The sequence below is a fragment of the Centrocercus urophasianus genome, unplaced genomic scaffold (genome assembly GCF_019232065.1).
Source record: "Centrocercus urophasianus isolate 14NV4802_14NV808 unplaced genomic scaffold, USGS_Curo_1.0 seq_32, whole genome shotgun sequence".
In the NCBI taxonomy this organism is placed as follows: Eukaryota; Metazoa; Chordata; class Aves; order Galliformes; family Phasianidae; genus Centrocercus; species Centrocercus urophasianus.
The window spans coordinates 4939801-5066331 of record NW_024884889.1 but is presented as its reverse complement, the minus strand read 5'-3'; the positions used below and the strand labels follow the sequence as shown (position 1 = coordinate 5066331).

Sequence of the window (126531 nt, the reverse complement as noted above, 5' to 3'; positions counted from 1 at the left end):
TTGATTTTGAAAGATAGTGTGGGTTGTCTTGTTGCTTTTATTGACTCACTGCTATCAACATCATTTTATCATAATGATATCAGTGATATTTTTGCAAAGGAAAATGGTAATGGAAAAATTAGTGAGTTATTTAGAATTTCTTGTAGGATACCCACTGCACCTAAACCTGTGGATTTTATTTTGATAGCAGCGTTTCTCTTTAAATAATAAAAGCTGTGAGCGAGAGATGAAGCCATTGCCAGTAGCTGTTTGCAATGACTGTTAGAAGTTGTGGAAAGTAGTTGTGTGCACGCTTATTAGCCTTTTTTTCTACTCAGCACTACAGAAGAAGACCTGTTAAGCAAATCTGCTGTTGTGAGAATGATATAGCATGACACCTCTCCTATGAGGATAGACTGAGAGAGCTGGGGCTGTTCAGCCTGGAGGAGAGAAGGCTGAGAGGTGACCTCAAAGCAACCTGTCAGTATCCAAAGGGGAGCTACAGGGAAGAAGGGGACAGACTCTTTAGCTGGGTTTGTGGGGACAGAATAAGGGGAAATGGCTTCAAGCTCAAAGAGGGTAGATTTAGGTTGGATATAAGGGAAAAATCTGACAGTGAGGTGCAACAGGTTGCCTGGTGATGTGCCTGATGCCCCTCCATGGAGACTTGGAAGGCGAGGTTGGATAAAGCCCTGGGCAGCCTGATGTAGCTGTGCTGTCCCTGTGCATCGCAGGGGAGTTGGAATACATGGCCTTCAGAGGTCCCTTCCAACTCCAAGGATTCTATGGCTCTGTGAAAAGTCGCTCTTAATTTTCAATTCTTCCAAAAACTGCATTTGTTTGAATAGCCAGCAACTGCAACTAGTGACTGAAAGATGAATTTTGGGATTGAAAAACGAAATATTTTTGTGTGCCTTCCAAGGTCAAATTTGAACTCCAGTTAAGATATGGAGTAAATGAACTGAAGTAAAAATACAAATTTAAGTAAAGGACTTATCTCCAGGAATCTTCATATCAGGAAGCAAGTCTGCATTCAAATAATGTTTAACTGGACTGGGGATTAGCAAATAAAAGAATTGAGATGATCCCACACAAATGAATGATAACAAAGCCAAAACCTCAGCTATAGTGAGCTATTGAATCTTATTATGCCTCTCAAAATTAGGCAGATTCTTGATTTGTCCTCATTTCTTTACATCTGAAATGATGTAAGAGGAAGCTTTTAGCTATACCTGTGAAATTACATGTACCAAATCTGCCAAGTTGGTAGTTGAGAAGAAAAATAAACACCTCAGCCTGAAGTGTTTACTCCATTTTTCTGTAGAGAAACAAGTGAGTCTAAGGAGTGCTGCCAGGTTGGAAAGGCTAGATTTCCTTGCTGCAGCTTGGAAATAAGTGTAGATTTAATATGTTCCAAAGCATTTCCTGAAACAAAAATAATTTTCAAGTTTTCAAGTAATTTAAATTTTACAGACTTTCCTCCTTTCTCCTGGAAGAAGCTCTCTGGTACTTGATGAGCTCACAACCCAGTGATGAGAGAGAAGAAAGGATGTGTCCATTCATTTGTTCTTACATGCAGATTTGATCAGTCTTTCTCCTTTCCTCCTTTTTACTCTTTCTTTGCTGACAGGCAAAAACGAAGTTGTTGTCACTCCTGAGCAGCCTTTTCGTTGCCACTCATATTGACCTGAAGTTCATATCTTCTGAAGTCCAAGCAGTTGAGATGCTCACCAGTGGGTTTTGTTAACAAAAAAAGAAAAAGAAAGGCAAAATGTTTTCTCTCTGGATATATCAGTTCAGCATCAAGGAGGGGAGGTGAGGAGTCTTAGAGAGGAAAGGACGTGAAGTTGGGAATTGTTTTGTTATGTAACAGATTGCCACTGGGGAAAGGAGGAAAGGGACAACTGTGCTGAATTCCCTTCATGAAAAGAGAGGTTCATGAGGTATATGTTACCCTTTTAATCGTAAAATTAATGAGATCAGTCAAGGATTTTTTAGCAGTTAATTGCTAGAAGTGCTAGTTCACAGAATGTGGGTGCTGCCACTGGTGAGCTAAACACCTCAACTAGCCTCATAAAACGACTATGGGTGGATCCCAGTCCTGTTGTTCCAAACTGATTGTGATGAGACACAAAATGTGACACCAGTCTTAATCACTATTACATTTATGCCAAATACACACTGTGAAGCCTGGTGGAGAACATGTCTCATAGAACAGCCAAAGGCTTGAAGACCAAGTTACAGTCATCTTTTCCATGTACACAGAACAAGAGAGCTCCAACCAGGGAAAGCTGTTATGCACCATTTGAGATTCTCCTGAAATAGCACTGGAAAAGCTCCAAGGAAGTCTGTAGAAATTACACAAGGGATTCATCAGTTTGACAAGCCTCATCTCTGCAAGGTTTAACATGGCAAACACAAAGGCAGCAACAAAAGTAAAAAATCTATTTTCAAACAGGGCTGTGGTAAGGAAAATATTCCCAGTCCCTTTAAAAAAGTAATAATAAGAAAAGAAATCACATTATGGATACTTATAGTTGTCTTCTGATGCCAAGGCATTCACACTGACTTAAGGTTTTCTTCACAGTCGCTTTAATTAAAGACTAATGCTCTCATGTTGTATCTAAACAAAGCAAATTTTATAGCCTGGAGCCATAGCAGTGACCCTAGGTGTGCTGCCAAATCCATGCAGCCCATTTCGGTTCCACAGCAAAATGAAGCAGAGAAGAGAAACAGTGCAAAAAGAAGTCACGATCCAGCGTGGAGCTGGGCAGGCACAGCATTCCTGTGCAGGCCTTGGAACTAGGAAGTGCTCCTCTCAAGAGCACTGTTAAAACTGCTGCTTCTAATAACAGAAAATGAGGATATGAACTGGCAAGACCCGAATTATTTTCCTACAACGTATTCCTGAAGCCTTTGCTGTGCTTCATATCTGTAAAGTGCAGCTACTGTGTGGGAAAGCTACAACCTTCCACTACGTTTGGGCAAGTGATTCCAAATTTACCACTTTTTGCAACAACAAAATTTGATCAGATGACTCAACACATCCAGGAAAACTGAAAAGCAAAGGAGAATTAAAAGGAACTGATGTAACTTTAGGTTATATCAGTTCAAGTCCCATATTTTTTCTATACCTAAACAAAATTCCAGTTCAACTGCAGCAATGAATACAAGCTCAGGACTTCGTTGTAGATGTTGTGAGACACACTGAAACCTTCTGAAGAACTCCCAGCTATACAGTAAACCTTTAACTTAAATGATCTGTCAGTTATTGTGGTATTCCAGAGAGAAAGAAGCAGGGGAAAAAAAATAATCAACTCTCTGAGGCTTCTTCCCTAGGGTGCAGTTATATGACTTTTATTATCCACACGGTAACTCATATCTGCTGTTGTTAAGTTTGGTGCATCATGAAGCAAGCTGTTAATGGAAATGGTTTCTTACAGTTTTCTATTTTGGAAGGGAAAGAGGGCTGTCATGAAGACACAGAAATTTGTCAAAGCTCGCTACAGATAACTGAAGTGTTGCTTATATGTGTCCGCCTTCTGCAACTTCTCAATACAATGGCCAGTTACAATGTTGCAGGTTGTGCTCACTTCTTCTATGAAATAGACTGGACAACTGCATTTGCAAATACAGCCCAGCCTCTCGAGTCACTAGCACTGTACAACTCCACTTCCTCATACAGACTGATATTTTGGGGTGATATTTCTGCTTTCAAAGATTAATCAAAAATCCACGGGAAATATAGAAACTCTCAAGACAAAAAGGACATCTGCCTACTTACTACTACTGCTCTTAAAGCACTTAAAACTCCACTTTCTTTTCCTGAGGGCACGCGTGAGCTACATGGACCAAGGGCTGCAATAACTCACTTTTACAGATGAGAATGACTTGCAAATGTCCATGAACTGTCTCAAATAATCCTTATGTGACTTCAACAAAACAGCCTAAGTAGGACAAACTGATGGCACTGAGAAATAAGAATGGGATCAATAACTGCAGACAGATTACAATGCAGTCCTATAACTACCCACTGGAAAAAGTCACTGGGAGATGGAACCTCCCAGTTTGCTGAAGAATCACCAAAAAGACCCACCGTACAAAAAACCCACCATCAATTGGATCAATTAGCTTGTCCTTTACTGAGCACCCTGGGCTGTATGCAGTCACTAGTCTAACATTGCTGTCTCTATTGCTCGTGCTGCATTGATGCAAATCCACTTAGCTAAGGTAATAAAACTCTTACGAATTTCAATAAGTTCAGAATAAAGTTCAATTTCCTGTGTAAACATGAGCTGAAAGGCATTTGTAGACATTGCTGCACTGTGCATCACAGTACCTCTATTTACTGCTGTAGCTCGAATTTTATTAATCTTTTCCTGACTCTTCCAAAGGAAGAAGTGACACATAAAGGGCGGTAATATTTTCACCCTCCTGCTAATAAAACATCAGCAGATGCATATCGAAGTAGGAATGGTATGCTTGACTTTTGTGATGGTGAGCCAGTAACACATAAGCTGTGTTATGAAACAAATGCAACACAACCTGAATGTGAGGAAGCACAAAAAAAAAAGGCCAAAACCCTGCCCTGATGTTTAGGATGACAACGACGTGAATAAAATGTTCCATGTGCCAAGCATTAAGAGCCCAGTCCAACTTTCTCTGAAGTCAACAGGAAAATTTCAGTAACTGAATGTTACAAAACCCAGAAACATGGCACAACTGTGGAAATGCCACTGGTAAGACACAGCTCTCTGTCTGATTTCGATTCTTACTGAATGAGAACCAAACTCTCTGTATTAAAAATCCCGTATTACATGAGAGCACTGAGCATTAAAACCTATTCGCACGCACCAAGCAGCTGAGACTGCTTTCATCAGATTCATGGTAGTTGGAACTGAGATGTAAATACACACTTGAAGATCTTCATCTCAGCACAGTACTTCAATAAAACTGCTTTGGCTGTCAAAATAAAATTTATTCTAAGCAAGTTATCTTTGCTGCTTTTTTTTGGCTCCCCCTTTCCTCTTCTGCAAAACAGGCAGTTCTTCAGGACTCCAGGCCTCTCAGATTCTCATCATTTATTGAAAATCTGCCTGAAGGCTGAATTCAGAAGAATGGCAGCAGTGCTGGTAAATAACTAGCCTCTCTTGTTCTGCTGTTACAACTGCAGCATTAGCACCATCTAAATAGTTTATAGACCAAATCGAGAATCCTAGCTCTTCCAAAGGTGGGACTGAAAGCAGAGACACAAATGGCTCGTGACCCAATGGAGGATTTGTCTGAAGTGTGGCTGTACTGCTGCCCGTGGACAGGCACAATCAAACTGGTTGCCTCATATTTCTGGTCCAAATAAATGCCAGTAATATTCATCGCTTAATCTGACTTCTGAATGTAAAATATTTGGGGGATTATATTTTTAGTTCTTTGTTGTTTTTGTTTTTTTTCTTCCCCCTCCATGTTATTCCATTTCTGAATTCAATCATACAAAATACATTATTCTTGTTTGCTCTGGAGAGAAGTCCTAAGTGGCTCTAAAGTCCATCAGGGAATAGCTGATGAGGAGTCCACATATTAAAGTCCACAGACACTGAAAAATTTCAGTTAGCTGGGACTTCAGGGAATTATTCACATCCTTCTTTCTATTTTACAACTCAGCAAACCAGAGGGAGAAATAAAACTCCACCAGCGCAAACAAAACACTCAAAACCCTGTTTCTTCCTTCCTGTTACTTGTTCTGCTGACGATCTATGAACGTACCCATATAATTTCACAGTTTCACCTGATATTTCCCCCTGGGCCCCCCATATCCCCATTATCCCGTATTCTCCTCTAAACCAATCTGCAATTTGACATTTCCAGACAACCTGGGTGATAGCAGCGGATGCATAGTGTATGGGAACTGCTGAGTCAGGCCTGAACCTCTGATTGATCACCTGAGGTGAGCCATTGAGTCAGCCAGAGGAGCACAGCTGAAGGCAATTCTCCTGTGCTGCTGGAAGCTCCTAGACCCATATAAGAGCTGGCTACGAGTGGGGAAGGATTTTTTCTGGTGATCTGCTTTGCTGGTGTTTTGTGAGCGAGCCCAGGATGGAGGTAAGCCTTCTATTGAGCCTTCTATTGATTCTCTTTGTTGTCATAGTCTGCTTTGCCTAACTATCTTGTTTATTTTGTGATTATGACATCCTAATATTCTTTGGTTAAATGCATACTGTTAGGTGGATGGTTGGGCTCCATAATCTTCAAGGTCTTTTCCAACATAAATGGTTATGTGATTCTGTCATTATCTTCTCTTTCATTTCTATTCATCTTCCTTGTATTTTTGTTATCAGTTAAGTCAACTGCATCATTTCAGAGCTCGAAGACCTCAGCTGGGCCCAAGCAGCCTACCTGGCTAAAGGTTGTTTTTTTCTCTCTTACTTACATATATGTGATATTGTCTGAATGTTGGTTAATTTTAGTGATGTTTCTGTAAGTGCTTCTTCTTGTACCTTGGTTACTTCATTTCTTTTCTATCTAGTTGGTATTAATTCAGGAGTCTTTTTCATATGAAATCTGCAGTGAGAAGACTACCCGATCTCTTCTTTGAGCTTCCCTTTATAAATGCAAAGTCAAGGAAACACACCTTAGAAAACACAAACTGGGACACTGCTATGAGCTATCAATTTGTATTTGATGTTGTTATGCTCAAGCAAGATTCTCACATCAACTGAATTATTCAAATGTATCCATGTGATGTAAAAAACCCAGGTGTCCAGCACCAGAAAACCACTGAGTTGAGACAGAATGAGCGAAGACAGAGAGAGAGACTCAGGAAAGAGAGAAGAAAAAGTGTACCTGAGAACAATAGATCCCCAATCCTAAATAAGGAATCTGAAAATGCAGGTGCATTTGATGTGTAAAGTGACTGAATTACTACTGGCCATATGAAACGCTGCATTAAATATAATTGCCAGCTTACAAAATGTAATTGTATGTGGATAACGTTTTGAAGGCTGTCCTCATTTTTGTCTAGGAAGCTCAGTGTGGTCACTAATCATCAAACAGAAATGGAGATACAGAGGGCAAAGTCCATGTTCTTGGCTCATGCAGGATTAATCCCCCTGGCTCAGAGTGGTCTCTGTATTTGCTCTGTGCAGCACACAGCAGTCACAACGGAAGGCCAAGCAGATTTACCAGGGACCATAAGCTTCCCTGCCCATGGTCAGTGCCTTTACCTTCCTTTCTGTTTCTTGAAAGGTAAGTTTTCTTTGGTAGCCATCTGGGACAGAAAGTAAATTTCTCCCTGCTGATCAACAAACACACTAAAATCAGGAATTAGGATTTTCTACAGTATGCAAACAGTATCAGAATATTCCGTGACACATAACTGGCAAAGCAGCCATAACCAAGATAGTTTCTGATTGAAAGGTTTCACAGCAGGTCTATTTTGCCCTTTCTAAAAAACATATTCAAACTTTAAGTATGCTCTCAGTACATGGGATACTAAAGAAAGAAATGATACTACCCACTATTTTATTTGGCATGCCTTTCAGTAGTGAAAAGAAAAGGGAGCCTGAGAGCAGGGCAGTAAGCTGCAGTCATACAGAAATTTGTTTCATGGGAGATCTCAGGGAGGGCAATCTTTGCAAAAACAGCTGCCATCACACCTCCCATCTGCAACCTGCTTTGATCCCCAGAGGCATGACTGTCAGCTACTCAGCCTTTCCAGGGGAGAAAGAAATGATTCCACAGTTCCACATGGTAAGTTTGATGCGTATCCTTCACCTGATGTGCCAGTTCCAGACTGAGCAATCAGTTATCTGTACGAGTGGATCTTATTCAGGGTGCTTTGAAGATCAAACTACAAACTCTGGGAGCAAGAGCAAAGAACAGATGAACTACAGGAGACTGCTTTTAGTACTTTGGCAGAATTAGCTATAAAGTCATTTAAAATCACACTCCATTACACTTGAAAACACTGAAGAACTCATCCAAAAATTTGAAGATACGATTGATTTTTTTCACATATATTGTAGATTCCCTTATCTGAATACATGATCGTTCTGGATCACAAGTTGTTCATCCTTTTTGGAGTGGATAAAGTTGAAAAAATGGCTGCTCAAATTCAGAATAACATCTTTCTAGAAAACTTGGATAAAATGAAATGAATTAAGGAGCATTCAATCATCAGATCCTAGATTTCATTTGTATTATTAATATCCAGTTTCTGCCATAGCTTGTTTTACTACTTTCCTATATTTCTCCCCATGACTCATTGTTGTTTGCAAATCTGAAGCACTTCATTTTAAATGTTTGTTTTCTGGAGATCAGTCATACACTACGACTACAGAGACTGACAATCTCTTCAGCACAATGTCAGTTCCCTTCAGAAACATGGGGTTTTATTCTCCACTCTCTTATCTTTCTGTTATTCCCGTTAGTTGTATGAAGTTAGTCTTCATTCTCATCAGCGTCGATGAAGAATCAATTCAATAATTTCAATGCTTGGTGATGAACATCACTTGGGAACAACGGATTGTAGACTATTTACATGTGATATAGTAATGGCATATTGTGAGCAAATGCTACTTTAAAGGGAGCTTGCAACTCGTGCAACAGCAATGTGTTCCTGACTGAAAAACAGAAAGTATCAGACCACAGGAGTAACATGAAGAACAAGAATAGTCTGACTATTTCAAAAGCACAAGTAAACTTGTATGAATGGGTTAAAAGTGTACACTGACTGCTCTGAACATGTGCATATTTGTCTCGTAAATCAAAACATAGTTTTCTATGCTTTTTTTTTTCCCTTGCTTTGATACTGAGCCAGTGACTTCCTGCATTGCTGTGATGTCCAGCAAAAAGCCTGCTGGGGTATCACAGCTATTCAAGAGTGAGCCCACACAGAGTGGCAAGTGTCACTGGCATCATGTGAAGCGATCTGGATGGCCTCAAAAAGGTACATTTTTATCTCGTTGCCCATGTGACTTCTTTGGCTGTAGATATGGTGGTCAGGCTGGGTAAATAAATACTTGTGTGAGAAGAAACAAAATTCTATGAAAACGAAGCCCAGAACATACCTTGAAGTCCTCCTTATACTAGCACAGTACAGACGAACCTGCCTGGTATACTACATCCTATTTGTTGTTGTTATTGTATTCCTAAGAATGCAGAACTGTCTTCATAATTTTACTTAGCAGCTTAAGTAATAACACTTCTCTGAGACTATAAAAGAGGCTTTGCTCCATGACAACCTGACTGAAATGTTTATTTCAGCATAATTTCTTGATGGCCAAGAACTTGATAATCCATAGTGAGAGCGAATGAACTTCCAGTCAGAGATCTAATGTTAGATCTCATAGGTGGTAATTTGAACTGAGTATCAGCAGATAGGAGTCTAACATTACTTGATCTTACGGTTGCAGTCATAAAGCCAAGTTAGAAACAAGCCTTCTTTTAGCTTATAATTCACTAAAAACAAGTGAAAAGAGAACCCCAGAGCTTCTGAGTCCATCTCAGCAATGCTTCACAATTAGACTTAGGCTGCTGCCTGGAAATTGCATGTGATCTGCTTAGGAGGGGTGCTGATTCTACAATAGACAGGCAGTGGAACACCGAGCAAATTTTTCTAGACTGGGAGGCCCATTTAACTCACCACAACTGGATGTGGACATTGTCACAAACCATTAATTTCTCTTCAAGTAATCCTCATTCGTTCTTTAACAGTCCAAGGAGAAGGATAGTCTGAGCATATGCTCACTGGGCTTCTCTCCTACTGCTCAATCTTAGTAGCTGTGAACTATTTTGCAGTAGCCATTAAGCACTATTCAGTAGTGAGTCCAGAAAGCAGTTCCCACAGTGAACTTGTGGCTGCATTAACTGAATGCTGGGTATCTGAAAACCAGAAAGCAAAAGGTAGTTGGGATGTCTGTCCCACAGACGAGAAGAAACAATAAATATGACAGAGTGAAGGAGCAACAGTGAGAATCTGAGAGCCTTGGAAGACAAGAGAAGAGAAAAACACATCTCAGGGACTAAGGGAATGGCATCACAGCGTGTCTGTTGAGGTGTGGATCTTCTGTGGCTGCAGATACTTTCTGATCAGAAAACACCAATAGTCAAAATGGTGAAAAAGGAAGAGAGGGCGGAGGAAGGTAGAGAGACTCTTGAGGATGGGGACAATGGAACATGGGGGAGGGAAAAAAAGGGGGGAATGTAAAACAGGCAAAAGAATTCAAGGCAAGCAAAATTACAGGTAATGGGAAAGAAATCAAACTGATGTGAGTTAAAATCTGGAAGGAAAAAAGGGATCTTTAGGAAGGAAAGGCTGGGAAGGGGAGGAGGGTGAGTTGCTCTGTAAGTGAGAGAGCCATGGGTATGCATGGAGCTATGCCTAAGGATGGCTATAAACCAGCTGAGAGTTTTCAGGTTGGGGTTTGGTTGGAATTAGTTTCCAGCGCAGAATATCTTGGGTAACATTGCAGTGGCTATCTGCCAAAGACTTCCTCATGATTAAGAAGTAGTAGGTAAGATGTTCTTAATGCAAGTAATAGTCCATGTGTATACCTCTAAGCTCTCCAGAGGCTCTGGGTGTGTAGTTTTGCTACCAGAGTATGCTGGAACTTCCATCTTTGTCAGCAGCACTGGCTACATTCAAGTTACAGGAAACATGGCTAATGAGTCAATAAACAGGACTTTATTCTACCCAGTATTCAGGCACACTAAAGGGAATCTCAGAACTGATCCTAATGATCTGGTTCAGATCCTCAGAACTGGAGCCTAATGGGAATCCTTCAACTGAATCCAGAAAGAGGTGACTAATAAATGCTGCACAATGATGCTCAAGGCAAGCTCACTGTGCAATATATTTATAACTGGCATTTTAGAAATCACAAGGGGCCATGAGTCACGTCCTGACCTTAACAACAGACTCACGCACGCAACCACTTCGTAGAACCACTTTTAATGACCAGGATCCAGCTAGGTCTGACTCTGCCCTGCATTTCTGATGTTTCAGAGACTGACTCCACCCGTGATTCCAACATCAGCTGGAACAAGTGATCAAAGTCAGCCAAAAGACTGATACGTGTGTTAAGAACAGAAACACCTCTGGATTCCTGCCTACCCCAGTGTCAGAATGCTTGCTACCTTATAACAGAATGGATGTCCTGGTAAAAGAGGACAAAACACAAGGCAATGTTATTATTTAATTATTAATACTATCATGAGATCAAGCCAAATGCTTTTGACAGCTTCTCTCATAGACTGTCCTGCATTATGAGGAGGAGAAGCAATGAACCTTTTTGCAAGGACAGACCAAGCTCGTGTATCAGAGAGGAAAGGCAGCACTGCACAGGTGTCATTTCTTACATTACTTTCTTTATTAAAATAAAGTACTTGTAAGGCTCTGGGTGGTTCCACGTAAATGCTTGCAGATAGGACAGATTCCAAGAAGCAAAGTAACATATTTTCAGTGATTCAAAGCCATGAAGCAGAATGATTTTCCTAACTAACAGCGTGGAAAAGACAAGTGATAGGTGCTATTGACAAGCTGACAGGGATCCAGGTAGATGCGCATAAATGTGACTGGGACTGCTGAAAACCTGAAGCTCAAGTAACATTCCAACAATTCTAATAGGGAAATCTGCCCTCATCGGTCTGTGCCCATAATTAATTCACTCTGATCCATACATGTTGAGAGGATAGCACCTGCTAGCTTCTCCATTACTTTCAGACCCTGACTTGCTCTGCTTGGAGTATTAGTTAGGCATGATGAAGGAAATGAATAGAAGAAGTGTGAGGCAGGGAAGGAGGAGGCAAAAGGGAACACAATGATTTGCACTGACATGGGAATTAGTCATATGAGGGGGAAGACTCAAATGAGTTCCTGAGTTCATTTTAGCATGTGTCTTGCCTTAATGTTTTTGTCCATGATGTGGTCAGAAACTGAAGTTTGCTGATGAAGATGGGAAGCAGCACCAGCCAAGATAAGAACTAACACAGAAAAGTACAGCCCATCTCAACATAGAGTGCTTTCCTCAAAAGCAAACAGGACAGGCATCCCTAATAATTTTTTAAACAAACCGTTTTTTGAAGATGAAAACTACAAAAGTGAATACACATCACAGTAGACTCCAAAGGGAAAGAGTCTCCTTTAGACATACAAAGCAGCGCAGAATTTGCAGTATACATAGAAGTATGGAATTCCATGGTAATTTTCAGTCATGGTATCGTTGTAAAATCATTCACTAACCAAGTCTGTCTTGGAGGGCATTTACGTGACTTCTGGGCCATAGCTGCAATTTATTACATAGCATAGCATGCTTGCTTTTACCTCATTCAGTTCACAGCGGTCTTTACGTAGGTTTTAAACCCGATACAACCTTCCATTCAGACACCCAACACTCTAATATTCTGGCCTAAATCTGTACTGAAATGCTATTTTTAAGGCTGGGATGAGAGTAACAAGCCATCACCTCGCAGATTCCCTTTTGTCCTCCATGAAGCATGTATTTGAAGCATTGCACAAAACAGCCTCTAATCGATCCTGAGCTAGGGGCCAAGCAGCAGGAGTCCAACCCATGGGTCAGTGAAGTGGTAAATTTCCATTTGATTCTGTAACTACAAGGGGATTTTACAGAAACTTTGGGCACTCGGACAACCTGCGCTCTTGAGAGAGACAAAAACTTTCACACTGCTCCTCAAAAAAAAGAAGTTGTGGCTGAGTTTGTGGTGGTAGCACTACTTCACATCCAGCTTTCACACAGCTTTCACACAGCTGTTCTCATGGATCAGATTCCTTTTGCAAAAATAGAAAAAGCAGGGGGGAGAGGGAGGGGAATTAAAATGGCCCCTTTCCTCACTCTTACTGAGTACCTGTGCAAAACTGATCTTCCACTCCAGGGTTTTCTGTTTGCATACCAGGTTTTCACCCAGTTCATATCTGCTTAAAGGAATTTTATGTAAGGTGGCTCACAGAGTATGAACCTCTTGACTAGATCCACTGATGTGCCTCATGCATGCAAGTATTTGACCAAAATTGCGGAATAAACTTTTGCTTCCTTATTCAGTCTGTGAAGTCTTGAAAGCTTCCATACACCTACATTTTATTTTATTTCTAAAACACTACATTTACATTACAACACTACATTACCAGGGGGCAAGTAAAAGAGCTGCAGCTCCTGCTTGAGCCCATTTACACTGCCCAGATTGATGTGTTCTCTGTGTCATATGACAGAAGATACGCTGTGCTGTTCAATGGCACCCTTATTCACATCCTAACTGCACCCAGCCCTGATGTATAGCAGTACTGTGTGAACAGATTGCTTTCATGACAGTTTTGCAACTAAGAAGAAGCCAGTTTGAATTGCAATTTTATTTTCAACCAGTCTCAAGTGATGCCTACAGCCTGTGACACAACTGACTCCAACACAGAGCTGATCACACCTGTGCTAAAGTGTCAGTGTAAATAAGCAGACAGTTCTGAACGGTTACATTATATAAACCACACAGCTTTAAAGGGCAATTCACAGCCACGGAGAAGTTTAGAGTCCTAATACTGAGTTGGCAAACAATCTAGCCACTTCTTTTCAGTCCTCATCTTCTTTCTTAAGTGGTAACTGCATAAAAACATGCCAAATGTAACAAACTGCCCCCAAAAATACATCAAGGACAACTTAAATTCTGGGTTTCTACATAACCGGAATGGTGCTACCCAGAAGACTCTATAAGCTTTGTTATGTGCATCCAGTGTAATGCAGTATAATGCACAGATACTCACCCTAACAGATGGTGTGGAAGGAACAAGATTGTGGTAATTACTGCAAAAATGTAGACAATGATGAATGGGGAAGAACTTGGAGCTAAACTTCCTTCCAGAACAACATTTTCTTCAAATACAGTAATGACACTAATTAGTATTGTGATAAAAGACTGATTTAAGAATTACTGATAATTACTTAACTATTATTCATCAGAGATGCTGCTGGATCATACAGTACTTCATCTGCTCTAGAAAAAAATGAAACTTGCAGAGGTTAGTGTCTTCTTTGGTTTATAGAAATTTAACTACTCATGTTACCATTATCGGTCATGTGATTGAATCACCACGGCTTACTGTAAAGGAAAAAAAAATAGCAATTTCTCTAATGATTACAATCCTGAATGTCTCTCAGGACAAAAGCTCTGTCTTGTGGACATTTTCAGTTTTGTCTCACAGCACAGAAAAATACTGGTGTATGACACTGTGCCTGTAGTTGCTAATATGCTCACTGTGCAGTCAACTGTTTCATAGCACTACACACACACCAACAGTTACTTGATGAGCTTTGTAACTGTATTCAGACATACATACATTCATAACAAACCTCTTGTCTACTTCAATTGATATTTCTGTTGGCTTAGTTGTCTCATTCTGGATGATTATTACTTTTTTTTAATGAACGATGCCAACTCAGAAAGTATTTTACACACTCTGTCGACTAAACAGTTATGAAGACACACATTTGGGGTCAGAAAGAAGGAAAATGGCTTTGCCACACTGCAAAGCTAATATGTTGATGGTGAAGGTGAAACCAGACAACAGCAAAATTGAACACTGAGCTGTAAGAACGCAGAGATCAAGGTTTATTTACCCAGTTTTCTTATTCCTCTAGCAAATGCTATCAGCTATCACATAACTGGCTGAGTTTGGAGCCCACTTTTCACAGGAGTTTTAAGAAGATCCTTTGCTGCACGTCCAGCTCTCCCATCTGAAATGCAAATCTGGATCTTTACCTTTTCCTTTTTTTTTTTTTGACATACATAGGAATTATGTATGGGAACTGCTGAGTCACGGCCTGAACCTCTGATTGATCACCTGAGGGGAGCCGTGAGTCAGCCAGAGGAGCACAGGTGAAGGCAATTCAGTTGTGCTGCTCCTAGCCCTATTTAAGAGATGGCTACCAGTGGGGAAGGATCTTTGCTGGAGATCTGCTCTGCTGGTGTTTTGTGAGTGAGACCAGGATAGGGGTAAGCCTTCTGTTTTTTCTTTTTTGTTATCGTAATCTGCTTTGCCTAACTCTCTTCTTTATTTTGTGATTGTAACAGCCTAATATTCTTTGATTATACAGAAATAAAACACTGCAGGTTTCTCAGCCCTTTTGCTTTCCTTTGGATTCTTGGTTATCAGCCCACTGAGTGCTTCTGTCAGAATCTGGCTCCCATCAGAAAAAGCTTTTGTCATATTCAAAAGGCCGCACAGTATGAAGAGGGCTAAATGGTAACAACGTAACTTTTTCTTTCAGGAAATCAGCTTCATTGCTCCAGTCCTCTTCTCTTTGAGGTGTGTGAGGGGGGGAAGAAACAAACAAAACAACCAAACTTTGATCTTTTCTTCAACAACGTCTACGTAGCAGATGCTCTCCCATGAGGTTTCCGCAATGGTATGTCACAGTTACAAATAACCACAGTGTTTGAAGAAAATCTGTACCCTATTTCCTGCAATGGCTTAATCTTACCTGTTCAGCTGAAAATCACAGCAGTCTTTACACAACAGAACTTGCTACGCTGTTCTAAAACTACAGCTGCCTATGTTTTTTGTGAGCCAATTACGCTGAGTTCTGGTCACAACATTACACTCACATACAATGGAGTACACATATAATATAGTTAGTAACTGCAATAGTTACTAACATTCCCAAGACAGAGGCTTTGACTATTTTTTGCCACATCATGTGAGAACTTCTTAAGGTTCTTATTGTGCTGATCACTTAGTTGTGGCTTATAAAGCTGATATGCTACAACGTGTAGGCAATGAAAGGCAGCTTCAGTGTATTCATGAGTGTCTCTCATCCCTAAAAGCTGTGTTTGTGCACTGTGAAAAGTAGTACATTCCAGTACAGACAATTCTTAACTCTTCTGAACAGCAAAGAGCAAAGCTACTGAAGTCAAAATCCTATTGTGAATGAAGCATTCACCAGCTTCTGGGCCATTACCCTATTTTTAAACCTCACTGTTGATACTAAAGCTGTCTAAATTGCCCATGTATACTTACATATCAGAACAAAAGTTGCAGGCCCTAGAGAAATGAAGTTACACGAGAAATCATGTTGGCTCCTCAAGGTTGAGGAAGGATGTCATTCTGTTCCTGTGGTGTGAATGACTGCAGTTTCCCAGTGATGTCTGCACTAGGTTACTGCACTAAGGTATCCTGGTGTGAAAGGGGTGGTGAGCCCAAGGCTCCCATAGGTCTGCATCAAAGGGGAAGGCCAGGCACTACCTCCTCCCACTGTCATCCTGGTGAAAAAAGGGTTGTTTCCTGTTACTGGATGTAGGCTTGCCTTAGACAGTACTTACTATCTTTCAGTATGCTATAACCACGGGGATGGGCTTTTTTTTTTTCCTACCTTGGCTCTTGTTTATGGTAGCTCACAGTATCAAGACATGAACAGTGGGATCACTGAAAACAGAGTTGGATGCATTGTCAGTGTTGTGCAAAGGTGCAATATGGTAACGACAGGCAAGCACCAAACTTGCCTGGTTCTATAACAGGAAACAGCAGAGCTGTGTCAGCACTTTGCTGCACTTGAATTGACTAAGCTTATAGCTGGAAAGCTAACGTGTTTGGGAATGAACTGTGCTGATGCTACATATCTGTTAGCTGGGAATGGCACAGCAGAATGCCAGGTTCAGCACTACTTTCCAGGGATGTTTAAGTCTGTTGTGTTGTTGTGTTGAAGCCACACGGAAAGGAAACCTCCAAGGAGGTCTGAGAGTAGTGCTTTAGATATGAACGCAAGCCCAAAAACCAAAATTAGATTTTAGTGCTGTTTTAGCCTATGCTAAAACTAGCTTTTGTTCCTTTCAATCTCTGCTGCTTGCCAGGATGCAAAGAAAAGTGCAAGAAAAGGTTTTTGTTCCAGAAGCAGCTAAATATGGTTGGATTGCTCACCCTCAACCACTCACTAAATCTGAGGACTGAGCACGGTAAGCTTTTGCTGACGAGATGGTGGCTGCATAGGTTGTGAGTGGGAAGAGTATCTGTGGGAAAGGCACCAAGCTGGTCTGAAACTCAGTCAGGTCAACACTGAAGACACCATCAATGTGAAGGAGGCAGCGATAGATGAGGCAATCTGCCCAGTCAGCCTGTTGAGGTTTGTGTGGGTGGGATCCTTGATATCCGGCTTGCAGTTGCAGATGTTCAAGATGGCCTCGTTGTCCACCATGAAGGAGCAGTCTGTGTTCCAGAGAGGTGTGGGTGCTGAGGATGAAGCTGTTGGGTGGGGTTGGGTACACAGACAACTCCAGCTTGGATTTTGGCCGTCCTCCAAAGAGAGCTGCCCCATAAGGCATGAAGTGAACCTCAAGCCTTTACCTCCCCAAAGTTGTGCAAGGTCAGGGAACTCTTGGAGCCTGTACTTGTCAGCCATTGTATGAGCCCTGGCAACAACAGAATTGCTGATCTCCTCACCCGTAGTGTGGTTGTCCCAAGAATAGTTACTAGAAGCATCTTCTTTGCCATGGATGAGATGCTCCAGGTGGAAGAGTGTGTAATAGGTCTCAGTCCTGGTCTCATCAATTAAGATTTAACTTCCTGGGGTAATACATGTAGCTGGACTGCGCCTGATGACAGTGTCAAATATACACTGCTGTGCTTCACAGTAAACCAGGTAACTTGTAATGATCAATTTGTTAGCTGTAAATCTTAACTGCATTTGCTTAACTGCAAATGATCTTACTTGAATTATAGTTCTGTACAATCACAGGACTACCAAGGAAATTAGTAGCATGGATGGTAGGGGTCAGATTGCACACTTAAGCAATCAGAGTGGTTTTCCTATACTCAATTCAGAGCAGAAAGAAAGGCAGGTTTAAGATTGCAGTAAAACACTACTGCCAACTTAAAAACCATAGGCTACTGCTAGGTACCACATCTAAATAAACAGTGGTTCAAAATGCTGGATTACAACAGGACCAAGCTTTGAGGTTTCTTGTCAAGAGTTGTTATTTTAAGGCTCTCTGAGTTGATGCCAAAATAATAGTAATCACTGCACTAAAAGGTGTATGTGATTCCAAGCCTTTCACAACCATCTACTTATATCCTTATCCGTGTTCTATTCTAGACATTCCCAATAGAAATCAACATGAAGCCTCTAGGATTTCTCAGGAAATAGATGGCCTGCAATATCATTGAGTTTTATTCCAGTGACAAGACCTTTTTTCTCCTCCTCCCACCGTGTTTTCTTCTCTCATTCATCCTGATGTATACATCCTACCTCACAGAACTGCAAGGAGAGCTGGCAGCAACCCAGGACAACCTATCAGCCCAGTCAGCAGTGAGGTGGTGACTCAGCAGAGGCTTTGCAGAGGTCTTTGCAGTCTGCTGCAGCACTGCTCACTCACAACCTTCCCGGAGGCAGATCCCTCATCCTTGACACTGACTGTGTACACCGCAGTTCTTGCTCATCCTTGCTTTTTCATGGGCAGGAGGACACGTTTTCCTCTGAACTGGAAAACATGGAGCTGTCGTACAGCAGCTAATAATGGTAGGACCAGTGGCTCTGTGTGACCTAAGGATCATTTAAGGCATAAGTGTCCAACCCACTAGTTATACAGTTTTATTGCCCCCTTTTTTTTTTTAATAATAAGAAAAAGAAAACATAAAAGGTTTGTTACTTACACACAGTGACTACGTTATACTTTTATATGCAGCTCAGGTAAGCCAAAAGGTTGCACACCCATGATTTCAGGCTTAACTTGGTAATTCTGTGAAGTAACTCATTAAGAGCCAGACCTTCACTTAAACTGTAATGTTAAAAACTAATTAGAAATAGTATAATTTCACAGTATGTCCATAAGCCACTCAAAACAGACAAACAAAAATCCAGCATGGTACGTATACTGAGACTGCGTAGAGTAAGACTCAGTTATCTGAAGCTGAGAAGCAGCTTTTCTCCCAAAGGAGCTGCACTGAATGGTGTACAAGGACACACAGCCTGGCCATGAACGGATTTAGGTACTTCTTTGTCTTGTTTTTTTTCTTTTTTATAAGAATTTTAATGGCTCCCTCTTGTGGCAAGTGAAGCACAGTAGCACGTTCCTCTGCAATGGAATTTGTATATATTTATATTGCGTGGTTTAGTCATCAGTACATTGTGGAGACCAATGAGAAGACTGCACACCTACTCCTTACTGCTTAGGTACCCTGCAAGTTATCTAAAAATATGACTTGAATGTATACAAAAGGGTGGGGAAAAATAGATTAATAATACGTGTCACACAACTAAATGGGTAATGCAGAGCAGATTATATCGTGCCTTGCAGGAAACTCAGCTCTCAGGACTCTGGAACGCCCGATACAGACTATCTGACAGCAAAGACATAAGAGTCTGTTCATCAGTAGGAAGAAGATGGCTCTAATTTACTTTATTGTATATTCTTCTTTTGTTGCTTACGCTTTGTGAGAAGTCTTAAATGTTACAGCCCTACAAGTCGTTAACAGAAGGAATGCCAATATAACTAGCAATATCAAGTTAGATGCGTTTTCCAAGTCTGTGACTTTAGCAGTCAGAACAAACTATTTGGAGGTAGATATGCACAGACTGAATTATTGCTTGTTTACAGAGAGAAAAAAATACAACTGTGTTCTGAATGATCATTTAGTATCTTAAATGTTGCTTTCTGCTGTTGTTTTCTTTGGGCAGAGGCCCTACATGGTGTAACTATGGGATCCCACAGGCGCTCTATCTCTAAAATTCAGAGAAGAACTGATGAGGATAAAGAATTTACAGAGGAGTAATTGCAAGAGCTTATTAAACCTTAAGTTCAGAATGGTTGTTGTGAAAACATCTTCTTAGCTACTGCCTGAAAGTAGATACCTGTGACCTCAGAAATGCTCTTTCTATCAATCCAGTCATTCAAAGTTAGATTTCTGAATGTACTGCCAACATGTTCTCAGCTGAACCAAGCTAACTGCCTCACAGGTAAGCATGATGGGGTGCAATCACGCAACTGAGCCCACTTCTCCTGATGTACTCATTCCAAAACTGTTTGTAACATTTATATAAAATGCATGAGTTACACCACACATATATACGTCTATGAATGTATACATCCTCGGACAAAATGAGTTCTTATTTTACATATGACCAAACGCTGTTACTTTTACTCAATAATCTAGTGGCTGCAGCACCTGCCTGAAAAGCATGAGATGATTTCTTACCTTTTCTCCTAGATACTGTGCCTTTCTTTCCGGGGGTATCCCAGCAGACTACTCTGGAAGAGAGATGATCTCAGGCTTTTATAGCTTCTGTGGAGAAAAGAATGAAAAATACAGTGATCTACAACGTTTCGCGAGAGCTGCATCTGTACTACAGAGGAAACAGCCCTCCAGTCAGCCTTGTGAGGCCTCTCCCTATCAACACTATATAATGCCCAAGTACTGATCCAGGTGAGTAGCATTTTTTTCTGGCACAGTTTTGCCTCGTGAGGTACCGGCATACCTCAAACGCGCCGTCACACATCCACCTCACACCCCTGTTACGTCTCAGTGCCAAACACTAACTAAGAGGCAAAACATCTAACTGAGGCTGTGGAAAGGTTCTACCTTCTTGAGTCAAAACGCAGCAGCTTTCACGATTCACTTTGCAGCAGAAGGCTAACATGGCAGCAACACACACTTCAGACTATGGGCTGTTTGAGCTACCCTTCCTGCGGTGCTCTTGTATTCAGCTTACAAGTGTTTTCCTTGTGGAACGGAGGATGGATTTTTGGAACTTCATTTTAGTATAAAAGGACAAGGAGGTTTGGAAAGTATCTGCAAAGGTGCGGGTCTGGAGGTGAGGTAAATTAAGGAATTGGTTCCTTGAGGCTGTGTCCTGAGGTACAAGAACCTCAGTCTGGCCAGTGTTAAGAAGCTTTTCCTTAGTTCTTCGAAATTCTTTGCTTTTTTAGCATGTAATGAATAACAGCTAATTCCTTAACTGCATTAACTTTGCAATCAGGAAAAGCCAATCTTGAAACGGTAACGGATGGCAGAAGCTAGCAGTCGTTAGACGTAACACCGGAATGGGGAATACAGGCATCTCTGGCGCCACTGAGCCATTGCACTGCTGGAGGTTAGGACGCGTTGAGCGAAGCTAGCTGATGGACTGCGACGCGAGGGGAGATGGAGCTTTGTTCTCCTCAGAAGCAAGACCCGGTCACCTCCATCAAGCTGCTGGGGAAGTCGCTGCTCCAGGTGCATTCACCCAGCTTCCAGTACGGCTCAGGTCTGCTATGCTGCGGACTGCAGCGACACCGAGACCAGCCGCTCTTCGCGCCTAACCGCCTGCTCGCGCTCTTCACTTCCCGCCCAAGGAGGAGCGCGAGAACCCGGGCGGGGCGGCGTGCGCATGCGCGAAGGCCCAGCGAGCGACCTCGGAAGGGGCGGGGCGAGGCGCGATGCGAACGGCGGGAGCATGACAGGTGGCGGGAAGCGGCGGCAGCGCGCGGCGGAGCCGGAGGGAGAGCAGGTGGGCGCTGGGGAGCGCGCGGGCGGCTGGGGGCGGAGGGTGAGGCGGGTGAGGGGCTTGGCGCGCGGCTTGGCCGGACGGCACCGGCGAGAGGGTGGGCGAGAACTCTGCTAGGCCTCAGTGGCGGCCGTGCTGCTGCCGGCCCGCGGCTAATGGCACGGTGGCTCCGGCGGGGAGGGCTTGTGACGTGTGGCCGAGTTGTATTGGCTTCTAGGAAGGCAGGCTGAGGGAGCTGAGCTTGTTCAGTTTGGAGAAAAGAAAGCTGTGGAGAGACCTCACTACAGCCTTCCAGTACCTGAAGGGAGCCTACAAATAGCAGGGGAGTCAGCTCTTTGAAAGGATAGATAACAGCAGGACAAGGGGAAATGGCTTGAAGTTGAGGGAGGGAAGATTGAGGTTGGATGTCGGGGGGAAGATTTTTACAGTGAGAGTGGTGAGGTGCTGGAACAGCTGCCCAGAGGGGCTGTGGATGCCCTGTCTCTGGAGGTGTTCAAGGCCAGGTTGGATGGGGCCCTGGGCAGCCTGGGCTGGTATTAAATGCGGAGGTTGGTGGCCCTGCATGTGGAGATTCATGACCCTTGAGGTCCTTTCCAACCCTGGCCATTCTGTGGTTCTGTGATCAGCCCATAAGGGCGCTGGTCCACACAGATGACAGCGGCGCTTTGTGCTGCTGTGTGTGAGTACAGGGGTGAGGTGAGGCACTGGTAAGGTCTCTGTGCAAAAGAAGCACTCGGATCTATGTGTGCGCTTTGCAGAGTTCAGTGTGACCATCAGGAAGCACTCAGGTGCCCTTTTCTTTCTGTGTCTGCAGTGCGACAAAAACAGGGACACCAAGAAGAGACGATCAGGCCAGGCAGAGGCATGCGATGCCCTCCAACAAGAAGCAGAGTCGTGCTATCGGCTGAGGCTGCCTGAGGACTTCTATCAGTTCTGGAAGTTTTGTGAGGAGCTAGATCCCGAGAAACCAACTGGTAGGCTGTGCGATTCTCAGTGGTTTTTGCCTTTTCCCTTTCTAACAGCTGAGAGGGAGGCAGACGGGGCTGTGGGAGGCATCCTCGTGCTGCTCTGTTTTCAGTTCAGGCGCGAGATAATTCCGGGTGTATAAACAAGAATGCTGGGCTGCTCACAAGGACGTCGGTGTGCTTCAAGCTTTCTGAAATAAAATGGCATAATGAAAGGGACTAAATGTGGCCTAATTCTGCCATTCTTGCAAGCCCATCTGAAGTATTTAACGAGGAATTAAAGCATTCCTCACATGAACTCAGACTTCAGCTGCCCCAAATTGATTTTATTATAAGACAATATGGTATTCCTAGGTGCTCTGAAAATGACACTTTGTTTTGATGTGAAAAGAGTAATAATCTAGCTCTTGAATGGAAACTATCCGGGTAGAATATCTCAGCTTTTGTCATCTGCTAAACAGCGCACCTGACTGTTATTTGTGGGGGCTTTTGATACCTGAGTGACACAGGAAATGCCTCAGTTTACGAAACAGTTCACCCTCTGCTTTTCAGATGCACTTGTGTCAAGTGTTGGGCTTAAACTGGTTGGACCTTATGACATTCTTGCTGGGAAACACAAAAAAGCAAAGTCGACAGATGTGAACTTCAGTCTTCACTGGAGATTCTTCTATGATCCCCCTGAATTCCAGACTATACTTGTTGGGGATAGCAAAACACAGTATCACATGGGATATTTCAGGTATTTGATTCAATCTATGCTGATATAGTTGTGTGTAACTTTGTTTGCTCATCTTTGTTTTCCACGAGACAGGATTTGAGAACTGCACTGTCATCTGTCTCCTGTAGTAGGATATTAACATGTGAATTGGTATTTTAATAAAAGAAGATCAAAGACGTTTAATAAATATTTCCATCTTCTCTTCAACTTCTTCCCCCAAATTCTCCAGATCATTTTCACTCATTGGTCTTTAATTCTAATTTTCTTTAAAAAGTCAAGCATTATGAAATAAGGGAGACGTGCATTCTCTCCATGTATCGATAGGAGTTCCTTTCAAAGCCGTGCTGTAAGGCTGTATAGCTGCTTAACTGTGCTTTTGTTAGCTTTCTGAAGATGGCAGTATGGCAAGGATGGAAATTTATCTCAGTTTGGAGTAGGAGAAACGGGCACAGCTTGAGTATTATTTGTATGTACTTGTTCATAAACAGGGATGTGCCAGATGAGCTTCCAGTGTGGGTTGGTGCAAATGAAGCGAGGAAGAGCTGTCTGATTTCACAAGTTGGTGATAATGTATTTGCTGCAGTCAAGTAAGGTTCATATTTACTTTTATTCATAACAAGTTGTGTAGAAAACAAACCATTATTAATGTAGCTATCTTACTGCGCCTCTTTATTCCTCAAGAAACCCTCCCTTACTCCTACTCTGATAGCAAGCTTTAAGCTGCCCTGAAAGTCTTCCATAGGCTTCTTGAAAATGTTTTCCTTTTATAAATAGAATGCTAAGAGTTAGTTGTCTGAATCTTAAAATGTACTGGAATGACTGCAAGGGGGATAGGCTCTTAAGGAAAAGCTGCCCACTTAATGTGTCAAAGAACTTTGTAGGTAAAGAATAAAGCATCTCAAACAGTGGTGAAGAAAATCTGATCATTCTAAATGATAAGGTGTAGCTTTTGTTTTTCTTGCACACTTAAAACTACACTTTATATTCTAAAAAGAGTAACTACAGGAAGCCCTGTTTCTGAGCTGGGGCATGGAGATAGAATTCCTTGTTTCATGTCCTTTACCATATCTTGCATCGTGAGCTTAAACAGTGGAAGTGTGAGTACTCCTGTCTAATGACCTGCCAGTTAAAAATGGAAAGCTCTCTGAGGACAGATTCGTGTCAGTAAGTGGAAGCATACTAAGGAAACCTCCCATAAAGAGCTCTCATGTAGTGCAGTCCAGTGATGGCATTTGTTTAAGAAGCACCATAAAGACGTGTTGATGTGCATGACTTGGATGACAAAAAGTGTATGAGGCACTGAAGCAGTAAACTGAATTCTTCACATAGCAGCGTGTATAGTTAAGTTCCTGAGCATCTTCAGCACCTGCAGATTGCGTAAACTGTATTGTAATACAGCAAATACAGATGGGACACAGCACAGTGTGCACTGTGCTTTAAAACCCTTTGGCTGTTCTGGTTGTTAAGAGGCCTGAGTTCCTAAGTCTGTGCCTAAATAAACCCATGACTGCTAATCAGCATCGCAAGATTTGAAGGTGCAGTGAATAGAGGGCTGTTTGTTTGTTTGTTTTCTGCTGAGCTCTTTTAAGACGTGTTTCTTCTGTTCACAGGTTATTTTTGTCAAAAAAACTTAAGGAAGTGACTGATAAAAAGAAAAATGCTGTTTTGAAAGACATAGATGAAAAGCTAACAAGGACAGCAAAAGAATTGGGTTATTCTCTGGAACAAAAAACCATGAAGATGAAACAGAGAGATAAGAAAGTAAGACTTTCCTGATGCACTGGAGACAACTGAGTTCTGTTAAACTGCTTTTCTTTTATTTTTTCTCCACTTACTTGCCTGATTTTTTTTTTCTTCCTTTCTTTGGCTTCCTTCTATTCAGTAAAGAAGCATCTCTTAAAAATTTCAGAGCAAATCATCACTACAAAATTTCAGGAAAGGGAAGATCAATAGAACTGTGTTCCAAATGTAGGATTGAATTTAAATGCTTTATTATTCTTATAACCTGTAGCTTAGCAAGTAAGGCATTAAAGGGAAAGCAAACAGAAACAAAACTACAGGGGAAACAGTTTAGAAACTGAAACAAATGGGGAAGAACCTAGACATAGAACCATAGAATGGCTTGGGTTGGAAGGGACCCCAAGGATTGTGAAGCTCCAACCCTTCTGCCACAGGCAGAGCCGCTATAAATGCCTCATTATTGAAGGTTCGCTACGAACAGGAACGTGGAGGGTGATAGGTATCAATAGGGGGATTTTAGTCTATTTTCTGAATACCTATCAGAAATAATTTTGGCAGATGAGCGAATCCAAGGATTCCTACATTTCAGAACATCATTGGAGTTTTCAGTTCTGTTAAACTTCAGTGCTTAACAGTAGCTGCTGCACAGTTTAAGGTGATGTCCTTGAGGCTGGGTGCTGCATTTGGCTTGACCACCACAAGTCAGGTGCTAACAATGCTTTCATGTGAACGGTTTTATGTCGTAGCGTTGCCTTACAGCACTAGGTTCAATTTCCTGGCTCTTTTTTAGGTGGTGGCCAAAACATTTCATGGAGCAGGCCTGGTTGTTCCTGTAGACAAAAATGATGTTGGATACAGAGAACTTCCCGAAACAAACGGTAAGCACCTTGTTTACTGTGTTCTTCCACTTTCATTTGGCAGCCTCCACTCAAATCTAGTCAGCAAAAAACAAACTGCAGTCAGTTTTTCTACCTAGAGAAGACGAGTAGCTGGGAGTAAAGGGCAGAAGCTTTAACCATTGTAATGTAACTGATTTTTTTTTTTTAATAAATCTGATAAGAGTCAGTAAAACATATTACATACTACTACTGAAGTAACAACTCCTAAGGTAGCAGTTTAGTCTACACTGCTGTATTGGCACAGCTGTGCAGGAAGGATTCTAAAAGAACTGATCCACACTCAGGGATGTTTTGGTTTTGTTTCTCATTTTGCCTCTTCTGGTGCTGTTCTGACCTGAACCAGTTCGTTGATGCAAGTTTTGATATGTGGATACCCATCTCTGAAGGGGGGACTGAGGTAGGGTGGATACAGGATGAGAAGGAGCTGTAAAGGGTGTAGCTCAGGGTGTGTCATTTAATCTTCAGTTGAGACCCACGGGGATACTTTTGGCAGAAGCTGCTTTGATGCAGTATTCTTTAATCTAAACATATTTCTGCTTTTATTTTTGCAGCTAATCTTAAGAAAATATGTAAGGCCATTGTTGATGCTCCTACTGATGATGAGAGGCTGAAGGCGTTTGCACCCATTCAGGAAATGCTCACCTATGTTCAGTTTGCTAACGATGAATGTGACTATGGAATGGGATATGAACTGGGGATGGACCTTTTCTGCTATGGCTCACACGTAAGTACCACAGAAGCCATGCATGTTGCAGTCACACATTATTTTATGTGTAGGTCAGGGGTTGGTGTGTATCACAGCTCTTTATTCCTAGCTCTTATCACATGCTTGTTGCTAGGAACCATGGAAGTCTGTGCGGATGTTCTTAGTGTGTGACAACAGCTAAGAAGTCGTATTTATGACTCTATTCCACGTTAAATTAGAAACAGTTTCTATGATGCCACGATCCTCCAGGTCAAAAGAATTTAAATGGCACTTTTGTGATTTGATGTGCACATGACAGTGAGTCATGCTGAAAAAAATGCAGAATTCTTAGTCTAGATATGCAGGATAGATACGAAGCTCCCTTTCCCCACCTGCTTTTATGGGCTCAAGCACTCGTGCTGAGCTTGATCAAGAAACAGGCTGATGTCTGTCTGCAGTCATCCCAGGGGGTAAAAAAAATTGACCCTGGGGTCTTTTGCCTGTGTGCACTTCCCAGACGATGGCATGAAGCCCTCCCACCAGTCTGCTGTAGCCTGTAGGTTTCTGGATGTTTCTTTCTGGCTTGCTGAGGCTGTTCTGAGTTGACTCATCAGCGTTTAATCATACCTAAAGGCTCAGTGTAATGCTCCTTGTTGTCTGTTCACCCTCACCACCCTCCTCCCCCCTCGACTGAGAAGGGCCATGGCTGCAGGGACATCACGGTTGGCTGTTTCTCACCTCATGCTGTCAGCCACCGATGGAACGCTGCTGTTCCTGCTGCAGCTCCACATAGAGGTGCCCCAGCCCTGGGGAGAGGTGGGCCTGGAGCAGGGCTGCGCTTAGGGCTGCTGTTCTCTCTTGCAGTACTTCCACAAGACCGTGGCCCAGCTGCTGCCGCTCGCCTACAGCCTGCTGAAGAGGAACCTCTTTGCCGAGGTGATTGAGGCGCACCTGGCGGACCGTAGGCAGGAGGGCCTGGACCGCCTGGCATCCTGAACTGGGGCAGCACCAGGCTGTGCTCATGTTGTGGGCTGTGGGCTGTTTTATTTGTTCTGTGCTATTTTTCCACGTGGAAACGCGTTCTGTGCTGTTAATAAAGCTTTCCTAAGGACTGGCTGGCTGTTGCTCGCCCTGGTAACCCCTGGCGTGAGGCTATAAACTGATTCCAGCAAGCATCAGTAATGTCCGTTGGTGCTGCTGTTCCCCTCATGGAGGAATTGTCAGTGACATCATTTCACTGGATACGTGCTGCTTCCTGCTTCCATGTCAGACACAGAGTTGTCCCAGCCCCTCTGTTGCCATGTGTCACACAGCAGGAGGTGTTTCTCTCAGAGCACTCCTTGAGCCGTAGCGCTCAGTTTAGTTTAACACACTGTGAAGCCATAGGCCGTTGTAAATCGCAAAGCTATCTTCAGTTCTCAGTCATGCAGCATCTGCTTTTCTAAACCTGATAGCTCCCCCCTTTGGATCAGCATCCAGAGGTTTCATTTATTCAAACATTAGCGAGCAGATACAAGCTGTTCCATGGGCCTTCTCTTTTCAGGCTCCAAACAGAAGATGCTTCCATATCATTTCCCTGTAAGTGACACAAGCATTCACCTTTCACGTTATTTAGTTCTGAACGTCTTAGTAAAAAATGGGGACATCAGTATGTACTTTTGTCTGTTCTCAATGTGAGGTTAATGACTGTAACGTTAACTGGAAAAAATGCTGAAGTGAAATACATTGCAAATAGGCATCTAACAATCTTGCTGTGTTTTTAAGCAGAAGGACTGAAAATGCACTGTAGAGAAACTGCCTGCTTCTACCTGTGGAACAATATAAGCATCACTTATTTTTGAATTAGGAAGCCAACTACTCTGCAATTACATGATTGAAGCAAATCTGAAAACGTCTGTTTCAGAAATGTGTGATTTTTACTGGGGTTGTATTTTAAGCCTGTGGCTGTTTATCCCAGAGGAACTGAATGCAAACATCAACAGAAACACTGTTTGAGAAAAGACGACGGAGTCGAAGCAGCAAATGGTCATACAGAAGTTTTTAATGTTTGATTAAGTCATCACAGTAGTGGGAATTTTTACTGTAATGATACGCAGCTCTACCACACTATTATAAATAAAAACATTAAGATCAATCAATATTAAATACAGCTCTAGGCAACATCACAGATTAACAAAGTATGCATTCTTCATCAACCAGTAACTGAATGGTTTAAAACAAAAAATAATAATAATGCTGACGCTTTCACCCTCCCATCCACCACGTTTTTGTTTCAAATCAGTAACTTGAGTAAGGCGCTGGAAGCTTTACATTAGAAAAATTTTGTTGAACAGCACAGGCACACATACTTCAGTATCAGAATTTCTAATGCATGTTTACGAGACGTTTTTCATGTCAGTGGAGAAAGCTTAGCAGGTAAGAACAGTAACCAGAGATGCACCACTTCTATGCAGCACTTGGGATCCACACGAGAATGATAAAACAGCAGGGGCACGGGCTGCACTGTGTTCCAGACAGTGCAGCCTGTAGGTGGGGTCAGGTGCAAATTACTACACTGCAGTGTATTAGGATGAGGAAACCATTAGAAATGGCAGGGGCTTCAAACTGATTTAAAGCAATTTCTCTTTTTTTTTTTAAAGCTGTAGTGCATTTATATCCTTCCACTACAGAAATAATAATAATAAACAGTAGAGATCAGCCTCAGACAATTTCCTGAGCTGTCCTCCTTGGATGGACCAAACCCTGCTCCTAATAAGGTTTCTGCAAGCTCACACAGCGTAACAGAACAAGTTTGGAGCCCGTAGCACTGACTCACTTGGAAGAGTGCAGCCAGTTGCTGCAGCGCAGCAGCCAGAACACAGCTCAATTTTGTTTCAGTTCCAAAGCTGCTTTCTGCACAGGGGCCGACTGCAGCCCACCAACACATCAGCTTTCCCCTGGTTCCAGTTGATGCAAGAGGTGAGAAAGAGGTGACTGCAGTTTTATATTCTGAAAACAGACAGAGATTCAGCGGAGCACTTGAAGCACTGGCATTGTTTTGGAGCTCGCCAATCCTACCAGGGCACTGCTTGGAGCACGCTGCTGTTCTTCAAGACAAGATCGTGCTGAGCACCTGGCTGAATAAAGATGCTTGAGGTAACTGTGATGACGGCCTGAGAGATGCCCAAGATTTTAGCTTTAAACTTCTGCAGTCTTCTGGGCGAAATGTTAATAACTACATTGTATTTCACCACATACTGTACAGCAAGATTTTGTCAACCACGTTTCTTAGCTTTTTTTACTGCAGACGTACAGCACGCTGCCTTTGTTTCCACGCGTGTTTGTGGTGCTTTGAAAAGCTGAAGAACAATTAATCTGGTGGCCAAAAGATGTTAGGAATGTGTCAGCTCACCTCTGGCGCGTGTGGTGCTGCTCAGCTCTGAAGTCCTGCCAAGCTTTCAAGTACTGGATTCGATTCCGCCCTGCTGCTCATCTTCTGTGGCTGTGTATCATTCACACCTCTGTGTACTCAGAAAAAAAAGTCTAAAGCAATCTAATAATTATAGTTGCTTCCTATTCGTTTTAAAACCCTGATTTTTTTAAATAATGTTTTTAGTATTACTGTTCCAGTTATCTGCTCAGAAAGGGAAAAGGAAGTCTTAAGGTAACGGCAGTGAGAGTTACATCTGAAAATCACCTTATGTGCATGTTGGATTGTAAAGAAACAATTTTGTTTAAACCCTTCATCTAGTTGTAAACATTTGCTAATCCTCCATTACTCGCAGAGGATTACGAATTATTATATAAAATCACATTAAAAAGGTAATTAGTTAGGTGAGACATCAACTGATTTGTATTTAATAGATTTTTTTCATTCATAAAAATATAAATAATGGTAAAACCTCAAGAAAAATAATATACATTAGTGCAAGTTATGAGTTACGTTTCTTCCTACCATGTCAGCAGTGGGACGTCTTTTGTTCAGAAGAGAAAATAAAACTGAGCGATCTCAAACTTTACAGAGGGGAAATATCTCCAGTGCTGTAGCATGCATTTTTCCAGATACACGTATACAGAATTGTTCCAGCTCTTAACTAGTAGAACAGCAGTACTCTTCCTGATACTGCACAACATTGGTATATACCCTAGTGCTTCGACAATACAAAAATTGCATAAGATCAGGTCACATTGATATTTTCTGCAGCAAAACCAGCATTTTTCTCTGCAACTCTACTTTCTTTTGTTTACTTTTTCTCTCATCACGACAGATGGGCTGAAAGATGTTTCGCATGGCTCTTGCAAGGCATTTCCTGCTCAGTCTGCTTTTGTCGCAGTAGATCTGTACTGCCCCAAGCACTTCAAGATGTTCGACCTTATGCACCTGATGGCACAAGCAAAACCTCCCTCCTTGTGATCCAACCTCAGTAACTCACAGTACATCTCAATATGAGAAACAACTACTTCAAAAGGGCACACCAATTTAAAGAGGCTTTGTTACGGCTCAGGAGAGAGAGAAATAAAGCTCTTCTGGAATGTAGGAAGGTGACGTGTAATAATTATACATTTCATGAGCTAACACAACAGTTTTCAATGGTAAAAAGGGCAAGACCTTTCAGTCTCCATAAGATGGCTCAATTCAGAAGGATCCCTCCAGAAATAGGGACTAGTAACACATCTCTTTGATGCTGAAGTACCAGGCTGGGGCTGGAGAATTGTGCCACCTCGCACGGCTCTCCCACTGCACTATCATGGCAGACCGGACATCTCAGGACGCATCCAGTGCAGGACAGCAGCTCCATGCTCCCAACAGCCTTCCTCCTCTCCACATCCTCCCCCAGACCAACTCCTGATTTCCAGCAGCACCGTTACGCAAAAACCCAGCTCTCGTTTCTGATTTTTAGAAGTATCTCCCAGACTAAAGTGTTGTGCTATTCAACAAATGAACCTCCTCTTCAGTCTCCTCTCTCTCCTCAGCTATGGGTTTCAGTTGAACATTATTGAGGCGGGGTCTTGGTTTGCCGTCTGGGCCATATGACGGAGGATATCTTTTTTTGTTATGATGCCAAGGAGGCGCCTGGAAAGGATAAACAAACATCAGCATTAACCCGAGCGGGGAGAGCGGTCCAACAGAGCACATCTGTAGCCAAGTCCTTTTTGTTGACAGGGACAGAGCAAAAGTCAGCAGCCCGATTGTCTTATTTAAACAAAGGCATTTCATTAATCAAAGTATTTGGTAACCACCGGTTTGTTAAAAGACAGCAGTGCTGAGACACCATACCTGGATGGTCTCTGACAGCTGTGGTCCATTTTAATTAAATACAAGCAATGCAAGTAGAGCCCGTGACTATTTTTATTTGAAGTTTTGTTTCGGCAAAAATGAAATTTGGTTAGCTATGCCAACAAAAAAGCAAAAGAAAAATAAAATAGAGAAGGACAAAGAAAAGGAGGTATGAAGAAGAAGTGATACCGATCCCATTTCATAAGGGAGGTGTGTTCCGGCCAAGGCACCACAAGTGACACACTGCTCGATGGCCCCCAGATCCTAGCAGGGAATCAGACTCGCCTCCCCTTCTTTCTTAAAATCACAAGGGCCTTTCCCATCTGACACACCGGCTCAGACTGAATACATTCATAGGAGCACACCGTATTGCCCATGAAACTTTTGCAAAGCAATGAATAGTTGACTAGGCTTTAGAGTTCACAGCTTCAGAAAATTAATTACGAATAATAAAAGTTTTCATTTTCAACTTTAGATACTGTGCTCTTATGACAGCAACTAAATTGCTTGTAAAAGCAGAACTTTGTGAAACATCAAAAAGGGTGAGACTGTCCAAAAGGATAATATCACAGGAGAAGCAAAGAGCAGAATGAATGAGCTGCTGCCCTTGTTATTCTGGTTAGTACATTTTGGTTTGGGTTTTTTGATTTATTAAAGGACGCATGAAATACTTGTGAAACATTAGCATAAAATGAGAACATAATTAGCACGTTTTGCACATAAGCAGCTAAACTTGGTGGCTAGGTTTAGCAAAGATGCAGCTATTGCAGAGCAACCAATGTCCAAATGAAGACAAAGTCTATCTTACAGCTAAGGTTAGATCACAACATTGTACTCAGAACAGTATGTAGATTCTGAAGTCAACAGCAGATGTATTAGCGTGCCATTTAGTAGCTTAGGGTCCCACTGCAGTGCATAAGTGGCTGCAGGTAACAGCAGCACAATCACAGGACTTTGTGCAGAATTGAAGGACTTCACGCGATTTATTTCCCAATTGATAAATGGGGCTTTCAGGGAAGACCTGATGCTGCAAGACATTGAGAACTGTGCTCCTCAAAATATACGCTGCTTAATCAGCAACTTGACAGCTACGTAAAGCTGCCAAAATCAGCACATGAAAAAAACATGAAATTTACACTGTGGGGGCAAAGCTATTCCTAGCTGTGTGCTTTCCCACTGCGGGGAATCAAAAGGCGGATCTACGAGATTCAAAGAACAAGATACCACATTCTGTTTTTACCTTCCTTTAATGTTGTGACTAACAGACCCTCCATAGGAACTGCTTAATTTCTATGCGAGGATTTTGCACGTATTGTTTTCTGTTACAGTTTCTTTAATACGAATTTTTAATACAGGATTATTTCTTTGTTCAGCCGATGTCATAAAAGTACTGAACAGTTCACAAGTTTCATGCCTCCTGACTTCTAAGGTGTCTAATTATGAGATCTGATATATCTAATCACCAAGGGTTCGACGTGCTGCTTTAGTTGCTCGAGATGCTCTAATATGTTCTTCTTTGTGATGATCCCCAAGACAATCCTGAAACAGATCATGTTATGCTAATAACTGCGTGTGAAATCAAATCAAAAAAGTTCTAGTCACAATGAAAACGGTTTAGAGCAGTGCAAAACTAAAAAAGAAAATGGGTTGCAAGAAAGTTAATGAGATAGTTAAATGAAAATGGTCGGAAACTCAGCACCCTTTCCCAGGCTTTTTTTTTGTCTCCAAATGTCTGATCAGCAACAACCCCACAGCGGTACGTTTCTCTATCACATACACACTGGGGAAACACACTTTAGCCCTTCTCCCCACGTCCTGATCTCTTGAGATTTCAGAGGCACTGAAAGTAAAATCTACTTCCTCTCCTTTGTTTACTAGTTATTTCTCCTCACAAATACAAATCACTATTTGCATTAGAACAAGCTACAGTAAATGATCAAAGCAGTGTCTGTAAAGTCACAGAAACTGAGGTCTGAAGCTTCACTACAGAGCAGCCGTAGGAACAGACAAATTCAATTTCTCATTTATCATAAAATAAATAAAGAGCAGCTCCTTAGAACGGACACAGTGATAAAAGCTGGAAAGAATCGGGCTCAGTCTTTACATATCTCTGTATCTATCATCAGCACCAATTTCTGCACAACTCCTAACTGTAACTGGATGTATGAACACCCATCTAGCTATATATCTCTATTCAACGTGCATGAAATTTGCCACAATTTAGACAAATTCTCTGGGTGGTGCATAGCCAACCGGACCTCAGGGATTAACTATCCAACCTTGTAATGGACAGCACTCTCATGGCAGATCACAAGGTTATAAACTGAAATGGGACAACAAACACGAGGATCAGAAAACAACAAATCAAAGTCTCCCGTATTTGTGGCTACTTTATCGTGAAATAATTAAAAGCTTAGGCTACAGTTTGACATACCTTTACAAGATCAATCTCTCTGCAGAGCCATTTTTCACATCAGTGTTAATGTTTGAACACTCAACCACAACAGAAACTAAGAGAAAAACCCACAGTAATAAATATTTATCACTGAAGTTTTACCAATTCAAATTTCCCTGCATCAACAGGAATAACTGTATGTACGTCTGCAGTGATTTTTAAGTGGCAGATCATGATGGCTTTTTCCTGGCAGAGAAAGCTTTTTGTAAGAGCTGCTTATGCTTCTCAAAGCACCTACTTGCCATTCCATACAAAGAGGAATTTCATAAAAAGCAAATTAAAAAAAAAATAATCAGAAAGCAACAATAACAACAAAAACCAGGAGCACATTTAAGATACATTTGTTTTAGAAGACATCTTAAGAAACAAATTTGGAAATTTGCACTATTTCAACATTTGCCCCTTAGAGCAGCACTCCTTATGTCCAGAGCAAAAATAAATAAATACCATCTGTGTTTAAGGTTTCTTAGCTTTGTCCCACGGACAGTGGTACTAAATAATGTAGGTTAGCAGACAGTGCTTCACTTCTCATGTGATTTAAAAAGATGCTAAAGAGAAAGCAAGATACTGTGGTAGAAGCTGCACCATCACGTGCCAAGTGCTTAACACAAGAGATAGAGGAAAGCAGAATGTTGAAGTAGAACCATACTCAAAAGACCTTGTATAAAAAGAAAGTGGCCAGATAAGAGGCAAATATAACAAGATATTTTGTGTTTCCACACCTAGGGCTGATTTATTAAACAGTGACCACATACCAACCCCCCACAGTCACGTTTACCAACACTCTACATCTTGAAGTCACCTTCTTGAAGTATTTTGAATCGTACAATCGCTGCAGACTGAAGTTTCAGAACTAGTAGCAGTTACTTAGTTTTAGTATTCCAAAACTAATAGCTTGGTGGTTTTTTTTTACTAAATTACTAAACTCCAGAAGAGGAGTTATCCAGTGAACGGATCTTGTTTCTGCTTCGCTTTTATGAACCCAACATTTGTAGATGTTGTACAGCTGATGTATTTTCCACTTTTTAATTACTTTTTTTAAAAGAAAACCTTTAAAATAAAAACACAACACACCGAAACTACCTGCCTGCTTACTTGGAATACAGGAGAAGTAAGAATTCGTGCACCTTCTTGTCGCTGACATCCTGCACCAAATGCATGGGTTCAAATACCATCAAAGCTTTGATCCCAGAAGTGAAAGATCCTATTCCTACCAAAAGAAAACAGAATTGCCCCCACATCACTCACCCGTTGTGTGTCACAAGGCACTGCCTCAAACCCAACTTCCGGAAAATATCCACCACTATTTCCATAGGTGTGTGGTCTGTCACGGTGAAAGGGCTCATGTCAAGTATGCTTCTAAGCTTCAAAGGCCGAGGGCTTTCTGCTGGAAGCGATGGGGTATGCTGGGCAAAACAGACCCTGGAACTGCCAACAATCCCTTCCTGCTTCTTCCTTGCACTTTCTTTAAGGGGAGAGAGGGGAAAAGAAAAAAAAAGAGCAAGAAAATTTACATTTCTGTAGTAAGATCATTCAGTGAAAAGTTCAGTCGACTGGGCTCTGACACTGATACGCTGACATTGTGTTTCTACAGTCACTGCTTTATTCCTAGGATGTGTTTGTGCAGAAATCACAAAAGCTATGTATCGTACAGCTTTAGCCATCCTTCAGCTACTGCCTTTCTCAATCCAACAGCAAAAATAAAACTTATTTGCTCTGGAGAGGTGGAAATACTGAAAAGCTAGCATACAAGAAGCACGCAGCAGCTGAAGCAGTTGTCAAAAATAAAGCTGATCTGATACTTCTTCTACAACAACGACAAATAAATGGTTTCAAACCATCAGTGATTACAAACTTCTCATTTTTGATCTCCTTATGCAAATGTATTTAGGTTTCTGTGAACTTGATCTGTATCCTCTTCAGTATTCGGCTACATGAGCAACTCTCCATGTACCCCGAGCCACCTCACTGAATGACTCCAGACAAAGCTCTACGCACCATGCATTCTCTGCAACTGAAATAAGTTTTAGCTGGGGAAGTGTTTCATCAGAACAATACTTTGCTGTTCCTCCTTCTAGTCTTAGGTAAACACAAACTTAAAATCATACAATACTGTAATACTTTTCAAGTTTAGGACATTTATATACATCCTGCATGGTGTAGGAACACATTGTAAGACCACAGGCAAAAGTTTTACTTCAGGACTTGGTGTTGTGCTCCTAAAAACCTTTTTTTCCAACTTTCTGAAAGAGGACATTGCTTTTTCAAGCAATTGCTTTTTTCCCTAAAGAGATATTTGTCAATATACAGCCTTTCAAATTGTGAAAAAATACGAGTATTTTAAGATACAACTTCTATCACTGATTTTATGTACAAGTATTTCTTAAACAATAATTCTATTTCCCTTTGCTGGCGATTGCAATTTCCAAATCCACATTTCTTTTGCCAAGGCACAAAGCACAGCCCTAGTTATCATACAGTTTCTAAAAGCCATCCAGAGACAGGGCCCAAACAGGGCATGCGTGCCTGGTTTCATTTTTCACAGCACACAGACAAACTAGAGTGAGAAACATAAAATATTTCACTCATCTCTCCACAGTACAGTATTAGTTGTTGAAAAAAGAAAATCAACAAGAGAAAACAGCAAATAAAATACTCCCAAAGAGAAGCTTGATGCTCATTTACATTTTACAGGGACTTTGACAGTAACTCCGACTGAATCCTGCTCTTTCAAATGGGAATCACTCAATTTTGAAGACGGTTGAGAATTCTGAGGAAGGTTGAATGCCCTTGAGGAAAAGAACTGTCATCAAACACTACAAAACAAACAAAAATACTGGACTAGATGCCAGTCTGGCCTACAAGTCTTGTACACAAAGGCACAAAGATATTAACATTTTATTTTATGGTCTGCTATTGGACATAATCAATATCTTCAGTAAAGCAATAGACTACACAAAGTATCTGGACCTTGAACCTGAAATAAGGAGAAGCACAGAGAGTAAGTTCTCTTTTAAGCTTTACAATAATTTCTATTAGAATATATAATCATAAAATATTGGGAGGTAATTACCTATTGCAATAGTTAAATCTCTTCTTAAAGCAAAGCCCACTAGTCTCTGCGACTCTTTTGACATAATAACTGGAAAACCATTATAGCTGGTTTCGTTGATCAAGTTCTCTATGTCTTCAACTGTCATATTATCCTGGGTTAAAACAGCTAACGGTGGGTCGCTTCTTCGAGGTCTCATAACATCAGCAGCCAGTGTTGTGTGAGTAAACTCCTCCTTTGCATCCAAGAAGGGATATCCATTCAGTCGGATGTGTGCCTCATAGATGCCTTCCCTACCAAAGGCATCTCCTACCCACTTACTGGTCATGACTGCAGCCATTAAGGGCACAATATACTCCAGCCCTCCTGTTAGCTCAAAGACAATAACTACCAGGGACACAGTCATCCTTGTCACACCACCTGCAAGAAAAATGGCAGTCAGTAATGCTTCAGCGTCAAAGAATACTGAACTTGTATTTCCTGCCTTCCTGCTCAGAACTGCAAACATGACTTTGCCATTTACGTCATCTGACAAACATCACAAAAACAGAAGCATACAAGAAAAACGAACGTGGACTTAGGGAAAATTCCTGGAGGTCAGAAAGTAAAAGGGTTTGAAAAATGTGTGCTTCTCTTTCAGGTAACTTAAGAATCCAACTGCATACTTTTACAAGCCACTCCTGAGTTAAAAATACTGAGAAATGAACAAATCCAAACCTAACAAGGTAATAATTTCTAAGAAGAATGACACTAAGGAAGGAACAGATAACAATTCCACAGCTATACCGTTCAAAATATCACAAATATAATGCTGCTGTTGAATTATAAAAACTAAAGAGAACTGTAAGCTGGTGAAAACTTTCTTGAACAGAAGAAAGGAGTTATGTTTGTCCTTTGCCAGCATGCAAAATGTTTGTACTACAAACATTTCTGACACCATGCCTTCTTTCAAAGAAATCGTATTCTTCTTTCAATACATTCAAAGTGCTTTTGGTTGAACCATTTAAAAAAAAGACAAAAATTCCCCCCAAAACAACAGAACAGCCTCTCCAAGAACCAGAGCCATTCCACTACTGCGTGTGATAGCGCTTAAGCTAGGACAAGGCCGTCATGAAATCTATCCTAGTTTAGGAGCGTAATCTTCTTCCAGTGAAGCAGGTTTTCAACAGTTTCTAAATCAGGCCTCATAACAGACCTGTAAGTGGACTCCCCAGATCGTTACGGGCTTCTCAAGTTTCTGTTTGGATTAACGAACTCCAAGAACATTTGTTGCTATTCATGTAGAAGTGCCAGCAGATCGTGTCACCTCCTCGTAGCAACTTCAACATTTTCAACTCTGTTCTATACATTTCGATGTATATGACACCTATAATATGTAACTACTCCTATCGGTGCCAAAAAGAAAAAGCAAACTGCTATTTAAGTTACTCTCCTTCCCATCATATAGTCAATTTCATATCATTCCTCAGATCATAAGGATCCAATAGCTTACACGAAGATATGTGACTGTATTCTTCTGAAGAAAGGGAAGTGCACATTGCAGGTGTTCCAACACAGCACATTTATACATATTGTTACTTTGGTAACACAAAGCAAAACAAAAATCAGACATTCGCTTTGTACAGTTTAGTTACCTAAACAGGCAGCAGCACCAACCATGGCATAAAGACCAGGCGTAATACAGTCAGCTCCAACTTCACACCACTCCTTGAAAATGAACCAGTCGTGATGATAGTAAGCCAGCTGCTCCACTGCAATTCCCACAATCCTTCCTGCTATTGCTCCAATTGCCATACTGGGTATGAACAACCCAGATGGAACCTACAACAGAAATGGAATAACTGCTACCACGCTGATGGGAACGTATTTGTTGCGTATTTTAAAAAGAAATGCAAGTAGTCAGACCATCATTAAAGATACTGCAAGGTTAGGAAAACTTAATGCAAATTCCTAAGGCAAAAAAGCAGATTAACACTTTACTGTTAAAACAACAACAACAACAACAACAACGAACACATGCCTATCGTAATTTCAGTTATTTGATCTGTTTTTCTGTTATTGACCCAAATAGGCTTCATGGCACTGCAATAAGATTTAACTAAACCACTCTGGTACGACAAGTCTTGTTTAGCCCTGTAGCTGTAAAAGGAGCAAGGATTCAACAGAGACATTGCTGTTGTGCCCCTTCTCCTCCTTTCCAAAAAATAAACACCCAGAAATGAAATAAAACCAACAAACAGAAAGACACCAAATCCATACTGCATCTGAACACCTCACTAAACTGGAAATGCCCCTTGCTTCCCCTCATAGCAGTTGTTACTATCAGAAATGTATTCCACCGTGACCAAGGTACGAACCTCAACTACAATTTTTACTTTTTGTCTAAATACACCTTTGTCAAAATCATTTCATTTTAAAAAAATACCACTGTTGTCAAAGGAAAAGCCATTTAATTGTTTTTTCCACTGTAGAGCTGGGAAGTGTATGCATTATGCAGCTTGTAACTAGATTTTGCCACGGGATCCAGTATTTCCGATTCAATTTACATTATTATTATATTGACAACATACATAGTTGCAAAGAATTTCTAACAGGTAAACCAAGGACAAATCAATATAGCACATTTTATTTCAAAGCCATCTGCGTTAACTGTATTGAAAAGGTTTAATAATCTTCATTCCCATCCTGAATCACCTAATATTTCAGTGCTGACAGCAGTAACCGTTCAATGCCATACTGTGCTACAGTAAAATTGTGCACTGACATCACTGATGCCATCTCCTACAATTCATTGTGTGTCTGAAACCTTTCTAATTGTTAAGTACTTTTTTCTTTTGTTTTGCTGAGTGAAAATCATTCTGGGGAACACTACAGTAACACCCTGAAAATTTTTTATTATAGACATAAAAGTTGTAGAATGTATCTTTGAAACTGCTGAGTTTCTAGTCTGCTATACTGAGTGTGCCACAGCAAATTCAGTCTCCAAATGGAGACTACATTCAAATTCCTGTTAGCATGAATTGTTCATGCACCTAGCTCCTTCACTTCATCACATGTGGCTAATAAGTTAAAGGTCTATGCATGGGAACTGCTGAGCCACAGCCTGAACCTCTGATGGATCACCTGAGGCGAGCACTGAGTCAGCCAGAGGAGCACAGGTGAAGGCAATTCAGCTGTGCTGCAGGAAAGGTTGGAGCCTGCTGCACCCCTCCTAGCCCTATTTAAGAGCTGGCTACCAGTGGGGAAGGATTTCTTCTGTAGTTCTGCTCTGCTGGTGTTTTGTGGGTGAGCCTGGGATAGGGGTAAGCTTTCTGTTTATTTTTTTTTTGTTATCTTAGTCTGTTTTGTCAAACTCTCTTCTTTATTTTGTGATTATAACATCTTAATATTCATTGATTTTACAGTTTAACTCTGATTGTGGTTTTACAGGTGAATTTTTTAGCATAAGCCTCTGACTCGCATGTTACAAAGCAAAGAGTGATCTCACCACAGAAAGAAAAATGAAAAAAAATCAGGTTTTACCTTGTCTCAACTTTGTTTTCCAGTGCATACAGTGCCCAACTCAAGTTATACTTTAGAGAAAATGATTTATACTGTGGCAAATGCATCATCTTTAAGACAAACAAGGAATCAGGATATACATGCAAACTTCTCTAGTAATGCAGTTGCATGCCAGTCAGCTATGAGGCAAAGCTGTAATCTCATCCCAAAATGTTCATCTTTGGTGTTTACAAACAGTAACAAGTTTACTGAAAATAGAATCCTGCATACATACAATCCTTTTACTTCTGCAGCTTAGCTGTGTTAAGGCCTGGAAAAAAACATGTTGCCTTAGCAGTCCCCTGTTCATGTCAGTAACAGCAGTGGGAATCACCGTATCCCACAGGCAGCGTAGTTGCTTTGCCAGTAATGTTTCCAACAAATTGCAGTTGGTGAAGTTATGAGAGAAGGAACCAAAATCAGTTAAGAAGCTCTACCTTCATGCAACTTTGTGAATTCTAATACACTGTGTGTGCTCCTGGGCTGACAACTTCGTGAGAAAGATGCACTTGAACAGAGAATGCTAGGACACAGTACAGGTGTTATATTGTTTAAATGGTAAGAGGTATCCTAATGCTTAGAAGGGCAGAGTCCTAGATATAAGTGAAATACTATACGACAGAATTCGAGAGTGAAAACTGAAATTCTGTCTTATGGAAAGCTAACATTTAAAATATACCTAACAGAATTATCTTGCCCAGCAGCCAGTGATCAACAGTGAAGTTTTTAGTTAAGAGATCTAAAACCATATACGGAGAACGAAATCTATAAACAAAGCTGCTAGCTTTGGGCAGTAACAAAGAAAAATTATCACAGTAGATGACGTAGCCGTTGCATTCACACTTACCTTGATACCAAATGTAAAGACAGTCATGATTATTTTAAATATGAGTGCTAAACACAACTGCCATATAGCTGAATAGACTCCAGTGCCTGCTGGACGGTCAGGAATATCATCTACTATTTTGCTTGCGTTCATATCGTTTCTGTAGTCACAGAGGGAGGAGGACTCCAATGGCCCGCAGTCTGTGAAGAGCTCTTTAATAAGCTCACTGGTGTTTAGCCTCGTGTATGGATTGGGAAATGCAATGACAGCTGTTATTGCTGCAACAATGATGACCTCCAGGACAGGGTACTTCCCAAATTTTGTAGATTTGCGTCGACGACACCACGCAATGTTTGCTCGGATGAAAAATGCTCCCCAGAGCCCACCAAATACTCCCAAAAGAATGAAAGGTAGCAGTTCAAAAAGGTACCAAGGAGTGTGATATTCCACATAAAAAAGAACTAGGCGGCTGTTACCAAAAGGATTGATGGACCTTAAAACAAATGCAGCCACCAAAGCAGCAAAAAATGATCTCCACAAAGTTTTCAGTGGGAAATAGTAACTGACCTGCAAAAAGAAATACGTGAGAATTATTTGTAAGTCAATGAAAACAAATCCTGTGAAGACTTGGAAAATAAAGCTAGCAAGAAACATTTCTCGGTGAAAAGAGTTTGATGGCCCTTGTGGTCAGTTTTAATTATTCTTGACTTACTAATCACTGACGTATTCAATTGTGTTTAGCATCTGAAACATTGAAGAAAATAATGTTTGAAAACTTCTTTCAGAGAACAGTCAAATAGGTTTCTAAAATCTCCTATGAAACAAGGAAAGCAGCCCAACAATTATTCTTTTTAGACTGCATTTCTAGAGTGACAAACTGGTGCATCTCTCTCTGTACACTGTAATTATTAGCTGACTCAGCTGAACTCCAGCACAATTGACATTCATCTGAAGTAAATAAACTAATAAAATCTTTCAAAGTTTGTTGGTAACAGAACTCAATTTCAAAATACAAAATTCAATTCTCTTCCAGGTAGGACTCTACAGCTTAATGGAGCCTGAGATTTTTCACACTAAAAGAGATTTTTAAGTACCCTTCCTTTAGTGTTGTCTCCTGACGTACCTCCTCCAGACTGAACAGGACTCCACCAATTGGGGCACCAAAGGCTACAGACACTCCGGCTGCTGATGCAGCTGACAATACCTGGAAAAGAACCATGGTGAAGGTTTTTTGCACTCTGTGGTGTGTTTTAAAATGAAGAACAGTATCTCAGTACAGTTATCAACTCTTTCCCAGGTGGACTTTCTTCGTGAGGTCAAACGCCCTCTGCTGCCCTCACAATTGGAGACGGCTGTCAAAATGAGTCAAGAAGAGAGAAGGTAAGGAAAAATCAAATGGTTTCTTATGAGGTGGGAGAAAGGCTCCAACATGGAAAGTACTTACCTTGTAGAACACTAGGGATTAATGTTGTTTTTAAGATAAAAAAAAAAACTATAAAAAAGCCAAATCTGAACACAAGCTAAGAGAACAAGCAATCTTTTAAAAACCAGTATTTTGGCATTTTTTACTAAGCACGTGGACAATACATTCTAAAAACGTCTTTACAAGAACTTACCTCTCGTTTTTTAGCTTCATTTGTGCTGTACTTTGGAAAGAGGTAGGAAAAAATATTCCCACAGCAGCAGGCAACATGGACCAAGGGACCTTCTTTTCCTAAACTCAAACCTGATGCTACAGCCAGGACTAAAGTGATGGTTTTTATCATCAAAGTCCACTTCCCCAGGTAACCTCTGATGATGAAGCCACTCAAAATAGTTTTTATCTGGAAGAAAACAAAATTGGTATTATATTCTACGTTCTTTGGTAAATAATTACTTACTAGTAATTTTAGACAAGTAACTCCAAAAACAGCCCTTTCAAATGCATAACTGTCTCATGTTAAAATATGTGTTCTCAGATAGCAAACTGTTTGCCAGAGGATTTCCATTCACCAATAACTGTGAAATATAAGGTGACAGCATACATTAATATCATCATGTTTAGTAAGAAATAGGTCTGCAGGAGCTTCTAAAACTGCATTCTTTAGTTTCTTATGTAAATTCCAAGTAAAAGTCAGAAAACTCCTGAAGGAAAAACGCATCTGCTAACACTGTAACTCAAGACCTTCTATTGTTGACTTAGAACCCTTATACCAATTTATCCCCTTTCAGTTTTTCCCCCTATTTCCTTGCTAAACAAAAAATTAACAATGACTTAAAAACAGAAAAATCAGCCTTTTTCACTGAAAAGTACATGTCAATTTCCGAGGACATTACTTGGCCTAGAAGTGTTATGTCATTAATCTGCAAAACACACCCGTACATGACCTGGACAGGCTTAAGAGGTGGGCCCATGCCATCCTCATGAAGTTCAACAAGGCCACGTGTGAAGTCCTGCACCTGGGTCAGGGCAATCCCAAGCACAGATACAGGTTGGGCGAAGAATGGCCTGAGAGGAGCCCTGGGCAGAGGGATTTGGAAGTGTTGATCGATCAGAGATTCAATACGAGCCAGCAGTGTGCGCTTGCTGCCCAGGAGGCCAACCACATCCTGGGGTGCATCGAGAGAAGTGTGACCAGCAGGTCCAGGGAGGTGGTTCTGTCTGTCTACGCTGCTCCTGTGAGACCCCACCTGGAGTATTCTGTCCAGATGTGGAGCTGTTGGAGCAGGTCCAAAGGAGGGCTACGAACACGATCAGAGGGCTGGAGCGCCTCTGCTAATGGGGACAGGCTGCAGAAGTAAAAGCTTCGAGGAGACCTCACAGCAGCTTCCTGGTACCTGAAGGGGTCTACAGGAAAACTTGGGAGGACTTTTTATAAGGGCAGGTAGTGAAAGGATGAGGGGAAGTGGCTTCAAATTGGAAGATGGCAGATTTAGATTACATATTAGGAAGGAATTATTTACTGTGAGGGAGGTGAGACACTGGAACAGGTTGCCCAAGGAGGCTGTGGATGCCCAATCCCTGGAAGCATTCAAGGCCAGGCTGGATGTGGCTGTGAGCAACTCGGTCTAGTGGGAGGTGTCCTTGCCTACAGAAGGTGGGGTGGAACTAGATGATCTTAAAGGTCCCTTCCAACTCAAACCATTCTGTGATTCTATACAGAAAATAACATAGTTACCAAAACAAAGAACAGTGTGTGTGTAAATGGGATTACACAAAACAGTGGCCAGCTGTTTCTTGAAACTGAAGGTTAGCTAAGTTTGGAGATCAATCTGGGATGAAATCTTATATAGAGTAATGGCATCGAACTACTCCAGGCTTAATATCAAGGCAAGATTTGTCCTTCCATTTCCACAGTGCAAATACATGAAGAAATATTTACAGACTGATGGGAAAAGCGTGACTGTCCAAAACTTTCTTCTGTCCCCCCCCACTTCTCATCACATTCTGTGTACAGCTGCAGAGAGCAAATGTAGAAAGAATGAGTTTCTAGGGTTATTTAATGAGTTTCCCTGTTAGCTGATGGTCTGATTGTCCGTGCTATTTTAGAAGACTAAAGTGAGTGCAGTAGAACATCAATTGCTGTCTCTTAGGACCCATATTCCATTAATGAACTCCTATTCTCTCATTACTGCAGGGCATGGATTAGAGATGTGGAGGAAAATGTATGAGCTCAATACCTTCAGAATTCTTTTATAAGTAACAGTTAGCAAGATTACTTCTTTTAAATTTCAATACTGGAAGGATTTCACAAGGGCCACCCTCTTGCCTCTTCTTCTGGTCCTGGAGGGCAGCAGGAATTTCCACATTTATATTAAACGTCTATAATGTAATTATTAATTAGAGCTCACCTCAGGTATCCCCGAGCCACAGGCATATGGAGCAAAAACCTTCACCAGACAAACCGCTAAGAAGGCAAAGCTCAAAGCCCAGAAAATGTACATTATGTAGTTCATTATGTATGAACCTGGACCCTAAAGACAAGAAGAAAAACCCAGAAATGTAAGAATACAGATCTGGTGTAGGAACAAAGTTACTGTTTAAATCAGCAGAGAAGTACTCTTCTTGTAATGTACTTGTGTGTACACATTTCAAGGGACAGTAACTATTACCAAGCCACCAGAATGTTGGCTTTGTCTGTAAAGCACAGCAGAGACGACACTATACGAGTTAAAAAGTGTTCTAACACTTCATTTTATGAAAAAATCTACTGAATACCAAGAATGTCTTCCATATTAAGAATTGGTTCAGAGAGAAAAATAAAAGCAACATTCATTGTTATTTAAGGACGTGAAGCTGAATTTCTTTCATTTTTTTCTTTTTGTTTCGTATGATCGTGAGCAAAAATTCTCATGTTATTAATAGCTCTATACTCTCCTTGTAACTTCCTTACATCTGCAACGCTCCAAGTCCTCTTGCAGTGTGTAAAAGACACACTTATTAGAGTATAACTAATTAATTAATTAAAATGCTGAAAGCTGAGTAGAACCCAATCCCCATTTTATTACCCTAGCTGTTCTTTTCTGTAGTCAGTAGAGCTGTTGAGCAGTGATTCCACAGAACAAGTATATACTTACTTCTGCTTGCCCAATTATTAGTTCTGCCCAAGTTTTCCATTGTGGACATTTATCTCTCTCTTCAAACGTGGTCTCATTTGAACCCCAGCAACATTGTTCATGGTTAAACCACAAAGCACTAAGGCAAATGCCTTCCTTCAAGTCAGTCATCCAGTCAGCAGCAATGTCAATTAATCCTGCCAGCGCCCCTGTTGTAGAAATAGTTAGACATTAATTCATGTAAACTGAGATTACAAGATATCTGAAGAAAGAAACGTTTAAAACGTCACTGATTTCCAGAACAATATTATATTAGCAATACAGCGAGATTAGTATTTCCTAATCTAGTATCTAATAATATAAGATAATAAAAATAATCTAATAATAACTAGATAAGAATCTAATATCTTGCTTATGTCTCAGGATCATCACAGAATCGCACAGCCGCAGGATGGCTGCAGGGGGCAGGGCCCTGTGGGTCTATCTGCTCCAACCCCAGCTCCAGCAGGGCCACCCAGAGCAGTCTCTCTTCACAGGTAGGCATTCCAGTTCCTTCCCCATCTCTATGGCCTTCTGCTGGACTCCTTCCAGCATGCCCGGGTGTCCAGAAAAAATAATGTCTCTTCCCCTCCCTTTTTCTTTTCCCTCTTCTTTTACCCAAGCTATACTTCTCCAGTAGTCCACTACAACAGATGAGTTAAGAGTCAAAAGAGGACTCTCATTGTTTTCTGACAAAAACCATAAAGCACCTTCTGACAAACAACATGGTCAGGCTTCAAAGGACTCCTTAGCTATTAGAGTACAGTTTGTACAGAACAAGATATTTTAAACAAATAATTCTTACCATGCCAACAATAGTGTTAGAACATCGTAAGTAAATACCATACAAATGTCTCAGGGTGAATGAACACGTAAAATTCCTACTGCAGGTAATAAGCAGTAAAGAAAAAAGTAGCTCTCCAACTCAAAGCTTAAGAGGGATTCTGTGTGGCAACTATATGCTGAAAACCTACTGAAGAGCCCTCAAAAAGGTATTAGGTAGGAAATTGCTTCTAAGGGTTCTTTAAGAAGTATTTAACAACCTTCTTTAAAGGAAAGAAAAAAACAAAACGCTTCCATGTGGCAACAGTATATTGAAAAAATCTGAAGTCATCTCTTTTTGTGAACCTGTACAACTGTTAATTAGCTGTACTTTCCTATTTTAAGGTATTAATCACTACCAGAAATAGCTGTCAAGTGTCAGCCCCTGAGCTTACTTGTGTAAAATCACAGAACGGCCAGGGTTGGAAGGGACCTCAAGGATGATGAATCTCCAACCCCTGCCACATGCAGGGCCACCAACCTCCCCATTTAATACCAGCCCAGGCTGCCCAGGGCCCCATCCAACCCGGCCTTGAACACCTCCAGGGATGGACGGGGCATCCACAGCCTCTCTGGGCAGCTGTTCCAGCACCAGTCTGAGTTCCAGAAACATTTTCTCCTGATTTACTCATCTATATTTACTAGTTTCCAGAGACCCTCAGTTTGAGATTCTGGGCAAAACAAATTCTAACACAATGTTTCAGTAGAATTTAAATTCTATCGTCTGAAATACAAACATTACGACTTCTCCATGACTGAAATCAAGGTTATCCTACTTCAGACTCACTGGACACATACAAGAGAAAACAACTGAGACTGAAAAAAACTGAGGAATGTCCATGGACAGAATTTGCTAGCTTTGGTGCACAGAAGCACAGCAGTCATTTTAATATGCACTGCAGCTTTGGAGCAGGAGGAAGGGAAAAAAGAAAGACAAGACCTAGGCCACACAAAACCACAGTCACTCAGATTAACATAAGCAATTTCCGATAATTATACACTCCCAGTTTGTATATTCAGAGGTATAAACACACTTTGCATATACATTAACCTATGTGTGATTTGTGAAAGTGGTTACGTATGTATGTTAAGAAGTAATTATATACTTACTATGCCTTCTTAATAAGTGTATCCGTGTTATGCAATATGATCAAATCCTCCTAGGATTTAATCTAACAGTTCTGTTTGAAAACACCTGTTTGGAAAAACTGGGCAAAAAGTTTGCAGCCTCTTCCTCCTGCACATTTTGGTCACTCCAAACCCAAACTCCAAATGGAAAGCAGCGTGGCAACACAGTGAGGCCACAAACTAGCAAACAATCTTAGCTGTAGAACTCACCCCTAAAATAAATTCAGTGGAAAAAGGTTTTGTTTCCTATTTCATTAGTAAATCCTTCCTGTAAAATGCTTTTACCTATAAATCAAGACAGCCACTGTTTTCTTTCCCTCACGAAATTAAAGAGCAAGCCTCAGCCAGCTTTTGACAAAGTTGGTAGATAACACACAAAGGAAGAGTAAAAGAAAGAAATACTTTTTGTTTTTTAATTACCTGATGCCAAGCCAGTAAGTGTGACTACAAGCCATCCTGACCATGCATCATACAAACTCTTTGTCATCTCCCATGCTGATTCCTTCTTCTTGCTGTTAATCTGCAGAGAGAAATCATTACACATAGTTGTGGGTTTTTTTCCCAATAATGTGAGAAAACAGAAAGTATAAATATGTTATGCATCTAGCTGAAAGTTGTCCTCAGCTTGTTGTTATGATTATCCAAATGTCTTAGGATTTTTCATACTGTTAAGGAAGAGACAAAGTAGGTGCCACAAACAAAGGGAGTGAGAAAGAAAAATATACAATAAAAATAAGAAGAAAGCACAATAGTAGGCAAGGAAATCCAGACAAGAATTAACATCCCTAAAAGAAATGCATTTATTTTCAGAATCTCCCCCCTCAAATCAGCTTTCTGCAGCAGCATGTCTTTCAAAGTACATCCTGCCCTCTCTTACATCCCTGGTTGCAGGGCTAGACATTCTCCTGTCATTCAGGGCATATTTATAAATTTCCTAGTAGTTCTGTAACTGTAAATCCTGTAAACTGTAAATTCTGTCCAACTTGTCTGGTCTCAGATGTTAAAACAAGTAATAGCTGTGAGACTTCACATCATCTATTCCCAGATGTGATCTGTGTCGTCATGATTTGGTGACTGCTATCATTCTATCCCCTTGCATATCCACTAGATATTAACAAACACATCTGTGGCACAAACACATTTAGAAATGAAATTATGGAGTAAAGCATTGCACAGAAAACACCTTACTTAAAAAAAAAAAACAAAAAACATTCAATCACAGTACGTGTGTGCACAGATCCATTGCCCAAGGATCTTTCACTCCCCCAAAAAAACTACAGACAGTGGAAGTGAGGATGCTTTGCTTTTTGGACTGGTGTTAAGATTTTTTTTTCAATCACATCAGAGTAAAAACACTGCATTCACCCTACATTTGCTTCCAGAAAGCTAAAAATGGATGTCCTCAAAGAAAGCAGAATAACCACAGAGTATTGAATGGGAAAAAGTCTCTTTCCTGACTCCTCCCTGCAATTATGACTCATTTTTAACTATTCATTTTGATCAGCTAAAAATATTTCAGGAGAGATTTCATCTCCAAATTCAGTTTTGCTTTTTGAGCAATTTAATGTAAGCATTCCGAAAGTTTTGCAGTCAGGCTCCAAACAGTGTATTTCTTCCCAAAGATTACTAAACAAGTCTGTTAAATGACTGATGCCATCTTGTCCAACAGTAATACAGCCAGAGCCCAGTTCATGAAAGAACTCGTAGCGGAGAACACTGAGGAAGGTGAATGGCCTCAACTTAGAAGACTTGATAAAGAAATGAAGTTTGGGGATGGGAGGGTGGAAAGAACATCCCCTATATTGGGTCCACCTTTTTTTGTTAAACATATACATGCTCGTAAGTGCTTTTAGATATGAGAATTTTCACTTTTCACAGTCAAAACAACCCCAGCACCACAAAGCAGTAGCACAGACACACTTGTACAGTACAGGTATCACCACAAGCACTGTCAGACTACTGCAAATTCATGTATGGTGGAAAACAGCCTTAAGTATACAACAACTGCAAGCAAAACAGTACTGTGAAACTGTGCTGGGGAATGGGACGTGGAGAGGAGGGAGGCAGAGCACGACTATTCCCACTCAGTTAAATTACTGCTTCCTTTTCGAGTCACAATGCTGTTGCAAGATTGCAGGGATCAGTGAATCAGTGCTTTATTTATAGTACGAGGGTCGTTCTAGTTGGTAAACATACTTACAAATGTAAAGTCTGCCTATATTTATACCCATTACTAACCCAGACCCCAACTCTAGCACCCAAACAAACATGTCTTCCAAGTACTGTTATTGATCTCATGTACCCGTCTGTGCCTTTCTCTGTCTTTGCACTTCTCTCGAACCCAGTCAATGGTATGGAAGTCATCGTACGTTCCTACTCCAGGAATTGGTTCATCCAGAAGATCCAGCAAATGTGTTGAACTGTTGATGCTTCCTCCATTTGTCATTGTATAATGAGTCCCTGTGGCAGAGGAAAGACAAAAATTCTGTAATAAACTGGAGCACTGTAATGTTCATGACACGGCGTACAAAATTGCTGTGCAGGTAATTAACACACTTCCTGTAATACGTGTGTGCTATTTCATTTAGTTGTTGTGGGTTTTTTTGTCATTCAACTGTAGGTTAAATTTTCCCATTAGCAACTTCATCTTTCACGTCGTTTAAATAGAAATTAATGTATCACTGTCAAAGTATTGTTCCACTTTGTGTGCAGACTCCTGAGAAATTTCAGTAGAACCAGCTGAAAAAATGAGTGGCTCTGACACGTTTAACTTGAAATTTATTTCTGTTTATGAACTACTGGAGGAAAAATTGACTTAGGGAACAAAATCAGATAGCAGATGAAGTTGATAGCGCCTCTAGTTGCTAGCTATTTCTCGGTATTCATACTGTTGTTCATCACTCTCCTACACGTCTGAATTAAACCTAAGTATTATCAACAGATCATGTGAATGCAGCTAGAAAATGAGAGCAAGTCAAGCAAGTAGGTTGGGTTTTTTTTTTTCCTCATTCCAGGCAACTCACAGAACAGACCTCAGTCATGAAAAGTTGAAAATTCTGTAAATAGGAAATGTCTTCTACCAATTTATCATCCTAATTCCTTTACAGCCAGCTTGCACAGCAAAACCCCCCAGTGGTATTTCTTTCAGTGATCAGACTAAAAAGAGCACGAGGACTGTAGGGAATTTCTCCTTCCTCCAAAGAGGACCAACAGCTTTTGTCTTTTTAAGCTTACATATGTCAGCATTTCTGCAGTATCTTTTGGTATACTGCAGATGGTATGGTACATTTTGAGTTCCTGGGTACCTTTACAGACTCCAAGTATAATTTTCTTCTGGATACCTGTGTGAACATCGCATGGCTTTCATTCCCCCACCCTGAGCGCTTCCGCAGCAGGAAATGCCATAAGGAGAACATTTATATTGAGGTTAAAACAGACAACAATGACTTAAAGAGTGGTTACTCTCACTTGTTTGACCACAAACAAAATAATTTGGCCAATGCAAACGGTACACCACAATAATGTCTTAAAGATGAAATCACAAGTTGGCCAGCGCTACTGTCAGCTCAGATGGGCTCAGCCTCTTGGTGGCATTAGGATTTTTCAACACATCAAAAAAATCTTCCAAGACCCAACCTGGAAACTGTTTTTAAAGGTACTGTCTCCTGGGTAATCAAACAGTGCACAATAGACTTTTATGAGGTTCTGAACCATGTGCTTGCTTATCTAAACAATTACCCAACATTGTCTATAGAAGAAATGTACACAGCTTCCACAGAGACCGGAACCTGGACATGAATAGGTTCAAGAGGGTGGCTGGCAAGCCAGAGACCAGAACTTTATCACGAATTCTAAGACCCCCTACGTATGCCATACAGCATATGATCTGCATCTTCTGAATGCATATCACAAAATACTCAGCTTGCATCAGCTTGGAGCATTTTCTGAAATGAAACATCTCTCAGGACACAGCAACGCAGCAAGGCTGAACCAATCTTGTCCACCCCATTTCTACCTCCCAGTCATGGGAGTGGAGAACTTCCACTCTCACCCCTGGATCAGCTCTGTCACACCATGAGTCTGCACAAAAAAAACAATCTAAAATGCTGATGCAACTAAGCAGCAAAAGCATACTCTGCCTTTGCACAGACATAGAGTCAAGGTACTGTGCTTTCAGCCAAGAACAGAGAGAGAGAAGAGATGGGGAATGGTGAACAGGCTCAGCACAGCAGCAAACTATCAGACCAGTTACACCGAAATACACGAACGGATCCTTGGGGTCTTGTTAAATTTTAATTATGTCTTTCTGCTGGAAACAATTCAGAACTCCTACATCAATATTAATATCCAGCCAGTATACAGCAATATCTGTTTCACAGAGCCCAAAATCCCCAAAGATGACTGTTTAAAAAGGTTTCAGGAGTGTGAACACAATAGATAAACAATGTCAATAGATTCAGGTTAGATATAAGGATTTTTGTCTTTTACAGTGAGAGTGCTGAGGCACTGGAACAGGTTGCTCAGTGATGAGGTGAGGCTGGATAAAGTCCTGGGCAGCCTGAGGTAGCTGTGCTGATCCTGTGCATTGCAGGGGAGTTGGAATACACGGCCTTCAGAGGTCCCTTCCAACACTGGGAATTCCGTGATAATGGAACCAATGTCAGAGCAAGTACAGGACTCAATTTCTCCAAGGTATTTCTCTATAATCTACTGAATGCTGACACCCACAATAAGAATTCATTAGTTTGCTGCAGCTCACACAACCCTTGCTCCAGAAGATGCACAACTACACAGTACTCTGCTCAGCTGCAGTCCGCCTGGCTGACATCCATGCAATGTGTTCTATTTGTGTTACTTTCAGCAGTGAGAAAGGAGGGAAAAAAAATGCACTGCTGTGAGTGAAAATGAAGCTCATCAGTTTACACCAGAAGCAGGAATAAGCCCTCCTTGACATGCCCATAGAAACCTGCTGAGTGCTGAAATCAGCAGGGGCTGCATCTTTCCAGAAGCCAGATACTAATCCAAGGCTTTGGTTCACCCGTGTCCTTGGGCATTAGGCAGCAAGGGGAATAGAGGCAGGGAAGAGTCCTGAGTGCAATGTACACCGTAAGGATTGTTTACACTCATTACAAAGAAGATTTGTATGCACAAGGTACGTCGCAGTGCCTGAGCTGCTTTCTGTATCGGTATTCAGACTTCAAAATAGAAGGCTTTCAGTGAAAGGAGAAAAAAAAAGAAACCACTGGCAATTTATTTAAATTTGTCAGTAATCACTCAAGAAAAGGCATTAAGCATTATTGTCTTTTCCAGACCAGAAAATAACTACTAAATTCCATGATGAGAAGCACAGTATGCTCCGCTGGGTGAAACACTGGCTGGATGGCCAGGCCCAAAGAGTCCACGTAAGTGGAGTTAAATCCAGCTGTGGCCGGTCATGAGTGGTGTCCCCCAGGGCTTGGTGCTGGGGCTGCTTCTATTTAACATCTTTATTAACCATCTTGATGTGGGGATTGAGTGCACTCTCAGTAAATTCACAGATTACACCAAGTTGGGAGGGAGTGTTGATCTGCCTGAGGGGAGAAAGGCACCACAGAGGGACCTGGATAAACCAGATCAATGGGCCAAGGTAAACTGTGTGAGTTTCAACAGTGTCAACTGTCAGGTCCTGCATTTTGGCCACAACAACCCCAGGCAACCCTACAGGCTTCGGGAAGCATAGCTGGAAAGCTGCCTGATGGAAAGGGACCTTGGTGTACTGCTGGACAGTGGGCTGAATATGAGCCAGCAGTGTGCCCAGGTGGCCAAGAAAGCCAAAGGCATCCTGGCTTGGATCAGGAATGGAGTGGTGAGCAGGACCAGGGAAGTCATCCTGCCCTGTATTCAGCACTGGTGAGGCCTCACCTCGAGTGCTGTGTTCAGTTTTGGGCACCTCAGTACAGAAAGGACATGGAGGTGCTGCAGCAGGTCCAGAGAAGGGCAACAGGGCTGGTGAAGGGCTTGGAGAATATGGCCTCTGAGGAGAGACTGAAGGAACCGGGGCTGTTTAGACTGGGGAAGAGGAGGCTGGGGGGAGACATTATTGCTCTCTTCCAATATCTGAAGGGTGATTAGAGGGAAAGTGGGGTTGGTCTCTTCTCACTGGTGACAGCTTGAGTTCCAGGGAAAGTTTAGGTTGGATATCAGGAAACACTCCTTTACAGAAAGGGTTGTGAAGCACTGGAATGGGCTGCCCAGGGAGGTGGTTGAGTCACCATCCCTGGATGTGTTTAAGAACCGTTTGGATGTGGTGCTCAGGGACATGATTCAGCAGAGGGCTGTTAGAGTTAGGGCAGCATGGTCAGGTTGTGGTTGGACTCAATGATCTTTAAGGTCTTTTCCAACCTGAGCAAGTCTACGATTCTATGCCAGAGTGTATCATTCACTACCACTGAGAACCAATGACCATTAAGTCCCTGTAAACAAGTAATACTTTACCCATTGCACAGTTAACAAATTTTCAGCCTCTTTAGGTTGATTTCCTAAAGTGCATCAAATCACCTGTTTCACCAGCTACAAACTGCTCTCTGCTTTACAACCAATATTCATACAAAATGACTACAATACAGCAGCTGAAGAAAAAAAATCAGCTACAAATCTAAAATACCAGGAAATCAGGAAAACTCTGAACAAGATTTAAAGAACAGGGAAAATACTCAAAATGCTTTACAAAGTGGGGAGCAATAATCCTCTCCTCTCATTCCTTCTGGGAGAAAAAAAAAATCTAGTTTAAAAAAATCTTTAAAAAGTAGGAGCTAGGAAAGTTGTACGGGGGTACCTCAGAGTGAAGCAGAGAGTTCTGTATACCTGCATGCACTGCCAGCACAGGAGAATCTGAGAAAAAGGCAAGGTGGGAAAACAGTGCTTCTTATGTAGAACATGTTAAAAAATACAAATAGCTTTGGCTTTGTATGGGAACTGCTGAGTCAGGCCTGAAGCTCTGATTGATCACCTGAGGTGAGCACTGTCAGCCAGAGGAGCACAGCTGAAGGCAATTCACCTTTGCTGCAGGAAGGGGAGGTGCCTGGCTGCACCTCTTCTGTTTAAGAGCTGGTTACCAGGGGGGAAGGATTTTTTCTAAAGATCATCTCTGCTGGTGTTTTGTGAGTGAGCCCAGCATAGAGGTAAGTCTTCTATTTATTTTCTTTTGTTATTATGGTCTGCTTTGCTTAACTGTCTTCTTTATTTTGTAATTATAACATCCTGGTATTCTTTGATTACATGAGCTTTTACTTCAGTAGAAGAATCAGTTCTCGTTTCTTAGAAACAGAAGGAACAAAAAAGCTTTATTATTAGAGATTGCTTTTGTCTTGAATTACGCAGAGAGTACAGCCCATGTTGTAACAAATAGTGACTTTAGATGCATGGCTTTAGGTGTACAAGTGAAGCATTATAGGGATCCTTATGCAGTTGATTTTACTGATTAAAAATGAGATGGACAGCACAGGAAGGAGAAAAAAAGCATGAAGATATGTGAAGTTCTGTGCAGCAAACATTAGAAAAGGAAAACAATGTAGCATCTAAGGTAACAAAGTCAAGGTAACCAAAATCTAGATAATCAGATTCCTAAATGCTGCCACATGCATGTAAAGAGCTGCTTAGATATTCTTTTGGTAGGGAGAGACAGGATGCAACAAAAACAGGAATTGTGCTAATACGATTATTTCAAGTCAGGGCATGCTCAGGCCCAAGAAGAGCATAATATTGATTTCCTCATTAGCTTTCCAGACACCAGAACACAGCAAAGATTTCCCCACAGCTCATGGCGTGCTGTGAGCCGTGGGGTACTGTGAGCCCCGCTTCCATGCAGTGGTGATTGGACCTTCAGTGCACAACAAATGAAGTTTATTGCGAGTCGTTTTGTCTGACAGAAAGACTAGTACAACGATGTAATTCAGTATGCTGCTCTTCATGTGCATGTTTTAATATCTTAAAAAGGCTAGCAGCTCAATTGCTAATTATTAACAGCATAGCATTTCATTCATCTGGATTAAGGATTTCCAGAATCAAAAACGTGTTTAGGTATACAGAACAAATACAAGTGGGTTAACAACCCCCAAGATTGCTGGAATTCCAGTTTTACTACTGACAGCCTGGCTGCTAGGAATGCACTGCTATTGTTCACATTTCAAACATTTAAAGGATGGTGAAGTGAATGTTTACTTAGGAGGGGGGAAAAGGGAAAAATACAAGGGAATGGAAATCTAACATATCCATGAATGGCTGGAAGATGAGCAAGATGTTGATAACTAGACACCATCAAATGGGTTCAGCTAGGAAGAATAACGAAAATACACCCAAGGGAAAACAACTGAGTAACATAAAGAAAAAACATATTTATATAAAATATATTACAGTAAATGGCTTATATTACAAATTCTTCTGAGAATGTGTATATCAGCTAATTCTCATCTGTGCAAACCCAAGTCAGGACTGAAAATGCTTTCTAAGGAGATAAATAGCACTTTTAACTATTGAAGACTAAACTAGAATTGAGTTCCTGCAGTTACATTTCAGTACACCACAGCAGGTAATGAGGTCTAGACTGATGCACTCACTACTGCCTTAAGTATCAAGACAGAGCAAGTTAAAGAGAGCAGTCCAGATAAAAAGTATCCAGTAATATCTTGTGAGGCCCCATCTGCAGCACTGCATCCTGGCCTGGGGCCCCCAGCACAGGAAGGACGTGGAGCTCTTGCAGTGGGTCCAGAGGAGGGCACTGAGATTATGAGAGGGCTGGAGCAGCTCTGCTGTGAGGAAAGGTTGAGGGATCTGGGCTTGTATAGCTTGGAGAAGAGAAGGCTCCAGGGAGACCTCATTGTGGCCTTCCAGTGCTTGAAGGGAGCGTATAAGCAGGAGAGGGAAAGGCTGTTTATGAGGGTGGATAGTGATAGAACAAGAGGGAACGGCTTTAAACTGAGACAGGAGAGGTTTAGGTTAGGTATTAGGAGGAAGTTTTCACTCAGAGGGTGGTGACGCTCTGGAACAGGCTGCCCAAGGAGGCTGTGGATGCCCCATCCCTGCAGGCATTCAAGGCCAGGCTGGATGTGGCTCTGGGCAGCCTGGTCTGGTAGTTGATGACCCTGCATACAGCAGGGGGTTGGAACTAAATGAGCACTGTGGTTCTTTTCAACCCAGGCCATTCTATCATTCTATATGTTGTTACTTTTTTTCATCCTCTCCCATTTACTACTTGCCCTTCAAGGAAAAGATCAACAACTAATCAGCATATATTCTAAGGATCTTCATATTTTATCTTTCATGGCATATTTGCACTAAGAAAAGAAAATTATCTTCCTAATCAATGGGTCAGGTGTAATCATACCTTACATTTCACTTCATCAAATGTTAGTAAAGTCAGTTAATTAAATCTTCAAGTCCTCTAATGAGTTAAACATTCATTTCACCACAGTAGAGGCGCAGTACTGTGGGCTGAGCCGCTGCAATCAATTAGTGCAACAAACACTTTGCTGATACAAAGGAGTTTTGCAAGACATGAACGTTACTCTGCAGGACTTAAGTACTGTCAGGACGTGAATAAAGGAAAAAATTCCCCATGCTTGAACAACTAGGGTTGTTCTCCATAATATCTGCCCATTTTCTCCTAGCTTCTTACTCAACACTCAGAGATACGCAAGGAAAAACAGCTTGGTAGTGGTCCATTCCAGATTCTAAGATAATATATAAAAAAAAAGTTTAAGTTCCTGGTTTTATTGTTGGCATTTTAAGCTTTGTTTTGGCAGCTAAATGACAGTAACAAGAATGACTGTGTTACTATAGAATAGCAGGAAGTATAAGCAGGTTTTAATGCAATCTGTTGCACACACTGTAAGGTGTGGAGAATCAATTTTATTTTGAGTTACGTACACTTGACAAATTCAGATTTTCAAGAAATTATGGCAAAAATGACATTATGGAGTTCTGTTTGGTTTTCTTCTAAGTTTGCCACCGCAAATAGAAGAAGAGCACCGGTGAGGTTTTGAAAAACTGTATTGGAATATTAGAAATGCAAGCCTTAAGAGAATTGAATGAAGCTGCAAGAAGTGACATGTCACAAGGGCAGATGTCTTGCTGGCAGCGAGGCGTGAACACTCGGTGTGACCCCAGCTGTTTTCATTACAGAGTCTATAGACTATATAGAAGCTAGGTGCTATTAAGATGCCAGATGACATTTCAACAAACATCAAACTACAATCTGCAGAGGTTCGATGTGTAATGATGTGCTCTGCAGTTTAAATTGAATTTGAAGGCGTAACTGTAAGTCATCCTTACTGCAATTTCTCCCCACTACAATGCCAAACATTTGGGAAACGCGTTCCTCTCGAAACGCGCAGTAAGGAACAAAAGGCAACAGAAGAGGATTTCTCTCCGCACTGCTAACCCCGGCTTGCTGCTAATCGGCTTCCTGGCCAAGCAACAGCGTGAGGAACGGCCACAGGCTCCGGTTCCGCAAGAGCTCAGCACCGTCTACGCAACCCGCGACGAGTCGAGCCTACGAGCACGCAGGGCAGCCTGAGAGGCAAAGACGAGCGCTGCGTTTCGGCTGCCGGAGGGCCCGGGACAGACGACTCGACGCGCTCCCGCCGCTGCGGCCGCAGCCCCGCTCTACGCGACGAGATGGCCGTGCCGAGCGGCCGAACGCGGGGCCGCGCCCTCCGTGCAGCGCCGGCTCCCGCCGGACCAAGTGCCTCCACCGGAACCCGCCGCGCCAGCCTGGGGCCCCGTACCTCTTTTATGCAGCTCCCGGAGCGGAATGCCGTCTCCTCCGCCATCGTAGGGCAAGTACGGGTCGGAAGAGGCGTCCATGGAGGCGAGGAGCTGCTCCCGCCCGCCGACGGAAGGGCCGCCCGTGCGCTCAGCGCGGCCCCGCCGCCATGTCGGCCGAGCCCAGCCTACCGCCGCCGCCTCGGCGCAGCGGCCGGCCGAGCCCCGCCCGCCTGACGTCAGCGGGAAGCGCCGCCGCCGCCGCCCGTTACCTGAGGCCGCAGGTGCTGCACTCTGCGGGACGCTTCCCGCCGCTCGGGAGGAGCGCGGCTCCAGCACTACTGTCCCACTGGTAGCACCGCTGGTACACGGGAGACCCCAGACTTGTCAGAGCCAAGGCTCCTCTCGACTCTATGCTGATCTAAAAACCCAAGACATCTTTGCGCTTCTCAGCTCCGTACCTCAACAGGAACTAGGAGTCAGTAATCCTATTACAGGGCTCTAATAAAAAGGCATTCGCAGCAGGAAAACTACGGCAACAGTGTTTGTAATCTGAAAAAAGAACCCTTACAGAACGAGCTGCCAGTGCATTTACAGTATGTTGACTGCAGTTAAACTCCACGTCGGAGAAAATATGAAATAAGGGTTACAAATAACTCATTTGATGTCTGGAAGATTATTGCTACCAAAGGCCTCTGAACTGACAACAAGAACACACTACAGCAGAGCAACAGCCAGCCTGTGAACCTGAGCTTGTTCACTGCCCTGAGGCACAGGCACTACTTCCACACAAGTCTACAGTTGAGACTAAATTGCTAAGGACAGAAGGTGCGGCCAGCTGGAAGTTGTATCTGATAAACTTCAGATATAGGGGGAAAAAATGACCAAATCTTCAATGTAGAACTGAAGCAACTTTGTGCTTGCTTCAGAAATTTTTTAGATCCTATCTAATACGAATTTGAAAAAGCTCTTCCAAGGTCCCTGCTGGTAGATTAGCTGCCAAATACAGTTCTCTGTGCAGTGTTAAAGCAGAACAGTCATTTTCCCTTCTTGGTTCCCAGCAGCCTGCGTTCTCATTGTTTATAACCACTACCATGGCAGCTATTATTCCATCCCCTACACCACAATGTCAGTGTGACTTATACAAAAGATTCTGATGACTGCTGTAATTTTCTTCCTTATTACTCAAAACAAATGCTCCTTCAACAGCTAAAAAGTAATGTTACTTTGAAAATGCTACACAAGAGCTATCTTGCAAAACGGCTACTATTCCAGTCATTTTGAAATTAATTTAATCCATATATGTCAATTCACGGGCACAAATGAAAGCATCCACTAACAGAGTACCTAAATACACCAAGTGTCCGTAACTCTACGGTTTCCCATTCTTTTTCCTTCCTACTTCATTCTCCTCCCTTGTTTCGGATTTCCTCTTACATTCACCCTTTTCTCAATCTATGTGACAAATCTAGCCCAGATCAAATCACTGCCATCTTGATGTCTCCTCTTACCTAACTTGTGTGTTGATCCTGCAGCCCCCTCAGTCTGTGTTCATTCTGTACAAAACCCCGAAGCTTTCTTATGTGGGTCATACAATGACAGCAGGAGGAAAACTAAACACAACACAAGAAGGTCAAACTTTCTGTTTAATGGTAATACATGCCTTCTCCCAGTTCCCGGACAGATCCAGGGTAAAATAACTGAAAGGTACTATCTCAAGGAAGGAAAAATAGAAAGAAAAGGTTCAGTTGCATACGCTTTCAAATCAGACAGTGATTTCTGTATTTCTTTTTTTCTCCAAATTGCAGAGACCCAAACTTATTTCATTCATTATGAAACCGGCGCTCTATGACAACAGTATTGGCAAAAGGCTGCCCAGCTCTGTGTCAAGCCACAGTACACAGGACTGTTATTGCTTCCATTGCCACCTCATCAAAAACCTCAATGAGAGACAAACCAGGGCAGGAACATTTGATGCTAAATGTAATGCAAATGTAAACTAATTTATAACATCTCCTGCTATGTTCTTAAAGGCAGGTGGTGCTTCAACAAAACAGGAGTCAAGGAAGCCCGGAGGAATGTGTTTAATGGTAATACATTCCAGGTTTTATTCTATTTGCATTTTATTACACAGAAAGAAAACCGCGTGTCTTCCTAGTTTGACTTTGGTTTTTTCATTTTTATTTGTTTCCTACAAATTTGCTGGGTGAAAAGACTGCAAGCAGAAGTCAATAACAGAGAACATATTCCAGGATTGAGCCGAACAGGCTTGCTTCTTCATTGGCCAATCACAGGTACCTGAATTACCTTTTACAGCCTGGTATAATATCCAGTGGTGCTTTTTGTCACTGATCAGACACAGAAGCCAATTGCAGTCAAACCCAAAGAGCAAACAATGCAGTAAAACAGGTCATACAGCTGCAACACATTTTGTAATGAAATCTAATACTGACTCCCCTCTTAGGACAGCTGAACTTCACTGCATGGCAGTGAAATACAAGCAAAGGCTCCCTGCTGCCAGACAAAATGTTACAGTAGAAGAAAGAAACAGATTTTAAAAAGCTCAAATAATGATGACACGGTGCAGCATTAACACGTAACACCAAAAATAAAACATACAAAAAATAGGCCTTCAGTCCCTAAAAACTACTTTGACATCTCCATCCAAAACACAAGACTGCTCTCCTCAGGTTTCTTTACGCTTCTTTCCGTGTTTGTCCGTCACACCGTTCATGATCTATGCCCCAGTGACTGTGGAAGACAACCTTTGTGATCAGACTACATGGAGCTATCAGCCATGAGACTTTTATTTCTGTTTGTTCTGTTGTTTTACATTGGTCAGCATTACATCCCCAGTAAAAAATATCTTGTTTTAGTGTACTAATCGTGCAAGGAAGATTTTGAAATGAAAGCATGCTATTTTCTGTATACGTAAGAACAAGTTGCTTTCATTTTCTGAGTTTCTTAGCTATTAGCTATTTCTTATCTTTTTTGGTTCTTTTCCTCTACAGGATAAGCAAAGATAAGAAAACAATGCAAAAGTGAAAAAGCAGTGGGACTTGTCCAAATCTTCTCCATGCATACGTAAGCCGTATGAACACAGATGCAGTATCAACACCAGTTCTGTTAAAAAGAATACTGCACTATGCCAGGCATACTTGAATTTCATGAAATCACGAACTCAACACCCAGTAGAAGTTGGAATAAAATTGAAGACCTTCCACTTTATTTCCACAACATGTCTATCTTCCAAAAGCTCTGGGAAGTTCTGATCCCTTCCTTAAAGGTACTGGAAAAGGTACAGAAAAAGGCAATAAAAATGATTCAAAGCGTGAGATAGCTGCAAGGTCCAGCTAAGCAAACCAAAACCTAGAATAGAAGTAAGAGAGGAGGGAAGAAAGTAAGTAGCAATGGAAAACAGTTTTAACTTATTTTTAACCATTTTCCCTAATAAGAGCTATAACGTTGGAGGATCAAGTGCACTACAAAGAGAAGGCAAGGACAACGAATTTTTCCTAACGAGAATACACTGTGCACAGAAAAAAAAAATAAAATTAGCTACAGCTGGTTGGGATGTTTCAGAGGTGATTAGTACACTGTTCATAGCTCTGCTCCAATTAAATGACTGTTCTAACGCGGTTCTTTTTGTAGGAGACATGGAGTTTTAATTGATGATTCGTTTCTCTCTGTCCCCTTAAAAGAAGACTGCCACCTTTCACAGGGACAGCACTATGCCATCCATGCTCTAATCCCTGTGCCAACAGATAACAAGTCTCAGTGCAAGTATTTAGCATTCAAGACAGTCAAGACGTCCTAGTTCCAGGTCACCTTGTTCTAGTTTCATATCAAACATTTCCTATCAACATCAATTTCATTCCAATAAGCTTCATAACATCCCTTAAAAAGCCAGTGTCTCAGTAGAAGGTTTTCCACAGCTATAACTCTAAACAAAGAGAATAGTTTAAGCAGTTGGGCTGTACAAGGATGAAGCCTGTGTGTCAGTCCATGTTAATGCACAGCCTCTGTGAGCCTAGCCAAGCCAAAACTCTGGCAGTTACAGCTGTTTTCAGCAGTATTTATATCTAGATTTACATATAAAATAAAGAAAAGGTGATGGTTTTCTCCATAAGATGTTGAAACTTGTCAAAGAATGGTGTGCATGCTTAAGAACTACTTCACAAAAAGAAGTCAGTGGAAAAAAGATCCCCAGATAAGGACTATAAACATAGAAATCACCACTAGGTATAAAAGGCCCTCAGCCAAACAGGACTGCTATACAAGCACTAAGAGAGGAAGGAGCACTCACACACCCTGCTGTAACTCCTCCTTTAGTACTCTGGATCTCTCAGACAGAATGCTGAGCTAGGTCAGCCTGTGGTTTGACCCAGTATGGCTGCTCTTGTATATCAGACATCCTGATATTCCCTTCCAGGGTGCCACCCATGCATATGGAAAGCTGTAAGTAACAGTTATTTAAGGGCTAGTAAGCACAAATATTCTCCTATGTAGAAAACATTGGAGTCTGACACTGACTTGGTGAAAACTGTATCTACATCCTTTAACTGATTGAAAAATGCAACAGTGAAATGAATAAAAGATCATTAAAGCTGTTGTGAAACAAAATATGTTCCTTACCTAAGAAGCAAAGCAAAACCTTAAATACAATGGAAGCCTAACACTGAAAAACCACTATAGAACTGTTCAACTAGAAAAGGATGAAGCAAATTTCCATTTTAGAGAATAAACCTGTTAAAAAAGTAACAGATCATAGACAATAATCATGCTCAAAAAAGTAACATCACAGTATACTGTATTTCATAATCAAAAACCTTATGGATCAATGGCAAGGCATGACATTTGAACTAAGGAGAATCACCAAGGAGATGAACAGGTAAGACACAAAAGATACTTCAAACACCCACATCTCACACATCCAATAACTAAGATCATCTCTTTTTTTTCTCCTTAACCCCCTCTCCCTTTAATCCAAGAGTCTTCCAGTTAACTCTTCTGTCACTGTTTTCTGCTAGGGATTTTTGAAGTCCTGGAAGGAAGAACCTCGTTAATTAGCTAGTTACCCGTGCAAACACAGTGCATGGCTACTTGTGTTCCTGACAGATTAACAGAATTAACTTCATGTGTTATCAGTAAAAAAAGGTAAAAAAAAGCACGGTTCTGTCTTGTCAGATATCCCATTTTCAGCCACATTACTAATATGAAAAACAGGCAAAGAGTCTGCAGCCCTCACTACAATTAGATAGGAGAAAAGCAGATAAGTGATAACTGCACATTGAGCTATTTCAAAGAAACCAGCTGTGTCTCATGCTTGCTCTTATGATTGGTACCAATTATTTCACGTGCCCTTCTGTACGGAATCATGTGAGAGCAAATGTAATCCTTACCTAAAAATTACAATCAGTCTTTTAACACAGTAATTACTCACTTGGAAAACAGGGTGTACATAATTACAAAAAGAGGTATGTCAGAGTCAGTTTTATACTATGTGCAGAAAAGAAACCATGTCAATGGTGTAAAATGACTTTGAAGACTTTGCTTGCATTTGTGGAAAACAACAATAAATAGCTAACAAAATTATGAGAACTGAAGTTCTTAATGGAAGAAAAGTTCCTTTTCTTTGTATTCTTTATAAACTGTGATTGCCAAGTAGAAAAAAGCATACGTATCCATGTATTGCTGGAAAAGTAAGCAACCTCCAGATCTTTCTTGAACGTTTAACCTCTCGTGTGATAACATTTTCTTTTTACATAGAACCACCTGCACTTGCTGAAAATTCCACTCTGTTCCCCAAATAATGACAACGTTAGCTGTCAATGCCACATTTCAGTGCTATTGCTTAGAGCCCCTTTAGGAGGCTAAAAATTGAGTGCTTTCACCTTACTTTAGATAAAGGACTCCCAGCTCACAAGTAAAGACCGTTTGGGGTGTCTGCAGTGTTGAGCATTATTATCTGCTGGCATATATTCTTCAGCAGTGCTGTTGCTATCGCTGCGAGCAGATACAAGCTACCCTAGCAGCAGCTTCTGAATTACCAGTTTACAGGTTGTCATATTAAGGTTAACTATTGCCAATTTTACGTTAACACCATATGCCAGACTGTAAACTGTCTTCACACTGAAGTCACAATATAAGCAACTCAGTTCTTTACTGAAGCAAGAAGCACCATCGCTTCTTGAAGCTTGAGCTTGAGCTCCAAGCTCACTCAGGACACAGGCGCCCACAGAGACAGATCAAAGTACCTAGACATGGGAATACCAGCAAGATCACGTGTTTGTAAATCATTTTCAGCTCACATAATCATCTGATTTCAATCAGTGCCCTGAAAAAACTGTAGTCTGACAACATTACAAAAGTCCACCTTCCTGCTGAATTTGCCTTACACTTCAGCAACAACAGTTAAAATCGATGTAGACTTTTATAATATAAATGAATCTCAGCTCTGAGTAAAGCCATGGAAACCTCTCAGCTTCACTTTGCTGGTCGTTGAAATCAGTCATAAGAGGAAAAAAAACAGCTGAACTAACACACAATCTTCAGGCCCAGCCAGTGACCAAGAATTGAGTTTTTAAGGTTAAATTAGCATTAACTTACCAATTGATGCATCACCATCCAAGAGATTGTCATCTTCAGAGGTCTGAAAGTCCATAATTACACCCGCTCCATCTAGAAGCTCCTCATCGCTGCTTGCACTGGTTATGCTGTTGTAACTGTTTCGATAGTAGCCTCTATGAAACAGCTGCTCAGACTCCATTTAGCTGCTTTATAACCTACGAAAAGAAAACGTGTTACTTCATATTTGAAAATGCAAAACAGATTGAGGTTTATCTCAAATGAAACAACACTATGATTTAAACTTACATAAATGTAGCAGTAATACAGACTATTATAAAGCATTTTAAACAAACATTTTCTGACATTTAACTGGTCGATGCTTCTTCACCCCTTTTCTTGGGCTCTCCTATGTTTAAGAAAGTATTTAACTTTCAGTAAATGTGGCTGAAATGTGCATGCCCCACACAAACATGCACTGCACCACACCACGGTGCTAGCATCAAATCCATTCAGTGCTCAGGTTCAAAACCAATTTTATCTTTGTGCTGTGTCTCCTTAGTCTGTCACCTGTTTCACTCCAAACACTCCAAAGCTGTAGTCCCACAAACACAAAGGTGCACATTATTTTCCAAGGAAAAAATAGCAAAAGTGACAGCAATTCAAAATGTGCACATCTACACAAAGCTTTCAAAACACATACACACACACTTTGCATACAATCTTTGGCCTTGCAAATTAAGAGCCACAGAAACGACTTCCTGATCAGAAAGGAGCTAAGTCATGGCCACATCTTGATTCCATGCTCTAATTTACCCTAAGCGTGTCTTGTATCTCTCATTTCTCAAACATCATCATACTTTATTAGCTCCCAGCAGCCCAACCTCAGAAAAGTCATGGAACTGTGGAACTATGCAACTACCTCCTTCACAGTCAGTATCTTGGCTTCTGAAACAGAAAGAAGTTGCTTTCAAGTAAAAGCAAAGGACAACACCTGAACAAGGAGTACTACCAACAACATTTCTGCAGTTCTCTTGAGAAGTCCTCAGGTTGCAGAACAGGGCTTTCCCTTCTCCAGGTTTCTACTCTAAGCTGGATTTTCAACTTTAACTGGGGGGTATGAATAAGATTCAGTTTTTATCCCATCCCTGACTGTGATCTTTTCACCTAGATGGATGTTTGAAAAGCATGAGTTTCACTCAGTCCACCTGGATTAAGGGCTATGAATCTTCTGCCTTTCCAGCAAAAGCCAAAGAATTTCTAGTATTGTTTTCCCAGGAAGGTGTATCAGGAAAAGAAATTTACAATTAAAACCACTTTAGCAATGACTGTACTATATACAGCAATGTATTATATATAGCAGTGACTGCTTTTTGATAAAATGTTTTGTATTCATAAACAGTAGATGACAAAGCATCATCCACCTTTTTTCAATAATAAGAAATACCTCATTCCCTCCAAAGGAATGAGATGCTCCCCCCAAATCCAGATCTTTTCCTCGTGCACTTTTTCTTCTGCTTATCCTCACATTCTCTAACAATTCCCTGTAACTCCTACAACGCTAAAATATCCACCATAAACATCCAGCCAGCTGGCAGCTCTAAAAATAGGTGATAGGACTTCTAATTCCAATCCCTCTCCTCTACCCAGCTGTTGGGTCTCGTGAAGTATACCTAAACTGGTTGGCCAATGTCAAGAGTTGTTTGCAGAGTTGAAACTCTGCACTGGCAAACAGCTCAGTCTTCTAAGCAGCAAGCGAGTTACCATAAGAAGGAATTAAAAGTTAAGTGACAAAGTTTGCTGGGTAGCTGCAGATAGAACTGTGAGCATGAGCAGTTTGGTGGTAACACAAAATTCCGTACTGACAGCTGTGAATCAAGACATGTTGAGGGCAGGGAGGCAACAGAATCAACCCTCAATTCCCTGTGGGTTCTGACGTGACACCTGCCACTCACAAACAAGATGCCAAGGAAATGAGAAAGAGCTTAATATGCACCAGTAGTTCTCCAATTAATCTGATATAAAGTACCACCAGGTGAGAACTTCATACTGTCAGAAGTCCAAATTACAGAAGATTATATATGGAAGATTACAGAATAGCTACAACTTTTTCTTTAGGCCAACAAAGCTGACCAGAACTCCTCAGTCTGGAAAAGATGCAATGCAGAAGATGCAAGATGTCAGCAGAATCACACAAAGAAAGCCAAAGTTATGAGCTGTTCTTCGATAGTCTGTGTGTCACAATGAAAGAGGTGGCAAGAAAAGGGCCATCTCTTCACACAGAACACAGGGATGTAAGCAGTGGGATCTTTGCCACTTTGCACGAGTATCCAACCGTTCCTAAAGCACATAAGTCAGCCATCTGTCCCTTAACTCAAGCAAAGCTTCCTGCAAAACTTACATGAGGACAGTACCTACTGAGAGAGGTTATGCAGGCATAAAACAAAAGCAGATGAAATAAAAATGTTGAATGTGATCTTCACGCATATGAATGTGTTCTATAGTTGAAAAGATGTAATAGCAGTAACAGAGGAGTTATTTGCTGGAAGTTTAAGAAGAAAAAAATATATACAATTCTAAAGGGTTTACATGATAAGAACCTTGAAATGTGATCTTTGATATAAACTAATCAGAAATTCCAAATACAACTCATTTCCTCATCTTTTAACCACGTTAACAAAGCCCAGAAAGGACAAGTTGGTGTCTTCTTTTATTTTACAGAAGAACCCCGTGGGACCTTGACAGAACACAAAAAGGCTAACAGCTGATTTTAACCATTTGTGTTTTGTGACAGAAATACTGAAGATCTGATCACACTAGAATACTGGATGTACCTCTTGATTGCATTTTTTGGTTGCAGTAGTGCTATGTTTAGTATTGTTGTGGGTGTGAGTGGTGATGGGTATCAGTCCTTGGATCTGTTAAACTTCACAACTGAGTTCAGGCTTTTTACAGTCATCCTGGCTTACCAGTACTCCCTGCACAGTGATACCATTTCTTTTGACCCCTTCTTTCACCCCTTTTTACCAAACTGATTATGATTTGCATGTAACTCCTCCACAGTGTTTCCAAATTCCTAACAAACTGGAAAATGAATCAAGGGACCCATCTAATATCTGTTAGATGTGGTCACAAAAGAAATCTATCAGAAAGCCTTTTGCACTAATGCTTTTCAGTGTCACACCAGTCCATGAGTTCCATCCAAAACATGGCTGTTGGACAGTGCCTAAGTTTTAACAGGAGATGTGTATGTTTCTGGGATCACCTCTCTGTGATGGTTTGTACTGTGGAGGTATCCTGCACACACTGTCCTGTGAAAAGTTCCGTGGACTGTAACAATGCTTGAACTTGCCAAACTAACATTTATATCTCTCAGCATTTGAATTGCTTTGGAAATGCTCAAGTGGAAAGTTCTCAAGACACTAAATCATCTTAGAAAACATTACATGGCAAGTCCACATACTGTCAAATTAGGCTAGATAAGCTTTAATGAATTAACTGAAGTGTAACATTGTATGGCTGTCCACAAACACCACAACCTCTACTGAAGAATTCCCATCTGGATCCTGGCTTACACTGGGAGTTCCTGGGTGGGGAAAGCAGCTGACACAAATACCTAAGTTTGTTTAACTTATTTATTATTGTTGGTTATTGTTAACTGTATGGTCATTGCCAAATGTATGGTTGTCTCTTTTCACTTTCTACCTTTTATTCATCATGTAACATTTGTGTCACCACTCCTAAGGTATCATTGAGTGGTGTCTGTGGCAAATTGAATGATTCTAATTGTTGTCTAAAGATTGATGATAATGGTAAAGTTGTCAAGCAAATTGCCCAGGCTATATGGAAAATAGCCCATGTTCCTGTCCAAACCTGGAAAAGCCTAGACTTCGATTCCTTCTCCTGGCTTCCAGGTGGCCCATGGGTCAAATGTATCCTATTTTCTGCACTGTGTGCTGTTGCAACTCTTATGTTTGTACCTTGTATGATTCCATGTTTTATTCAATTTACACAACGTGTTGTATCCTCCGTGTACTTTGTAACCAGTTCAACTGATGATGGACAAGTCCAACAGATCAGGGCAACATTTGTAACCAAGCCCAAGAAATCTTTTGTAGTAATTGTGTAACGATTAGCTTCCCCTTCTCCCCCTCCCGCTTCTTTGCTGTCTTTATTTTCTCCCTTTTCTTTTCCTCACCACCGTGGAGGGTCACTTATGCTTCATTTCAAGCAATCTTTGAGCCACGGGGTGGTGTGAGAACCCTTCTTTGTTTTTTGGCTCAAAGCTTGCTTCCTGAGGTTTTTCTTGTGATAACACTGAGTGCTTTGTTGAGCAGGCAAGTGATGGGTGCTAAGCGTGTGACAATCAATTTCACTTTGGGAACATTTGAAAGCCCCTTCCTCCAGAGCTGCTTGCCTTCAGAAGAGAGTGCTCAGGAGTGCTGTACTGGTGGAAGATCTGTCCTGTGACAAAACAGCTCCAGCTAGGTATGGGAAAATTGGGCAATGATACCATCGTGTTCTGTGAGAAACAGGATGCAGATGGGCATCCCTGCTCCCTCTTATCTGCTGGCAAGGCCCAGAAGATGGGAACAAAGGAGTTTCTGCTGGGATCCCAGAGCAAGAAGCTGCCACTCCAAGGAGAGCTGACTCGACCACTTTGGATTTGAGCTGTCACTCCAAAGATGGCTGACTCGACCGCTTTGAAACCATTGAACAGGGGCCATCATCACCATGGTCATCGTAGTCGTCGTTCTCGTTGTCGTTCTCCTCGTCGTCATCAACAGAACAGCAATGCCCGAAGACCCACCACTACTGAAGATCAAAGACTGAACTATGAACCACACTGGATCCATGGTGCTGCCTATCGCCCTCTTGCTTCCTATACAGACTCCTTGCTTCTTCTTTTCTATCTTTTCTATTGCTCTCCTTCCTTCCCCAATACCCTAATTCATAATAGTGTCCATCCTCCCCTTCCCCATTTCCCTAATCATAGAATCATAGAAGATTTATTAAGAAGATCATAGAAGATTAATTAAGATTTGTAATAAACTGGTCAGACCAACATTTGAACAGTTGTTTCTTAAAGTCACGCTGGGTATATAGATAATAAAAGAACCTCCTCTCCATCCTATAAATTGGAACGAGACAGGACTGAACCCCTATTTGCTCATTCTGTCACACGAAGAGAGCTAACAAGAACATGGTCCAGTGTACGGGAACAGCTGAGTCAGGGCCTGAACCTCTGATGGATCACCTGAGGCGAGCCGTGAGTCAGCCAGAGGAGCACAGCTGAAGGCAATTCCTAGACCTGTTTAAGAGCTGGCTACCAGGAGGGAAGGATCTTTTCTGGAGATCTGCTCTGCTGGTGTTCTGTGAGTGAGCCCAGGATAGGGGTAAGCCTTCTGTTTATTCTCTTTTGTTATCATAGTCTGCTTTGCCTCACTCTCTTGTTTGTCTTGTGATTATAGCATCCTAATATTCTTTGATTACACAGTTCAGCTTTCAAATTTTAGTTTTGGAAAAGGGGTGAAAGAATTGAGAAATTCCTCACAGTGTTTTTCCTGTAATTAGCAGAATTTTTCTTCATGAAAATGGCTTAAAAATTATATGCTTCAAACTAAACATGGGAGATATTAGAGTTTTGATTAGTTCCTCAACTTCCTCAAGTTAACACAGGGTACAAAAATTCTGAAGGATACACAAGCAACCAAATAATTAAGAATTGAACAAGTCTGAGGAACAGGACAGCTCCTGTTGCAGTCATACTGTGAGAAAGGATTCTGGCCAAATTACAGGTCATATATAAGGAAATAAATCATAAAGCCAGTTGAATGAAGTTCCTTAAGTGAAAAAAATATACAGGTATCGATTACGTGTTAAAAACTAATTCAATTTATGCAGTGGGTACTCTCAAAGTAGAAGAAATTTCAGAGAATATACATATATGAAAAGCTCATTGTTGTTCTGTTCATTGCCACTCCAGAACGAAATTAATCTTCATGGTGTAAAAAGAGACAACCTGAAGTGTTCCCTACACAAGAAAGCAAGCACGGACAAGCACAGAAACACACAGACAAAGCTATACTTCAATGATACGTACCAATACAGAATATCACCACTGCTTCTGACCTTCACAAAAGAGGAGTCGATACCAAATACTCATTCTACAGCACTTTTTATCTTCCTAGCTTAAAAAAAAAAAAACAAAAAAAAAAACACCCACGACAGAGAACTGACAGCTTACACAGTAGTTGAATACTGCACACATGCTCCCAGTCACATGATGAAAAACATTAAGGCTATTGACTTGAAGTATTCAAAACTAGCTCATCTCCTCTCTGAAGTGTCCTAACCCCTAAGGCTATGGCTACCCACAGTAGCCAAAGAGTTTCCACCACCTGGCAGAAGCACATGATCCAGCTTGCTGAAAGGGACTGATGCTTTCACATTCACCAAATTACTTAAATAAATACTGTTTGGTTGCTTTCAAACCAAAATGGCTGAACTAGCTGAAAACTCGGATTTAAACCTTATCTCATTTACTCATACATGAGAAAAATCTCCACTGTCACAAAGAGAAGTTTTTTGCATTACTGTGCATGCTGCACAGTAATAAGCAGTGAAATCAGTGGTTAAGTCTTTCAGTGCTTGGGTTTTGTGTTTTTTTTTTTGTTTTTGTTTTTTTTTTTTAAAGAAAAAATAGAAGATAATCCTTTTGTACAAACCTAAACTAAATGCAAAAGCAAATGTAACTTGAAAGCTTAAGCTTCACAGGCAAGCACCGATCCTTAGTTGAGTCGCGATCAAGAAATGGCCCTTGGTTGCCACTTGAGATACAAGCTTAAAATGCAACTAAGATGTGGGATTAGTTTTTAAACTAATGGTTCAGTACCTACAGCTATAAATACTCTGCCCAGGAAAGAAAAGAGGGACTCCTTTTGGATTCTTCTTGTGATCACATTGAGATGAACAGCAAAACTCAGTCCCTTTTTCAAGGACAGGAGCTGTGAGTGCAGGTGCCATTGTAGACAACACGTTTTATCTGTTTAGTCTTCAGCCATCACATCTGTTTGATGAAAAAGGACCAGCAACAGTATGCAATCTTCTCTTTATTGCTTTTATAGCATTTTGTTCCTTTTGAACATGACCTTATATTGCAAGGATCTGAGAGGCACAGGGAAAGAAAACCGAGCTGAGCTTTTACACAGCTACCTGAAGTTCTATCATTTATACCACCTTCATCTTTGCAGAGAAATGGCCGGACAGCCTTCAGCTATGTGCTCAGACTCACCAGTTCAGGATCTCATCTGAACTGACGGCCTTCCAGATAATTTTGCTTGAGTTCAATGCATTCATATCTGTATGATCTGAAAGCAGTCAAGGAAGTAAAAGAAAACTTGATAGAAAGCAAGTAAGAGGCCATCACAGTAAAGAGGCTCTAGGAGCCAAGACACACAACCATCAGTGCTGACCCCAGCAGACAGAGAATCGCACGGGAAGTATTCAATCTTGACAGGCAATATTACAGATGAGGTTTATGAGAGTGGAATCAGAAAAAGCAAGGTGAGGAAGGACTGAAGAGATGTGCAACCAATAGCAGGACCCAGCTGACAGCTGCCCTTCCTGGCTCCAACAGAAGCCACCTGCTTTTTGTCAACACAGCGTTCTAAGAAGCTTGTGATACTAATCTCTGATATTTTAGTATCATAGATTATCAGTTGCTTGTTTCTTTCTTTCTTTCTCCTTTTTGAAATCCGAATGCACAGGCTAACGACAGGAGATATATCCATTAAATAATAATAAAAAAAATAATAATCAAGAAAAAGGAAAAAGAAAGAAGCAGCAAATCCCCAGAGGCACTGACACCACCAGAAGTGAAGCATGCTCTACATCAAGCATATTAACAGATCTGAATGCAAACCAAGTTCCTCTCATGGAATATCTTCTCTCCAGGTGCAAAGCTGAACTGTGAAGTACAGCTTCTAAAATTATACCTGTTTTGTCAGGTCCTACACATGGATGACAGGTTTCCAGCAGGAGGGCCTAAAGTGAAGTTATTATGTTAAATAGAGGTATCAAGTTGAAAGCAAAGATTGTCAGTTATCTTAGGAGAAGAAAAAAAACAAGTGGTTCCTTGAGAGCTTTTGAATTTTGGAAATTACAATGAAAAAAAAAAATTCAGCAAGACATAAAATGGCATCCAATACAAGACAAGTTTAGATGTGGTGAGAAGGGATGTAGTCAGTGGGGCTATATTGGTGGTAGGTGGATGGTTGGACTGGATGATCTTAAGAGCTCATTTCCAACCTTGGTGTTTGTATGCTTCTATGAACTAAGAATGAGTGTTTGGAAGTGCATGGGGAACTACATTTTTTTTTTTCCCCCAACATGCACACAGGAGACAAACTAATAATAGAAACCTCATGGGAAATGCTGTAGTAGATCAAGAACTACAGACAAATCAGCAAAACCCAACAAATTTGGCAGAGAACGCTAATTGGAGACAGGAGTGGAAGGAGCTCTAAGAGAACTATCATTTAGGAGAAGGAGAACTTGGATTTTAATTGGCAGGATGACAAAATACTGCGTCAGCTCAGGAGCTGCATCTGTAATTTAAATGCAGTATTGAAGAGAAATTGTATTTTTACTATTTGGACTTGGAAATGTTTCTTCACTAGACTGTGCTGTGGTACAAACAATCAAAATGCATATTTGAGTACTTAACTTCTAGAAAAAATTATGAGAAACAAGAAAAAAAAAACCTAACCACAACAGTGCACAGTCTAATTCCATAGCTGGAAAGCCTAAGCAAAATGCACAACAAATTAAAAGGTAAACATCTAGAAAGTTCAAGAGGAAATAGTTGATTGGACTCCAGAAGTCATTAAAAAGTCTAACCTTCTATGAAGTTACACATTCTCTTCTTTCAATTCATTTCCATAAGCATGTATTGAAGATTATTTGCTACATGATATAAACAAATGTGGATGCTACAGCTGAAAACATTTACAACTGCCCTAATGGCTTTGTTTAGAATCGTTTTTATTATGCATGAAGCCCAGAAAACACGTCAATTCCATTGTCCCTGACAATAGCAACAGCTGTTATTGAGCCATTAAATACAAACATTATCTTCAAGCTGTATGCCAATTTCTGAGTTTTCACCTTTTTAAAGCAGAATACGCTCCACAAAACAGCATTATTTTTACAACCTGCATAAATCTCTCTGTTGAAATGAATTTAAATGTGTTGGGGTTTTTTTTCCTAATCATTCTCTGATGATTTTACAAAGGTTTCCAATGTTTAGAAACAGGACTCGAGTTAAATAGCTATGAAAGTTTGTAATGTATATTCTAATATTCAGAAGTTACTGAAGCCTGGAATAGGAAGAAGCACAAAACACTGCACACACCTCATTATTCACAAGCACAGGTAAAGAGCTGGCCTGGCACCAGCAGCTTCAGAAGCTGGCCAACACAGAAGCTGTGTTTTCACATTGTAAAGGAAAGATTGCTGCAGGGAGCTCAGCTACACAGCACAGTGGTGTAAAACTCAGGTGTGAGTTGGGGGAAAAAGAACAAGCAGGGTGTAAAAGCAGACTTGTGCACTCAATCACTGCTGCTGCTGACCCTGTGCAGGCTGCTACAGCTGCCAATGAGGTGACTAAGCAAGGAGTTGAGAAACACACAGCCCAGAGTCTGAGAGCTATGAAACTATTCAAACAACTTCAACAGTAGAACTTAAATTATCTTTTTTTTTCTTTTAATTACGAGCAGGTTACAAATATTCGTACTACCAAATAAGTCTCTAGCCTGATCTGCATACCTGATCTGCACAGGAGCACCTACCCACATGCATATGAAGCCACAAAAATGAGGTGAGAGAAAAAAAAAATGTGAACGTTCCTAGAATGCCCTTTGGCAACATTTGCCAATTTGGAACAGCAGTCCCAGCTTTTGTGCCTACATTCAAATAGCACAACTCTGTTATCCAAATATCAATGTAAGGTACACACAGTCACGGAATTGTAGGGGATGGAAGGGGCCTCCAGAGAGCATTGAGTCCAACGCCCCTGCACTGCAGGCTCTCCACAACAGGCTGTACAAGTAGGCATCCATGAGTGTCTTGAATATCTCCAGAGAAGGAGACTCTAAAACCCACTTGGGCAGCATGTTCCAGTGCTCCATCACCATGAAGAAGTTCTCCTGTGCATTGGTGAGCAACTTCCTATGCTCCAAGTTATGGCTATTTCCCCTGTGCTGTCCCCACAAACTGCTGAAAAGAGGTTGGCAATGCCCCTTTGTCTCCCACACTTAAGATATTTACAAAAATGAATAAGATCCCCTCTGGGTCTTCTTTTCACAAGGCTGAACAGACCCAGTTCACTCAGCCTTTCCTCATAAAGGAGATGCTCCAACCCTTTATCATCTTAGTCGCCTTCCACTAAAAACAAGATCCATCTTTTTTGTACTGGGGAGCTCAGAGCTGGGTACAGTACTCCAGATGAGGTCTGACCAGGGCAGAATACAGGGGGAGGATCATGACCTGCTGGCTACCCTCCTTTTAATGCATCCCAGTACATCACTGGCCTTCTGGGCCACAAGGAAACACTGCTGGCTCATGGCCAACCTGTTCTCTACCCCAAGCCCTTTTCTGCCAGAGCTCCTTTCCAGCAGGTCATCCCCCAAACCACACTGACACTCACTGTTATTCCTTCCCAGGTGCAAGACTCTATGTTTTTTTTTTGTTAAATCTCATCTAGTTTCATACAGCCCAGCTCTTCAGCCTGCACAGGCCCTGCTAAATGGCAGCACAGCCTTCTAGCATCAGCCAGCACAGCATCAGCCACTCTTCCCAGCTTTATATTGTTGGTGTACGTGCTGAAGATGGACACTATCCCCTTGTCAAGGTTGCCGATAAAGATGTTAACCAAAGCTGGACCCAGCACCAACCCCTGGGCAACACCACTAGTCACAGATCTCCAATCAGACTGTTCCTCCTGATATCCACCCTAAATCTTCTCTCCCTCAACTTAAAACCATTTCCCCTTGTTCTGTAGTTATCTACCCTTTCAAAGAGTTGCTTCCCCTCCTGTTTGTAGGCTGCCTTTAGGTACTGAAAGGCTGCAATGAGGTCACCCCACAGCCTTCTTCATAGGTGAGGTGCTCGAGTCCCCTGATCATCTTATTGTGGCTCTCCTCTGGAACCTCTCCAACAGCTCCCTGTCTTTCTTGTATTGGGGGCTCTATACAAACAGTAAACAGAAGGAAACAAAAACCACTTTTTATTTTCCTTGCCACAATACACATCATATTTTCCAAAGCATTGCAGGCAGATGCAAAGTCATTTTGTTTCAAGCTTTGAGATCCAGGCCAGCTGCAGTTTTCTCGAAGCAGAAATACCCTCCTGACAGCCCATAATACTGAGCTGCAAGTGTAGGTCTGTCTGCTAATCAAAGAAACATCAAATTGAAAGTAGTTTACCAGTCTAAGACTTTTACCTTAGAAGTAAATGATAGTGCCAGTTGACAGTTTTCCCCAAGGAAAGCTTGTACTATGTTTTACATTACAGTACACCGAAGTTTCTTAAAACAGACCAATAATGGGTACTGATAAGCATCTACTCTCAAATCTGCCGTGCCAACACGTTTTGCCATTCAAGTAACTGCTCTAGCAGAGAAGCATTTATGTTGCCACGGGATACAGAACATAAGACACATCACGGGTCTACCAAGAAGAGAGAACTGAACAAGAAGCAACACACCGCTGGCTCCCGCTGTCATGGCCTCGATTTACCTCGGTTATCGCTTGAAAGTGTGACACAGCACATTTATTACCCCACACAGAACACGTCCCCACCACCGGCACGACTTCGTGCAAGGACTTGGGCAGTTACGTGACGACGGGCACGCGGTTCTTCTACTTCGCTTCAGGATCACCCGGGCGGGGTATCCGCAGGGCACCCCTCCCTTCCCTCTCCACAGGTAACCGGCAGAGCCCGCGCCGGCTCCCGGCTCCTCGCAGCACCGAGACGGGGAGAAACGCCGCTCAGCCTCTCGCTCGGCCCTCACTCGGCCGCAACCGCCATCTCGGCCACGCCGCAAGGGAGCACCCGGCGCTCCCTCCTATCACGTCGCGCTGCCAGAAGGCCCGGCCCTACCTGCTCCTCGGGGAGGCGCTGGCGCATCCTCCCGCGGCGGCGAGGCGGGGTGGCGGAAAGGCCACTCACGGCGCCCCGGCCCCCGGCCCCCGGCCCGACGATCGCTCCGCGGCCCGCAGCCCCGCCCCCGCAGCCTGGGGGCGGGGCTTCCTGCCTCCCTCACGCACGTCGGGATCAGCGGGACGGTCCGCGCTGCGGTCTCGGCCCCAACTTCCGGTTCCCGCCTCCAGCAGGGGGGCGTGACTTCCGGGAGGCCGCCTGAAGGAGAGGCCGGTGAGGGAGGCGGTCCTGGTTCGGCTGGGTTGGAGTGGGGTTAGCGGAAGGGTTGAAGGCAGTAGTGCAGGTACACGTAGAGGAGCTGGCTCGCTCGCTCAGAGCTGCGCTATGGGACGTGCTCGTGATAGGAAAGGCTGAGACTAGCCGTCCCGGGCGTGCTTTGCGGCCCGATGAGGCGGCCGCCTTCTGCGTGTCCGTGGTGACGCCAGGACTTGTTGCACAGAGCTTGACCGGCCAACGCCCTGACAGCGCAGATGGACCTTCGCTCTCCCTTCGCTCTCAGTTCTCATAAGATGACATTGGTGTTCATAGTGATGTTTTCTTAGATGTCCAGTTTCACTCTGAAATCTCCTTTCTGTGCTTAAAGAGAAAAAGAAGCATCCCCAAGCTGTAAGGCCTGTTATTTTGCTTGTTTTCTTTCCCAGTAATTGTCCTTAGGATAGGACAAGAGGAAATGGTTTTAAATTGAAGGAGCGAAGATTTAGGTTGGATGTCAGGGGGAAGTTCTTTACTCAGATAGCGGAGAGGTGCTGAAACAGCTGCCCAGAGAGGCTGAGGATGCCCCATCCATTCCTGGAGGTGTTCAAGGCCAGGTTGGATGGGGCCCTGGGCAGCCTGGGCTGGTATTAAATGTGGAGGTTGGTGGCCCTGCATGGGGCAGGGGGGTGGGAGCTTGAAGACCCTTGAGGTCCTGGCCATTCTGTGATCCTTAGTTCTGTTTTTCCTCACTTCCAGTTTTACAGTAAAGTTTATGTAAGGTCTTTTGATTGTTGGATGGTTTAATTTGGTTTTCTTTTTAACTATACTAATCAAGCTTTTGCCTTTTAGTGTGTTTCTGTGGTATGATTCCATCTTCCTGAGACCTTGGCGCACTCTGTGTGAGTACCTTCCAAAATACTGGGTTTAATGCTTTTTAAGATTTGACGTGTATTAATTTCCACCCCTACCATAGTTCTGCCAAGTAGAGCTTAATGGAGGATTGTTAACTAGATGCTATAGCACTCTACAGTCTCTTCTTATTAGCTGAATCAGAAGTTGCAGCGCTAACTGCTTGCTTCATTTCAAGGACTGTTTTTTAATGCTGTCTTTCATCTCAATAGATGCAAGATTGAAGTGGTTCTGGCAATGCAGCCCTTTTTCTACACCACTTGAGTAAACTATGAAAATAGAATTGAGATTAAGATAGGATAATGTACAGCGAAGTTACGAAGCGTATAAGCGTAGTTGAAGAGACAAAGGGATTGACACTTGAATGTACAAAGAAAGGGTTGGAGATTCATGATCTTTGAGGTCCCCTCCAACTCATTCTATGATTCTATGACCTCTTATGCTGGAAGACTGACTAATTACAGCAACTAAATCTCTTTTGTGTTTTTTTGCCTAGTGCTTGAGTAAGGATGCCTTAAGAAGAAAACTATGGATAAATATATTAAAGTGCAAAAAATTGGAGAAGGATCCTTTGGGAAAGCCTTTCTTGTGAAAGATAAAGAAAATAGCCAGCAGTATGTTATTAAAGAAATTAACATCTCGAAGGTGAGTGATGTTGTTAATTACTGATCTACTGTTTTTATATTCCTGTTTTGAAAAATCGTTATTTCCTTTTGAAGATGTCAAATAAAGAGAGAGAAGAATCAAGGAGAGAAGTTGCTGTACTGGCCAACATGAAACATCCAAATATTGTCCTTTATAGGGAGTCATTTGAAGGTAAGATTAATAAAGTAGAGCCCAAGTTGATAGTGACTGTGTACTGCATATGAGGTATAAGTCAATGTTTTCTCTCTGTAACTGTTTTTTCATTCTTGTATGTCTTCATTTTTTTTTTCTGTTTATAGTTTCTTGCAGTTGCCAGGTTGCAACAGTTAAATATTGAGTACGTATTCCTGTCGCTTCTTCAGGTGATTCTGTTTTGGTTGATGCTTAAATGAAAGGTGTGTGGGCACTGCTGAGTCAGGCCTGAACCTCTGATGGATCACCTGAGGTGAGCCGTGAGTCAGCCAGAGGAGCACAGCTGAAGGCAATTCAGCTGTGCTGCAGGAAGGGGTGGAGCCTGGCTGCACCCCTCCTAGCCCTATTGAAGGGCTGGCTAGCAGTGGGGAAGGATCTCTTCTGGAGATCTGCTCTGCTGGTGTTTTGTGAGTGAGCCTAGGATAGGGGTAAGCCTTCTATTTATTCTCTTGTGTTATCATAGTCTGCTTTGCCTAACTCTTGTTTATTTTGTGATTGTAACATCCTAATATTCTTTCATTATACAAAAGAATTGTGCTTTTTTTTTTTGTTTTCTTGAGGATAAATTTCCTTGAACACTTGTGCGTGCCTTATCGGATGCATGTGTGTTAGAAAAGCACATGGTCTGAAGTTGGATACTGATGAACTGGCACAAGTGGTGTTAACTCATTAGCTCACTCTCTAGTCAATAGCAGTTATAATCATATCATAACTTTCATGGGTAGAAGAATAGTGGTGATTACTTCATAAGCTGTAAAGGAAGGAGAAATTTAATTCTACCTTATTTTCACAGTGACTGTTGTGGGGAATAAGCAGAACAGGTAAAAGATTGTGAGAGCTTATCGTTTAGAGTGATAATCCTGTTTTTTAAGAAGCCCTGAATATTATTTGAAATGCTGCTTAAGTGCACTGCTCTGGTATCCTTTTGTTCCTTCCAGCTGATTTTAAAAAGCCTTTTGATCTTGGGGTTTTAATTTTTTTCTGGTCATTAGGTGAGAATCATGTCATAAAGAGCAAAACCAAAGTCTTCTGATTTATAGATCTGTATTTCTCTGTTCTGTATATTAGAGGCCTGCTCTTTAGGACTGATTTTATTAGATTGTCTTTGCTTTTTACGAGGTAGGTTGTGTAGTGTGTAGTTCACTGTAGTTAATATTGCTTCTTTCTTGCTGAAGCACGTTGACTTGGAATGTTAATTTGGTTTCTGAAACGGATCTGTTTCAACACCGGGTCTGCAAGGAATCCAAACTCGTAGGATCGTCTGTAAAAATAAGTCACATCAGAAATCTTAACAGAGATACAAACATCTGTAAGCTTAAAATTCCCACTTCAGTGTTTTAAGTCTGAATTTTCGAGGCGTTCTGTGGGAGACTTACGTGACTCTACTTGGAGTTTAATAGTTATTACTACTTAATGAATTTTCTTTTGAGCAGCACGTGATGCATACATTCTTCTCTAAATGGTATCTGATCTGTGAGTAGTGCAGGTCTTGAGTTTTAGTGACATATTTGAGTTCATATTCATGAAATACTAAGATTTTCATTGATGTGCTGTAACTTGCAATGTGTTCCTGCCTTGCAATTGGTTCAGTAGTAGGTGGGAAAGATTGCTTTGGGAACACAGCCATAGCTTTTTATCAGATTATTATATTACTATTAGATGTATTATATGTGTTAAACTCTCATAGTGACAACTTGCATGGGATTTTTAAAAGTTTCATGCGAAACTGGGACTTTGCCTGTTTTCATCATCACTGCCAGCTGAAAGTTGTATTACTGGACTTCAATCTCTGAAATCACATTCCTGTCTGTGTGATGAGAGCTGGTGTTTGCCAGTTCATGCAAGTCATACCTTATCCAGGTAAAGCTGCTGAAAGAGTTAGGAAGATGGAGGCAATTAACTGAATTGAATTTGCAGTTCTCTGTTTTCAGGGCAGAGTTTCTTTTGGGATGTTTGCATCAGCAAACAGGTTTGAGAATTGTCTTATCATAGTCATAAGGTGACATCTTTAATTTCATTGTAAATCAGAATGTATTGTAAGTAGAAAAAAATGTATTTTTTTATTATGAGAGTTGCAGGAAAAAGACAAACCTTTACAGTGAAAGTTGCATTAAAGATGGGTAGTTTACCTTTTCCTTTGCTTGTAATACTTAGTTTTATTTTGCAGAAAATGGTTGTCTGTACATAGTGATGGATTACTGTGAAGGAGGAGATCTCTTTAAAAAAATAAATGCCCAGAAAGGAGTCTTATTCTCTGAGGATCAGGTAATCAGCAAATTGCTGCCGTAGTGTTTTGATGCGTGATTTCTTTTCTGCATTAGTTCTAACTTTGGCTCAGATTGGTGGGTACTGTTTCTTAACCTATTCAGAAAGTTTCCAAACTGTGCTGGTTGTTGCCTTGGCCATGGCATTGTTTTTTATGTAGCTTTTAAACCTGCAAGATATTATAGCATAGGATTTTTGTTCTTTAATACTGAGCTCAATTTGTAAAAATTTGTCATTAGTTTATAAAGTGATGTAATAATGTAAGTTGACATTGTAAAACAGCATAATCTAGCAGTACAAGGGCTGCCTAATTCCAAAGTATTTTTTCAGTATTGGAAGTACACCAGCAGACTTTCTTTCTTCATCACACATGTTAAGAAGTCACTCGTACAGTAACACAGAAGATATAAACGCGCAGATCGGTTTCAACTAGGTGAAAATAGATCATGTGGGATTCAGGTTATTGGTTGTGTTTGATGTCTCCTTGCTTACAGGTTATTTGTTTTTTATTTCTTGCTCTGTGTTTTATTATCTGCAGCCAGTACGAACACCTCAAACTCAGTTTACCTCTGGTTGGAAAGGCTTGTAAGTGTTAGGTCTAGATCTGCTGGTGCAATTTAGAGTAGGGTAATCATGAAACTTCTTAGGTGTAAGTTGTAGAACTTTTCATTTGCTGCTTTGGACTCACAAGAAGAATTCAAAATGGGAAAGTAGAAAAAAGTACCTTAGATTATACTGTGATTTTTTGTGCTTGTAAGTTGGGTACATGAAAGCACTGTTCACATGAAAAAAATTCTGCTGCTAGACCCTTTGTGTGTTATGATGTTAACAGATTACCAGAAAATGTGAAGGTTAATGCTTTGTTTATTTGTTGCTTTTTCTCAGTGAAATCTGGTTTGTACTGTTTTTAAGGTAAAATGCATAAAACATGCTTGCACTGATTAGAGCAAAAGTAGAATCTTTAAGATGCAAGTTCCTCGTTCGGAGCATTTTTTGCCATTATAGTTTGTGTTGTATGCATTTTGATTGCTGTACTATATGTAATCAAGTAATAGTTTGAGGCTTAGCATCTAACTTGGCTACCACGCGTTTCTATATGATGGTGCCAGTACTGCTAAGGCCTTAATGGTAGTGTGACATAAATGGAAACGGGCTCGTGGGTAAAAAGGGTAGAAAAGAGGGTAAAAATCGTATAGAACTGATCTGATAATGTCTTCAGTAATACGACAGGAGAAACTTGTAGATAAATGAAGTTGCTGATGTTACCTTTTCTCTTTTGTACGTAGATTCTGGATTGGTTTGTACAAATCTGTTTAGCACTGAAACATATACATGACAGAAAGATCTTACATCGCGACATCAAGTCGCAGGTACGTAGGCAGTCTTACTTGAAAACTGAATTCACTTCCTAAGCGATTACATCTGGATCTTGGTGGTGGAAGTTGGCAAGTAATTGAAAATAATCTTTTTACACAATGTAAAATTATTTTAGTACTGGCAATGCTTTTTTTTTTTTTCTTCAGAATTGTACAGAGGTGGTTTAAATGGTATTTTTACTAACAGAAAAGAAGCTATTTCAGTGTTACTGGCGTAGACTTCTTCTATCTCCACAATTAATTGTATTTTAGACTGTACAGCAGTGTTTTCTATAGTTATGGTAAAACAGGAGGAGAACTGGAGTTTTACAGTCACTAATGCCAGGGACTTCAGTGTAATTGAATGGTAGAAAACATTATTTTTAAAACATGCTGAGAACAAAGTGTGCAATTGTACGAATGTTCTGATTAACAGACTTCTTAAAATTTCTATGCCAAGAACATATTTTTAACCAAAGATGGAACAATACAGCTGGGAGATTTTGGAATCGCCAGAGTTCTGAACAGGTAATTCATTTTTTAATGCTGATTTCTCTGAGATCACCTAAATTGCTTTGGTTTAGGATAATGTAATCGGTGCGTTTCACGTGAGTTAATGCTCACCCTTACTTTTTCCTTAGCACTGTGGAACTGGCTCGCACTTGCATAGGAACACCGTACTATCTATCTCCTGAAATATGCCAGAACAGGCCTTACAACAATAAAAGGTACTAATATTTACTTAATATTTGTGCTAAGGAGAAGAGAGTCCTTTAGAAATACAGAGCTCTTCTATTCGTATGATGATGATAGTTCATCTCTCACCTGAAAAGACAGCCTCACCTGCCTCAGGCAGGACCTTAGTAGATTTGTGTGATGCGAAGCAGCATGATGTGGAGATGACTTCACTTAGTGCTTTGGCTTCTAAATCTAAGCTGACATCTTTATTATGACTCTGCTTTTGCCTGTGTACACATTGCTGTCTTAATTTATGAATGTGAAACCACGTTAAGAAAGAAATATGAAGGCAGTAATTGGATTGCTTTTAAGCACGTGCATGAGTAGTAATCTTTCAGGTAGTTTGCTTCTACATTTATTACCTTGGCAAGTAGGTCCTGTATGGTAACGCTATCCCTAATGTAATGCAAGTGTTCAGTATCTGCTTAGTCTTACTCTACATTAAGCTTTTAAAATAGGTTCATTTTTGTTACTGTTTGCTAAAAAGATAAAAATGATTATATTCCCTTGTCTGTTCGTTTCTTTTACATGGGATTTTTTGTCCAGTTGTATTCAAAATAAATTCTGCAGTCCCCTAGTGTGGGTAATGTAACCCACGCGTCAAAGAGTTTGTTTAGTTGAATCTAGGATTTGTATTTGCCATGTAGAGTAGTGGGTTGCTTTTTCTAAATTTCCAAGATCTCAAGTAAATATGTACATTTAAAGAAAATAGACCTTTATCCAGAGTTGGTCTGGTTTCTCTGATCTCAGTGGTGCAAATGAAAAAGTATAAAATCTGAAGTAGAAAAAAAACCTTGTCTGTTTTTTCAGGCTGGGCTCGGTTTGGATTGCTAATTTTTGGTTGGTTGGTTGATGAGGTTTTGTGCTTTGAGGAATAGAGGATGTATATTCACGGGAGGCTGTGATTTATTCAAAATATCCCATTTCCTTTTCAAAGGTTAAGTGTTGATAATTATTTGGCAGTGTTAATCCCACAACAAACTCAAGGTTGTGTTCTTTTTGTTCTAGTGATATCTGGGCCCTTGGTTGTGTTCTCTATGAAATGTGCACGCTTAAGCACGCAGTGAGTAGAAACTTCTTGCTTCTTTGAAAGGTTTCCTGCTGTTTTGCAGCTGTATTTCTGTTGATTCAGGGCTTTCATGGTGACCATTTAAAATTACCTTCAGCATCTTAGTTTCCTTTTCCTATACTTGCAAACAGTTGCTGCGTTTTGATTCCTGCCGATCTCTTGTATTGTTTTGGTTTGTGTTTTTTTCCTGCTTGTAAGGTAGATATTCAGTGAGGTTGAGGTATCTGAGAAGATGTTGGGTGTGTTAACAAGCAGTGCTTTTTTCTTTCCGAAGGCTTGATATTTTCATTGTAACTGAGAAGGCCTAAATTTAAACTGCCAGCTTTTGTGTAGGTGGATTTGTATGCTTCCATTTGGAACACTCATAGTTTTTAGAAAGAAACTCTGGAGAAGTAGCTTTTTTTTTTAATTTTGATTGTTTATTGATCATGATGGGAAGGAAAAAAAAATTAAAATAAACCAAGTGAACAAAAAGAAATAACTATTTTTATGGAAAGAAGTAAGATTATAATGTGTCACTTTGAGGGGGAAAATAAAGGTTAGGGCATAACGGTAACATGAAAGCTTTTGCAATTGATTGTTACGTAGTCTTTTCTGAGGCAGCAGTGTTGATGGAGAAGTTGCTTCTCTGAGGGTTGACAGCAATTTGTTTTCTGTAAGCTGGGTGATCCATGCTGTTTTCTTTTAACTGTTCTAAGGCGTTGAAATGGTGCGTGCTGCCTGCTGAGCTCAGGCTAGTCTAAACATTCCTTTGGATTTCACACTGAATGACTGTGAATGCTTTACATTCTTCCATGTGAAATGCTCTTCTGAAGAGAGCTGAAGATGGGAAGGTTCAGGAGATGAGAGAACATGGAGCAGATACAGTTAGACCACTATATTTATACTTAACTGCGTATCACTATTAATCTACATCTGGGGGACAATAAATATTTGCTTGTGAAGTATATATAAATATGGTATGAAATAGCTGTAGTGCAGTACATTAATGTAAAAGTGGTGTACTTGGCAACAAATTATTTGCAACTGTTGATGAAAACTGTTGATGACCTTGGAAACTGACTTGGATGTGCCCAGGCAGAAGAAGCTGTGGGCTTTTTTGTTTGACTGCTTCTTCTTTGTTATTTCCCCTCACCTCTTATGCAGCTTTACATGTAGGCAAGCAGTAATGTGTTGTAACTGTCTGGTTTTCTTACATGATGCAGTTTGAAGCTGGTAACATGAAGAACTTGGTACTGAAGATCATCTCTGGATCTTTTCCTCCGGTTTCTATGCATTATTCCTATGACCTACGTAATCTACTGTCACAGTTATTTAAAAGGAATCCTAGGGATAGACCATCAGTAAACTCCATATTGGAGAAAAACTTCATAGCCAAACGGGTTGAAAAATTTCTCACACCACAGGTATGGAGTTGGTTTTAATTAAATTTGGCTAAGACATCTTAGGACTATTCTTTATTCCAGTGTCAGTATAGAGTATGAGAAGGTGGAATAATGGTATTTCCTGAAGCTTTTAAGTGAAATTTTTCACTTGAGAGAAAAAAGAGTTGTTACTATGAATAACAAAAAAATAAAATGAACACAATCTCAACTTACTGAAGTACTTGGAGGCTTCAAACAACTTTAAGTTGACATTATCTTAAGAGTATTATTTTGTGTGTCTTGGTATACGGGGAAGAATTTTGCATCAGATGTCCATTTGATTATATGTGCACCTCTCTCATGAAGTGGCATTGTCAATATCTCCAGCATCAAATCTTTATTATCATTTCTTCAATCCTTTTGTTGTTTGCAATTTGGAATGGCCTGCAAGCTTGTTTTGTGAGATATTGTTAAGTAAACATGTTGTTTGAATTTCTTATATATGTAACATAGAAGAAATTATTCAGTATTTTGTTTTGCATCTATTGATGTATTTTGACAAATATTTGAGCTATTTAAATGTGAATCTAATGAAAAGAGATGAAGAACAACGAGCACTGATGTACGAGGTAAGTACAGGAAGAGAAAGGACATGGAGAGAATTGATGCAAAAGAAGACCTCATAAAATAAAAATCTGACGGAGTCATTGTAACATAAAGAAGTTTTGCTAGAAGGCCGTATGTAATTGGAATTCCATTTGTATGATGATAGTTCATACTAAAGTTCCAGTGAAAGGCCAGAGTCAGAAGTCTTCACAGCACACTTGTAAAAATAGTAGAAAATCTGTCTTTTAAAAAATTAAAGGCTTGATCAGACTCACAGCAGCTAGAACGAAACTTCTGTTTGTGATTAGTTGGAACAGTATAACTGGTGATAGACTGCTACCTGATAATGTCAGTATTTTCTTACATTGAATCCAAATATTTGCACACAGTTTTGACGACTGAATCACTGATGTGCTCAGATTTAAAAGATCTTTTAAGACAGAGAAAGAAATGACCAAGAAATGGCTCTTAGTAAATGTGTTGCTAACTGGTGTATACATGTGCTGTTGTCCTCTGCTTTCCCTGGTCTGAGCTGAAGAGATCCTTTGTGGTTCTGTCACCTGCAAAACACTACAGCTGTTGCTGAAATGCTGCTCTTAACTGCTGGAAAAATCAGTCTTCCATGTTTATAGAAGTTCTTTCTTAATTTTCATAGTCACGAGTCTGCTACCTGTGACAGAGCAGGCACGCATTTCATACACAGCTTTCATATTGCTTATTCTGAACCTTCCTCCTTGTCCTTGGTTGAATTCTATGCTTTTTATATTGGCATTATCATTTCTGCTCTTTTTGTGTTTCTTTGCATAATCCCATGTAGTATTCTAGACCTCTGTTACACTGCATGACATCTTTTTACAGGCTGAAGAGCTAACTTATTCTTTGTACTGAAGATTTTGTATGCTGTTAATTATTCTTACTACTCTTCTTAGAAACTTTTCCATCTCTTCTACTTGATTTTTGAGATAAGGGATTCAGAACTCCATGCAGTATTCAAGATGATGTGTGAGGATAATCTATTTATGTTTAAATGTTTTGTCTATAGTCAATGTATTTATTTCGGTAAGGCTGTTTTCTAAAGCTTCTTTATGATAACCTTTTGTGTGTGACTGAACCCCATGTATGTTATTCCCAGATAAGCTACGTATATATGTATCTCATGTATGTCTTCCCATCTTGGAAAGCATAGAGAAGCTAAAATTTGCAGACGTTTGACTGTGCTTTGACACAGGCTGTCTGAGAGAGTGAAGTGAAATATGAGAACTGTACCATAATCTAGAACAGACTGTTCATAAAACTCACGGTGATGAACACTTCAACTTCATTCTAGTTTCTTAGTTAGGTCATTGTTTGGGTAACATGCAACCTGAAAACCAGACTAAGTAGTTAATTAAAATGATTTTTTCTAGTATTTTTATTTTCAATTAACGATTCATTTTGCTTGGAGAAAAGAGGGCTCCAGGGAGACCTGATAGCAACCTTTCGATATTTAAAAGGATGCTAGAAGAAGGAAGAGGACAGACTCTTTATCAGGATCTGTTGTGATAAATCAAGGGTGAATGGAAAGGGGAGTTTTAGACTTGGATATTAGGAAGAGATTTTTTTACAACACAAGTCATGAGGCACTGGCACAGGTTGCCAGAGCAGTGGTGGAAGCCCCATCCCTGGAGACCTTCAGGATCAGGCTGGATCAGGTTCTGAGCACCTGATGTAGCTGTAGGTATCACTGTTCATTGCAGGGGGGACCAGCTGGTGTTCAAGGGTCTCTTCCATATCAGATGATTCTATGCTTCTGCACCGAAAATGTTTGAAAGTAACAAATCCAACTTCATTCCAATGCTAGTGATGGTACAGTGAATACATAGTTTAGTAATGAACTTACTGTTCACATATGGTTTTAGTGAATAGTAATAGATAGAAATTTAACTGGAAGAGGTATACAGAATTTGTAGAAAATGAGTTCTTTCTAGCTTTGAGCATAAATATTCTTGGCTAACAGTTGAACTCTTATTTTTTTTTAGCTTATTGCAGAAGAATTCAGTCACAGAACGTTTCACAAGTTTGGACAGCACGCTGCGCCAGGTAAGTGTGTATGTATGAAATGCTTTAACTTAAGAATCCAGCAAGATAATTTGCCTATGTATGTTCTCGTGTTGGTTTTGGTGTGTTCTTGTAACTGATTGTAGAAATTTTGTGCAGAGAAAAGACAGGGAAGCAGTCTAGTATGTTATTTTCTTTTTGTTTTCCTCAGTGGGGAGCTGGATGTTCACAGGGAACAAACCATGGTGATGCAGTCCTTGAGCTTTTGTAACATTGTAGGTTTCCTTTTTCCTCTTGGACTATGTTGTGCTTCTAAAATTTAAGACAGTGGGAACTGCAGATAGTAGAAACATGTTGTTATTGTACTTTTTTTTTGGCCTTATTACTGACACCCGGGTAATGAGAAATCCCAGACCTTATTATAAGTGGGAGGCTTTGAGGTTTTTTTGGGGACTCCAAGGTTACACCCCGACTTCAGCCCAGAGCCAGAGATTTTTTGCTATTGGTGGCATATTAGATTGCGGCTTACTTTCTCACAACAGTCTTGTCATGTTTTCCTACAGCAGTTAGTTTACACTTTTTTACTTAGATTTCTGTTTCTTTTACTTTCTTGAAATTATTTGATAGTATGTTTAGGTCCTTTATTGCTGTTCTCCTAGTTCTGGAGTTATGAGAACCCTCCTAACCATAGAATCAAATTCATAAGATGTAATTGGCTTATTTTCAGGATCTTATCAAGAGAAATGATATGCCTAGAGGTCACTGAAAGTGCAGTTGTTTTAAAACTCATCTTGTGCTGAGCTGAGTTTTGCTGGGTGCAGTGCAGTGCCTCTTGATTATGTTGGCAAAACTGTTCCCTCTGTTCATAGCAACTGGGTTAAAACAAAAAAAAGAAATCTAGCAGCTTGAGTACGTTTCAGTTCTCCAGTGGTGAAAGTGAAAAGCTCAGGAATTGTGTTCTGCTGTTTGTTATTAAACATATTAATTAGAAGAGCTGTTTTGGATACCTGGATGTATTTCATTTATACAAGCAGCTCACCTGAACGAAATGTTAGTTTATCTGTTCTCCTCTGAATCTGCTGTTCCAGTACGTAGGGAAAGGGATGTACAGTGTACTGACTGGCCTGGACATAGCTGTAAAACAGTCTCTTCTTGTTAAGCTAAAAGACCAGCTCAAGGACAAATCTCGGCTTCAATTGCACCAGCTCAGAAAATTACCAAACCTGCTGCAAAATACGGAGTGCCTTTAGCGATGAAGAAGTGTTATGACGCACCCAAAAAGCATCATGAGAAAAAGTCATTGATTAAACTTAGGCAGGTAACTAAGTTACTTGAATTGAACTATTTTGCAAATGCTTGTATTTGAATTGTATGAGAATGTTATGTGTTACTTTTCAAAATGTCACTTAGATGAACAAAGCATCTAGAGAGGAAATAGTATTCTAAGTGCTTGTCTTGCACTGTTACTGATTTTTTTTTTTCTTTTGTTCATTTTGGAGGCTGCTACTTTAGGCTTGCTTTCTAATTCCACGAGTGAGTTAGGTCTGCTTTGCATACGTAGTCAGCTTCTCTGATGTTGACCGGTTTTGGAAATGCTGGTAGCTGGTTAGGTAGACCAACAGCATTGGTGCAGCATAAGAATCCTGGCATATTTCTGCATTGTTCGAGAACTATCTCCCATTTTCAAACTTAAGTAGGCTTACAGGTAACTTTCTAAAGCTTTGTCAACCAGAGAGATTATGTAGTTGGAAAAGGGTTTGCCAGACTTAATTCCGTGAGCTAATGAAAAATGGGTTTTTATACAGTACTGCTGATGTTGTTTTTTCCAGTCATCTTTCTCCACACTCCCTATTATGTGAAACTGTCTATGTGTATTCCTTAATTACTGAATGACTGGCAGATGCTTCATGATACAACCAGTTAGGCACATTACAAGCAACTAGTAACCAGGGAGCTCCCACATCAGCATTTTCTACTCTAAGCCTGCAACATAATTCAAATTGTCTTCTGAACAAGTGATTTGCTTGTTTGTTTCATTCTCCTCTTAGCATTTTGGGAAATATAACACTGAGATTACTGTCTACAGAATTTGGTGTCGTATCTGATAGATGGACAGAAAATGAGCCACGAGATAGTGTTTCCCTAATCTTCCTGTAACCTCTGAATCTTTTGAACTTGTACCAGTGATCCCCACAGGCTTTATTTGTTTATGATGTGCAGCTGGAAAAAGAGAGCAAGAGTAAGCAAACACAAAAACTTGTATCCTCATGATGTCATGATGCTTTTTCCTATTTAAAGCCTGGTTGTGCAATCACATGCTATTCTGTTGCTGTTTATAATCAGTTTCACCAACCAGCGCTGAAGCAACTTGTACAGTGACTGAAAGTCCTTGTTATGGCAGGGTGAAGACTGAGGAAAAAATCTTGTACTGCAACTTTAAGATAATCCTTTGTGTGGAGTGTACGTAGTAGCAAGGGGTAAGATACAGGCTAGAGATAATGGCTACAGCATAATACAAGTTTTATCCTCTTGGTTGTTGTTCCAGGCTAGCTATGCAGGTCACACGTGGATTTCAAATAGAACATGCAGCTTCATTGTTTGTTTAGTGTTATTACATGAATGCACAGTAGTTGAATTTGGAATTGCGTAGAAGCCTTTTAGAGACTTAAATCAGTTGTTTGAGATACTTGAAAAGTACTAATCTGATATAAATTTAGGTTGTCAAAAGAAAATCTTATAAAGCAAACAGTGTTCTTGTCGAGTTAGGAAAAAGAGGCTTATTATGTATAACTGTTGTGTTGGATAGTGTGGCATTGTTCCCATCTTCTTGTGGGTAACAAGACAAAGCCTAAGGATAACCTAATAAATTTGTTATTCAAATAAGAGACAATCTTAATATCTTAGGACCGTCGAAGACGATGAAAATATTATAATGTTTCTGCCAGAGAAGGAAATTTGAGTCGAGGAGATCTGAAGTTATTATCTTCAGCCTTCAAGATGGAGCTCTTTGCAGTGGGTGAACAAGTATGCTAGTATTTACAATCTCCCAACTAATGAATTATTTTAAACCCAGTTTTGCACATGCCAAGATGCGGGTTTAGGATTTTTCTAGTTTTTCTGTTGTTCTAGCATTGTCTATCCTAATTTTAAGTTTCACCTTTTATCTAGGCCTATCCAACTCCAAAGAAGAAAATTATTCCAGGAGAAGAAAGGAGGAAAATGTTTGAGGTATCATGAAATCTCACGCTAATTTTCAACCTAAGCAAAAGCTGAGTCCAAAACTTAAGAATTTGGACTTTGAAGAATGACAGAATGAAACTTCGAACCTTTCCTCCTTATCTTTTTTTCCCAGTCATTATCTAGCAGTGTTTTTTGTCTTCTTGGACATAACCAGCAAGTGGAATACTAACCAATCTTGATAGATGCTTTGCAGAACAATGGCTGAGTAATAAATACTAAATTATATGCTTATTTTTCAGGAACCTTCAAAAAAGAAAAGGTTAGAATTGCCTGAAAAAGAAAAACGCCAGAGAGATCAGGTAGACAAGATACTTGGGACGCCCTTTTAATTTTTTCTTTAAACACCCATAGTAATTCTAGTGACATGTGTTGTGTTGCCTAGGAGATGGCAGTAGTTCAGTTTCCCAGTTACTAAATATGTTTAATCCTTATGCATTGCAGATCAGTTTACTGAAGGCAGAGGAAGTAAGAAGACTGGAAAAAGAAAGGGTAAAATATGTTTAAAATACGTTAATAGCGAATCTTAATGTTTTACTTAAAGGGATTCCTTGAATTATGTTTTCCTTTATTGTTTTTTTCCTTCAGATGGAACGAATAAACAGAGCCAGGGAACAAGGATGGAGGAATGTGCTTGGTTCAGGTGGAAGTGGTGAAGTTAAGGTTGGCAGCAGATGCAGAAATGTGACGTAGCTTGCTCCTCCCACCTTTGGTTATCTGGCATGATCTTTTCAGAAAGAACTGCTCTTGGATTCAACTCTTGAAGTTGCTCTCTGTTAAACTAGTGGTAATTTAAGAGAGAAGTCTGTGTAACTGACTTCCTGGCCTTTTCGAGATCATGTGCGATTTTCATTTTTAATACTTAATGATTTCTGAATCTTTTTCTGCCAGTAATGATTTTCATGCATCACTTTCTTTTTTTTTTTCCCCACTCTTGCTTTCGCTGCTTTTTCTGAATAAATGCATGATGAGCTTCTTTCATATTCCAGTTTGTTCTTGAAACTTTTTGTTGAAATATCTTTCTAGGTTCTCATATTATTATAATGGATTTTTTCCCCAGTATTGAAAACATGTTTTAAGCTTTTGTTTTTAGTTAGCAACATAATTGACGGTTCCGTTATCTGTGTTATGTTGTCTATGATAGGTGAGAAAATTTGAGTAAGCATATCTTTTTCTCAAAGCTGTGAGCCCCTTAGTTTTTTCATTTTTATGGAGTTAAGTTATATAATTTCATGCTATTTTTGTGACAATTTCTTAGTCTGTATATCTCTTGCTTCCATGGAAACATAACTGTTCTGGAAAGTAGCATGATGAAGGTATTAGAAGACAGGACTCTTGGACTTTACTTTCATCAGACAATTGGCAGTGAAGAAATTCAAATACTGCCACGTCAAGTAAACCAAGATAATTGATTTACATCAAGTATGATGTGAATCTATCTGACGACATGAAGTGGGTTTAAATGCAGCCATTAGTTATGGTGCTGGTGAATCCTTCAAAGATATTGGTCTTAAATGTGTTTAGCTCAGTTTTTATAAAGGAACTCTGGCTGAACACTACAGTCAAAATGAGAGGAGGTTTTGTATGAGGAAATAGCAAGGAAATGGAATTGCGCCACCAGGCTTCAGTAGCTGCTTATCATAACTATAGTTCAAGATAGTTGAACCCCATTTTGCTTCATGCCACGCATTGTATAAATAAGCTTATATATAGAAGCAAGCATAAAAATATCAGTTTCAAAACTACCAGGCTCTGGTTTAATTGGAAACTGAGAAAAGTTGTTTGTTTTTCACATCTCTCTGTCCTTCTCTCCGTCAGAATGGTGTTGGCAGTCATCCATGCAAGGCCTCCATTACAACACGATGCATAAGCATCATGATATTTGGTTTGGAGATTGATATGTTCCTGAAAATGACCGTGCCTTAGATTAGATTGGAGAGTGTTATTGCAAGGGCCTTAGACATAAGAAATACAAAACATTCATCACTGTCTTCCAGTGTTCTTGGTCATGTACAGAAATTGAAGTTCAGTGGCTGTGTATATTTTCACAAAGTACCGCTGTGAAATATCAAAGCAAACATATTGTGTGTATATATGTGTGTATATATATATATATATACGTACACATAACTGTTTGAAATATGTTCTTCAGGTTAGTTTTACACAGCCCTTAACGCAGGCCACTAAGTTACCATCACTCAGGGTTTTCATGTTCTGTCAGAGTAGTTCTGATTTGTTTTCTTTCTTTCTCCTGCACATAAGCAGTGCAGTCAGTGACTCACTGATGATGCTGTTAGTTTAGAATATCGGTATTCAAGCATTCTGAGACTGCAAGCCACACAGTCCCTGATGAAGGCGTAACAAGGTCTGCACTGCATTATTTTTCCTCCTGTTGTTTTTTTTTTTTTTTTTTTTTTTGGAGTGACACCTGTTTTTGAGAGAAAGTAGGGAAAGAGACGTCAAGGACTTGGCTTTGGATTCTAGCAGGGACTGCAACTGTTCTGCACCTGGTTGATGAATGCCTGCTTCTGAACAGTTTGCCTAGAGATTGATCTTAATATTTCTTCAAATGATCTTTTTGAAAATACACATAGTAATTATAGGTGAAACCCTGAACAGTGTCTAAGGCAAGGCTTTGCATTTTATTTGTAGAATTGGCTGTCTTTTGTAACAAATCACTGTTATCTAGAGGAACAGCATACCGGCATACTTACTTGAATGCCTAGATTGATCTGTTTGCTTTTTATCATATGGGTTACAGGGAACCACTGATGTTTGACAAACTGAAACTCGGAGTGTGAATAAAATTCTGTTATCAAATACGGGCTGATGCAGATCTTCTGCGTGAACCATCCTAAAACTGTCACATCTGCACTGTCTTATTTGAAATGTGAAATAATTTGGAACACTTAAAGTATTGAGCATGCTGTAGGTTCACTACCGTGGGCTGCCTGATTGACCAATTAGCCACGTGTGAAGAGAACATTTTTGTGCATGGCAACCTTACCTTTGTTTTGTCCGTTTCATGCTTTCTGTATCTATTCTTGACTATTACTATACACAGCTGCTTACAACATTTTCTTGACTGTTATTTTGACATGATGGTTCTCCAGGAATTCCAGGTCTTTGAAGATGACAGAGATCATTTTCATAAGGCTCTAATCTGTGGTAAATGTTTGCCTGGTCTGAGCTTCACTAGGGAAGCCTCTCAATTTTGGTGATGCAGTGAAGTTATAGATAGCTGAAAATGAGGAGTCTGAGATAAATTTATTACTGTCCTTCAGCAACCTTAGAGACATGCTTTACCATTTGTGGCATTAGTAAAATATGGATGCTTGGATAGCTATCTTTCATTAATACTGCAGTTAGTACTCTATCACTTCTAACTTTCTGCACAGAAACTTATTTTTTTTGTTGTCGAACATCTGCTATTTCCAGTTATGCTTCAGCAGGTTCTTCACTGTTAACTTGCTAAATATGTAGTAGATGTCTCATGTATAATAGCCTAGAGAGAGAGAATACTGTGTTATTTTGGAGAACTAGGTGAAAAGTAAGTTTTCATTTTCAATTTATCCGTCGTGTAGTAGATTAAAATAGGTGAATGCCAAAATTAAACTAGGACCGATTGAGAATGATTGCAAAGCATATTAATACTTTTACTGTGCTGGAGTGGAGAAAAACTGAAAGGGCTTGTTAAAACAGTACTTGAGATTTTCAGCCTACCTCTTCTGATTTTCAGGCACCGTATTATGGCGGTGGAGGTGGTGTTGGTCCTTTTCCTGCCTCTTTGAGAGGACAGTATGAGCACTATCACGCTATTTTTGACCAGTTGCAAAAGGAAACCTTCAAAGTAACTAAAGAGAGGCAAGCCAAATGGAGGGCGGAAGTACAAGGCCAAGAAGCTGCTGAGAGGTATGGCTACCTTCCATGTGATATTGCATGTGGTCTGCTTCAGATGAAAGTAATGAAAGTTACTGTACATATTTATCTACAGAGGAATTCCACCTGGAGTACGTCCAGGAGTTCCTAAGGGGCCTGCAGGTCATCACCATTTACCTGATGCTGATGCAATTAGGAAAAAAGTGAAAAGGTTGAAGGAGGTGTCTAAACAAGCCAGTGCAAACAGGTTGGGCTACAATAATCCGTAAATCTGTCCCTACGTGTTAGAATTTTGTTCTATCTTGTTCCATTTAGTAGTTGGGCATGTCTCAGAATCATCTTTATCCATTGGTAGCGTGCTGTCTGTTTGTGTGTTGGTCCCTCACAGACCACAGTACTTTCGACACCAATGGAAACCTTGGCTCTCCCAGTAGGGGGAAAAAAAATGATTACCAGTTACCTAAGCTAGATTTAAGCTAAGAGGACTGGCTTAATGCAGTTACAGTCTAGGTAAAACAGCCTTCTTGGCTTTTTTCTAGTTCTGATTTCTGTGTTACGTGCCAAGATGCTTCCTTGTCTTGTCATGTCATTCTGGCTGCCTTTTTTCCATCTGAGCATTTTTATTTTATTTAAGAGTACGTAGAAAGTTCTCGGCACTTCTAGCTTATGTGTATTGACCAGTGGAAAAATGTTTGGGGTTTTCTTCATCAGGAGATGTGAGTGCTAGATGTTAAAATGATACACAATTTATGATTTCTGTGGTACTTACTCTTTGCAGTAACCAGGAAGTGAGTGTGTACTGTATGTATTAAAAAAAAAAAAAGGCACATCTACATCTTTCAGGTTAATTGATAACCTCTTTCAGATACAGGTGCTCTTTCATGTCTTTGTTTGTTTTCCAAAACTGTTATTGTCCTCTAAATCTATTAATAACTTTAGAAAGAATTGTCTCCACACTCTGTAGTGAAAAATGGAGAAATACATGCTTAAAATTTTAGTACTTCAGCATTGCTTCAACATTGTTCTAGTATTCTTAATGGCAAGCTTTTTTCTTATGAATTACTTGAACTTCTGTGCATCAAAAGTAGTATTCTTTGGTGGCAGAAATAAATGGTGTTCATGTGAGGAAAAGGAAGTGGCTGAAGAACACATTTTTCTTAGTTTATTCTAAATTGATTAATTCAATTTGAAGTTTTATACAGTATATATTTAGCCTTCTAGATTATATACTATATATCCAGTCTTCTACATTTGTCTGGTTTATATATTGCAACTATATCACGGATGTTACAGTTCTGAAAGCTGTGAAGTGTATTCCATTTTCTTTACAGTAACTTGGGCAATTGTGAGCCAATTAAAACTCTTCCTGATATATATAAAAACAAAACCAAGAAACATCTACAGGTGTATTTTTCAGGATGACAGACGAGTTTTTTCAACCTCCTCTGCAATCCTTGGCACACAGTGCCACAGTCCCCAGATCTTGCCTAGGTTAGGAAATGGTAGCATAGGTTAGTAAAGTGTTATAGTATTGTGTGTATCTTACACATATAATAATTACAACCTGTAGCAGAAATCAGTCAGAGCTTGAACCAGTGGTTGAGCACCTGGTGGGACGGCAGGGCCAACCCAGGGGAGCTGAGGTGCAGTCAATGCACCTGAGTGACTGGTAGAGGTGAAGCCAGGATCCACCCCTTCCCTGACCTCATTTTAAGGGTTGGCAGTGGAGGTGAGGATGTCTTGCTGGAGGTCCTTGCCTTCCTAGGGCCTTCCAAGAGTAAGCAGGCTTTCTTCCATTGTTTTTGTCCACAACTGCTCTGTGTGGCCTTGTCCTCATTTACTGCAGCCTAGGATTGTGCCACCCCACTGTTATTGCTGTGTTGCTCTTCATGTAGCATCACAGCATAACACAACCTTGTGGAACGTTGGCATTTTCAACTGTATGTTTAAAAAGTTGAAAAATCTTCAAATTACAATATTTCTGATTATGCTGCCCCAACTAAAGTGAAGTGTTCTCAACTTCAGCAGTCTCTAAAAATTGGACAGCAGTGCTGACCAGAAGAAATCTGGTTGAAACATTTTAATAAGATGAGTTACTCAGCCTTACCTTAGGGAAAATCGTTATCGTAAAAAATTGAATAGGTTTTTGCCGTGAGTTAGGTTTTAGATGAAGAGAGCATTGGGTTTGGTGTTTCTCTTTGCTCTGGGGGCGCTTCTCCAAAATTGTAGGCTAAACCTCATCTATGTGATGTATTTTGATAGACTTCTTTATCTGCTGGTTGAGTTCATATGTAATCAACGTTGACAGTCAAAATCATATAGCGAGTCAAACAGATGCGTAAAAAATTTATCAAGTGGTTCATTCTTTACCAGTAGTTCAGTAGGCCACTTTGCATTTCCAGAACAGCTACAGGGTTTGTTCTATCAAAGGAATTTCACCTCTCTTTCAATTCTTGAATTATGGCATATGGGTATCTCATTTTACTTCCTCATTTGTTGCTGGATAGCAATGTGGGGAAAATAAGATTGAAAGGTGTTTAATGAATGTGCTAATTCATTTACGAAAAGCTAACAGTAGCTTCTGTATGGCAAAATATTGTTTCTTTGGCTATTTCAGCCTGATGGGTTATTACTGTCAGCTTTTCTTGCTGTCTTCCTGCCTTTTGTTGGACTGCTAGTACTCTACGTACAATCAGACAAGGCTGCGGGGGAGACTTGCAAAGGGAATTGTCTCATCATTCTATGATTGTTAGGATTTCTAACACTGTCCAAGAGTTTTTTTTGTTTGTTTTTTTCATTTGTTTTCCTTAGAAGTTTTCTCATTAGTCTCCTTTGTTTCCTCTACCAAGTGATCATATTTGTGCACCAGGAGACTTGCCTGGTGCTGTTACAGTGATGTGAACACAGCCTTCTTGTCTAACCTAACAGGTCTCAGACGAGGGGCAGGATATGCGAAAAAATATCTGTTCTGCTTAATTTTATGGCAGGAAAGCTCACTTTAAAAATAACTGAACAAAAATCTCATTAAGTTAACCAAAATGCCCTTGGAAAACCACCATTGAGCAGTTTTCAATTAGGTAGAAGCTCTTGCTCCAAGTCTAGATCAGACTTGCCAAGCAATTTGGGCAATTGTGAGCCAACTAAAACTCTTCTTGAGATATATATATCAAGATATCCAACAGGATATCTTAACGGATGGCTTATGAAGACTTCTTGCCTGTCTCCAGAGCAAAGTCTTGAAGGGATTCATCTTTTGTACTTCTTATCCGTGTTTTACTAGTGAGACAAGCTGAGAAATTTCCGGAAATAACTACACTAAAATCATGGTTTGACATTCATTTTTGTTTTGATGAACAGAACGTGGAAGAGAGCAACACTGTATTGGAAGGGAGTTCACTTGTATTTCCTGTGTTGTTGAGTGTATTTTTCTCCATATTGTGAAATTCTGACTTGAGCATTTTGGCTGATAAAAGGCATTCTTCTGAAGATATGTTACTTATAGAAAGTTAATTTCTTATTTGTTTCCCAGTTAAGATAAATGCACTGGTTGTATGAATGCTGTATTTCAGAAGCTTAGAGCTTGCTATGTGTTACAATTATTCAGGCAGAAAGGATGGTTACCTGCAGAAAGAGCAAAGCAAGTTGAAGAATTCTGGCAACGAAAGAGGGAAGCCATGCAAAACAAAGCTCGTGCTGAGGGACACATGGTATGGAAAATGCAGTCTTTGTATGTTACTGTTTCAGAATGCTTTACAGATCTTTAAATTAGTATCGTAGCCATGAAATACTGACTAAATATTTTTCTACATATTAAAAAAAAAAAAAAAAAATGAGGAGGGGTACGTTTTATTAAAACCAACAAAGGCACTGGAATTGTGCAGACATGTCTCATTTGTGTAAATTCATGATCAAAGGGGAAAAATACCTCTTCTGTGCGTGTCTTACTTGATATTGTAAGCTTCAGAACAGTGTTGAGCATTTTCTGCTGGTCATAGATGTGAAATTTTGGTTGAAATTGTGCTTGCATATAAACTGAACTCAACTATAGTAGTGTTTTCCTGAAGACATGCTTTTTATTAAGATACTTTAGCTTTGGTGCAAAAGTATCATTAGGTTAGTACATTAGTTCTAAAGCGTGGGTCTTCTATTTTAAAAGTGTTGTTCTGTTTTAAAGCCTCTGAGACCAATAAACCTTTTTGATAGCAATAATACTAGTTCATTCTGCCTCATTGTAGATGAGTCAGTCATAGTACCTGCTTCTAATTTGTTTTAAATTTTGGCATTAATGTAGTTTTATATGATTTCACTGATGCAAGTTACCCAGGTATGCACTGTGTATTGCTGTTTCTCTACTGTATTCAGCTGAGCCCAAATGCTTTAAACTTAAGGGGCAGCTGTAATAAAATGGGGAGGCTCTAACTCTAAGCCAGGGCTCCATATTAACGTATCAGTTACCACTGATGGCAGAAGCTCTCAGCAGTTTTCTCCTGTTTGTACTGGGGGGGAGGAAGGAGGGGTGACACCTTGTATGGCTGCAGTAATTTCCATGTAAAGAATTGCTCAGTCTAGAGAAGAAAAAGCTCCAGGAGGACCTCATAGTGGCTTTTGAGTACCTGAAGGGAGACTGCACGGAAGATGGTGAGGGGCTTTTCCAAAGGTTTTGTATTAATAAGACAACAGGTAGGCTTGAAATTAGATGAGTGTGAATTTAGATTAGACATCAGGAAGAAGTGTTTTACCTGGGGTACCGCAGCGCTGGGCCTGGTTGCCCAGAGAAGTTGTGGAACTCCCTGGAGGAGTTCAGGACCAAATTGGATGGAGCTTCAGGCAACCTGGTCTAGTTCAAGGTGTCCCTGCCTGCAGCAAGGGGTTGGAACAGGATGGTCTTGAAGGTTCCTTCCAGTCTGAGCCGTTCTGTGATTGTGTGACGTGGGGATGGTGCTGTCTTCTAGACCATAATAATTTAAGACAAAAAATGGATGGGAATCAGATAAGATGGAGCTTTTTGTGTAAATGCTAAGTCAAGTGGTTGTGTTAATTTATCCAACCTTAGTTCAGTATGTGGTTACATTTGATTTCTGTATTTTTTAAGTGACCCTACAGTTCGACTTGGAGGTTGAGTGGTATTTCCAATGTTACAGTCTTTAAGACAACTGCTGACTCATTCTTGTGCTTCTTTGTAGCTGTGGGGCATTGAAAGACACTGAGTCCTGGTCTTTGTAAATTTTAATATTTTCACTTAAGTAGACGAGTGTAAATGATTAATGCTAATTGTCTGTATTAATAAGACCAGTTATCAAAAGCTTGCTTCCAATTCTTGTTGTTTAAGGTCCTCATTAGTTTGAGAAAACTTAAAGCTCATGCGAATGCCACAGTGAGGACCAGCAAGACTACTTGTAAAGTGCCAGTTAGCTTTTTCAAAAGCTCAGGAACATGCCTGAAATAAAACTTAATTTTGAAAACTACGTGTTTTCTGAAAAATAAAATAGGGAAAATACACTTCAATTTTTGATTGTTACTTAACACTCCAGCTGAAACTAAAAATCATAGAATTCTCATGGTTATGTGCTATTTCTTATCTATGAGAATAAATCTTGTAATTTATCCCTAGAGACTAAGCCAGAGGAGTTTAGACCAAATCTTTTTTCTTAAATTACTGATTTTTAGCTGAATCTGAAAGATTATGTAGCCAGAATATTTGGATTTGGTCCATCTGCTCATAAAACTTAACTGCAGTGTTGAGGTACAGGCATTTCTCTACACTCAAGCCTGGATAAACAAAATACCAAGTGTTTTAAAAGGCAGAAGGTCTATACAACAATCTTACATGCATTTACTGTCATTATGTGTTGAAGATGCTTTTTCGTGAGTTCAGCAGGGTCAGAATATTATGATTAGCAGAAGCATTTAATTTTAAACCAAGTAGGGAACTTTGGGTTAAATGATTCTTGCACTGTCTGGAGTTGGGCTTCTGTTAGTGTTCCCATAAAAGTTGAACCCTTTTGGTTACATTTGGGATTCTGAATATATCCCACTACCCGATGTTATACAGTTAAGATGCACATGCAAATTCTTGAATTTGCTACTTCTAGTGTGTTAAAGATACATGTTATGATGAGAAAATGGTTAATGTACATATGAAGATTCCACTTTCATTTTAGACTTTGCTCAGTGGTGGCAGAAATACCAACTGTGTGATGCTGTTTGTGTATATTATAGATATACCAAAACTGCTGCTCAAGAGCATTTTCTAACACAGCAGGGGAAGACAAGCTGCAGGGCAAAGACCTCTACCATGTTTAAAACTAGCTTCTTTGTGGCTTCTCAGGGTTGTCAGCTCTTACTGTCAGATATTACTTGTAAATGAAACGAGGTTATCGTTGAACTTAAGAGCAGCTTCAGATCGTTGATGGATTTGGTTTCTTCTAAGTGGACAGTTACTGGATAAGTCAGATAATTTGACTGCCCAAGCCATTTTAAATTTGATACCATTAAATGGCAAACAGGGTACACTGCAAAACGTGGCAGATATCTATGGAGGCAGGCCCATGTCTGCAAGAGGAAGGAAATCCAGAAACAAGGAAGAAGAGGTATGCTTGCCGCATGTTTGCCACTTCTATTGCAGAAATAGTTCTGTTTTGAACTTCATTGTGCCTTTTTTCCCTGCATGGTTCATCATCGTAATACAGTGAAAGGACTTCATAAATTCCTAGGAAATAATTTATTCCTGGAATGTGGGTGTGTAATTATTTTATTAATATTATTTTGAATAATCATAAAACTGTTGTCTACAACAGTTATGAGAAAATGTCTGCCTGGAAAAGTTTCTTGAACTTGCATATATATCTGTATGATGTAACTGTGTTGTAACATGTGTAACCATTCCTGGTCCCTGGTTATGTCAAGTACAATAGTAGCTTACTACTGAGGAATGTAACTTTCAGTTTTGTTTTCATTGGTTGAATGTTCTTCTGGGAATTATTATATGTTACTATAGCAATAGTAATTATGTTGTTTTTCCCCTCATTTCATTTCACTTTTTGTGGAATCTTAACTGGTTTTGTAAGCTAACCGTGCTACAAATGGTTTCAGTGCAATTGAAAATTGCTTCCTTTCTTTGCCTTAGGAGTATTTGGCAAGGTTAAGACAGATACGACTGCAGAACTTCAATGAACGTCAACAGATTAAAGCGAAACTTCGTGGAGAGAAGGTCAGTTTGAAAAATAAACAACTTCCGAAGTTGGCTAGGGGATATCATCTTCTATCCCTGCAGAAACATTTCTCTCAGAAGCAATTATACATATATTTCTACCATTTAATTCTGTTCCACAGTTTGCATACTTCAATCTCTTCTTCTGGAACTAACAAAATTTGTTGGAATCCAATGGTTGAGCTTCAGTACATGTAGCCTAACAATCTTGTGAAGACAGGGCAACGTAAAGTTACATCAGAATTTGACACACAAACCTCCCACTGGAAGAAAGCTACCTAAGATTTTTTGCTTGGGCTTTGTGAAATCATTTCTACTAGGACTCCTCCTTATACTGCACGAAGCCTACTTAAATAGGCTTCTAAATAGTTTGTATTAAATCAGAGGTCTGTGCAAGTTGAGCTTAAACAGTTCAAGACTACTGAGAGACTTTATTTTTTTTACTCAACTCTGCCAGTCTGTTCTGTAAATTGCACTATGCAGAAGTTATGGAATAGGAGTTATTTAAAAACAGAGATTTCTGAAATACACCTTACATGTTCTTGTGTCCATTCTCCATCAACAGCCATCCACCCATTCAGTCTTCCCAGTGTTGTTGGGTCAACTTGCACTGCCTGTGCAACTTTAGGTCCCTTAATTTCTTGCTTTCTTGTTTGTAGAAACTTCATATCATTATCAGTAATTTCAAAAAGCAAGTTTAGGCCAGTTGGGCATTTTAAGTGAGAATTTACCATGTAGAATTCTGACTTGTGTTAGTCAGGTGATCAGTCTGAATAATCCCATTGGTCACTTCTATCTCTCAGCTGTTAAAAACAGGTGCTAATGATAATTAATTGAGGACTCATACTTTACAGAACGAAGCTCCCAGTTCTGATGGACAGGAGTCAAGTGAGGAAGCAGAAATGAAACGCAAAAAGATAGAAGCACAGAAGGTAATTGTGGGGAGGGAGGAAATGGAACTCACTGGTTTTAAAATTGCCTTCTTAACTTAGTTTCTTGCTATCAATATCTGTTTACACATTCAATAATGGAGGTTTTCGTCTCTCGTAAGTCATAAATACTGTACTGAGGTAACAGCTGCATTCAACTGATTCATCTTTGTTTTAAAGTACGTTGTGATGTGGCATAGCATATGAAGATTTTGGTCCCATCCTTTCCATAGAGGGCTAGAGATTAGCCCTCTATACTAGCTGTAGTGCTAAAGGCACTTTGGTATAATAACTAGGATAGCCTTTGATGGTGAAAGGGAAAGGAAAACGTAGCTTAAATAACATCTTCTAGTTTAAAGAATAAATGACTCTTCGCTTGTGCAGACAGGGCCACAGGTGGATCGTAGGATGGGCTATTGCAGACTGCTTGGAATCTTGTTTTGTTCGGTAGTTGAAAGCAAGTGTAATTCACAGGAATCCAGTTTTTACTTTGAGCTTTTTTCTCCTTGTTCTTTCTATATTAATAACCACCTCTACCATGCCATGTAGCAAGTATTACTCTACTTATTCACTTTGTCCCCTCGTCTTCAAGGAGCAATGTACAAACAAGCTGACCTTATGCCTAATCTTGAAACTAGAGGTGAAGCAGCAGCTGAATCTTTTCTCATTTGTTGAATAAATATTGACAGTTTAAGCTGTATGTTTAATTGTTCGTGGTTGATGTTCTGGATGATGAGAAGCTGGACATGAGCCAGCATAGTGCATTTGGTGGTGGCCTGACTGACCGACTGCATCCTGGGCTGCATCAAAAGAGGCACCAGAGGGGATTGTTTCCTGTACTTTGCCCCTGTGAAGGCTCCATGTGCTGTACTGTGTCCAGGCCTGGGGCCTGCAGCTGGGGAAAGATGCAGAGCTGTTGGAGTGGGTCCAGAGAAGGCCACAAAGATGATCAGAGAGCTGGAGCACCTCTCCTGTGAACAAAGGCTGAAGCAGCTGGGTTTGGTTAGTGTGGGGAAGAGAAGATTTCTTCAGGAAAACCTCATTGAGACCTTCCAGTACTTGAAGGGAATTTACAAACAGGAGGGAGAGCAACTTTTTTTAGATGGTCTGATAATGACAGGCCCCCCCCCCCCCCCCCCCCCCCCCAACAGTTTTAACCTAAGAGGGGAAATTTAGGTGGAAATTCTTGTCTCGGAGGTGAGGTACGGGAACAGTCGAGTCTGTGCAGTCTGTAAAGAATTAAGTTACAGAAAACAAGATGAAGTGTTCCAAGAATGTTTCTTTGTAAAATGTTCAGCAGAACTGTGTACTACTTTTTGTGTTTGTAGTTGATCCTTTTTTTCCTTGCTTGCTTATTACAGGCCCAAGCAAATGCTCGAGCTGCAGTTCTGAAAGAACAGTTAGAGCGAAAGAGGAAGGAAGCATACGAAAGAGAGAAGAGAGCTTGGGAAGAACATGTAAGCAAATGCACACTAAGTATGTAATGCCTTGTCTTTGTATGAATGAAGTCTTTCATGGTGAATTTCTACCTTAGTCAAGTTTGCCTTCTGAAATAGAGGAGAGAGCAGGAGGCAGTCACCAGGATTATGTTTAGCATTTTATTGATTATCTGCTGCTTACCAAAACGTATATGATCTTCATTGGATTGTGTGTTGCGAAGTTCAACTAGTGATAACTACAAAAAACACAGAATGCTGTGGAGCTGATAAATTGGCAGTAATTAACATGTGTAATTAACAATTGCATTTAGTACAAAAATGTGCGACGTTGCTCTTCCTGAAGGTTTACAGGAGTGTATCTGAGCATACTGTGGTGAATGTGCGGTCTTTGATTTTTCTTTTTCTTTAATGTACCTTTACAGCTGATAGCTAAAGGAGTAAAGAATCCTAACGTGCCTTGTCATGTGGGAGCAGCAGGACACAGTCCTGTGCACGGAATACAAGAGCCTGGAGTATCTCTTCCTAAGCAACAGCTTCCAGTTAAGCCCATCTCCATGACTTCTGCTTTGAAAGAAGTGGGAGTGGTAGGTAGTCTTGTGAAAAAATAAAAGTAATGAAAAAGCAGACAAGCAGACTGGGTTGAAAAAGAATTTTTAGGAGAATGTGTGTATTAGGTAGAAGAAATAGTGATTGCTTCAAAGAAAAAAAGACTAAATACCAATTTATAAGCTGCTGAAATACATGTGTATTCTGAAATGCAAATCTGGTCAGTTTTCAACAAAATAGCAACTTTTTTGATGAATGAAGTCGTGGTTAGAGGAAGAAGTGGATCTCTAGACATGAAGCCTCTTGAAATCAGGTCTTAATGAGTTTGTAATCTGTGCCCAAGTAGAGTGGAACTGATAAATGTTAAGTCAGTCTGTTTTATATCCTTGATTCTTTTCACTGATTTTGAAAGCATATACTGATTATAACAAGTCTGACACTCAAGTGTGACAGCATGGTCTGGGTTTGTTGTTTTAAGACAGTATTCCAATTTTATATTTTCTGTGGCCTTTGGTCCCAGTAGTGTCAATGCTTACGTGTTTGTTTACTGTCATCTGTTTTAAGCAATACCATAAAAACTCAACATGTGACTGCACAACTTGTGTTTTAAATGCGATCTGTTAATTTGAATGCTAACCTTTGTATTATTACCTAGGTTATAGATTTAATTATAGTACAGGGTTATAGAGCGTGTATGAACTTGGATATGATGATAGGAATACAATTAAAATGTAGCACAAAGTGATTTATGTAACTGAAAGGTGTCAGTTGATAGCTGGGAAGATAAATTGTGTTCTGATGCAAATATCTAAATCATGGAGCACTTTTTTCATGTGGATCATCCGTCTTACAGCGAAGTAAGAGAATAACTCACTGAAAATCAGAGTGCTTAGTGGATCAGAAGGACAAGCCTTGTGCATAATGATTATAATTTTTGCATTCCTGCCTTCAATTATGTTGAATTATTACGCATATTTAATCTACAGTTTAAAACCAAGTATGCTTTCTGAAGGCAGCTCATTGTGAATGTTTTTACAAGTCTGAAGGGTCTTACCCAGTAGTTCAAACTGTACTGCTCTTGTAATTGAAGCAGATCAAGAACAATGTGAAGTGTTTCTCTGAAAAATGCTCTGCATAATGCAGTATTTGCCTTTTTTTACTGTAATTGTTGCCAGTCAACTTTGTCCAAGCAGGTTTTCTGTGTGTTCTTGAATACTAAGGGAGTACTATTCTTATTCTTACTGACTTGGTAATATATGTGCTGTCATTACGAAAACTGTCTTTTGTGCCTTATTCTTTTCTTGACAAATGCTCCTAGATTCTGTCCTCCCAACTTTTTTGTTCTCGCACGATTGCTCTTTTCTAGCATTGGATCTGAGTGTCATTTTGCTGTGTGTGACATATCTAGCTTTATCTCTGCCTTTATTATGCCGTGAGTTTTTACTTAACAGATTAATTTGCTCACTGCTTAAGATAGCAAACAAGTCAGACTTCTGTCCTCTAAAGTGCTTGTGAAGCACCACAAAACCAGAAGTGTTGTGCAGTCTGTCGTAATCTACCTAGGCTTGTCACTGAAAAGTCACCTCTAAGAGCCTTTCACTGTGTAGATAAAGATTATTTTTTCTGCTGTACCTTCTACCTGATTTTTCCTGCTTCTTGGATTTAAAGGATGGAGATGTAACCGCTGCCCAGGAGGTTAAAGAGGAAGTCAAGAAGCCAGATCTTGCAGTGCAGGTATGTCAGGCTGCATTCTGTTTAATTTTCATTTCCTTTTCAAGAAAGATGCTGTTTTAGGTTATTATCTGTTGATCCTTATTTCAGAACAAGCGGCAAATACTGAAAAGGTTAAATCAAAATCTTAAAGCTCAGGAAGACGAGAAAGGAAGAAAGGATGATAGAAACATCTCTGAGTCGGATGGGTCTGAAGATGGTAAAGAAGAGCAGGAAGATAACTGTCCACTTCTAGGAGATCGCAAAAGATGGGCGTCAAGAGCATCAGATTTGGTAGTTCCTTTAGCTCAGTTAACAATGGAAGAGTCTCTCACTGGGACAGACCGTAAGCACTCTTGTCATGATATCAGTAAATCAGTTTGCACTGTGTAATGCCTGCTTTTTATCAAGTCCTCATTTATTATTACCCTTTTTTTTATCACTTGTCTCATGTGCTTCTACAGAAGGTGACTATGTATTCGGTTGGAGAAGGAGTAAGGCATGTGTTTAGTAGTTAAATAACCTGCAGGCAATGTAAAAAAGAAACTCAACAAATAGTTGCCTAATTAAATACGTGGTTTATTTCTTCAAGCTGCCTTTTTAAGGGTCTTTTAAATAGGCACTAATCTAACAGAAAGAACAGATGCAGTTAAAATAAATGAACTTTATTTTGCTCTGCATTTCTTTGTTGCCACTTGCAATGATTGGATGGATCAAAGTGGAAGAAGGTGTTGCACTACAGGTGTGGTGTCCAAGGATTGGCACAATAAAGGAAGGGTAGAAGATTGCTCACCCATACAGGAAGATTCTAGGTTCTTCACAGAGGAAAGCTGCAGAAAGGAGGGATGTCCAGAAAGAGACCCTTCCCCAGTGGCAGTCAGCCCTCAAATGGGGGCTGCAGCCTTCCCCTGTGCTCCCAGGGTTGAATCAGTCCTTGCCTCAGGTGATCAGTCAGTGGTTCAGGCTGTGACTCAGCAGTTCCCATACACCACTTTTTATCCTCTGTTTTCCTCAGAGGGAGAAATAATAAGAAAAAAAAAGTCCTGATATCTTATGACAAGGGATTTTCTATTTTTCTTCTTCCATATGAGCAAGCTGGTAGAAGTAGAGGTGAAATTTTTAATCAAGTGGTATTAAGACAGACTTCGACAACTATAAGCATCTCTCAAACTTTTTCTTCTGGATTACCTGAATTGCTGAAAATCATCCTTGCTTTTATAGTGAAGTAGATGATGTTAATTGTTGATTTTAATGGTAAGTCATTCATTTCACAAGGAGTTGGCAGAAGAGGAACTCTAGGCTTTTCACCATAGTCTTTAAGCTCTCTGACTTGAGGTGAGGAGCATGATACTGAAATTGTAGTATCTAGTTTTGTGGAGGTTTTTTGTTTACTATATATAAAGTGAACGACAGTTTAACATGTTTTTGTGTCTTGACAGGGCAAACTATGGGGGAAGTAATTAGGCTGGATATTGGTGAACCTCGCAGGAAAGTCTGGGGCAAAAGCCCTACTGATTCGGTCCTGAAGATTCTAGGAGAAGCAGAGCTGCAGCTACCAACTGAAGTACTGGAAGAAATAGATGTAATAAATGGTAAGCACTGCTGGTGACCATTTATGCTGCAAGTGTAGGAAGTGCTAGCTTCACAGTTAGTCTATTGAGAACAATTTGGAAGTGATAGGAACATACTGTGTCCATATTCTTGTTGCTTCCGTGTGTTGCCTCAGTTTGAAATGTTCCTAAACATTCAGAATGGCAGCATAAGCTGATAGCAAAAGACACTGAAATATTTCACACATTCAAGTAGTTAGAAATTAGGATGGGTGTGCAGCAAGGCAAGGATCTTCCTTTTGTCAAAAAGCCATGGAATTGACTTGGTAATATAAACGAGTCTGTTTATTTCTAAATAATGCCATCAACCAAATGCTGTATTGCACAGTTGCTACTGCTTGCTGTTGGGGAGTGACTTAGCATACTAGTAGAATTTCGCTCTGGATGAGTTTGTCCTGCATACAAACTCTGTTGATTCCTGTCTTTGCTAACTTTCTTACCTGTTCTTTTGTTATTGCCATTTCTGTGTTCTCTTTCCTGTTTTCTTGTGCTTTATAAATGGTAGACACAGGAAGCTTTTAGAGCTTTAGTGTATTTTGGTCCTTGTCAAGTAGTTGCTTTTGATAGAACTGAGGATGGTGGTATTTTGCTTCAAAAAAATAAATGTAAGGCTTAGTTACATTTGTTATACATATACTGAGAACGTTGGCTGTTAGCCAACACAACAGTCTGTCTCAGGTACCTTTTCATCTTAAAATTTAAAGCAGCAAAACATGATTATCATGCCAACTTTGGCTAAAATTTAAATTAAAAATATTACACAACAGTACAAGTTCATTCCAAATATGTAGGTTGCTCTGAAAGTAGTGCTTCTCATTTATTTATATGGAGATGACAACAGATGCAAAGAGCACAGTAATACTATTAGAGTAGACTCCCAGCTATTAAACACTAACAACTTCTGGTTTGGCATTCATTTCTCACAAGGTATGACTTAATTAATTTTAGAGCCTGATGATTTGGAAGCAGAGGTGTTGAAAGAAACTGAAGAAAATAAAAAGGACCAGAGCAAGGAATTTCCCATCTCTGTTAATGAAGTGTGGGTGAAAGAAAAAGAGGATAAGTGAGTTATTCTTTTATTGATCTCTCCCTCTCTCTCTCTAGTTCAGATAACTAGCTACATTAGTTACAACATTAAGCTTACCTAAAGCTTTGTTGCTTGTTTGTACTTCCTGGTTGAGGATCTTTTCAATGGACTAATGACTGTTGTAAATTTTGTTTTCTAACAGTGCACAACATGACAGAAGAGATGAAGCAGCTTTGGAGAAAGCAGTGCTTGATGAAGTGCAATCACAAAATGAAGCTCCAGGAGGTCAGTGAGTGTATTTTGTGTTGTGACTGATGGGACAGAATGCTGGAGCTATCCCTCTTCTCACTCCTTCACTAACAGAGCAGATTTTCTGTTTCCATTCTATTTTTTAGTTCAGGACAAGTTTGTTGTGAGTTAGGAAGATGACTTGTGGGTATTATTTTTGCCACTTCAGAAGAAAAGATGTAGTATCAAAGCTATGTTACGTATACACAGGGAGAATAGCCCATTCTTTGTTACTTACAAGTAAATATCAAGCACAATACCAAGTGAATATCATTCACAAGAATGTTATGATCTTCCAAAATGACTGTTCTAAGTGTTAAGAAGCCTGGTGGTTTTATTTGGTAAAAGTGTTCTTGTTTGTTGACATGGCTAATATTAATGTTAAAATGCAGCGTGGGTAAAAAGATGTGTTTTAAACAACTGTTAATGATAATCTGTTGTCTTTATTGCCTGGAGGAGTTGCTTGCTTTTTGAGGTTTCTAAGCTAATTCCAGAAGATGTAAGTATTTTATACCAGAAGGGAAAATACATCTACAGTAGTGTTGGTGATACTGAGACGTTGATTAATTTCTCCATGAAGCAGTCTGTACATTTTTTCCTGTGTTGAAACACATACGTTGGGATAAGTTTGAAGAAATCTAGTATAAGGCAAGGAAAAAAGTGAGAATGGATGATTCCATCATTGCAGATACAGATTGGACCATGGTAAACAAGAGGGCATAAGAATGGAATAGACTGTAGGTAGGAGTTATGGATTCTTAAAATACCTGGGAGAATTTCACATTATAATGCTTTTACTTAAGTAATCCAAACAGACTTTAATACTCTTATGGTGTGATCTATTTTCCTTCTAATTGTACAACAGAATTTGGTTGGGCTCTGCTCATTTTAGTTTCCTTTTGCGTGAGAGCTTGGAGGTAAAAATCATTTAGATTTGTAATGAACTTTTTTATACCACCTCAGAAACTTGTGCCAGTGACTCTCTGCAACCTGAACCGTTATTCCAGAGGGTGATACAGCCCCCAGCTGTACCTACAGCCTCACCAGTTCTGTCATCTCAGTCTTCCCAGGAAGAGCCTTTTGTGCCTCGTTCTCGTTCCAGATCGCCAGCAAAAAATAAAGGGAAAAGTTCCTTGTTTTTTGGACTTTCTACAGGGTTGTTTGATGCAAACAACCCGAAGGTAACAATTGTTTATTTCTTCAGTAATGTTTTTCATCCTCCTGAGTCTCCATGAGGCCAAAACAGGCGGCGTAATGGTTTGTGTTGATCTAATTGTGTCTGCCATGCAGTATGGTTGCACTGTGTTCGTAGTGTGAGTAGGGCTCACATGGTGTTTTGAGTCTCTGGTTTCATGTTCTGCATTCTGCCATGTATAATCAATGAATACACAGGTGTTATAATTAAAAAACATACAGGAAAGTTAGGCTAAACAGGTTATCACACTAAAGAAGATAGGATGGAAAGCTTGCCCTTGTCCTGGGCTCACTCAGAAGACTCCAAGAGGAACAATGTCCAGAAGAGATCCTTCCTCACTGGTAGTCAGCTCTTACATGGGGTGCAGGAGAGGTGCAGCCGGGCTCCATGCCTTCAAGTAACACAGGAGAATTGTCTTCACCTGTGCTCGCAGGGCTGACTCTTTGCTCGCCTCAGGTCAGAGGTTCAGATCAGGATTCAGCTGTTCCCATACCTGCCTCCAAATGTTTATGGAGGAATTGACATCACTTGAGGAATGATGTTACTTAGATTCGACTGAGGAGATTCTTACTCTCTACCTTTCTCCCTTTTTACAGTTCTACAAACGTTGCACTATTTTGCCATCATAAAAACTGAAAAGAGCAATGAAAGCATTTCATAATTTCTGTTAACGAGGTGACTGGTTTAACATTCAGAGAAAGGGGGTAGTGCAGTGTGAAATCACATGGAATTAAAAATAATTTAACAATAGGTATGGAACCAGTAGATTAAATGGGCCTAAGACTGTGCAGTTCTTGGATAGATTCTAAAATGCGAAGTGCGTAGAAGAAAAGCTACTTTGTGAGGAAACATGGGTGACTGGCAACTTGCACATCTGCAGATTTGATCAATATTTGGTGTGAAGACTTCCTAGCTGATGAAATGCTAGACCAAGAAGAATGTTCCTTGTGATTCTGCTATTGTTGTGAATGCGTGAATGGAAATTGCACTCCTTGATTAATAGAATACTGGAAGATACCTGTTGGTTGATGAGGAAGTTTATTACTGCAGATGGTGCTGTTGGCGTGTTCAGAAGAATAAATGCTTCTTGATGAGCTGCAGAGAGACTGTTTTCACAGACTAAGGGATTTACAGTGAAGTTGTCACTAAGCACAGAATGAACTTTGTACCCTGAACATTTAAAGCAGTGGACAAGCTTTGTAATGAAGCTCGTCAGCGTATGACTATGAATCATCTCAGCATGTCATGTTCCTGTTGATTTGACACGTTCTTTGGCCATAAGTGTGTGTCCTAATGGTAAATGAAGTGCCAGATGAGCTGTACAGAGTAGCAGAGAACTTAGAGAAAAGCAGCAGATGTTCTGTTGTTGTCACAACAGAGAGACCAAAGAGAGCAATCAATTCCCTTTTCCTGCTTGATTGCAGCCAGAGGAAGTTCAGAACTTGAGGGATAATTAGTTTCTGCTGCTTTATTTATTGGGGTGAATATTTAGTGGTTTTTTTTGGGGGGGGGGGGGGTTCTTAAATTTGCTGAGATCTCTGTGGATTACTGAGGCAAACTGTTTTGCTGTTGCTTTATTTCCACTGCAAACAGCATAGTATTTTAAGCTTCTAGTACTGGCCAACTGCTTTGAAATTATTGTTTTCAGTATCCAACTTAGAGAAATAAAAGCTGACGTTTAAAGACGGATCGAAGCAACTTGTAATCACAGACTTGGGTTGTTTCCAAACACGAGGCTTTGTTACCTTTGCAGATGTTGAGGACGTGTTCGCTCCCGGATCTTTACAAACTGTACAGAACCTTAGTTGATGTTCCCAGCATAGCAGATGTGCAGCATCAACACAGTCTTGAAATAGATGATACAGAAGATGAGCAGGCCAAAGAAGGACCCTCTGATTCGGAGGATATGTGAGTGCAGTAGCATTATTGAGTTGTTAAAAAGGCGTCTTACATCAAGAATGTTTTTGGTTATACATTATGATATACTGTATGCCATTGTAGACCAGAATGGATTTGTTTAGCTAGCCAGACTTCAAAAGACCCTGTATTTCATATCTGTTTGGTTTGAATCAGCGTTCAGTCTGAGTCTTGTTCAGAAAATGGCACAGCTGATGGGATGTCCTATTTGCAATGTCTCTCTGAACTGTTCCCACATTCCGTCTGTCTTGCTTTGATTCTCGGAGCGAGAGAGGAGATCATCTGATATTCTCTGAGTAAGAATGAGATGCAAGCGTGGTCAGATGTTGTCTGAGTAGTTTATTATCTAATTGAAGTGAGGGGAAGGGACAGGCTGGTGATTATTACTAATTAGGGCGACAGGGAAGGGAAGGTGGGCCATAGAAAACATGGGAAGAGAGCAAGAATTCAGTAAAGCAGGGATAGTCACCAGCAAGGATGAAGCAGTGTCCCTTTGTGTGCCATTCCAACAGTCCAAAGCTGATGCTGAATTTAGGGTGCAGAGGGAGGCAGACTGGCTGACCTTAGGCAGCAAGCAGGCAGATGGTTCAACCGACAGCGGATGTAGCAGGCAGGCAGGTCTCAGGAAGCAGGCCCAGGAGAATCAGGCAGCGGGCAAGTTTCAGGCCACAGGGTGTCTGATACCGAGCACAGTGCTCCTGGTTTGTAGGTTTCTTCTGCCCAGCATTCCTGGGCACTTAGGTTAGAATCATGTGCAGCACCTGTGGGCAGGCATGTCCTATTGCTTGAGATGTGCCCACAAAAGGCAGCTCATCAGCAGTGTAGCAGCTGCTTATCTCTCATTGCCTTTGGCCTGCAAGTCTTCAGACAAAAGATTGCTTGGACTTGTCTGTCTGTTCAAGTTGTCCAACAGCAAGCTTTGAGGCAAAGGAGCAGAAATAGTCTCTTACACCATCCGAGGTGCTTTTCTGTCTGTCTTCACTCCTTACTTTCCCCTGAAACAGATCAAAGTTGATGGCTACCATTCTTCTAAAAATGAAGAATTCTTTAATATATCCTTTCTTTTCATGTTCAAGGGATCTCTGCTCTTCTGTCTTCCTTGCTGTGGTATAGGGATGTCTTTGAATTCCCCCAGATTTTTCCAGGGGCCTCAAGGTCTGACACTGGGCTGACTGTTACACTCAGCTTGAGTAGTCTGCAGGGATGAAAACCATCCAGTCTGTCTGTTCTGACGAGACCTAGATCTGTTTTGCTCCAGATAATTCTATGTGGTTTCAGGTTTTCATTTCTTTCTAGGGTTTCCTTAAAATGCATTCATTTTGTTACTCATCCCTGGACTCCATAACCTAGCTCTTAGTTGTCCTTTGTTTCTCTCATCCTAAATTTTCATTTGTTCAATGTGACTTACAAACAAGGCAGTCATCTTCCCTGTCGGTGTAAATTGAGCTTAGGTCTTTGTGTTGCTTTGTGGTTGTTCTTGGTGGTGGTTGAACTAACTTTATCAGTTTCCTGCTGTCTTAGGACTGCATGCATGAAATTTGCATTTATCAAGGCTAGTGGATAAGGTATTTAACTCATACCTGTGCATTGGGAATGTTAGTACAAATATTATGTCTCTGCATTTGTATTCCTGTGCTATTTTTATTTCATTAACAACTGCAAAACACACGAGTTATTTTCAATACTTCTTTGCTTATCCTCAGCCCATCTTCCTTCTGCTTCATTTTTAAGATATTTCTACTTGTTGGCTCTTACTGCCAGTTCCTACTGTTCACATACTAAGATTGGCTGGCAGTCTCAGGAATGGAGGTTTTTGTAGCAGTTGTCCCACACGTATATAGAAAGTGCCCTGAAATCCTACATTTGGAAAGGAACAAAAGATGAAACATAAAGCAGAGGTACAAATTCTGCAGTTATTTCTGGTGCTGAAGTGCTGCCCCTGGCACACGTGCTGCTTTTGTCTCAGGTTTTCTGTTTTGTTTTGCATAAGTGAGCGTTGTGATGTTGAATTAAATTGATCTTTCCTGTTCTCTTCTTGGAAAGTGATACCTGTGGTTTCTGGAGCATCAGTTGTGCTTAGCCAAGTCAGAGTAATCCAGATCTACCTAATCTTTAGTTATCACATCTCCTCTTGAGCTTGTGTGGAAAGAGAACTCTGCCCAGTTTGACTCCCAGCTTACTGTCTCTTAGACAGAGACTGAAGAAGAATCTTGGAGTTGGTTGTCTGAGTTGGATTAATTATTTTACCATAATTAGTATTGTTGTGCTTGCAACACAGGGTTTTATAACAGAGCGCGCGTACAAAGATTGTTTGAACTGATCTTCCTAATAAAGTTTAACAGATGACCTGTCTCATCGTCCTTCTACAAGATGCTCTAGTGTCTGCTTAGGCAGATCTTTATTCCCTGTGCCTGGCACTGTGTAGTGGTATTAGGACTGTCATGATAAGCTGTGGACGTAAATATCTTCAGAAAGTGCTGATTTGCTTGATTAACCTAGTAGTTATAGGAAAAGAAGTAGTTTAATGTATACAAATGTTGCTCATTTTTCTTCTCCTAAAAGCTCCGCTGTCTTTGGTTTGTTGGCTTAACAAAAGGTACCAACTCTTCCTAGAGTTTGTCTTGAAAAGCACAACTTCACGTAGTCTTTGCCACTTTCTCCTAGCATGTTTGGGGAGGCCGATACAGATTTGCAGGAACTGCGGGCCTCAATGGAGCAATTGCTTAGGGAGCAGCCTGAGGAATTAAGTGAAGAAGAGGAATCTACTTTAAAGGCTAACGTCATCAAATGCATGACAAATGGTACAGAGCTGGATGAAGCAGATGAAAATAACCCCAGCAGTGAAAGTGCTCTTAATGAAGAATGGCAGTCAGGTACAGTTTGTTATACCTGTTTTATGAGCTGTTCATTGATGTTAACAATAATGACACGGAAAAGTTTTGTATTTTATAAGGGAATCAGGTTCTGAATGATAGTTTTTCTAGAGACTTAAAACAAATGTTCTGATGTTACTTGAAGTTTGCAGTGTGTGAAGGTCAGCATCTAAGTACATGTTTATGTTGCAAGTTATGTAGCAGCTGTTTGTTAGGCAATGACCATAAGTCTTTTTTTTCTCCAGTTGCCTGAAATGTGCTTCCAGGGAAGATCAGGAAGATCCTTTTAGAATAATTCAATAGCTTTCTGCTGTTGGTGGTTTTCTTTCACTGGTTCTTGTTTACTGTTGTGTTCTTTCTTCACAGATAATAGCGATGGAGATATTGCCAGTGAATGTGAAGAGTGTGATAGTGTCTTCAGCCATCTGGAAGAGCTGAGATACAACCTGGAGCAGGAAATAGGCTTTGAGAAATTAATTGAAGTTTATAATAAAATAAAGGTTTGTGGAATAAACTCAACTGGAAGCCATTTTAGGAAACAAGATGTGTATGTAGGGCTCCATACTGTGCCAGTAACAAACAGCATTGCGTGGCTAGAATTAATGCTTATTTCTTGAGTCTTTTGTTTTCTTTGAACGCAACTAAAATATTAACACAGAAAATCCCAGTGAATTGAAGGAGGAAAGCTTTAGGGTTAGCAACAGACTACATGGAGTAAACCTGAACTGTTTTATTCTGAACCCATTGCTGACCTCACCATGTGGATTGTTCTTTTTCCCAGGCTATACATGAAGATGAAGATGAAAATATCGATATTTGCTCAAGCATAGTTCAGACTATTCTGGGAAATGAACACAAACACTTGTATGCCAAAGTACTTCACCTAGTCATGGCAGATGGAGCCTACCAGGAAGGTAATATCACTGGCAGTGATGGTTTGTCCTAATGTTTGTTCTTGCTTACATAAAGAAGTTGTGAAAAATACTTTATAAAACAGATGCTTTGTTATACAGCTGGTCAGCAATGTGGATTGATGGTTTTTTTTCCCACAAACAGCTTTTTTATTGCTGCAACACGATGTGGCAAACTGTCAGTGTGCTGACACTAATTTAACATTGCATGCGTAGAATGAACTATAATAATACTGAGCATTTTATAAGGCATCTGTTAATGACTTTCTGTGAAACCATTCTGCAGGTTGGGAAGATGAAGTCTAGAATCAAGTTCTCAACAAAAAATGACTCTCTTTTAGGAATTCAATTGTGAAGTAATATTTCCCTTTCCAAAACTATTTTTAACGGGTTCTGGTATTGAGAAGTAGCAATGCTGATTCAGAAAAGGAAACTTCATGTAGGTCTTTATTCTATAATTGCAGTTTCCTGGAAGACCTTGCTGTGGAGGTAGAATCCATCTTAGTCTTGCGCTAGCTCAGTAATACATGGAGAGCATTGAACTTGCTGGGAGCCCCCCGTGTGTTTGCACAATGTGCTGTGAAGGCAGACAGCTCCTGGGTACTCAGAGTCACAGGATGCAATGCCACCCAGCCCCCTGTCTGTGAGAAAATGCCAAAAAACTAATTGCAGCTATGTAATGTTGTCTGGTGCCAAAAGACTTAACTGGGGAAGAAAAGATAGGAATCTGAAATGTCAGGTATTGTTACAAAAGTTAGAAGCATCACATAATAGTTCTAGAAATGTGTGCAATAATCTCTATTTGCTGATTTTCAAATTCTGAGTATTTTAATGCATGTTAACCAACGTTTGCTAACTGCATCTTTTAATTTGTTTCACAACTATGTTGCAATAGCAAGTGAACAAAAGGTCAAATAATTACAGCTTGCTAAGCTATTTATACTGAAATGGGAAAAATATGTCTAAGAAGCAGTTCAAAGAACACAATCATTAAAAATAAAAATCTGTATTTGGGACAAATTACTCTTCATGTTTCCTTTCTTTGCTACTGATACAGAGCTGCTGACTCAGAACAAACGGGTCAGCGTTGTTTTAATTCTGTTATGGGAGGATGGCAGAAAAGCATCATAGATATTTTTTCAGCCACTATCAATAACTGGAAAATAAACTGCAGTTGTTTGTCAAGCATCTGGAGGGCTGGCAACGCAGAACAGGAGCAAAATGGTAACCACAGTGTTACCCATTTCTTTTCCTTGACATTTCTCTGCTTAAGGATATTTTAAAACTAATCCTGAAAGGCTTCAATGCCAGTTTGCTGAAAAAATGTTGGCATACAAATGGTAAGCTTTGGTCTGAGTGAATGCTGTTAAAATGAGCTGACTTCCATCTTGTGAGATGCTGATGAACAAGTGGCTGTTTCTAATAGCTTTGGTTCTGATTCTGTATTCTGCAAATCTGTGATTCCCTATGAAACTGTAAAGAAAAGATCATTCTTCCCTTTTGCAATTTAAAGAAAACAAGTGCTAACAAAGGCAAATAAGGACAAAAGCATGTTGAGGAGCTTCTATCTCAAAAGTTTTGTGCTCATCAAGTACTCTGTTGTTCTGTAGATTGTTCTGTAAGACCAGATTGTGTCTTGCTGGGTTTTATGGCTTGTTTTCTCTACTGTGTCCTTTTCACCCTGCCTTTCCTTCTCATGGTTTTTACAGATAATGACGAATAAAGCTGACTCAGGAAACTCCTTAGTGCTGCACGACTCATCAGTGTTCAAAGTCTGCTCTGCAGAGTAACAGATTGTAATGAAAGTGTAACATGGGGCAGGAGAAAGAAGAGCTGGAAAAAAGAGTGCTGACAGTATGAAGCAGAGAGGAAAAAGATGCCTTTTACATTCAGATATGTATACAATTCTCTTGTGTGTTTTGCATATGTGGTCATTAAATATTAGATGCCTAAATTTGAAAAAACAAGCTATAATATCTCTCTTTCTCTTTCTCTGAAAAAAAGGAGTAAATGTAGCTGTTCTGATACAAAACCAATGCCTACAAGGTAAACCTGAGTTCTTGTCATAGCAGCAGCTGGCTGATAGGGTTATGGAGCTGGAAGGATTACAGTGTTGTGAAAGCAGCCATCTCTAGCTGTTCATTTGCATACTTAAAGTAGTCGTTCTGTACACCTACGTAAAGAAACTGTTCGTTTTTATTTGACCCCTGTGTTTGTATTTTAATAGCATCCTAATCTGGTGGTCCAGTTTCACTATTTCACTTTTTTCTTAATAAAATGTATTTTGAAGCTAATGACTTCTGTCACTTCTTAAGTGTCATCTGAAAAATCTGACAGGCATAGTTTGTAACTGAAGGCAGACTGGTATTTCAGTTAGCGAAACACTTGAGTGTTGTTTTTAGAGGCAGTGCAATTAACATGGAGCCAGAAGGCTTCACTTACATTCTTCCTCTGAAAATCCCAAGTATTTACTCTTGAAGTTTTGCCATCCAGTCGATGATAATGCAGAATATTGTTGGAAGATGTTTTCTCTCCTGTTTGTTTTTAAATTCTTATTGTTATTTTCTTGGCCTCACAGCCAGAGGGGAAGGTGTGAAATGTTACAGGCCAGAGTGCTCCCTGACTGGTCATCTTTTGGGCCATGTTTCGTAGCTTTGTATCTTCCACCCCTGAAATTAATGACCTGACCCACCTTTTTGTTTCTCCTGTCAAAGCAGTGCTGTAGGAGCCAACATGAGCTACATTGTTTTCGCATCATCACTGCTGAGGTTCAGTTGGCTTATCCAGACAATAAGTCTCCTGTTGCAAACCCAATGAACTGTCAGACTTCCAACTGTGCCCTACTGAAGAAAATAAGTGTTTTTTCCAGCTAGTGTAAGATACAGCAATATGAAACTGCCAGCTTTTCCACCAAGTACCATCAGATAGATATGATTTAGAACTGATGCGTACGTGTTTTTGTATAATGGCTTTGTGGAGTTACGATTGAAGTTTCACCTGAAAAGTGGTATTTTTTTAATGTGTGATTTAAGGTAGACCAAAAGGACTCGATTTCAGCTGTATCATGGGAACCTATGGTGAGAAATCTAAAAAAAAATTGCACGTTTTACTTGCCCTTAACATGCTGATTACATTTTTGTGTGTGTATTTACCTGATGAACACCTCTTGCTTTATCTGGTGAGGAAATACAATCACTGCTGGAAACTGCTGCTGCTGACCTATGCTTTATCTTTTTTTTTGTTTTAAAGTTTTCCATGCTAAATGTTGGTCCTTCTCAGTAAGCTTCTCTTGCATTCCACTTTTCTTCAATGAGATCATAGTGGAAGGATCCTCATCAGCTTACATCATCCATGATGTTCAGCTAATAAACTCAAAAGAGTTTACACAGACCAAGTCTGCATTATTTTCCTTTTTTAGTACTGCTTTTCAAATTGTATCTTGCACCCTTTAGGAGAAAGGAGGACTAAAATTTTTCAATACAGAGAGATTTTTCTCAAATACACCCTAGGGGTTAGGTTGCGTTCAATTGCTTTTCTGTTGAAATCGCATCATAATTGACATCCTTCATTTCTTATGCAGGTTGCTGACTAGCAGATGAAGGCTTTACAGAAGTAGAGCTTTTTATCAATGAATGATTTGAGAAATATGCTTAGACTGTGCACAGCTTTTCAGAGATTAATATTCAGACCTACCAATCAATACTGAACATCCTTGAAAATCCTCAGGAGCTAATTTTAATTTGACACAGTAAATAAGTTTGTATGCTAAACTAATGCTTTCATCTGAAATTGTAGAACCCTATTGAAGAGCCCTGTGCATGAGTACAGTGTAACTGTGTCAGTGATTTTTTTAAGGGCGATGCAGTGATCTGCTTGTAGTAACTTATTTGAATTGGTTGAGTATTTGGATTGCATTGATAAAATTGCACTCACTGTGGGTAGCTTTCAGCTACAAGTCTAGTACCAAACATGCAGAATGGTGGTTTTGGCTCAGAACATCTATTTTGTGTTGTGTCCCTGTCTTCTGGCTTTTATCTTGACCCCTGAAACCAGCTGTAGGTGAGAGAAGGAAAAAGCAATTAAATATACATTTTTATAAATGTCCAAAACACAACAACAGTAATAGATCTCAGTACCTGCCTGCATTGTGTTGTCCTGCAGACATGATTACAGCCCTTGTCATGAGACTCCTCTGGCAAGGCAAGCTGTGACATTAATAGCTGTATGTGTGCACTGAGCTTCCTGACCCTCAACTCAATAGAACAAATGCCAGCAGCACAGCAGGATCAGAAGGAACCTGAGCTCGTGGCCTGTGGCAGGAAGATGAGTCTTGTGCTGTCCCAGCTGCCTTTGTGCTGGGTGGAACAGGTAGACAGTAATCATACCTAAAGCACTGATGCCTCACGTCTTATTAGAAGCACAAAACCACTTGGGTTGGAAAAGACCTTGAAGGTCAATGAGTCCAACCACAACCTGACCATGCTGCCCTACCTCTAACAGCCCTCTGCTGAATCATGTCCCTGAGCTCCACGTCCAAACGGTTCTTAAACACATCCAGGGATGGGGACTCAGCCATTTCCCTGGGCAGCCCATTCCAGTGTTGTTGTTGTTTGGGTGTTTTTTTTTTGTTTGTTTTTGGTTTTTTTTTTTTGAGGAAATGAGACTGAAGTGGCTTTTGCTCTTCGATTTGCTTTACTTTGAGAGTGTATTTAAAGTTACTACTCGAATGTACTTCAAAAAAAGGTGTTACCTGGTCAGGCAATGCAAATCACAACCAAAGCACCTCCCTTTTTCTGCGATCTGGTAAGTGAACGGCTGGTGAGAACAAAGCTTCCCTCATTCTGTCTGTTCATGTAGCTGTTTACAGCACTGATGAATTTTTTGGCTCCTACTACTTTTGCCTCCCCCTTGCTCTGATTTGCACAGAAATGCTGTACGTTCATTCAAATATGCTTTCTCAACGTTTCTGAAGTTCTACAACCTTGCACAAATCTGCTGAAAACTCAGTACTTGTCCAAGATTTTTCTTTCTACACGTGTTTGTAGGTTAATTACACTCTTCAGAGACAGATGGTCCTCAATTCCACATGGAAGTGTGAGTTCTTAGCACAGTATTTAGCTTAAACATTCTGATGTGCCGTACATTTTCTCTATGTTTTCTTCAGGCTGGAGAGCTGGGTGGGAGAAGAAGAGCAAGTGTCAAGCAAGCTTGCTTGCCTTTGTATTTGCTGTGTACTGCTTGGTGTTTGTTTTGTATGACAGAAACATTTAACAGCCTCTACGAGAGCTGAAATATTGGGATTGGGGTTGTGTCGTGTACAAAATGCTTCCTGGTGAGCAAAGGGCTGGTTTTCCAAGTCAAGATTAAAATGCGTGTTACACACTTGAAAGTTACACTTTCAAAGGAAAATATGTAAAATATCTAATGATATCTAAGTACAGCAAATATCTAAATAATTTCTTAAATACTTCTGTGTTTCTTGATGTGATAAATAACGTGCCTCTATGTTTTATAAATCAGCTATTAAATTTGAAGCAAATGACATCAGTTTCATTTCTTGGTGGGTTATGGTGGGTTGGTGGGTTGACCGATACTTATTTTCATTTCGTTCTTGCTCCTTTAAGCAAGCATGTAACAGAGATCTGATCTCTTTAAAGCAGAGCAATTACAGAAAACAAGGTTTTGTCCATCAACTGGTATTCATGGCACCTCACCTACTTACACGAGGTGCTTTCTGTTCAGTGCAGCAGTCGAGGCGAGTGCCTCAGTTTCCGACCTTCGTTGCAGAAGTACAGCAAGAAGCCTTATTTCACACGGCGTGTGTATTTTATGGATCTAAAGCCTTGGGTGGACGCGAGCGATCATACGATTCCATGATCTCCGCCTGCCTTCTCTCTTTCCCTGCCTGGCTGCGGCCGGGCCCGCGTGCGCCGCTGTTTAGCCGCGCGGCGGCGAGGTGGCGCCATAACTGCGGGACGCCGCGCCGCACACGGGAGCAGCGGGGGGGGGGGGCGAACTTTGCTGTGCTGAGTGCGAGCCGGTGTGAGGAGTCGGCTCCTGGAACTTGGTACAGTTGTCCCTCCTTGCACGTGGCCGTGCTCGTGTTTGCTGGGCCCTCCTTGGGGTTGGCTCTGTCCTGCATCAGGCACTTTCTGCTTGGCTGATGGATGGTCTCTTAGGGACCGCAGGCAGCCAGGAGAAAAGAAAGTTCAGTTTTAAATAGCACTGTGGCTCAAGCTGATGCAGATGTGCTGCGAGTATAATGGCACGATAATCCCCTCCTTGACATCCCCTATTTTCTGCTGTGTCTTGTAGGCAATCCTGACAGTAATCTCTTCTCTAGGGGAAGGGATGAAGCGTGCATTTTTGCTGATTCCTGAGCACGGGATAAAACTTGTTTCTATTCACATTTGAGGCAAAAATTCTGCTGTCCTCGTTCTGCCGATAAAACGTGAAGCTTCAAGCAGTGCTTTAGGGCTGCTATTTTTACTTTCTATCAGTTTCCCCATCAGCAGTCAGGAGCCCTCACTGCTGTTAGTTTTATTGCTCCTGGAGCTACTTTCAGTGTTATCACAGTAATTTTCAAGCGGTACAGGGCCTTTTCTTCTGAAGAACAGAGCGATCCGATGGGGATATGGAAAAGAAAGAAAGCTCGAGATGCCATTAACGATTATCAGAGCTTTCCACTGCAGGGCTGTCCTAATCTCTGATCGCTGCTCAAGTCAGACAGTCTCCTGATGAACTGCCCTTGCTATCACACTTTCTCACCTGTTGTTTTGCTTCCTATTGACTTGTAACGACTGCTCATAAAGACGTCTAAAGGACAGCACACATCTTATTTGCCAGTACCGTAGAGCCCTTTGTTCATCCTTTCCCCCTGATGTTTTGAGAACTTAAATGGTAGCTTGGAGTACTTCACCGTTGTTCTTCAGCCTTTCTAAGGGAAAACCAGAGGGTGGAAATGATCGTGGCAGTTTAGCTTCTCTGCAGCACACACTTGGATTTCTGCTGGACATGTTGTCATGCTTTTATAATTGTGATATGTTGGTGTTTTCTAGTGTTTCCTGCTTAACAGATGTAAAGCCTCAGAAAAATAAACCTTCTAAATAATAGTAAACATTGATGACGAATTCTTTCCACTGCACTAAAGCATCTCTAATGCAATCCTTAGCCATTACCAATGAAGTATCTTTTTTCAGCTGTTGACAAACCTGATTGAGCAGTGTAGTGTCCTGTTCTACCCTGGACTTCAGTATGTCAGTGCTCACAGTGCCCTAAATAACTCAACTCCCTGTATTCACTTAATTCCCCAGAGCACTTCCTTTTCTCAGATGTCCTCTCTTGCTTTCTCTGCACTGGGCAATCTTGTTTGTCCAGGAAGAGGCTCCAGCAAACACTGCCTGGAACAGACAGCAGGGTTAAGTGTTGCCAGCTGGGAAAGGGAGCAGCGTTCAATCCTGTCCCACAGCATTTGTTAACCAGGCTGTGATACTGCAGTAGCTACTCGGCTTGGAAAAGCAGTAGTTAACATTGTCTCTGTAAATATCAGCATCTATCTGCGCAGGCAGCAGTGGAGCGCGGATGAGCCCTGCGATAAAGCTTCCCCTCCTCACAGTGAAACTTAAACTTCAGAGATAAACAGCTGAGTTCTGTCAGATCTCACTGTGACCTGCGAAGATTCTTTGGTAGTGATTATTGGGGCCAGCAGGACGAAACGTGTGCTCACCCTTATGCTTGAGCTCAAAACACAGCACCCTCGATTAAAGTGGATGGATTGGAGCCAGGTCACCCGACTCCGAGCTGCAGTCAGCGAGGCTCCGAGCTCATCTTCAGTTGTGTTTATTGTGCCGAGGGGAAAGCAATGTCCATCAGAAGGGCGGGGTGCCACAGATGGAGGCACAACTGAACCACTTTGTTAGGGCTGCTGGAGCTCATCTGTTAAGGGTGATCTAAGGCTGGAAGAGAAAATTACATGTGAATACGGAATGAAACAGGCTTGCTTGGGGAGCACGAGGTGTGCAGTGCAGAGTGTTTCTCAGGCATGAATCAAGTGCTCAAGGATGTACCAAATACTGCGGTGTTTTTGATTCCTGACTCGATTTCTAAACCAGAAGTTACTGAGGCCTAAAATCAGTCAAATAAAACAACAGGGAAGCCTTGTCTGCTTGTCTTGCATCCGTTTCTTCCTAACATCATTATAGTCACTCACTGACTGCCTTTTCTGAAGGAAGCTGGGAGAAAAGGGCTGAGCACAGCCCTGATGACGTGAAGAAAAGCACAGAAAGAAGCAGCAGGGAGGCCAAAGTTTCAACCACTCTTCCTCCTTCACCCAGGAAAATTTTGGTGACCTCTTGCCACCTCCCACAGGAACCTTTAAACTGACAACAGCGCTTGCCAAGTAAATACAGAAGATTGCATTAAAACAGGATTGTTTCTGATTTAATCCTCCTGCAGTTGGTGAAAGCAAGTTCAAGTTCCCGCAGCAGCTACAGCACACCGACCTCATTCATCCAGGCGGCAGTAAATGTGGGTACATAGCAGGACTGCTTAATAAGAATGCTCACAGGCTGATGGGAAAGCAGCACACAGCAAAACACCTAGCAGGAAAACACCTCGCACAGGCCGTTTGCTGACAGCTGTGTTGGCCACAGCTGCCTCACCTATGTTTGAGGACTGTGGCATCCTTTGTTTCTTGTAGGTGTGTCCTCAGAAGAATGGTGATAGAGCTGCATTAGCGATTTGGAA

General features: G+C 40.6%; 3 protein-coding genes and 1 pseudogene across 13 annotated transcripts; 2 read left to right on the top strand and 2 right to left on the bottom strand.

Moving 5' to 3' along the window:
- Positions 1-16893: 16893 nt before the first annotated feature.
- On the bottom strand, positions 16894-17519 carry LOC122166132 (annotated as a pseudogene).
- A 3813-nt stretch (positions 17520-21332) lies between these two features.
- Positions 21333-27567, top strand: LOC122166147 (histone PARylation factor 1). Its single transcript, XM_042829711.1, has 8 exons — positions 21333-21452; positions 22264-22423; positions 22967-23153; positions 23621-23719; positions 24743-24893; positions 25663-25750; positions 26323-26495; positions 27321-27567. Exons 1-8 carry the CDS (start codon positions 21333-21335, stop codon positions 27450-27452), a joined length of 1110 nt encoding a protein of 369 aa, XP_042685645.1. The 3' UTR covers positions 27453-27567.
- Positions 27568-28479: 912 nt separating this feature from the next.
- CLCN3 (chloride voltage-gated channel 3) lies at positions 28480-77663 on the bottom strand. 4 transcript variants are annotated; one of them, XM_042829706.1, is made up of 14 exons: positions 77581-77663; positions 65461-65636; positions 50414-50571; positions 48532-48631; positions 46144-46331; positions 45418-45540; positions 43203-43409; positions 42710-42790; positions 41608-42153; positions 38855-39041; positions 37242-37640; positions 35417-35633; positions 33177-33252; positions 28480-31509 (listed from the first exon to the last, which is right to left on the bottom strand). In XM_042829706.1, exons 2-14 carry the CDS (start codon positions 65618-65620, stop codon positions 31351-31353), a joined length of 2601 nt encoding a protein of 866 aa, XP_042685640.1. In that variant the 5' UTR covers positions 65621-65636; positions 77581-77663; the 3' UTR covers positions 28480-31350. The 4 variants fall into 4 exon arrangements, with proteins under 4 accessions (XP_042685640.1, XP_042685642.1, XP_042685641.1 ...); XM_042829708.1 differs by lacking the exon at positions 33177-33252; XM_042829707.1 differs by lacking the exons at positions 65461-65636; positions 77581-77663 and adding an exon at positions 58875-59019.
- A 132-nt stretch (positions 77664-77795) lies between these two features.
- On the top strand, positions 77796-120080 carry NEK1 (NIMA related kinase 1). Of its 8 annotated transcripts, none has more exons than XM_042829698.1 (35): positions 77797-77853; positions 78685-78734; positions 79241-79389; positions 79464-79560; positions 81749-81846; positions 83133-83216; positions 83662-83729; positions 83843-83929; positions 84948-85002; positions 86214-86414; positions 88997-89057; positions 90176-90333; positions 92184-92243; positions 92495-92554; positions 92697-92744; positions 92841-92915; positions 95992-96164; positions 96247-96378; positions 99736-99838; positions 102638-102721; positions 103258-103341; positions 104196-104273; positions 105632-105727; positions 106132-106293; positions 107924-107989; positions 108077-108311; positions 109405-109557; positions 110524-110638; positions 110805-110887; positions 111854-112071; positions 113839-113993; positions 116667-116875; positions 117242-117375; positions 117657-117789; positions 119496-120080. In XM_042829698.1, the coding sequence occupies exons 3-35, from the start codon at positions 79273-79275 to the stop codon at positions 119507-119509; spliced, it is 3696 nt and encodes a 1231-aa protein (XP_042685632.1). In that variant the 5' UTR covers positions 77797-77853; positions 78685-78734; positions 79241-79272; the 3' UTR covers positions 119510-120080. The 8 variants fall into 8 exon arrangements, 7 of the variants coding, with proteins under 7 accessions (XP_042685632.1, XP_042685636.1, XP_042685638.1 ...); XM_042829701.1 differs by lacking the exon at positions 77797-77853 and adding an exon at positions 77888-77923; XM_042829700.1 differs by lacking the exon at positions 77797-77853 and adding an exon at positions 78159-78246.
- The last annotated feature ends 6451 nt before the right edge of the window (positions 120081-126531 follow it).

Excerpts from the sequence above, each read along its gene's own strand:
- LOC122166147 (XM_042829711.1), top strand. The coding sequence starts at position 21,333 with ATGCGCGAAGGCCCAGCGAGCGACCTCGGAAGGGGCGGGGCGAGGCGC. Across the intron at positions 24,894-25,662 it reads TGAAACAGAGAGATAAGAAA|GTGGTGGCCAAAACATTTCA; the intron begins GTAAGACTTTCC and ends GCTCTTTTTTAG. Across the intron at positions 25,751-26,322 it reads AGAACTTCCCGAAACAAACG|CTAATCTTAAGAAAATATGT; the intron begins GTAAGCACCTTG and ends TTATTTTTGCAG.
- CLCN3 (XM_042829706.1), bottom strand. The coding sequence starts at position 65,620 with ATGGAGTCTGAGCAGCTGTTTCATAGAGGCTACTATCGAAACAGTTAC. Across the intron at positions 50,572-65,460 it reads GGATGGTGATGCATCAATTG|GGACTCATTATACAATGACA; the intron begins GTAAGTTAATGC and ends CCTCTGCCACAG. Across the intron at positions 35,634-37,241 it reads AGATTTAACTATTGCAATAG|AAAGTGCAAGGAAGAAGCAG; the intron begins GTAATTACCTCC and ends CTCCCCTTAAAG.
- NEK1 (XM_042829698.1), top strand. The coding sequence starts at position 79,273 with ATGGATAAATATATTAAAGTGCAAAAAATTGGAGAAGGATCCTTTGGG. Across the intron at positions 90,334-92,183 it reads CATTGATTAAACTTAGGCAG|GCCTATCCAACTCCAAAGAA; the intron begins GTAACTAAGTTA and ends CCTTTTATCTAG. Across the intron at positions 92,555-92,696 it reads AAAAACGCCAGAGAGATCAG|ATCAGTTTACTGAAGGCAGA; the intron begins GTAGACAAGATA and ends TATGCATTGCAG.